The 144,179-nt window shown below is 36.5% G+C and overlaps 2 protein-coding genes across 4 annotated transcripts; both read right to left on the bottom strand.

The window, feature by feature from the left end:
- Positions 1-26,378: 26,378 nt before the first annotated feature.
- On the bottom strand, positions 26,379-38,851 carry LOC140767233 (spermidine synthase 1-like). 2 transcript variants are annotated; one of them, XM_073107072.1, is made up of 9 exons: positions 38,436-38,847; positions 36,595-36,671; positions 36,388-36,510; positions 34,260-34,364; positions 28,457-28,529; positions 27,284-27,355; positions 27,012-27,207; positions 26,788-26,917; positions 26,379-26,714 (listed from the first exon to the last, which is right to left on the bottom strand). In XM_073107072.1, the coding sequence occupies exons 1-9, from the start codon at positions 38,560-38,562 to the stop codon at positions 26,649-26,651; spliced, it is 969 nt and encodes a 322-aa protein (XP_072963173.1). In that variant the 5' UTR covers positions 38,563-38,847; the 3' UTR covers positions 26,379-26,648. The 2 variants fall into 2 exon arrangements, with proteins under 2 accessions (XP_072963173.1, XP_072963174.1); XM_073107073.1 differs by lacking the exon at positions 36,388-36,510 and having other exon boundaries at positions 38,436-38,851.
- A 15,804-nt stretch (positions 38,852-54,655) lies between these two features.
- LOC140767451 (methyl-CpG-binding domain-containing protein 9) lies at positions 54,656-106,629 on the bottom strand. Of its 2 annotated transcripts, XR_012105578.1 has the most exons (12): positions 105,915-106,629; positions 96,576-96,715; positions 95,971-96,299; positions 94,524-95,651; positions 93,755-94,441; positions 74,492-74,797; positions 72,156-72,491; positions 71,090-71,188; positions 68,776-69,207; positions 63,922-66,360; positions 55,372-55,809; positions 54,656-55,275 (listed from the first exon to the last, which is right to left on the bottom strand). XR_012105578.1 is itself a non-coding variant. In XM_073107367.1 (11 exons), exons 1-11 carry the CDS (start codon positions 106,454-106,456, stop codon positions 55,561-55,563), a joined length of 6,687 nt encoding a protein of 2,228 aa, XP_072963468.1. In that variant the 5' UTR covers positions 106,457-106,629; the 3' UTR covers positions 54,656-55,560. The 2 variants fall into 2 exon arrangements, 1 of the variants encoding a protein (XP_072963468.1); XM_073107367.1 differs by having other exon boundaries at positions 54,656-55,809.
- Positions 106,630-144,179: the final 37,550 nt, after the last annotated feature.

Genomic DNA, 144,179 nt, shown 5'->3' with positions numbered 1-144,179 from the left:
TTGCATAGGAAACAGCCCTCCTCAGGACTCCTATTCAGTTTCGCACCCTTCTACCATGATCCCTTCTTTTCGCTCTGCATCACTCTTTGCCTTTCGGACTTTAGGGCTTTGCATTGCTCATCAAAGGTTTCTTCTTTGGGTTTTCAGGGGTTGAACAATCCGCCAAGCGCTCCGCCATAGCTTGGGCCGCCGCTAAGTCAGGTATGTCCCAACATCGCAACTCTGTTTGTGGCCAGGTATGTCCTTCTCCAATGTGTCCCAAATGTCCAGCATGAGCATCGAGAATTACTTGACATATTCTCGAATCGACCCTGTCTGTGTGAGATGTCGCAAACTCCACCTTGCGATGAACTCCACATTTTTAAGAAGGAACTGCACCATCAGTTTCCATTTCAAATCCTCCCAAGTATTGATGTTGCAGCGGCCACCTTGGATGTCCTCATAACAAGTCCGCCACCATAATTTGGCATCACCAACGAGGTACATCATAGCAAAGGTGGCTTTTGTTTCTTCCGAGTCCGGTCGCACCACCCAAAAGTATTGCACAACATCGAAAAGAAAGTTCTCCAACTCTTTGGCATCCCTTGCGCCGTTGTAGCAACGTGGTTCCAGTACTCTAACCCTTCCAGAATGTTCCTCTGCTTGCGCGGCGGGTTGCACGGTGCTCATGGCTCGCGTGAGTACCGCCACCATTGTGGAGAGGTCCAGTAGCTGCTCTTTGAGATGTTGGATAGCTTCCTTGGTATTGTCTTGCAACGTTTCGACCTCGTCTTCCATGATTTGCTGATACGTCTCCAAGCCATCCAGCCTATTGCCAAGAGTGTATATTTGAGCAACACTTGCATTTAGTTACGAGATGTGTGCCTCCATGTCGTTAAGCCGCTCCCTATTACTTCGATGCCTTTCAGAATCACTCAGATGTGGCTCTGTAATCAGCACTAGCACTGCTGGTTCTTTGCCCAAATCTGATGCATTTGCCACTTGACTTGTCTCTCCACCTTGCTTATGGCACCCCATTTCACAAGGATGTTGCTCTTGTCGTCCCACTCTAATACCACTTGTTATAGACTAAAGTCTTTGAGATGGACAAAGACCGTGCGGCACTCAATTTTCAAGTAGCAAAATTAAGTCAGCCGTTCACTTCACAAGTGATGTACCTGTTTTGGATTGAGCCAAAGCAGAGACAAGCAAAATGCACAGTTTGGCAAAAAGATTGCGATTCTCTACTGATTGGAAAAGAAGTTACAAGACATGACAACAACAAGAAATTTAAAGAGGAAGGATAGCCATCAAACACAAAATGAACACCATTGAACTAGTGGCACTTCGGTTGTGAAGCTGGCTCACTTAATGCTTCTCGATAGTTCTCCTATACTAGTAAATATGAGCATCCCCAATTCTGCAATCCGGGGGGATCAAAGGTCTTATGGGGCATTACGTTTTGAAAGTAAACCCCATTTTGGTTTTGGCCCATAGGTATTGTAGGCATGAGTGAGGACACTAATATTGCGATCCCAAGGTTGCTTCGCAAGGAGCTCTTGAAGGAAACATGGGGTTGGCATCCCATTTACAAACTCAAAACGCAGTGAATACAATAGGAACGACATTGCGAACAAAGTGATCCTAACAAGACATATACTCATCCCAACACGGAAATGATTGAGTTCATTTTATTCACAGAGAACCATCTGATCGCGACATCCTCTAAGCGGAATGAGGCTATTAGGACCTTCTAGTGGTCTGGGGTCCCTTGGTAGGTGAAGAACTGATTTGCTCGATAGAGTCTAGTGGATCGCCTCCTGCGAACTTGGGGAAATTGAGTCATATGGTCCCAACTTGAGCCCCTACAAATGGGCTGTCTTTATGGATGACATATCTTCGTTCCGCCTATGGGTCCCTTCTGCCACGTGGAGGGGGGCCCCACTGTGGCATCAGCTCCATGACCCATTGGTTAGGACCATTGCCTGCCCTAGCCATAGGTGGCTCAAGCCAATCTCTGGCCGCGCGTCGCTCAAACCCTAATCTTGGTATAGGCGATTCATGCCAGGGTCTACCCTACTCTGTTTCGGGCCAGACCCTAGCTTCGGTTGGTGGTTCGGGCCAAGCCCTAGGTGCCGTTGGGTGAAACCGAGCCCTAGCCATTCGATGCAATGGAATTTCAGTGCGCCAAACTCTATCTTGTGCACCTAACCCTGGTGTGTTCATCCATTGGAGTGCACACCCAAGGGATGGGTCCACCCCAAACCCTACGACATCATCCTCTTCAATCGGTTCCGCATTCATAGGTTCGGTTGCTGCAACACTCCTCTCTATTTGTGCTCGTGGAGTCCGTTCAACATAGAGTCGCAAATAGCGATCAACATCTCAGCCATGAATGCTTGTATTCATTGCGAGGATTGAAGCACCTCCAGCTGGGATGTCGCGGGCGGTGGGGTCTGTGATTCCGATGGTAGCTTTGTGCTCTCAAGTAATTGAGTAGTCACCACTTGTGGTGGATCCATAGTTGTAGAAGTCTTACCGGTAAATCTTGCTGCCATCCCTCGTGTGATTGTCATCTGGTACGAGAATAATGACGGCTTTGATACAAAATTTTAATGAACCACTAGAGATGATCCGCAAAAAGGGAGTGTAGGCTTTGATTAGGGTGAATGATGGATGGTAGATGGAGTGGGTGGAAGGTGGGATGATGGCGGTGATGATGGTGACGAAAATGATGGCAGCGATGACGGTGATGAAGATATATTAATCTTTTTTACTCCTAGGTTATCTTAGTCTTACTCTTAAGATTAACCCCTCTATATATGGAGGTTGGCCTCAACGAGTTCCACTAAGAGTAGCCCTAAAGGCTGACATAACTCAAATTAGGATTTGCCTTAAAGACTTATATGACTTAATTGGACTTGACTTAAAGGCTTACTTCACTTAACTAGACTTACTAAAGGCTGTCATGACTTATTTTAACTTGCTTTAATGGCTTACATGACTAATCTAGACTAGCCTAAAAGATAAATAGACTCTACTAACCAAGCCCAATGTCCTCGTGAATTGAACTGATCAGACCCAGATCACATCACTCCACCAAACTTCCGACCACCTTGTCCTCAAGGTGAGAAGTCTGGTAAGCTCTGCATCAACTTGAACGCATACTCCCAAGTCGGATCTCCCGTTGGTCCGTTGGACCCCTCCACTTGTCCATCTACCCGAGTCCTTCTCATGGCTTGAACCCGAAGTGGCATGGGCTCTTGGTCATGTGTGGCCAGATCAGATATTTTGGCCACAACAGCTGTCTCCGCTGCAACTCGGGTTTGCAAAGCTGAAACATAGAACACTGGGTGCACTCGTGAGTCATTTGGAAGATCAATTTGGTAGGCCACATCACCTACCCGTTCAATCACTTGGTACGGTCCAAAGTACCTATGTGCTAGCTTTTGGTTCATGATAGGTCGAACCGAGGTCTAGCGGATGCATACTCAATCTCCTATTCGTCCGCTCCTAGTGTGTCGCCGATTGTAGATCTGCTCCATCCGATTCTGCGAAACTGCCAAGTTGGCCTTCAGCTATCGGATCTGGGCATCCCTATCCACATGGGTCTCCTCGATGTCCGTGGGTTCCGTCTATTGAGTCGGTGTGTAGGAGACCAAAATAGGAGGCAGCCTACCATAAGTTACCTCAAAAGGCGTGGTGTTTATGGCTGAGTGGTGGGCAATGTTGTAGGCCCACTTCGCCCATGGTAAGAAGTTGAGCCATTGCCTTGGCTTCTCTCTAGCGTAGCATCATAGGTATTGTTCCAAACATCAGTTCAATACCACTGTCTACCCATCTTTCTGTGGATAGGTATGCTGTGCTCATTCGGAACGTTGTGCCCTATAGACGAAAGAATTCTTGCCAGAACTGACTAGTGAACCGGACCTCGGTTGGGCACAATAGATCATGGTATCCCATGAAGTTTAGCCACGTCGCGAACGCAGACCTCTACAACGTTCCATGCAGTGGAGGGGTGGCCGAGTGCTGAGAAGTGCACATACGTAAAGAGGCGGTCGACCACCACCATGATAACCGATCGCCCTTGGATAATCAGTAGGTCTTCAATGAAGTCTATTGAAATATCTTCCCAGATCTGCTTGGATGAATATGCTTTGGCTCAGTGGCAAACTTCACAAGTGTGGATGTAGTTGCGCACGTCTTTCTTCATGCCGGTCCACCGACAATTGAGGCATGGTCGCTTGCTCGTGGCCCGTGAGGGGTGAGTTGTGTCATGGAAGTGGTTAATATGGGTGGTTCGCAAGTCTGCATTAGTTGGGATTAGGATCCGGTCCCCCTTGAGCACTAATCTGTCTCTCATGCTATACTCGAGCTGACTTGATGGGTCTTGAGTCACCTGAGCCGCAAGTTCCACTAGGCTTGGGTCCTTCAAGGTGGCATCCCTGATATAGTCCAACAAGGGGAGGTGTCGAATTGATAGAGTGGCTAGCTCGGCAGCATCAGGTTGGTGCGAGAGTGCATCGGCTACGCCATTCTCCTAACCCTTATTTGTAAACCAAGTCATAGTCAAACCAAGGCAACTTGAAAAGCCACCTTTGTGGCACTGGAATGTGGATCCTTTGCCCGAGTAAGTAGGGCAGACTTTTTTTATCGGTGCGCACTATGAACCGCCTTCCGTTCTGGTATTGGTGCCACTTGCTAACAACGTGGACCATGGCTAACATCTCTCGCTTATATGTCAAGAATTGGCGCAACTGTTGAGAGAGAGCCTTGCTCATGTAGGCTATGGGTCACCCTACTTGCATCAAAATTGTGCCGATCCCTGACCCAAATGTGTCACACTCAAACAACAGAGGTCTTCATGAAATCTAGTAGAGCCTACATGGATACCTCGGTCATGGCTTGCTTGACTTCTTCAAATGCGCATGCTGCCTTGTCATCCCAGTTGAGCCCACCTTTGCGGAGTAGGGCAGTCAGCGCAGCTGCAATCTTCCCATAGCCTTGGTTGAATTGACGATATAGTAGCCAGTGAGGCCAAGGAAGCCTCGGAGCTCGATGGGCGTTTTTAGTCGTGGACAGTGCACCATACTAGCCACCTTCACGGGATTAGCCTCCACACCTGCGGAAGAGATGAAGTGCCCTAGGTACTCATCTCATGGTTGCCCCCAGAGGCAATTGCTTTTCTTCACCTTCAGCATGTGCAGCTGTAATATCTCCACAACTGTCTGTAGGTGGTGAATGTGCTCCTGTCTCAATCAATTGTAAATGAGAATGACGTCGAAAAACACCAAAACATACCGTCGAAGGAGTGGGTGAAATACATCATTCATCAGCCCTTGAAAAGTTGCCGCAGCAATGGTCAGGCCAAAGAGCATTACAAGGAACTCGTAATGTCTGTCATGGGTTCGAAGTCGTCTTGTGAACGTTGGCTTCCCGGACCCTGTTCTGGTGATAGTGTGCTCGCAAATCTAGCTAGGTGAAGATGGTGGCACTAGCTATGCAGAATTGCCATCAATTGTCTTTCTTCCACACTACTAGCACCGACAAAGAGTAGGTGCTATGGCTCGGCTAGATGATGCCTTGGTCTAACATCTCTCGTACCAGCCGTGTGATCCCATCATTTTGGCCATGTGGATACCGGTAACGTCCCACGTTCGCTGGACTGGCTCCCGGTGTGATCTCAATCCGATGATCATGGTCTCGGATCGGTAGTATTCCATGCAGCTCTTGGAAGACTTGATCAAACCCTTGGAGAAGTGAGTCCAAATCAGTGGCTATTGTGTTACCAGGGTTCGGTTCCTCCGTGGTTCAGACCAACCGCATAAACAGGCCATGGCAGCAAGCTTGTGGTAACCCAGTTAGGGCTTTAAGGCTAGCCCTAGGGTTTGGCCGCAACCCTTCAAGTCAATTGGGTCTCCCCTCATACTCGAAGTCCATCCGCATCATGCGAAAAATCAACTTGGATTAGGCCTAAGCCTTGAAGCCATTGAACTCCTAGGACCAAGTCAACCCCCTTGAGCACCAACTGGTGCAAGTCCAACCGAAACATCTCACCACGGATCTGCACCTGAACTCCATCGCACCTACTATCAGTTCACAAGACTATGCCATCTCTGATGGCTATGTCAAATCCGATGGTTATAGTCACCCCAACCCAATTTGTTGCACCAATTTATCATCCATGAAATTATATGTGCTGCCAGAGTTAATTAGTATCTTAACTCGGTGCTTCTTAATCAAAACCTCTATACGTAGGGTTCGGGTGCTCGTAAGCACGAATAGGCATGTAAGCTCAATCCACCATGCACCTCATCCTTGTGGTTTGCGGCCTCCATATGCACTACCTCTTCTTCATCGCCCTACAGCTCCATTTCGCCCTCCTCATCCTCTTCAAGGAACATGATCGTCGCAGGTTGTTTTCCACACTTGTGGCCTAGAGCAAACTTCTCATCGCAATAGAAGCACAAACCCTAGGCCGAGTGGGACCGAGTGGGAGGACAAAATCCAACACTGCTTCATGGAGCCAGCCGAGATCCTTTCCAGTCCGTAGGGCTCCATGGCATCTTGGAGCTTCTTCATAGCTTCTTGACCTTCTCCTCCATCATGGCCAGTGTCGAAAAAGCCTCCAACAAAGTCCTAGGCCTCATGGCCTTGACCTCTACTTGTATGTCGAACCTGAGTCCACTAACGAAGGTGCTGTAGAGGGCTGAGTCAGACCAACCTAGTATGCAATTGCAAATTCTTTGAAACCCTTCTTGATAAGCTTAGACCGTGGTCCATTGAGTTAGCTTAGTCAAGATTGCTTGGAAGTCTTTATACTCAGCCAGACCGAACTAACTACATTGGGTGGACGCAAACTCATCCCTAGACAGAAATGCTTGAGTTCGTTGTGTTGCTTGGAACCATCCTATTAGGCCTTCTTCTAGTGGTCTGGGGTCCCTTGGTAGGTGACGAACTGATCCGCTCGATAGAGCCAGTCTAGTGGATCGCCTCCCGTGAACTTGAGAAAATCGAGTCGTATGATCTGAACTTAAGCCCCTACAAATGGCTCGTCTTCATGGATGGCATGTCCTCGTATCCCGTGTGGGTCCCTTCTGCCACGTGGAGGGCGGCCCCACTATGGCATTGGCTACATGACCCACTGGTTTGGACCATTGCCTGCCCTAGCCATAGGCGGCTCGGGCTAATCTCTAGTTGTGGGTCGCTCAAGCCCTAGTCTTGGTGTAGGCGGTTCATGCCATAGTCTACCCCGCTCTGTTTCAAGCCAGACCCTGAGCTGCAGGTGGCTCTGTCCAAGCCCTAGGCACCATCAAGTCAGACCATGCCCTATCGGTTGGATGGGGTGGAGTTTGAGTGCACCAAACCCTAGTGGGTTCATCCATTGGTGTTCACGCCCAAGGGATAGGTCCACCCCAAACCATACGACATCCTTCTCTTCAATCGGTTCTGCATTCATAGGTTCGGTTACTTCAACACTCCTCTCTATTTGGGCTAATGACGTCCGTTCATTACGGAGTTTGCGAATAGCGGACACCATCTTAGCCATGAATGCTTGCTTGTATTGATTGCAAGGATTGAAGCACCTTTGGCTGAGATGTCGAGGGCGGTGGGGTTGACGGTTTTGGTAGTGGATTTGTGCTCTCAAGTAGTCAAGTACTCGTCGGTGGTGGTGGATCCCTAGCCATAGAAGTCTTACCGATTATTCTTGCTGCCATCCGTCATGTGATTGTCATTTCGTCTGAGGATAACGACGACTTTGATTCCAAATTTCAAGGAACCACTAGAGATGATCTGCAACAAGGGAGTGTAGGCTTTGATTATGGTGAACGATGGTAGATGGAGAGGGTGGAAGGAGGGATGACGGCGGTGATGATAGTAAGGAAGATGATGGGCAGCGATCGCGGAGATGAAGGGATATTAATTTACTTCTACTCCTAGGTTATCTTACTCTTACTCTTACTCCTAAGATAAACTAAAGGCTAGAATACTTTCTCAATACTTGGATGCTTAACAGAACCCAAGTCATCTATATATAGAAGTCGGTTAGAACAAGTCCCACTAAGAGTAGCCCTAAAGGCTGACATGACTTGAATTAGGATTTGCCTTAAAGGCTTAAATGACTTAAATTGGACTTGACTTAAAGGCTTACTTCACTTAACTAGACTTGTCTTAAAGACTGTCATGACTTATTTAGACTTGCATTAATAGCTCACATGACTAAACTAGACTTGCCTAAATGGCTTACTTCATGAAATAATTAAAAGATAAATAGACTCGATCAATCGAGCCCAATGTCCCCGTGAATTGATCTGATCAGACCTAGATCACATCACTCCACCACACTTCCGACCACCTTGTCCTCAAGGTGAGAAGTCTGGTAAGTGCTGCATCAACTTGAACTTAGACTCCCAAGTCGGATCTCCCGTTGGTCCGGTGGACCCCTCAACTTGTACTTGTGTAATCAATCTTCCATCTACTCTAGTCCTCTTGGCTAGAACCTAAAATGGCATAGGCTCTTGGTCATGTGTGGCTGGATAGAGTATGTTGGCCGCAACAGCTGTCTCCGCTACAACTCGGGCTTGCAAAGCTGAAACATGGACCACTAGGTGCACCCACGAGTCATCTGAAAGATCAAGTCGGTAGGCCAGCTCACCTACCCGTTCTATAACTTGGTACAGCCCAAAGTTCCTATGTGCTAGCTTTCGGTTCATGATGGGTTGAACCGAGGTCTGGCGGTAGGGCTGGAGTTTGATGTAGACCCAATCTCCTATTGCGAACGTTTGCTCCTAGTGTGTCACTGATTGCAGATCTGCTTCATCCGGTTCTGTGCAACTGCCAAGTTGGCCTTCAGCTATCAGATTAAGCATCCCTATCCACTAGGATTTCCTCGATGTCCGTGTGTTCCATCTGGCTAGTCGATGCGTAGGAGGCCAAGATAGGATGAGGCCTACCATAAACTACCTCAAAAGGCATGGTGTCAATGGCTGATGTAACGCCCACACCTGGCATAGGCACGTGTACACCCACGTGGGCACACGGCACGTGCGACGCACGTGATAAGTCGGGCAAGACACGTCACGCACAGATACACTCCTGTGCACATATAATTATGACATCATCAAATAAAACTTGCTAATATATCCATGCTCACATAATCTCACTAGATAAATCATACCATTAATCAAATAAACTTGTTAACATATGAATATCTAAGTCCATAATAATATATACTAGACCACTACATAATCTTGTAGGATTCATACCGGCCATAATAAACCATTAAGATATTAACTACAATTAATACAAGAGCACTATGATGCATCCTGTATTATAGAAATCATTGTCTAATATAAAAGAGTACAAATTTCAAATACTGGTACAACTCAATTTCTATATAAACTATCATTTATACTGTCTCGCATCTATAGATCACCTCAACATCGCTCTAAACTAAAATATCTTCTCAAGAAATCTAAAGTCGCTATCATGTACCATATATCCGAGCAGATTAGAAAAGAAATAGAGTCATGAGCAAAAGGCTCAGTGAGTTGACTTTACCCTGAATCAATGATACCAAATAGAGAGTAAATCATATAATATAAATCACATAGGAACATCATGTCATGAATGAGTATAATATATCCTCAACAATATATAAATGTATAATAGATGTCATGTCATAATTGACCAAAGTATATAATTCTCAACAATATATAAATAAATCTCTATGTCATACTATCATCATAACTCTCTTTTAAATATGACACATGATGTATGCCGACCATGACCATGGTATAATATCAAATGCAACCATATATAATGTATATTGACTACTCGATAATTAGGTAATCAGACGATAATAAAATCATATATAATTCTCAACATCTTAGTCATCAATGTTATCTCTATATATCATCATCATACTAGACCATTATGCATAGTCAACGCCCAGTACTCGATCTCAACATCCTGCCCGTTAGCTCAAAGCGTACCCTGCCATACCCTAAGGGTATCTTAGTCATAATTATACTCTATCATACGCTAAGGGTATGTATCTCAGCCATAATCATACTCTGCCATACGCTAAGAATATGTATCTCAGTCATAATCATACAGAATGTATACTCTGATTCTAAACACGCTAAATGGATTATCCCTCAATACTATCATTAACACCGGGTAGAACGATATTCAAAACATCCGAAACACTTAACTCATGATTCTCCTTTTAGACAAATTATGTCACTAACCTAAACATACTCACCATCATCTGATATCATCATAAAATTTAGGCAATAAAACAAATCCTCTTATTTAATAGCGCACAGTTCATAAGCTTAAACCATTATACCAAGTACTAAACAAATCAATATAAGAGATCATATCTATCCATATAAGACTACAATATCAACTTATATTCATAATACATTCTTCAACATAACATACAGTTCATCAAATCCAACCTATCAACGTTAATCATAATGCAACCTCAAACAAAATTTTTGTCATGTTCTGGTTCCCTACATTATCTTCCTTTTTAACCTGCAATATCTGAATGGTTACCTCAAAAAAAACATACATGATAAAAATTTATAATGATCTTTCTATCAATCGTTTTCTGTATCCAAACTATTTATTCTTCGATTCACATAATTTCAATTTTATCATTATCTATTTAATTATTATCACTACTGGTATATCCACCAAAATATCACTTAATGATAACGATATTCAAATCCAGAGACTATCTCTTGAGTTTACCAAGTAATCCAATAATCTCTTCAATATCTCGATAAATATAATACTCAATTCATAATATCAATCTATTACCATACAACTATAACCTAATCCATCATACTTGATCTTTAAGAATACATAAATATAATTCAGATAAATCCATAAAAATACTGTCCATGAACTAACAAGCTACTAAGATCGATCTCCCGAATTGGTCATGTTGTTATGATCTGTTAATAAAATAACTAACACTAACTAATTGATATAGATCAGAAGACATCCAAAAATATAAGTTACAACCTTACTAGTATATCTTCTATTTTACTTTAGATCAACTCGCAGTCTTAACTTTGCAGTTCATTAAAAGATCAAATTCTCACAAACTATAATGGAACTAATCATGTAATCATTATCTTCCAATCAAATATCTTTATCTTAATACTCAAATGCAAACATGTAATACAATTATTAAGATCAATCTCGTCATTCTAAAAGGCTCACTCAATAACTTCTAGTAATAATTGAACATGTAAGCTAACAGTTAAGTAAATGCTAATATAATCACTTTCTATACATCATTATCTGCTTATGATCTAGCAATATAATAAACCTCAATTGATACACTGTATATGAAATATCATAGTTCTCCATATTCCTTCCCTTACCATCCTATGAAGTAATTAGTTCAACTTCCAAATCATCTATCAGTCATAATAAATGATAAAATCTATAGGCTCTATGAATAACTCTATTAAGTTGTCTCTCCAATTAGTATCCTCAAAACAACTAATATGGCAAAGCACATAACATCTCTGATTAAAAATCAACGTATCTCATTTTTATTTAAAGAATTTAAACTTCATATTTCTTCAAAAGTCTCAACTTAATATTCTATCTCACCCTCTATACAAAGTCCACTACTATACTGAACAATTTAATCTTATAGCATCATTAAAATTCTTCTATAGCACCATTAATATTGCCCATTAGTCATAATAAAGTTTGTATATTTGTAACTAAGATTCATCACCCAAAATACACGATCATCATGCCATAATATTCTTATCTTCTAAATCAATGTCTAAAAACTAAACCAATAATCAAAGTAAATATTTTCACTGTCATACAAGATATGTCATGAGGCTATCAACTTAGTAACTATCATCACTCTATATAATTCCTTTTATTACCATTCTTTCCATCTAATCATATTCACATAATTAGCAACTTCTAAACTAAGCCTACTATCATTAAGTCTCAACTACTAAAATCATTCATAATCTAATAATTGTATTCATGTCATATTTTATATGCTCATTACCATCTTTGGTAATCATCAACTTAAGAATTTAAAAAAAAAACATTAATCCGATAGCAATATTATTAGGCAAAATATCCTTATTAATTCATTCATCTGGTGGTACAATCAAAACTTATCAGTATCTTGCAAAAACAATCTGACACACCACTTTCTAAAAATTCTTTTATATTTATAATCCATAATCATCTATCACATCACCTCATATCTTTTTCACCACATAAAATCATCACTAGTCTTATTCTTACCTAGAAAACATATTAATCACCCACCTATAACCAATAATTATAACCCTCATAAAGAATCAACATAGTCTCTGTGTACATACCTTTTTACATCATCTCCTAATCTCAAGTGTATCCATAAAAGAATGAAAAATCTAAGATATGAAATATCTATCCAGAATAACCTCAAATATACTAATAATAATCCTTCTACATATACCTTTTTTTACACTTTATCACATCAAATGAACATATCTACATCTCCAATATTATGCTCCACAGACTATAACACTAAACTTCAATGCCATCGATGCATGATTTAGTAATATTGTTTTCCTATGCATTAGTAACTCAGATAAATTCTGAATATACCAATATCTCAAATTATTTCCATCAAATATTGTCAACTATAGAAACTTAATAACCTCAAATAAACATCTATCTCAATCCATTAATATCAAACTCCTCGTGATCGACTACTAACGTAACCCTAAACAAAATTAACAACTGATGGTTTGCCAAATCATCCTTAAACCTAAGCTCTAATACTACTTGAAAATGCCCCTACCCGGCATAGGCATGTACATGCCCACGCGCCACACAGCATGCACAAAGTATGTGATAGGTTGGGTGAGGCCCGTCACGCACAGATACACTCATATGCACATATAATTATGACATCATCAAATAAAACCTGCTAACAAATCTATGCTCACATAATCCATCACCAGATAAATCATACTACTAACCAAACAAATCTGTTAACATATGAATATCCAAGTCCACAATAATATTCACTAGACCACTATATAATCTAATAGGATCCATACAAGCCACGACAAACCATCAAGATACAACAACAACAACTAATACAAGAGTACACTATGATTCGTCATATATTATACAAATCATCATCTAATACAAAGGGGTATAAATTTCAAATACTAGTACAACTCAATTTCTATATAAACTATCATCTGTACTATAATGGCCCTGCCCAGCACGGGCACGTGCACGCCCACGTGCCCACACGGCATGCGCGGCGCACGCGACAGGTCGGGCGGGACCCGTCACGCACAAATACACTCCTGTGCACATGTAATCATGACATCATCAAATAATACCTGCTAAGATATGCATACTCACATAATCCAACACCAAATAAATTATATTAATCAACCAAATAAACTTGTTAACATCTAAATATCCAAGTTCACAATAATATACACGAGACCACTACCTAATCTAGTAGGACCCACACAGTCCATAACAAACCATCAAGATACAACTAAACAACTGATACACGAGTGCTCTATAATCTGACATATACTATACAAATCATCATATGATACAATAAGGTACAAATATAATAAACAACGATACAACTTAATGTCTGGTTAAACTATCTTCTATACCGCTTCACGTCTATAGCTCACCTTATCCTTGCTTTAAAATATCTCATCAGGATATCTCAAGTCGCTATCACGTATCATAATATCTGTGGGGTTAGAAAAGAAATAAAGAGAGAGTCATAAGCAAATAGCTCAGTGAATAAACCTTACCCCAAATCAGTGATGCCAAACAAAGAGTAAATCATATACTGGATAATATGAATCAGAAAGCAGCATGATGCCATGTATGAGCATGTATATATGTATTCTCAATGACATATATATGAATGATATCAATTCTCATAAATGAGCATATTATATCCTCAACTAAAAAATATATCATCTGATGAAATTACCATATAACCTCACCGAATGTCACCGAATATATCAACATATGATGTATAACAATCATGATCCAATGATACTAGTCATATCAATGATGATGCATGATGCATGCCAACCAATAGATAATCGTATATATCAAAGGTAGATATAATCCACATATCTCTCACTATCACAATCATTCAACTCAACTCTGAATATCATCCACCATGCTGGACTATGGTACCCGGCGCCAAACTCGATACACATCATGTTATAAGTTCAGAGCATACCCTATCATACGCTAAGAGTATCTCTATAGATAAATCATACCTTGCCATACGCTAAGGGTATCTTAGAAGAAAGTAATCATACCCTACCATATGCTAAGGATATATCATTGATAGTTGTACCCTGTCATACGCTAAGAGTACAACTATCAGCCATCACCATACTCTATCATACGCTAAGAGTATATCCAGTACCAGTCCGGACCAGATACCGTTCTAGCCATCCCATCACATCACATACACATGTATTTTTATGATTTCTTATACATGATAGATCATATACATATCCAATACTACAACAGAGATCATGCAACTCAGGAATTTAGGTGGTAGAGAAGCCAAGAGAAAAATAATATAATGCAAACTCCAACCATGTATCTAACACATGCATACTCCTACTAATCTATCACATGCACACTCATGCTAGAGATCATCTCGGTATAAAATCATAACAGTATAATCATCTCCAATCATCTCTATATATCACCAATGTATTTATATCCCAGATCAGCCTAATCAAATGCATGATAAAATATGTTTACCTAGAATCATCTCTATATAAAGTCATATAATCATGCTGGAGGCCAAAACATGTATATACATATATATCATATATCTTAATTTGAGAAAGACGTCTAGGGGATATGACTACTCACCTCCGATCAGAAAACCCAACACACATATCCCTCACGTCCATCAATCAACCATCACACATCACTAGCAAGGTCCACGGGGTCTCAAATGAGAGGGTTGGAATCTGAAAATATTTAAGTAATATAAAATTAGTTATTTATCCAATTGAGATCCGTTTGTGTAACATACGATGATTTATTAGGTTTAAAGTTTCTTCTTTTGTTTTTATTAAATAATTTGATCTATATGATAGATCTAATTATAATAATATTAATATGTTATTATTCTAATTGTAGATTTATTTATAAAACCATAGTTTGCTAATTATATATTAAATATATAATAGTCAATCTCTTTCGATAAAATAAAAACGTAAAAGAGCTACATGCACAATAATATAATTTAAAATACGAGCACCTATATTATATAATACTATATAATTATACTATAATTATTTTATCACTACTACCCTTACTAAGCAAATTAAGAATTGCATATAAAATAATCTTTACTTAATCATGTAATATAAACATTAAGTAAGCCTACTATTATATACATGCATAATAATATATAATAAGTTGTACATATATATACCTAATTATAAAGACATGTATTAATCTAATAAAAATATATAAAGTTAAAAAGTATATTTATGTATAAATATTTATAATTATAATTAACTGAAATTACACTAATTATACTTACCATGTTACTAAAAATCTAATTTGGATTAACTAAGTAACATAAGTAATTTACACATGTTTTATTGCCAGAGAAGGTAAAACGAACAGAGGAAGAAGAAGAAAAAGAAAAAGAAGGAGAAGAGAAGGGAAGGGAGGGAGGCTCACCTCGGCCGTAGCGGCGGCGGCAGCGACAGCGGCAGGCCTGTGTCGATAATAGGAGAGAAAGAGAGAGCTCGAGAGAGAGGTGATTGGGAGAGAGAGGAGGGTAAGAGAGGGAGAGAGAGAGAACAAGTCTTAGAGAGAGAGAGCTATAGAGAGACGGTGAGGGTGGTGTTGCGGTAGTAGGCCGACGTTGGCAAGAGAAGGAGAGAAAGAGAGAAAGGGAGAGAGAGAGAATATGTGAGAGTGAGGAACTAAAAGAGAGGGAGAGAGATTTAGAGGGAGAGAGAGAGAGAGAGAGGCGGTGAAGGGCGGCAGCTGCGGCGACGGCCAGGGCCGTCGCAGCCAGCTGGCCCGGCGCGGTTGGTCGGGCCGGTGGTTGTGGGTGCACGTGGTGCCCTCAACGTGCGCCCACAACCTGCATGGCATGAGTTCGTGCCATGCAATACCAAATATATATATATATATATAGTAATTTCTTTCTTTTTGTCTCTCTTTTTATTTATTTATTTATTATTATTATTTTATTTATTTTATATTATAATTTTTTTTGGGGTTGTTACATGTACCGTCTCGCATCTATAGGTCAGGGAAATACGAATGAATCAAAGGATAATTGGGAAAATGCCATATTGCTCACAAAAAATGAAAATAATAGTTTTGTATTTCAAAAAGAAAAAGAAAAGGGTTTGATGTAAAATTTCATAAGTCGTGGCCAAGTGTTGTTTCTTATATTCTTAAAGAAGATCAAAAACCATTGATATGGGGAGATTTTAGTTTAGCTCAACTAAAAGATATTTGTTAAAAAAAAACCAGCATAAAAAAATAGAAAAACCAACAAAGGGGGAGCTTCTAGAACGATTAGAAGAAAAAAAAGATATACTAGAAATTTATGCTAACCTCATTATCACTCTAAAATTTCTTCTTAAGATATATCAAGTCGCTATCATATACTACATATCTGAAGGGGTTATAAAAGAAATAAAAAGAGTCATAAGCATAAGGCTCAGTGAGTAGACCTTACCCCGAATCAGTGATGCCAAATAGAGAGTAAATCATGTGCTGAATAATATGAATCACATAGGAACATCATATCATGAATGAGTATATAAATGTATCCTTAATAATATATAAATGTATTATAAATATTATATCATAACTGATCAAAGTATATATAATTTTCGATAATGTAAACAAATCTCCATGTCATACTATCATCATAACTCTCTTAAATATGACACATCATGCATGCCGACTATGACCATGCTATGATATCAAATGCAACCATATATAATGTATATTGACTACTTGATAATTAGGTAATCAAATGATAATAAAATCATATGTATTTCTCAATATCTCAATTATCAATGTCATATCTATATGTCATCATCATACTAAACTATTGTGCACAGTCAACACCCGGTACCCAATCTTAACATCTTGCCCGTAGGCTCAAAGCATACTCTGCCATACGTTAAGGGTATCTCAGTCATAATCATACCCTATTGTACACTAAAAGTATATCAAAATTCATCCAAATTGGGTACCCCACTAATTAATATAAATCACATGAGGGTAACTCGCCACACATGCCCTAGCAAACGGTAGGTGTCTGATTGTCTGTGCGCACAGACTCAACTGACCGCGGACGTGGGCCACGAGATATCGCATATCAGCGACTATAATCATCAATCTAGGCACCTTTAACCCTGGCGCCTACTTAGGTACCCACATGCTTTTTCTATTAACTTTCCTATTAATGAGATTTATGCATTTTCTTCTATATGATAGATCACGTGCATATATCTAGTACTATAACAAGTCATGCATATCAGGAATTTAGGTGGTAAGAAAGTACAGAGGAAAATAATGCAATGCAATCTCCAACCATATATTTAACACATGCATACCCTACTAGTCTATCGCATGCATACTATGCTAGGGATCATCTCGATATAAAGTCATAACAGTATAATCATCTCCAATCATCTCTATATGTTATCAGCATACTCGTATCTCAAATCAGTCTAATCATTTGATAAAATATGCTCAACTGAAATTATCTCTAGATAATATCATACTGATCATACTGGAGGCTAAAACATGCATATACATAATTATATAGTAAATTCTAACTTGAGAAAGATATCTAGGGGATAAAACTAATCACTTCAGATCAAAAGACACAAACCACATATTCCTCACATCTGTCAATCAACCGAATGACAACTCATCGCTAGCAAGGTCCACGGAGTTTCAAATAAGGAGGTTCGCAGTCTGAAAATATTTAAGTCACGTTAGTTAGTTGTTTATCTAATTAGAATTAGTTCAAATAGAACATAAAGGTTTATTAGATTTAGAATCACTTCTTTTATTTTGTATATAACCAGATCCACATTATTGGTACGATTCAAATACTATAACGTACTATTATCATAAAATGCTAGTTATAACATAAGGAGAAAGGTTTGTTTCTTTCTATTTAAAATATTCTAAATATATAATTATAAAGTAAAAGCTAAATAATTATAAATAAGATTAAGTATAGTCAAGATCTATTTTATAATAAATTTTATAATTCTTACTCCATCTTGATTAATCAGAAGTTATATAGTATTTACTTAATTATGCCAAAATAATAAATAAATAAATTAATAAGACAAGTATCTTATTCTATAGACAATAGTATACAATAAATTGTTAGAATTACTTAAAATACATATACTATGAATATTAGTACATAAATCTAATATAAATAAATAAATACATAAATATAAGTATTACCTATATTTATATGTAATAGTTTATAACCTAATTAATCATTAATTATACTAATTATAATTAATAATCATCATGTTGAAGAAAATATATTATTATGAAAATAATTAATGTCTAAATAATTTACCTGCATTAATTAAGAAAGCAATACCTAACTAAATAAATAAACAAACATAAAATAAAATAAATAATAAAAGCAATGCTTTGCTGAAATAGAAGAAGAAGCTTAGAAAGGAGAAGAAAGGAAGAAAGAAGAAGAAGAAAGAAGAAGAAGAAAAAGAAGAGGAGAAGAAAAAGAGAGGGAAGGGAGGAGGGGACCGGGCCGGCGGGGTGGGGGCTTTGCCGCTACTGGCCAGCCAGCCTCTCGCCGGCAGCCCGGTTCCAGTGAACCCGAGAGAGTGAGGGGGAGAAAAGGAGAGAAAGATAATGGAGAGGAAAGGAGAGAGGGAAAGAAGCTCACCTTGGCCACAGCGGCAACGGCGGCAGCAATAGTGGTGATTCAGAGGCAGTAGAAATGAGAGAGAGAGAGAGAGTTTGAGAGGAGAGTGAGAGAGAGGCCAAAAGAGAGAGAGAGAGGAGAGTGAGAGAGAGGTGGTGGGGGCAAGGGGGCTGGCGGTGGCTATGGCGGTAGCGGGGCCCACCGCGTCAATTGGCCCATCCAGGTTCACTGGGACGCGTGGCGACCTCAATGCATGCCAGCGCCCAAGCCTTCTTAGCAAGAGGCTGGTCATAGTGCATGCCATGAAATTTAAATTTTTTCTTTTCTTTTTTTTAAGGTTGGGTTGTTACAACTAAGTGGCAGGCAGTGTTGTAGGGCCACTTCGCCCATGGTAAGAAGTTGAGCCACTGGTTTGACTTCTTTTCGGCGTAGCACCATAGGTATTGCTCCAAACACCGATTCAAGACCTCTATCTGCCCATCCGTCTGTGGATGGTATGCCGTGCTCATTCAGAACGTCATGCCCTGTAGATGAAAGAATTCTTGTCAAAACTGACTAGTGAACTAAATCTTGGTCTAACACAATAGATCGTGGTATCCCGTGAAGTTTGGCCACGTCGTGAACGAAGACTTTCGTGACCTTCCATGTGGTGTAAGGGTGGACGAGCGCTGAGAAGTGCACATACTTGGAGATGCGGTCGACCACCACCATGATAACTGATTGCCCTTAGACAGTCGGTAGGCCTTCAATGAAGTCTATTGAAATATCTACCCAGATTTGCTCGGGCACAAGAAGGGGTTGGAGAAGGCCAGCTGGTCGAGTTGAATCTGCTTTGGCTTGTCGGCAAACTTCACAAGTGGGGATGTAGTTGCGCACGTCTTTCTTCATGTCGGTTCACCAACAATTGAGGCATAGTCGCTTATGGGTCCGAAATATGCTGTCGTGGCCCATGAGGGGTGAGTCATGGAAGTGGCTAATCAAGGTGGTTCGCAAGTCTGCATTAGTTGAGATTTGGATCCGGTCACCCTTGAGCACTAGTTCGTCTCTCATGCTGTACTTGGGGTGACTTGATAGGTCTTGAGTCACTTGAGCTGCAAGTTTCACTAGGCTTGGGTCCTTCAAGGTGGTATCCCTAATCCGGTCCAACAAGGGGAGGGTTGGAATCGATAGGGTGGCTAGCTCGGCGGTATCAAGTTAGTGCGAGAGCGCATCGACTCCGCCATCCTCCTAACCCTTTTTGTAAACCAAGTCATAGTCATACACGAGTAACTTGGACAGCCAACTTTGTTGCGTTGGAGTGTGGATCCTTTGCCCGAGTAAGTAGAGCAGACTTCTTTGATTTGTGCATACTATGAACCACCTTCCGATCAGGTATTGGCGCCACTTGCTAACTGCGTGGACCACAGCTAACATCTCTCACTCATGTGTCGACAATTGGCGCGACCGTTGTGAGAGGGTCATGCTCATGTAGCTATGGGTTGCCCTACTTGCATCAAAATTGCACTGATCCCTGACCCAGATGCGTCAAACTCGACAAGAAAGATCTTTGAGAAATTTAGTAGGGCTACTAACATAGGTGCCTCGGTCATGGCTTGCTTGAATTCTTCAAATGCGCGTTCTGCCTTATCGTCCCACTCGAGCCCGCCTTTGTAGAGTAGGGTAGTCAGCGTGGCTGCAATCTTCCCACAGCCCTGGATGAATCAACTGTAGTAGCCGGTGAGGCCTCAAAGCTCCATGGGCATCTTCGGTCATGGCCAACGCACCATGCTAACCACCTTCGTGGGATCAGCCTCCACACCTACAGAAGAGATGAAGTGCCCTAGGTACTCAACTCGTGGTTGTCCCCAAAGGCGCTTACTTTTCTTCACCTTCAACCTGTGTGCTTGTAATATCTCCACAACTGTTCGTAGGAGGTGTAGGTGCTCCTCTCTTGATTGATTATAAAAGAGGATGTCATCGAAAAACACCAAAATATATGGTCGAAGGAGTGGGCGAAATACATCGTTCATCAGCCCTTGAAAAGTTGCCAGGCCATTTTTCAGGCCAAAGGGCATTACAAGTTCCTTGTAATGCCCATCATGGGTTCGTAAAACTGTCTAGTGAACATCGGCTGCCCAGACCCTGATTTAGTGATAGCTGGCTCGCAAATCTAGCTAGGTGAAGATGGTGGCACCAGCTAACTTGTCCAATAATTCCACAATAACTGGTATCCGATAATGGTCCTTGATGGTGATGGCATTTAGTGCTTGGTAATCCATGCAGAATTGCCATCAATCTTTCTTCCGCACTAGTAGCACCGGCGACAAGTAGGTGCTATGGCTTGGCTAGATGATGCCTTGGTCCAACATCTCTCATACCAGCCATGTGATCTCATCCTTTTGGGCATGTGGATACTAGTAAGGCCTCACATTCACTGGTCCGACTCCCGGTGTGATATCAATCCAATGATCGTGGTCTCAGATCGGCAGTATTCCATGCGGCTCTTCGAAGACTTGATCAAACCCTTGGAGAAGTGAGTCCAAATCAGCCGCTAGTTACCAAGGTTCGGTTCCTCTGTGGTTGAGACCAACCGCATCAACAAGCCATGGCAGCTACCTTGTTTAGGGCTTGAAGGCTAGTAGCCCTAGGGTTTGTCCACAGCCCTTCAAGTCAAACTGGTCTCCCCTTATACTCGAAGTCCATCCACATCAACCGCATCAACAAGCCATGGTAGCTACGTTGTTTAGGGCTTGAAGACTAGTAGCCCTAGGGTTTGTCCGCAGCCCTTCAAGTCAAACTGGTCTCCCCTTATACTCGAAGTCCATCCACATCATGCCAAAATCAACTAGGATTAGGCCTAAGCCTTGAAGCCATTGAACTCCTAGGAACAAGTTGGCCCCCTTGAGTGCCAGCAGGTGCAGGTCTAATCGGAACATCTCACCATAGATATGCACCTCAACTCCATCGCACCTACTATCGATCCACAAGACTGTGCCATCTCTAATGGCTACATCGAATTCAATGGTTGGAGTCACCCCCAATCCAATTTGTTGCACCAATTTCTCATCCATGAAATTATGTGCGCTGCCCGAGTCAATTAGTATCTCAACTCAGTGCTTCTTGATCAAACCCTCTACACACAGGTTTCAAGGTGCTCGTGAGCCCAAATAGGCATGTATGCTCAACTCGGCATGCACCTCATCCTCGTGGTTCGTGGCCTCCATATGCGTTACCTCCTCTTCATCGCCCCACGGCTCCATTTTGCCCTCCTCATCATATCCGAGGAACATGATCGTCGCAGGTTGTTTTCCACACATGTGGCCCAGAGCAAACTTCTCATCGTAGTACAAACACAAACCCTTGGCCCTCCTTTCCTCGATTTTTACCGGGGTTAGCCGTCGGGAGAAGCTCTTCCATTACCCTTTGAAGTCGGTGAGAGGAGCACTAGGTGGTAGGGACATCCCCCTTTGAGGCCGAGTGCGAGAACCAAATCCTTGACCTTCTCCTCCATCATAGCCATTGTAGAAAAAGGCCTCCAACAATGTCCTAGGCCTCTTGGTCTTGACCTTCGCTTGTATGTCGGACCTAAGTCTATTAACGAAGGTGTTGCGGAGGGCTGAGTCTAACCAACCCGCTACACAGTTCAAAATTCTCTCAAACTCTTCTTGATAAGTTCAGACTGTGGTCCGTTGAGTTAGCTTAGTCAAGATTTCTTGGAAGTCTTCATACTCAGTCGGACTGAACCGAGAACATATGGCGGACACAAACTTATCCCAAGACAGAAATGGTTGAGTTCGTTGTGCTACTTGGAACCATTTGATCGTGACATCCTCTAAGTGGACTGAGGCTGTTAGGACCTTCTAGTGGTCTGGGGTCCCTTGGTAGGTGAAGAACTGATCAGCTCGATAGAGCCAGTTTAGTGAATCGCCTGCCACAAACTTGGAGAAATCAAGTCGTATGGTTCGAACTTGAGCCCCTACAAGTGGCCTGTCTTCATGGATGGCATATCCTTGTTCCCCATGTCCCTTCTGCCACGTGGAGTGGGGCCCCACTATTGTATCGGCTCCAAGACCCATTGCCTACCCTAGCCACAGGTGGCTTGGGCCAATCTTTGGCTACGGGTCACTCAAGCCCTAGTCTTGGTGTAGGCGGTTCATGCCAGGGTCTACCCCACTTTGCTTCGAACTAGACCATAGTTACGAGTGGCTCGATCCAAGCCCTAGGCGTAGGTGGTTCGAGCCAAGCCCTAGCTGTTGGATAGGGTGGAGTTTTAGTACGCCAAACTCCATCTCGTGCTCTTAACCCTAGTTGGTTTGTCTATTGGTGTGCACGCCCAAGGGATGGGTCCACCCCAAACCCTACGACATCCTCCTTTTCAATCGGTCCGTGTTCATAGGTTCGGTTGCTAGAACTCTCTTCTCTATTTGTGCTCGTGAAGTCCGTTCATCATGAAGTTCGCGAATAGCGAACGACATCTCAGCCATGAATGCTTGTATTGGTTGCAAAGATTGAAGCACCTCCGGTTGAGATGTCGAGGGCAGTGGGGTCAGCTGTTCTGTTTGTGGATTTGTGCTCTTAGGTAGTCAGGTAGTCGTCGCTGGTGGTGGATCCCTACCTGTAGAAGTTTTACCAGTTACTCTTGCTGCCATCCCTTGTGTGATTGTCATCTGGTCCGAGGATAACGACGGCTCTGATACCAAATTTTAATGAACCACTAGACATGATCCGCAGCAAGGGAGTGTAAGCTTTGATTAGGGTGAATGATGGTGGATGGAGAGGGTGGAAGGAGGGATGATGGTGGTGATGATGGTGAAGGAAGATGATGGGCAGCAATGGCGGTGATGAATGGATATTAATTTACTTCTACTTCTAGGATATCTTATTTTTACTCCTAAGATAAACTCAAGGTTAGAATACTTTCTCAATGTTTGGATGCTTAACAAAGGAGAAGAAGAGGAGGAAGAAGAAAAGGGGAAGGGGGCTGGGCCATAAAGGAGGTGTACAGCCGCTGGTGGCCACTCAGCGACCGGCCTCTCGCCGGCGGCTTAATCCTCCGACAACCCCGAGAGGAAACGGTAAGAACTAAAGAAAGAGAGGGAGAGAGAGAGATAGAGAGAGAGAAAGAGAGAAGAAAGGAGAAAGAGAGATTCACTGACGAGTAGAAGGCTGACGACGGCTCTTCTCGACGGTCGGTGGTTGCTGGGGAACTAAAAGGAGTGAGAGAGGGAGAGTTAGAGAGAGAGAGAGAATAAGAGGAGAGGAAGGAGAAAATTAGAGAGAGATCGGGGTGGTCATGCGATAGCGGCAGAGTGGTCGATGGGCTCGGTCCCACCTCCGCGCGCCGTCGCGACGTGGAGAAAAGTGGCTCGGTGGAGGTGCCACGCACCTCCACCGCTGCCATGGCATGCACAGCATGCTGGGCATGAGGCCAGCCACAGCGTGGCCGGTCGCATCATGCTTAGCTAAAGATATTTTTTTTTACTACTTAGATTATTACAATATATATACTTATGACAACCTTATTCTAATTATATATTAGGCATATAATAATTAATCTCTTTTGATATAAAACCATACAAGAATCAGATATAAAATAATATAATTAAAATACATGTACATAAAATAACTTAAGTATAATTCAATTATTTGGCAATTACTACTTTTACTTAACTAGTTATTAATTATACATATAATAATCATTATCCATTAATATAAAAATAATTATTCGACTCGGCATTTTATTGTATAGAAAATAATATATAATAATACTAATGTGCTAAAAATACATATTATATATATATATATATATATATATATATATATATATAAATATATGCATGTATAAGTATACATAAACATTAATAGAAACTTATATAATTTAATTATTTTTAATAAAACTAAATATATAAAATATAAGATCATTATCAATATGATTACATGTATTAATCTAATAAACAATGGCTAAACTATAAATAAATTCATATGCAAGTATTTATAATTATAATTAATAAATTATTATACTAAAAATACTTAGCTAAATTATACTAGTGAGTGTAAATTATCAAAATAATCTACCATCTAAATAAACTAATTTACCTAAATTTTAGAAAATAAATCATATAATTAATGTAAAAAACTTAAAAGGAGCAACCCTTGCTACAGTGTTGGGCCGAGCCCACCATTGTCCTAGAAGGGGGAATAGCTGAGGAAGAAGAAGAAGAAGAAGAAGAAAGAGAAAAGAAGAGGAGAAAGAGAAGGAAAGAGGGTGCGGACTCAGGCTGGCAGGGAGGGGCCCGGCCGCTGCTGGCCAGCTAGCGGCCAGCCTCTTGCCGGCGGCTCGGCTACGGCGAGCCTGAGCTCAAGGCAAGAAAGAGAGAAGGAGAGGGAGAGAGGAAGAAAAGGAAAAAGAGGGGGAGTGAAGATCCCACCGGCAACGGCGGTTCTAGGGGAGGTGGCGGCGAGTTGGTGTCGGCAATAAGGGGAGAGAGAGAGAGAGAGAGAGAGAGAGAGAGAGAGAGGGCAGTGGAGGAGGGAGGATGGCGGCGGTGGCGCATGGCAGCCTCAAGGCTTGCCACGGCAGATGAGAATTTTCTCACATGCTGGGCTCGACTTAGGCACGAGGCTGGCCACAATTTGGCCGGTTGTATCGTGTCCAACTATTATCTTTTTTTTTTCTTTTTTTTATAGCTCAGTTGTTACATTACCAAATCAGATTTTTTTTTTCCCCACGAGATCTGATCACTGAACGCTATTACTGAAATCTAATATGGACATGCAATATGATGATTTCTAAAACAAAATACATCTTTTTGTTGAGATTTAGTTTAGATGGTTTCATGGAGTAATAACATCTCAATCAAGTTCGTAATTCTGCTTAGTAACATTTCAATCTGTCCAAAATCGCGCTATTCGTTTGTTTGAAATGAACTGCGTGGTATTGTGGTACACCTTTTCTTTTAGCTGCATGTTACACCTTAGATGCAGCTAGCCATTGAACCGGCTGCCTAGTGCCGCAGCAAATACATATAATATTACTATATATGTAGATATATTTCCATAAATAGGAAAAGTAGAAAGAGGCTAACATTTTCCGAAGATACAAACGATTACCTTATAAGTATTGACACTTCTTCTGTTTTAGTACTAGAAAGTAAAAGGAAAGCAAGTACAATGTGTAATATACTTAGGTAATTTAGTAATACTTTTGGAAGGGCTTTATTTAGAATTTGCCAAGGCCATCCATAAATGTTGAGCTGCCCCTGATTACCAACCATATCAGGATGCAGCACAGCATGGGCTTAATCCCCGCACTGACCCTCTTACTCCATCAATAGCTTTATTTCGTGATAGATTAAAAACAATAACGATTGTCAATTGATCATTACTAGAAAATTTGCTACTCAAAGAAAACTGTAACAGTTTCTAGGATAGAACATACAGCTGCCTAAATACCAGAGACCACTATATTCATAATCACTATAAAATTTATCAGACAACACGTTACCTTTTAGCAACCAAAAAGTACAAATATGAACCACAAATAACGTAGGCTGAATTCTTCTTGCAGGAAATTGAAGTTTAGATAGTGGTTATTGGAAACAAAAGTTTAATGAAAATAGAGGCATGACGTAGATTTTCTAAATTTCTGCATTGCACGAGCCTGTCCACTGTTGGATTGCCTCCATCAAGAAAGGTAATCTCATAAGGAAGCTTACTTGGTCTTGCTCTCGATAACCCTCTTAGCAAAGTTGGGCAGACAAAATGCAGCAGAATGGATCTGAAAATGATCATTCATATCAGTATAATATTACAAAACCTAAATAGCAGAAAATTATTTCAAGGGGAAGTACCTCTGAATTGTAAAATTTTAGGGGTCCTTTTGATTTATTGGAGCTCTCATTCTCTTCTATGTTATTGACAGGATGCTGGAAATCAACCGCTGGCCCCTCAGTGGAGCAGAGCATGAAACCAATAACTCCACTACATTTTAAGCCAATACATTAGCATGAACCAATGACCTCTACACTGAGAAAGCTGCGATACAAAAGGTAATAAAATAATTCTTGAGGCTTACCTCGGGTATGTCGGCACTGTTGTCCAAGCATAATTAACAGAACCTTTGAAGATTTGTCGACAGACAGAAACAATGTCTTCAATGATGTGCATATGTAGCCATATGCTCTCTGCCTGGGTGCAGACAATTCCTCCTGGACGGAGAGCTCTAGCCACTGATTCAAAGAAAGGTTTCTCAAAAAGTTCTTGAGCAGGACCTGATTAAGCAACAAACGGATTTGAAAAATCAGGAACGAAAATAAAGCAAAAAGATTATTTGTCTGCTAAGCTCACCTATAGGATCTGAAGAATCAACGATAACCGCATCATAAGTACCTTCAGGAACACTTTTCAGAAATGCAACTCCTGCATGTGGAAGAAGGCTTAAAAGACTTAACAGATATGCTCTTTTCATACTACAGGTGAATCATGAATCTCAGCTAAAACAAATCACTAATTGCTGCAAGTCATGCACACAGTTTTTCCAATAAAGTTGCTAGTGATGAATAGTTGATACCGACAGAATTTTGAAATGAAATACATCAGTTTCTACTGAAAAAGAAAAGGTTCATATGTATTTAATGCAAATGGTACTTTTAAGTTTTAACCATTCAAACATGAAAATTAGCAAAACTTCACCGTGATTATAGTAAACAGTAATGGACAAGGACTGGTTATGGGTAAAGGAGATGTTTTCTTGTAGATAAACTCCTTGGCCAAGAGGTTTAACTATCAACACACAGATTGATTTGCTAGTTGTCTTTAAGCTTTCTTCAACAAGATGATAGAGGCAATGTTCCCTTTGAATATAGTTTAGTTCAGTCATATTCTCAGACCAATAGGGTGGGAGTTCGACAATAACCCATGTTCCCAAATAGCTCTCATGCAAAGACATTCCAAATGAATAAAATGTTACTGGACAATCTAGTCTATCTCATGCAAATTGGTCAAAAAAAAAAAAAAATTGTGACCATATACTCTAGCTCATGCAATTGGTCATATACAGAGGATTGTTGTCGACCAATTTAAACTTCAACATGGTCAGTGATGATTTTATCTTTTGGACTGGGTCAACTAGACCATTGTTTGTTTGAGGTATTCTAAATATCCTCAGCACTCTTAGAGTTCACCTATATGTGGTAGACTCTATTTGATTGTTCACTACAATCAAGGCACAGAAAATGGTAGACCATCTAATGGTGCAAGTTCATGGAAAGTGAATAAATAGCTGTAGGTTATATTAATTCTAACAACAGAGATCTGCTTACAGGACAAAAGTTATACAAGGAGTCCAGAGTCCAGGAACATTAAGCTGCCAACTTAAGTGAGTCATTTATAAAGGAAAAAAGCTTAACTCCAAATAAATTAACTCACATTTTAGTTTGGAATGACTTGAAGCACTAGAGCTTGATCATAGCTAACTTGAGCTTGGCATGAATGATATACTTGTAGATGTAAGTTTCTTACCATCACCAATATGAAGAGTCACACGAGGATCTTCAAATCCACTAGCCAAGTGACGAAAGTATTGCTTAGATACCTAGAGAGTGGACGAAAGAAAAGGTCACAACTGCTGCTGCATTTGCAGGAACCGAAATCATTTAAGCTACTTTCAGTTCCCTTCTGCAGGAAAAGAATCTAGACTTTTCAAAGTAAATATTTTTAAATCCAAGAAAACAAAGAACAGCAAAGGACTCATTTGTTTAACAAGAGTATAACAAGATATGTGAGCTTTCGTGTCAAAAATCTATGATACAGACCTTGTGCACAATTGCAAATAGATAGCTTAAAGATAATTGCTTTACTGGGGTGAGGTGTTACAACGATGACTATTTCAAGATGCAGGGGGACCACACTGATATCAATAAGACAAAGCTTGAAGGACATCAGTTTTGAATATCACTATTCATCTTGAGAAACAGATGCTTTCTAATTTTTTAATGGTCATAACTCTTGTTTCCATATTCCTCTAGAATATCAATTGATGTTTTCAAGGTGTCTCTATGCAAGTTGACATGATCAAATGGCTCAGCCCGCCCATGCCTGGCCCGACTCGGCCTAGTTTAAACCAAGCTAAGACCGGCTTGGCCCGTTTGGCCAGCCCATTCGGCCCCTAGGCCTGCGTTTTGCTATAGTGAAAATCAACGAGATTTTTGTACTTTATACCAGTTTATATTTTTTTAATATATTATTTTTTTCTAAAAAAGTGAGGAACATAAATATTTTTTAAAAGGTAAGCTAACAATAAAAAAATTCTGAAAATTAGCAAAATAAGACCTCCATTTTTTTTGCCATTTTACCTTTTTAATAGAAACAAACAATTAGTTTAGAGGGGTAATTTGATAATTATAACTTTTCTCATGCTTATAAATAGATGATAAATCTTCTAAATTCATCACATTCTCAAATTCTCTAATCTCTCAAGTTCTTTCCAAATTAAAAGTTTTAAGGTTTTTAGTCTTCTAATTAGCAAATTTTCTCCCATATAGATTTATTTAATGATCATATAGAATTACAATCGGAGGGCGAAGATTTAATTAATCTTAGACCCACATCTTAACCTCAACTTGATTTGGAAACTCTAGCTTCGGTTTCGTTATTAGATGGTTTTAAAAGATTAAAGTTCGAGGTTTGAAAGTATTTCAAAAGAATTGAAACAAAAGATAGCCAAGGTAATGTTATAGATTGTAGAGCTAAATATCTTCAATGTAATCATGATTTTTCTGCATTAACTAAGAATGACAATATTCACCTAATAGGCATATAAGAAATAAACATAAAAAAATGTCAACTTGATATTATCCAAATGTTGCTTAATCAAGATGCTTTCGAAATTTTTTCTAATTTTCAATAGAATTTTTAAAATGCTCATAAAAAAATAGTTAAATATATAATTTGTAGAAATAAATCTTTTGCTATGGTGATGATATGGAACTTAAAGGTTGTTTATAAAGAGGTTTTAATCCGGCTTTTAAAAGAATTTCTTATTACACAATTAGAAAAGACGTTTTAAAATATTTTACTGAGAAAAAGAAAAATTAATTTCAGATTTTGAAAAATTGAAATATAGAATTTCTTTTACTAATGATATTTGGACTTCAAGCCAACGTTAATATTTTGTGTATTACCCGCACATTTCGTTGATGATAATTGGAAAGTACAAAAATGAATAATTTTTTTTCGAAAGCTTGATGAGATTTGTACTAGAGAGTATCTTTCTCGTACTATTATCAAAAGTTAACAAGTTATAATATCCAAAATAAAGTTTTTTATCTTACTCTTAATAATGCTTCTAATAATAATTCCACAATTTCTAATATCTGATGTTTTCTTCCTTTACTTTGCAATGGTGAATTATTATATAATAGATGCATGTGTCATATTATAAATTTAGGATAGAGACAAAAGAGCAACTAGAGTAGCGACAGATTCCTCCTCTCCCCATTGTATAAAGTGATCTAAAAGAAATTGCTAAGATAATTTATAAAATTAGAGAAATTATACATCATATTATTTTTAATATAAAAAAACTAAAACATTTGCAAATATGTAAAAGATGTGAATTAAAAGCTAAAAAACTTTAATTGAATGTACTTATGAAATGTTAGAATTAGTATTTGAATATCAAAAAGCTATAATTTCTTATGTTTCTTTAGATATTAATAATGAACTAGAATGGCTTAGTGATTTAGAATGAGAAAATGTAGAAAAAATAAAAAAATTTCTAAAACCATTTTTTGATTCTACTAATATGTTGTCAAGCTCTTATTCTCCTACAATTACAATTGCAGGTATATAACTTGTTAATATTGTTCAACTTTTTATTGCTTTTAAAAATAATCGGTCTTTATATTGTTTTACAAAAATGAAAAGTAAATATGCTAAATATTTTAATCATTTTCCTTTACTTATTGATTTTGGCATTTTATTAAAACCTCAACTTAAAAAGACCAATTTTTTTGATATTCTTAATGGTTTATATGAAAATAAACAAGATGGCTATGTTTCTCATGTTGTAACTATTAAAAGTTACTTCGAAAGGCTTTTTAATGATTATTCTATTATATTCTTTTTCTTTTATGCCTTCATTTTCTATTATTCCTCCTGAAAATAGTAAGAACTAATAAGTCATTGTTTGCCTGACTTAAAATGAGAACTTCATCAATGTCAAGGGGGGATCACTAAACTTCAAGCATATTACAATCATTTTGTAAGTGAGGATAAAATACATGATGAAAGGCAAATAAGATGAGATTTTTAGTTATTGCTACCATGGCCCATGATATATTGACCATTCATATATTTATTGTACCTTCAAAACTTGCTTTCAATACAAGTGGTGGTTGATTGATTAACATAGATCATGCTTGGGAAAAGAAACAATTGAAGCACTGATATATCTACAAGATTGGTATGCTATCATATCTAGAACGCAAGCAGACGAACATTTTTTAATAAAAAAATAGGATTTAAGGTTTTAAATTAACAGATGTAATTTTATTTTATTTTTTATAATTAATAGATAGATTATATAAATGATAGATAGGTGGATGGGTGCCAACCTAGTTGAGATGTACTCATTTTATAGTGATGCAAAAAAATCCTCTTAATTTTGGTGTAACTATTTGTTTACTTATGAAAATATTTCTATTTACTCATTTGTTTAACTATTTATTTTTTAAAAACTACTTATTTATTTTCATTTATTTTTAAAACTGCTCATCTTTTTTATTAAGAGTTGTAGTGTGTAAATTTGGGTGAATAATAATAATGGTGAAATATATGGTGTTTTTGATAAACCTCTTAAGAAAACTAAAGTCAGCATAATTGGTTTTTGGTTAACCCTCATCCAATAATTAAAAATTTAGAATTATTGATCCGATGATTAGAATCAATCTTCATGCTTATATATAGAAGTGAATAGTGATCAGGGATTTAGCCATTTACAGTTTAGTAGCTGGAGCATGGCTGCACAGCCTGCACAGGAGACCCGGAGCACCGCTCACCATCTTCAATCATCAGTTTTTTTTTTGCTCCTCCTTCATCTCCTGTCTTGAGGAGCAGCAAACCCTCCACTGCATCTCACTCGTCGACCATTGGACTCTTGAGAAGAGCTAGTCCGAGCCTATCAACCTTTTCGTCATTGCTCCGTCGACGCCAGAAGGCCCACATCTGGATCTCGTCACCGGCCGTCATGCAATTCCGTCCGCCAAACATGCTCCATTGATCGATGAGGCGGTAATTGCCGTTGCAATTGAGGTACTTGAACACCATCTCGAATTCCTAACTAGATTCATCAAGAACCTTCACTGAAAGCCCCTTCATCTTGTTATTAGCCAGCTCTATCTCTCCCGGTCTCTTCATCTCCAAGAGGAGACTGCTCTACTCTCCGCATGGAGGCCCCTCGGTGAAGGAGGTGCTACCCACCGCTCACCGGCCACTAGCCCACCAGGCAGCAACTATGGCTTCGACCTTCTCTAGGTAATCAATCAAGGAGGTGCTGCTTCACGGCGACCTCAACCTTTGGATCTTAGAGGCTCGCTGCTTTCTGAGCACCTTCGTCGTTGCTTCGCCTCTTGTAGATGCCCTAAAGGCTAGAGCCCTCAAATCCCCTCCCTATACTAAGGCGGAGCCTGGCTCGACTAGCCCAATCTCTCATGAGCCGACGAGCGGCAACAGGCTAAACTATTCTAGCTAGGCTCGGACCTAACTGATTGGCCCGATAGGCCTAGCCCGAACCTAGCTCGGCCCACCCAATGATCGCGTCTATATGTAGGGACTTAATGGATGACAATATACAGTTCAGAGAATACTATAATGGAGACTCATAAGTTTGGCTTGAATATGAAATCCAATCCCAGAAATTGCACTTTTTTTTTCTAACCTAGGTTTCTAGGCATTTTGAAATCAGGAAACCTCCACAGAAGCAGGTGCTATCAGAGAACAGTTAGCTGATTCAGATTTGAAACTCCCTGCGTAAATGAAATCTTCTCGGCTATAACTGGTGTATATCCCATAATAACATTTCCATACATACTACAGTAAATTTCTGCATATTAGCAGTTGTGGTTCAAATCTTTTGCCCTTAGTAGAGCATATACTGAGAGCCACATGACTGGCACAAAGCCAAAACTAGCCTATCGCTAAGCTAGCCGAAAATGGGATGTACGTTCAAAACCATAGGAATAGAAGATGTGCCAAAATATATGTTCACCATGCTTTAAACTTCTCATCCTTGTTAGATAATTGAATCTCAAAGTCATGATCCTTTTAAGACTATGGGAGGTCATAGGAAAGAAATAAAAGTCAGCAAGATAGGTTTTCTAAAGAAACGTTAAAATGTGAATCTTGCGTATTTCAAAATCAGTTCCACTTCGCAATCTTCTAGTGTGAACTTCACACTAGAAGAAAAACCATGGTGTCACGTCTCATTTAAAATATCAAGAAATCCAAAAAGAAGAGACTCCAAATGATTTTATTGACATATAAAATTATAAGGTAGGATTCTTAGAGATTATATTGTGGTTAGAGCAAGCACAGGGGATTCCTACTGAAGTAGGTTTGACAAATTTGAAGATAGGTCCAACATCCTTACCTGATGGTAGTGTTCAACAGAGGAAACTAAGATGAGTAAGGGACACTAAGAAGTATGAGGAAGAAACTACGAAGTAAAGGTTTTATGAAAAATACTAGGACTGAATGTATGCCTATATCAAATTCACTTATGGTAAATTGACAGCCTACGATAAACAGGCAGAAAATACAGTTACACTGAAGTGATCACTTTCCTTACCTTGTGAACATATATTTCAATTAAGGAGAAAACATACAGCTAGAGCAGGATAGTCAAAATGGAAAGTGATACTATAGTTTAGTCTTAGTAGGATTTTAGTAACATGAACTTCCAAATATAACTAACTTCCTTTTCATAATAAAGATCAGCATATATGTACTAACTGATACTATGTAAAGTAAGGTGAGAGTTTCTTTATAGCAGAGGTTAAACACATAAAGATGGCTGGTAAATAGGAAAACATTGTGATACTGTTTGAATTAATATGGTTGATCCTACGATGAAGTTCAAAAGAGCACGGTAACAAGAAACATCATTGAAGCACAATAATTTAAAATGCAACATGACTATCAGAACAGAACATTAAACATCATGAAAATAGTTATGTGGGACATGAATACTACAATATGAATGTTGTATAGCTGTTACTCTAAAGCACTAAGGCAGAAGAGAAAATGAAGACGCTTATTAACTCACATCCACAACCATTTTATCAATTTCACATATGTCAATTTGTTCCACAGAAGAATGACGTGATACTTCACGCAGAACTCCACCATCACCACCTCCAATAACGAGAACCTGCAACCATCTAAGATGAGCAGCCAATAACAATGAAAATAGCAAGCTTCAGAAAGCAACTGGTTTGTTTCATATTGTTTTCATCATATTATATTACCAGGAAAGTTCATCTTCACCACCACATATTTACAACCTAAGTGAAACCGACCAAACAAATGAAGGACAAATAATGTAACACGGAGAATACAATTACATTCAGACTAATTTGCTTTTGCCCTAATCCTAACTGTTATAACATTTTTGCTTTAGAAGCTTCACTATTTCGCAAATATTTTGTTTGGATTTGTTTTTGCCGTGATGATCTGTGCATTTTTAAAAGAAATCCTCCTTTCTATTATAAAGCAAAACACTTTAGGTGGTATTCATTTTTTGGGGCTATTTGATGTGAAGGCATGGGTTTCACAGCTATATATTTTCTTCTCTAGGTAATTTTGTTGGATATTCAATTTCATTTATCAATAGTTTAGACCTCATTGGAAAAGTTCAGCATAAAATACGTAATGAAACCCTAAACATAATACTTTAACACATGTACATACATAATAAATATATTAGATAGAACTTAATCAGAGTTCTCTGATGATAAGAAGTTTCAAGCTTTCCTAGGCAATGCTTGAGTTCCAAGTTGCACTGTAGTATTACTATTCAATCTTCTAATAAAACTAGGAAGAGTTCCATTCTTCTTATCCTCATATTAGCATTTGCCATGCCTTATTCTAACCAATTTCAGAAATGCTCCAATGCCTTCACAGGACCACAGGTGTTCCACAGTAATCCATGTATCAATGTAGTATTGGCCCATGTACTTGTAATTCAATAGATGTAGAAGACTTCTGTCTTTCTTGTCGCTAATAGAAGTATGACGCTCTATGTCTAACTCTATTGGTCGTAGTTCCTTGCTGTTGTGGCTAACATGATTCCAATTACTATGTCATATATACATACTCCAAAAGCTCTCCACCGTATCAAAGTTCTTATAAAGTGTTACTCCACTATATCATACTACCTGATTCCACATTTAGTTTCCCTTTTCATAAGCTAATGATATTCACTTACTCAAATCATTCAATCACTGCTTGTTTATACTATCTTACAAAAAAATTACATTGAAAACAATAGCATCATCAAAGGTTTACACCTACTAGTCCGGTGTGGCTACAGTTTTCACTAAAGGAACAACTTACCAAGTGATATAGTAGCTTTTATTTTGTTGATTTTCAGTTGGCATATCTTTTCTGCCCATACCTTCAACTTGGAAATCATTTGACTTCAATGCTTCTCCATTTGTAGCCCAAAGGTGAGCTATGTGCAAAGAGATCAAGTTAGTGCAATTTGATGTCCTGCAATTATTGAAGAAGTGACATATTGTTCCTACTTTCTAACAGAACTAGGATGGGTTTAAATGTTAGACTAGGTCATATAATTTAATTATTAAGGTTATTCCAGTCCAAGCAGGAACATTTATGTATTCTCAGATCTTTTCGTTAGAAACTTTTGTTTTTGAAATCATATAAAATATCTCATGTTAATTAAACAGCTAATTTCCTTGCAGGGAAATAGATTTCTCTTTACTATCCTTTCTTCACGCGGAAATAGATTTCATGTTGATATTTCCTTTTCTTCCAAACTCTGAATCATATGTAACTGCACAAAATTTCCAAACCCCCACAAGGACATTAATATTACATCACAAAAAATGCTTGTTTGTATACCTTGAGGTCACAATTCCAGGGTATTAAACTCAAAATTTCTTTATGGGCATTTTATTGGTTCTTACAACCAAAGAATAAAGGTCATCCTAGTGCATGACGCCCCTGCATATGCAGGGTCTAGGAGGAAACTGTATGCCACTTCTCCATCAAGGGGTCAAAAAGGAAGAGATATAAGTATATATCAGGAGGCCTTCCCCGAGGATCTCTTCCAAGTATTTCTCTTGCTTAAGCTCCAAACAACTTATCAAAATATGTATCCAGGATTTCATGCAAGATCCTAAAGAGAAGTAATCGAAACAAGATGAACAAACCTTTTTTGGGTTTGGGATGGAGCAAAGCGGGAGATGTGTAATCATTTCTTGGTAGGCACACTCATCTCTCTCTGTCACTTGAATAACTCCATCCAAGACGAGAACTTTGCCATAAGTGGAAGACTGGACCAACAGTACATAATAGATGAAAGTAGAACAACTTGAACTTAGGAAAAGTTTTCTCAATGTTCTACAGTAATAGTGCACCTGAAAAACCATGACATTTTGGCAGTCCGACTTCCCTTGAAACAATATCTTTTCAACCTTTAGTGAGTGGGCTTCTCCTGAAATTGTTATAATTTATAAGAGTTGCTATATATTAGTTACTGTCACAAAACTATACGGAAAGGTAGCTACTCCAATTACTAAGCATCATAAGCATAATGCGCCACAGGAGGATTGTACACAATATACAAAAACTTAAAGAACTTCAAAAATCAAAATTAGAGAACGTATATTTAACCAATGCAACCTTTCCATGACCCTTTGCAACTTTTAGGAGCTTTGTTTAGATTGCAGAGGGCTAGAGAATCCATAGTTATCAAACTACTTGTTTATTAGCGAAAAGTACAAAAGACAAGTCCATGTTCTTCTCACAAGTGAATTGAAAGGCAGCACAAAAACCTTTATTACTAAAAGAGAGGTCGGGGCTGTTTGGTCTGGCTGCTGCTTATATTTTACCCCCCACCACAAAAAATCACTTTTAAGTATTTTAAAAAGTCTTAAATCAGTATTTATACTCATGACTAAAAGAAGTCCGTCAATTTTCTATCAAACTTAATTAAGTAGGCCTAAAATAACATCGAAAACAGATCTACAGGTGAATTCCCCTCCCTTTCTTTTATTTCCCTCTTATACAAATTTTTTTTTTCTCTTCAAATAATACTCACAAATTTTTTCATTTTCTTCTCTTATCTTACTTTGTTCCACTTAAGTAACACGAGGAAATATTTTGGTCATTTGACAATGCTCAATTAAATTTGATAGAAAAATTAATAGTTTCACTTTAGTTATTAGTATAAAGACTAATTTGAAATTTTTTAAAATAAAAAAAAAGGTAAAATAAGTTTGGATATAATATAGAGGGGCAAAATATATTTAACCTTTAGAATAATAAAGTAATCATCCTTAGAACAATCACATTTGTGCTCTAGATTAAAGTATGAAGTATGTATATAGATACATATATGTTAAAAAATCCGCACAAGAAAGAAAATGTTAAAAAAATTTCTATCTAATTATATCACTAGTTCTCTTCCATTAGAAATTAAAAAAATTAATTAATTAGATGGAAAAAAAATGCCCTTACTTTTTCTTCCTCAGCTGTTAGAATTGAATTTTGATAGAACTAGAGAATATCAATTTAAAGTTTGATATTCGAATAAGTTGTCATACATTAAACCATTAAAGAGAAGATGGAAAGAAGGCCGGGACATTTTTGTCTATATATTAAGTCAGTCAATTTTTTAATGAAATATAGAGGGAGAAGGCTTAGTGATTAAATAGTTTAGGTGGTGTATCTGTTCATTTTGTCCTTAAAAAGCTAAAAGTGATACTATAGCTGACAGGGTCAAGATATTATTAACCTTGCTTTTCATTTTCAAACATTCAACATAAAACGTGTTATCCAACATATAAATATATACAATATATAATATATAGATTTGCTCATGGAAAAAATAGAAATAAAAAAATAGAAAATCAATAGGAAATAAAGAATTCAAGCCAAGTTTCTGCAACGATCAGAAAATGCAGATGGTTAGAATATTAGAAACTAAACTAAACTTTTCACGCTTAACAATAAATCCTCATTAATATATAATCAGATACAGCTAAAATATACCAATCACAAAAGAAAGGGGAAAGAACTACCAGAAAAATCCGAAAAGAAAAGAAAACCGATGACAAGAAACACAATCATACAAAACAAATCCCCCGTCATAGAAACATAGCCAATTGAACCAAGAACAGAAAAAGAAAATAATCATATTTTGAAACAAGCCCAACTGCGGAAATCGCCTCGCAACGTCAACAGCACTCAAACCAACCTGGCCACATGGGGCTAATCTCCGAGAACCACCCCGGAATAACTGCAGAAATGCCATCCGCCGCCACGGATTCGGTGCCTCCTTCGTTCGCCTTCACCATCTTCGCCACCGCTTCCTCTGCTTTCATCGCCGTCTCTTTGGAAGACTTCGAAGTGCTGCTCTCGAATCTCTGGCTCGCTATATGTTTTTCACACTCCTCCCTCTCCGTCTCGTTCAATATAAGCTACTTCAAAGGAAACGTGGTGGGTGGCAAGTGAGCTTCGTTATTCGATTCGAGATTGCTGATTGATTTGATAAAAAGTAACGAGATAGAGAATAATGATAGGGTTCTCAATTAGGGTTTTTTGGGCTCGTTAAAACTTGTCCTCTTTATGGGATTCCCATTATCGTTTAAGCCACTTTTTCCAAAGAGGTGACCAGAAGTTTTGATGCGCTTAAATGAGTTTTGTGAAATTTGCACCAAAAATATAATTGGATTTCGATTTTCTCAGCTTGGCCTCGTTTCAATTTTCCGTCCAACTGAGATGTTTTTCCTTTTTTTCCCTTCCAATTTTTGTCTTTCGTGTATAGTAAGATGGATGGGCAGTTTGAGACCGCAATTAAAAAGATCGAATAATAAACTCATTGTTGCCGATCATAATTAAACTTTCTTTTTAGCTTCATATTCCCATTGTCTTCTAACATCTAAACAGGTCCGGCGTTTAGCTTCACCATTTGTCATCTTCCTAGTAATCTCCTCTAGCAAAATTTGCAAAAGCTATTTAACATTGCGGGGAAACAAGATCTTCTACTCTATTATTTTAACTACGTGTCAATACAAGGTATTTTTCACTCATTTAGCAGTGTTAATGCTTATATTAGAGTGTTAATCTTAAATTTTGTGGCATAATAATATTATGGCATACTTGTGAATTTGTTTTTCCCTTAATGTTTTTTCACAATTCAGTGATTTTTTTTAAAAATAATTCAGTCATTTCTTTTCATATTTCTTAGTTAAGGAAAGAAATGAAGCTATATATTATATACAAACGCTTTGTAATAATTTGTGGGACTATTTATTAAGAACTCTCTTAATTTCATGAGACCATTATTAGAACCATTTCATTCCTTCTCAAGATTCCATTTTCTATAAATAATATTAGGACAACTAGTTATAACACTCGTTATCAAACACGTGCCTAGAACTCACGCGATATGCTAGTCAATATTTTAACACAATATAAAAATAAAAAAGCTTATATTTTTACAAATAAAATAAATAAAAAGAAGTCCATAACAGTAGAGGCCACAACAAGCCCCAAAATAAATATCCATAGACAGATGAAATTTTCCACGTAGGAGGCTACAAGCCATATAGCTTAATGTACAAAAATAAATAAATAAGAGAAATTAATAATATTTCTTCGCTAGTTCCACTATGAACTCCGACTCATCTACTAATCTGAAAATATTCACCGGAAAGCGGTGAGCCATAAAACCCACCAAGTTTCTACTTCTATAGTTTAAAAGTAATGCAATGAATAATGCAACAATATGTAGATATGAATATACGCATCATAGTCAAATAGAATGCATTAGTACCATATACTCGTCATGCTCATCCAATGTGCACATGCATTAGCAATCGATAACCTACCACATATCATTCGGACTATCAAGTCCTCAAACTCGAGTTCACACCAAGCTTCGCCTAGAGGCTATGTCAATGCTACACCAAATAACATGCATCCTCTTAGACTACCAAGTTTGTAACTTAGGCTCTTGTAGAGGTACGCTCGTAAGCCACATCATCGTCTCACACCCAACCACACACATACCCCCAAAGGGGGGTAGACGGTAGAATCACCAGCCCATCACCCAGTGAACAGCATGACCAATTGTCTACCACCAAAATCTAAGAACCTTGGTCGTAGCCTATCACGTAAGTTAGTATCGCGCATCGATACTACCATCTAAGCCTTTAGCTCCACGTCATCACACCACCATGTGAAAATCATGAGTCGTCACTTACAAATGCCCTCACCCTATATCATCAGGTACCGCTAGATTCCTATCTTTTTTTCTCTATATCTTAAATATTCTAAAAGGTATGACTCTCGTCGATCGGTAGTAAATCACATATTGCTTGACGAAATGGCTACCTAATTGTCTATGATTAACTAACTGAGATCTCAGGCATAGGCCCTAATATATATAAGTATAATAGTATCATCGCCCCTAACCCTAGCTGGGGAAAGGGAGAATACTATCGAAACGTAGTAGTCACCCTCTTTATAGTAGTACAATATACAAGTAGCATGATATTATACAACACAACAAGCATAATGTGACACCATTCATTATCATATTTTACATGCTAAACACATAATCATGCCCAATAAATATACGTTGACATTATGATATGTGAAATCTTATTAAACTGCAAAATATAATTACCATGCATGACGTGCAATAATAACGGTAAGGAAAACACATGCACATGCATAATATGAATGTGACGATTTTATAAGGTACGATATTTTATTCTCTACACTACTCCTAGATTATAAAAGTTTCACTTGCTTGAATCGCTTTTCTGATACTAGTTGTAATTATACCACAAGATCATCATCAAAGAGTACAGAGTCTACCTTGATAAGAAAAGTAAATAAAAAGCATGAGCACAATATTCTTATCACTAATTAGTTAAATAATCTTATTGACATTCACGACAATCTTGGATAGGTCCACCTTGTAATTCCTACCTTTATTAATCAGGTAGAGCCGGCATAGCTGTACCAAGGTTGATGCGTTATTAAACATAATAAAAAAAATCTCCTCAAATTATTGCCCAAATCACTATTATCAAATTTACAGAAGATCACATAGATAATATTTAACTAATAAGCTTCGTCAAATAATACAACTTGCTTAATATCATTTTCCTACATTTATCTGTATTAATTCTTTGATAGGAGTAATTAATACAGATACACCCAGACTACCAACTCCTTTGATAAAATTGAATTAGCCCAAAATTATAATCAACAAATGTTAATTTTCAATTGGAGCTAGTTCCTAATATGTGTTATTTGTAACGGCACTCTCAGGACATAGTCTAGCTCATTAAGATTAATTTATAAAACAATTAATGTAGCGAACAATATTATCAGCTAAAAATAATATTAATTAATTAAGGCTCACGGTCTAATTCATTAAAATTGATTTACACTCATAATATGGCTAGCAAGTGACCCTCTAAAGTAATTAATTATATTTCCCGTTGACATAGTTAATTAAACGAAAGATTTGAAATTATATTAAAATAGATGAAAAGCAAATTGATCTATTTAGATTATGCTTAAAGAAATGGGCTAGGTTGCAACCAACCCAATGACCATCAACTTGACCCACTAAGATATTGACCTGAAGCCCACACTATCAACTAAAGCCATATGGGCCAAGCTACACCCACAATTAGGGCTAAGCTACCTGCAGCCCAAGCTTGGGGTAGGTTGCTTGCAGCCCTAAACTCATCACTCACTTGGGCTGGGTTGTAGGCAGCCTAAGCCACCCCAAGCTCAGGTTGGGATGCACCCAGCCCAACCCGGCCCATGGGCTAGGCCACATAGCCCAATCCAAAACGTGGTCCAGCCTGACCCGAAATTCAAGCTAGGTGGCACCCAGCCCAACCTGGCACTCAAGCTGGGCCACACTTAACTTGACCTTGATGACCCCCCTCCTCGACTCAACTTAGCCGAGGAAGAGAAGGAAAAGGGATGTCGATGAGCACCACTACCGGTAGACAAACTAATACGTCGACTGACTCCCCTGTCAACTGATGAAGGCACCACAGTGCCATCTAGCTGACGGAGGAGGCAGCGACTACTAACAATGCAACAATAGCCCAAACGATGGGGAAGGGAAGCTGCTTGCCAGCCACCAACAGCCTCACTCGATCTCCTCAGCACCCTCCCCTCGGCTAGCAGAAGCTAGCCAAGGGGGAGCCTAGTTGCTAGAGGCGATCGACGGTGAGAACCGCCCTTGCCAAGGCCACTGGCCAAAGCGAGGGGCCGTCTGGCGGTTCCAGCCGCAAAGGCTTCAAAGGATGCCACTAAGGCCATCCCCATGAAGAGGGGAAGCTCACTGAACCAACGCAGCAAGGCACGAAGCCGTTGTCGACCAACCGGATCATGATGAAACTAAGAGGGGAAAATTTCGGAGAAGAAAAACTTATATGCTAACAAATTTTTAAATTTAATTGACTTGACGAAAGAGGTAGCTCGACGCTTCGATCCATGGGGTCAGCGGTTTCGATGGCACTCCAACGTGGTGGGATGAAGAAAAAGGAGAGTGAGTTGTGGGCGCGAAGAAGGAAAGGAAGGAAAAAAAGAAAAAGAAAAGGAGAGCTAGAGAAGAAGAGAAGAGAGAGCAAAAGAGAGGAAAGGGGCACACATGCCCCGCATGTGCACGCCCAACTTATTTTTTTATTTCATTTTTGTTGTTGTTACATTAGTACAGTTGTAGTTGGCAGTTGATTAACAATTTTTGCAATTTTTAATCTAATAGTTCATAATTATTAGTGAATATAAGTTATATTGACAATTGTCATTTTTATTTGGTAATTTAATTATGAAATGTGCAGTTATAACTTTTATTTCACTCCCTAGTTTGTACGGTTATAGTTGACAATTAATTGATAATTGTTGCAGTTATTAGTTTAGTAATTCACAATTATTAGTGATGATAGGTGTAATTTTTGTTTCATTGTTTAATTACAAAATGTGCCGTTGTAATTTTTTTGTTTCATAGTTTAATTATGAAATGTGTAATTGAAATTTTTGTTTTATAGTTTAAATTATGAAATGTGTAGTTAATTTTTTTTTATAGTTTAATTATGAAATTCGTAGTTATGCATTGTTCGAATGACCCTTTTAAGCTCTATATGAGACATATATTTGTGTATTTTGTTACAAACTAAATTTGGACTAATCCGGACGTAAGAAAATTATGAAAATTTAGGTGGTCGTGAGTTAGGGTTCTAATGATTCTAGTTTCACCTAAATCAGAGACCGAGATGAAAATTAAAAATAAAATAGTGGAAATAGATCAAGACGGGGCAGTTGTCAGAGGGTGGGGGATGGCCAAGGGTGGTAGTAGATGTACATAGGTTAGGGTGGCTGTTGGAGGAAGGTGGTGGCTAGGGTTTGAAAGTTTTAGAGGTTCTACGGCTATAATCTACTAATAGAAAGGTAAAGACGATCTAACGGCTATAATCTGATTACTAATAAAATGGTAGATACGGTAATAAGAAAATAACTAAACTCAATTAATTTTTAATGCTTCGTACTTAGATGAATAAACTCCAGCCCCTCTACATATAGAGGTCGGGTACAATTAGTCCTACTTGGACTTAGCCTCAAAGGCTTATATGACTCGAACTAGGACTTGCCTAAGAGACTTATATAACTTAATTGAACTTACCTTAGTGGCTTACATGACTTAATTGAGCTTACCTTAGTGTCTTACATAACTTAACTAGACTTGTCTTAAGAGCTTACATAAGCTGATGTGATCCGAGTCTGATTGAATCAATTCATAGGGACATTGGGCTCGAATGATCGAGTCTATTTATCTTTTAATTATTTTATAATGTAAGCCTTTCATATAAGTCTAGTTTAGTCATATGAGCTATTAAGGCAAGTCTAAATAAGTCATAATAGCCCTTAAGGCAAGTCTAATTAAGTTAAGTAAGTCTTTAAGACAAATTCAATTAAGTCATGTAAGCCTTTAAGGCAAATCCTAATTTGAGTCGTGTCAGCCTTTAGGACTAGTCTTAGTGGGACTTGTTGTAACCGACCTCTATATATAGAGGGATTGGGCTCCTTTGTTAAGCATCCAAGCATTGAGAAAGTATTCTAGCCTTGAGTTCATCTTAGGACCAAGTAGGAGTAAAAGTAAATTAATATCCCTTCAACACCGCCATCGCTACCAATCATCTTCCTCACCATCATCACCTCCATCATCCCTCCTTCCACCCTCTCCTTCCACCATCATTCACCCTAATCAAAGCCTACACTCCCTTGTTGTGAATCATCTCTAGTGGTTCGTAACAATTTGGTATTAGAGCCATTGTTATCCTCGAACCAGATGATAATCACACGAGGGATGGCAACAAGAGTAACCGATGAGACTTCTATGGCTAGGGATCCACCATCGGCGACGATTACCCTACTACCTGAGAGCACAAATCCACCATCAAAATCATCGACCCCACCGCTTTCGACATCTCAGCCAGAGGTGCTTCAATCATTGCAGTCAATACAAGCATTCATGGCTGAGATGGTGTTTGCTATTCGCGAACTACGTGATGAATGGACTTCACAAGCACAAATAGAGAGGAGTATTGTGGCTCCCGAACCTATGAACATGGAACCGATTGAAGAGGAGGATGACGTAGGGTTTGGGGTGGACCTATCCCTTGGGTGTGCACACCAATGGACAAATCTACTAGGGTTAGGCGCACGAGATGGAGTTCGGCGCACTAAAACTCCACCCTATCCAATGGCTAGGGCTTAATTTGACCTGATGGTGCCTAGTGCTTGGCCCGGACCACTTGCGCCTAAGGCTTGAACCGAGCCACTCGCAACTAGGGTCTGGCCCAAAATAGAGCGGGGTAGACCCTGGCATGAACCGCCTACACCAAGACTAGGGCTTGAGAGACTCGCGGCCAGAGATTGGCTCGAGCCACCTATGGCTAGGGTAGGCAATGATCCAAACCAATGGGTCATAGAGCCGATGTCACAGTGGGGCCACCTGATACACTTTGCTAGAGTCTTTTCTTATTGCATTAGTTATTTATTTTTATTAAAATAAATTTTCTGTACGCGTTTGAACGCATTTGCGAATGCCTACATCAGTTCGTAAAAACTGAGAACGCAAATGAGTTCGAACGCGGTCGGGCATGTTCGAACGCCCGCATGCGAATGCCTACATCAGTTCACATCCACAGAGAACGTCTTTTGTGCGTTCAAACGCGATCGGTGGGATCCACTAAAATTAGGGTTAATAATTGTTATTTTGGCTTCTTGGCTAGCCTCTATAAAGGTGTGGATGGTAGCCAAAATCATTATGATGAATGAATACTGGTTTCTTTCCTCCTCTATCCTCTCTCTAGTCTCTATACTCTAATCTCCCTCCTCCCTCTTCACCAACTAGCCACCTCTACCTTTGGCAATGTCTCATTTAACTCATAATTCCCTCGTCTATCGAGTCCTCCCTCTTCCTTAGGATCTCGACCACTTCTTCTCCTTCATCCTTATCTCTTAAACTACATCAACCATCCACCCTTATCTCTATTATCATCCATAACCCTAACATCCACTCCATCCGTCACCACCACCTTCATCCCCACTCTATCGTGTTTTCATCCTAGTTGTCGTTCAAATCTGCGAAGGATGTAAATACAAAAAACATATATTAGAAAGTTATCAAACTTAGTTTCATAATTTTCTGACTATGAGAGAATATCTAGTAAATATTTTTTCTCGGTTGCACGAACTGCTTCCTACAATCAATCTAAATCTTGAAGAGATTGTTCTGTAACCTATCACCCCCCTCCACGTGGCAGAAGAGACCCACGCGGGGAATGCGGACATGCCATCCATAAAGACGAGTCATTTGTAGGGGCTCAAGTTTGGACCATATGATACACTTAGTTAGGATCTTTTTCTTATTATATTAGTTATTTATTTTTATTAAAATAAAATTCCTGTAGGTCGCGTTCGAACATAGGAGGCGTCGCGTTCAAATGCTCTTGCAAACGCCTACATTAAGTTTACAAATATAGAGAACGCATATTGTGCGTTCGAACGCGGCTGGGCGAGTTCGAACGCCCGCGTTCGAACGCCTACATCACCTTCACACATACAGAGATGGAGCTTTTAGTGTGTTCGAATGCGATCTACGGGAATCCTCTAGAATTAGGGTTACATAATGTTTTAGGACTTGTTGGCTAGCCTCTATAAATATGTGGATGGTAGCCAACTTCAAATGGCTATTAGATTATTAATTGTTTGCCTCCTATCTTCTCTTTAGACTCTCTCCCTCCTCCCTCTTTACCATTCTTCCACCTCTATTGTTGGCAAGGTTTCTCCTAGCTTCCAATCTCCCTCGACTGTTGAGTCACCCCTCTTCTTTAGGATCTTGACCACTTCGTTCCTTTCGTCTACTTCCCTTAATCACATCCACAATCCACCCTCATCTCCATACCCATCCATAACCTTAACATCCACTCCACCCGTCACCACCACCCTCACCCACGTTATTTCGTATTTTCGTCCTAGTTGTAATTTGAATATGTGAAGGTTGTAAATACAAAAGTTGTAGATCAAGAAGTTATGGATCTAACCCATTTAATTTCGTAATTTTATGACTACGGGAGAATATCTAACGAATATTTTTCTATAGTTGCACGGTTGGTTAGACTCAACCCTCCGCAGCATCTTCAAAGCCATAAGGCCTAGGACATTGTTGGAGGCCTTTTCTACAGCGGCCATGATGGAGGAGAAGGTCAAGGAGCTACGAAGAAGTTCCAAGATGCTATGGAGCCCAACAGACTGGAAAGGATCTTGATTGGCTCTATCAAGCAATGCTGGATTTGGTCCTCCCACTCGACCTCAAGGGGGGAAGTCCTTACCACCTAGTGCTCCTCTCACTGACTTTGGAGGGTAATGGAAGAGCTTTTCCCGATGACTAACCCCAGCACAAATTGAGGAAAGAAGGGTCAAGGGTTTGTGCTTCTACTGTGATGAGAAGTTTGCTCTGGACCACAAGTGTGGAAAACAACCTACGACGATTATGTTTCTCGGAGAGGATGAGGAGGGTGAAATGGAGCCGTGGGGCGATGAAGAGGAGATAGTGCATATGGAGGCCGCGAACCATGAGGATGAGGTGCATGCCGAGTTGAGCTTACATGCCTATTCGAGCTCGCGAGCACCCCGAACCCTGTGTGTAGAGGGTTCGAACAAGAAGCACTGAGTTGATATACTAATTGACTCGAACAGCACACATAATTTCATGGATGAGAAGTTGGTGCGACAAATTGGGTTGGGGGTGACTCTAACCATTAGATTCGATGTAGCCATAAGAGATGGCATAGTCTTGTGGATCGATGGTAGGTGCGATGGAGTTGAGGTGCAAATCCATGGTGAGATGTTCTGGTTAGACCTCCACCCGTTGACGCTCAAGGGGGCCAACTTGGTCCTAGGAGTTCAATGGCTTTAGGGCTTAGGCCCAATCCTAATTGATTCTGGCATGATGCTGATGGACTTCGAGTATGAGGGGAGATCAGTTCGACTTGAAGGATTGCGGCCAAACCCTAGGACCAGCCTTCAAGCCCTAACTGGGTTACCACAAGCTAGCTACTATGGCTTGTTGATGCGGTTGGTCTCAACCACGGAGGAATCGAACCTTGGTAACACAATAGTTGCTGATTTGGACTCACTTCTCCAAAGGTTTGATCAAGTCTTCGAAGAGCCACATCGAATAATGTCAATCCGAGACCACGATTATCAGATCAAGATCACACTACGAGCGGAACCAGCGAACATGAGGCCTTACCAGTATCCACATGCCCAAAAGGATAAGATCACACGGCTAGTATGAGAGATGTTGGACCAAGGCATCATCTAGCTAAGCCATAGCACCTACTCTTCGTCGGTGCTACTAGTGCGGAAGAAAGACAACTTATGGCGATTTTGCATGGATTATTGAGCACTAAATGCCATCATCATCTAGGACCAGAATCCGATACCGGTTATTGAGGAATTATTGGACGAGTTAGTTGGTGCCACCATCTTCACCTAGCTAGATTTGCGAGCCGGCTCTCACCAGATTAGGGTCCGGGCAGCCAACGTTCACAAGACAGCTTTTCGAACCCATGATGGGCATTACGAGTTCCTTGTAATGCCCTTTGGCCTAACCATTGCCTTGGCAACTTTTCAAGGGCTTGATGAAGGATGTATTTCGCTCACTCCTTCGACGGTATGTTTTGATGTTTTTTGACGACATTCTCGTTTACAATCGATAGAGAGAGGAGCACCTATGCTACCTACGGATAGTCATGGATATATTACAGGTGCACAGGCTGAAGGTGAAGAAAAGCAAGTGCCTTTGGGGGCGGGGCAGCCACAAGTTGAGTCCCTAAGGCACTTCATCTCTTCCGTAGGTGTGGAGGCCGATCCCGTGAAGGTGCATGGTGCGCTGGCCATGACCGAAGACGCCCAAGGAGCTCCGAGGCTTCCTAGGCCTCACCGGCTATTACCGTCGGTTCATCCAGGGCTATGGGAAGATTGCAGCCCCGCTGATTGTCCTACTCTATAAAGGTGGGTTTGAGTGGGACAACAAGGTGGAACGCACATTTGAAGAACTCAAGTAAGCCATGACCAAGGCGCCCGTGTTAGCCCTACCAAATTTCACCAAGACCTTTATTGTCAAGTGTGACGCATCTGGGTTAGGGATCGGTGCAATTTTCATGCAAGAAGGGCGACCCATAGGCTACATGATGATAGTTTAAGGAACGATCCCTTCAAGATCTGGATTGATTGTAGGAAGCCATTTGCGTAATCGAAGGAAAATATTTACCAGATATTATCCCATAGTCATAAAATTACAAAATCAAGTTTGATCGATTCGTAACATCCTGATCTACGCTTTTCATATTTACGCCCTTTATAGATTCAAACAGTAACTGGGACAAAAACAAGATAGAGTGGGGATGAAGGTGGTGGTGACGAGTAGAGTGGATGTTAGGGTTATGGATGATAATGAAGATGAGGGTGGATGATTGATGTAGTTTAAGAGATAAGGACGAAGGAGAAGAAGTGGTCAAGATCCCAAGGAGAAAGGAGGATTTGACAGACGAGAGAGATTAGAAGTTAGATAAGACATTGTCAAAGGTAGAGGTGGCTGGTTAGTGAAGAGGGAGGAGGGAGATTAAAGTATAGAGACTAGAGAGAGGATAGAGGAGGAAAGAAACCAGTATTCATTCATCATAATAATTTTGGCTGCCATCTACACCTTTATAGAGGCTAGCCAATAAGCCAAACTAATAATTATTAATCCTAATTCTAGTGGACTCTCGCCGATCGCGTTCGAACACACAAAAGACGTTATCTGCAGATGCGAACTAATGCAGGCGTTCGCACGCGGGCGTTCGAACGTGCCCGATCGCGTTCAAACACACATTTCGTGTTCTCTATTTTTGCGAACTGATGCAAGCGTTCACAAAAGCGTTCAAACACTCCTCTTCCACGTTCAAATGCGACCTATAGAAAATTTATTTTAATGAAAATAAATAACTAATGCAATAAAAAAAGACTTTAGTAAGGTGTATCACATGAGCAAGGACCTCCTCACAATGGTCGCGCTAATTGTCGACGTAGCGAGAGATGTTAGCCATGGTCCATGCTGTTGCGAGTGATGCCCATACTTGATTGGAAGGCGGTTCGTAGTGCACACTGATCAAAGAAGTTTGCCTTGCTTACTTGATCTTCCAGATGACTCGCAAGTGTGCACCTAGTGTTCCATATTTCAGCTTTGTGAGCCCGAGTTGCAGTGGTGATAGCTGTTACAGCCAACATACCCGATGCAACCACACATGACCAAGAGCCCCTGGAACTTTGGGTTCTAGCCAAGAGAAGGATTCGGGTAAATGGAAGATTGATCACATAAGTACAAGTGGAGTGGTCCAAGTGTTCCATATTTCAGCTTTGTGAGCCCGAGTTGCAGTGGTGATAGCTGTTACAGCCAACATACCCGATGCAACCACACATGACCAAGAGCCCCTGGAACTTTGGGTTCTAGCCAAGAGAAGGATTCGGGTAAATGGAAGATTGATCACATAAGTACAAGTGGAGTGGTCCAACGGACCAACTAGAGATCCAACTTGAGAGTCTGAGTTCGAGTTAACGTAGCGCTTCCCAGACTTCTCACCTTGAGGACAAGGTGGTCGGAAGTGTAGTGGAGTGATGTGATCCGGGTCTGATCACATCAATTCACGAGGACATTAGGCTTGATTGATCGAATTTATTTATCTTTTAATTATTTCATGATGTAAACCTTTTAGGTAAGTCTAGTTTAGTTATGTGAGCCATTAAGGTATAACATCTTTAAGGCAAGTCTAGTTAAGTCAAGTAAGCCTTTCAGGCAAGTCCAATTAAGTAATGTAAACCTTTAAAGCAAATCCTAATTCGAGTCGTGTTAGCCTTTAGGGCTAGTCCTAATGGGACTCGTTGCAACCGACCTCTATATATAGAGGGGTTGGGCTCCTTTGTTAAGCATCCAAGCATTGAGAAAGTATTTTAGCCTTGAGTTTATCTTCAGAATAAGAGTAAGATAACCTAGGAGTAGAAGTAAATTAATCTCCCTTCATCACTGCCATAGCTGCCCATCATCTTCCTCACCATCATCATCACCATCATTCCCTCCTTCCACCCTCTCTATCTACCATCATTCACCATAATCAGAGCCTACACTCCCATGTTTCGGATCATCTCTAGTGGTTCGTAACACGGAGAAGGTGGAAGGAGGGATGATGGCGGTGGTGATGGCCTGGAAGAAGATGGGCAGCAATGGCGATGATGAAGGAAAATTAATTTACTTCTACTCCTAGATTATCTACTTTTACTCCTAAAATAAACTCAACGCTAGAATACTCTTACTCCTAAAATAAACTCAACGCTAGAATACTCTTACTTCTAAAATAAACTCAACGCTATAGGAGATTGGGTCTTTATCAAACTACAACCATACCACCAAATTTCAACTCAACCGGTGCCCAACCAGAAATTAGCTCACCATTACTTCAGTCCATACCAGGTTGTGGAGCAAATTGGTGAGGTAGCATATAGATTGGGCTTGCCCAATGATGTAAGGATACATCCTATATTTCATGTGTCGGTTCTACAAGTGCGAGTTGGAGCTGAGAAGGTCATGCTGGATTGACTTCCTGAGCTATCACAGAAGACCATGATCCAGTTTCACTTTAGACCCTAACCAAGGGAACGACACGAGTGGGAGGTCGACTTGAGACCCAAGTCCTAGTGGAGTGGATCAATGGACCAGCTGAGCAGCTTGAGCTTCTCCTCCATGGCCTTAAGGAACATCAGCTACTTTGTGGCCTTCACCTCCACTCGAGCGTCAAACATGAGTCCTCTACTGAACATGTTGCAGAGCTGCGAGTCGGTTCAACCTTGGGTCCTGTGTGAGATGCGCTCAAACTCTACCTAGTAGGCTCGAATCGTGGTCCACTAGTAGACTTGCGATAGGGCCTAAGTCCTTGTACTCGATGGGACCAAACTGAGTACACATGACTACAGCGAAGTCGGCCCATCCCGTGAATGGCTAAGCCTAGTTCGTGGTCCAAAACAAGTGGCTCACCTCCTGTTCGTGATGGAAGGAGGCTAACTGAACATATTAGTGTAGTAGAGTGCCATGGTAGCTCAAGAACTACTCTGCTTGATGCAGCCAATCCAATAGGTCTTCTCTTGAGTACTTGGGAAACTCGAGTTGCACGGTATAGGTTTGAATCCCTAGGACCACTTCGTCGTCTAGGTTTCGGGTGCTCAATTTTGGTGTGGTTCATTTGGCCCATGCCCTTGATGACTGCATGGTCCCATTGGTGGGTATGTCCCCACCGGTTAGGGCTAGGGGTTTGTGCCCTTGTTGGCTCGAACCTAAACCTAGATCTGTTTGGATCGATCCAAGGTCGTGGCTCGGGTTCACCATTCTACATACCTTCCATCTTAGTCTCCAAGCTTGTGGAGCCACAATGGGCTCCCATGTGTCCTAGGGTGCTACTATCAGTTGGACCCATGGTCTAGTTGGTTTGGTGTGAACTTGAGCTATGGTAGGTGCTAGGGTTGCTGCCCCATGCTCCCTGCGATAAGGGCCATCATTTGCTACATGGTACTCTCTAGACTCTCTCATCCTTCTCATTTCTTCTGCCATGGCAGCAGCCCACACTAGCGGTAGTGCCTCCGATGTCGGGGTGGTCTCCTCTTGCGATGGAAAGTCCATTGGTGGAGGCATGCTATTGGTGGAAGGCTCCCTCCCTGATGACTGTTTCCCACGTCATGGACATGCTTCGCTTCTAGGCTATTTCATCGAAAAGCATTGGCTCTAATGCCAAAAATATAATGATCTAATCTCAAAATATAATATATTATTTTTGACTAGAAAATATGTAGGGTTAAATGTAACAAAAGACTAATATAAATAAACTAATATTTTAAAGTATTATATACGTACAAGTACACAATACATGCTCCCACTATAGTAATGTGTGCTAGTAGATAGGTAAAGCATAATAACGACTGATATTAGTTGCTAAAATGTAATGCATTACATACGTACCAGCACACAATACATAGGTGTCCCACCATAGTAATCCACCGTAGTAATAGGCGTTGGTAGAAAGGTAAAATATAGGAATAATTGATATTTTTACATTACATACGTACTAGCACATAATGCATATGTATGCTCCCACCATATTAATAGACGTTGGCAAATAAGTAAAGTATGAGAATGATTGATATTGCTTGCCAAAAAGTAATGCATTATATACGTACTAACACACAATGCATAGATATACTCCTAACATAGTAATAGACGCTGGTAGATAAGTAAAGCATGATAATAATTAATCTTGCTTGCCAAAAAAATAATGCATTACATACGCACCAGCGTACAATGCATATGTATGCTCCCACTATAGTAATAAGAGCTAGTAGCTGCGTAAAGCACGATAATGCAATATTCCATACATCTATTACATACTTATAATATTATAAGCTTCTCTCGTTCTATCCCATCAATCTATTTAAATCAAATCGAAGGTATTTATGGTAATTTTTCTATTATTTTATTAACTTTATATCACATTAAAAATAATTATTACACCCTTATCCCACAATACAGGTAAACGTAGGAATAGCTATTCATAGAATACTAACCATCAATTTAGGAATAACAAATTAGGTTTAGCTATTCCTATTCCTCCCTATTATAGATGTGAATAGGGCTGTAGAATAAGGATGGAATAAGCATAAGTATTCTAATTTTTAATACTAGAAGAAGATGGCTAATACTAATATAAGTTATTATAATGTTTAGTTCAACACTAGTATAAGGTGTAATAATCACATTTGATATGATATAAAATTAGTATTAAAATAAGGTAATTGTATTGGGAATTGGTAACATTTTAAACCTAGTGACAAAAGTACCCTTGACTATATGTTAAAATAGTAGTAAATAGCAATTTTCTAAAATAACATTATTTTGTATTAAAACTGTAGACTTAAATACTCTATATTGCACTATGAATAAATAAATATGCACTGCGGAGTAATGCTGGGTTATAAGTCTGTACCGCAGAAATAACCTTAAACTATCTGTATAAAATAACCATGTACTAAAAAAAGAGGCATTGCGGGGTTATAAGTCCGTACTAAAATAACAATACATTAAAGAATATAAAAAGAAACTACAAGGTAATACGAAGTTATAAGCCTGCACTTAATATAAAATAATTATACACTAGAATAAATGAATAGACACTATGGATTAATATAAGGTTATAAATCCGCACCGATGGTGTAATATAAGGTTATAAGCTCACACTGCATTGTAATACGAGGTTATAAGGTCGCACTGCGAGAAAAGCATGCAGGATTAATTTTTTTATTTTTAGTTTTGCAGAATTTACTAGTTAAAAAAAATCCCAACTATAGATGAGATGTCTAAAATTCAAAAAAAAAGAAAAAAAAAGAGATGAGAGAAAAAATAAACTGTAGCTGAAATTACTAATAATTAATAGAAGAAATAATAAAGAGAGGAGAATCTAAACTTTAGGTGAGGTGATTTGTAATTAAATATTATCTAATCTGTAGACAAAATAATAATTGTAAGCTATTATTATATTATTTTTTAAAATTTGTATAGAATAAGATGTAAGAGAATGATAAATTACTACACTAGAATAAGATAAACTATTATTTTATTATTATACCAGAATAAAGAGACTTATTTTAGAATAAGTTTATTCTTATTTGCTGTAGTAAAATTCATCCAAAGCACTGGAACATAATTATTTCAAAAAACAACACAACTGTATGAGAGGAAAAAAGAAAAAAAAGAAACAAGAAGTAAAAACCAGTTCGCAAAAGTAGAACATCTTATCAAAGAATGCATATATTGAACCACGAACTTAAGTATTACATCAAGTGACGTACTGTTATACCATTGTAATGCTTTTGTATTTATATAATTGCCTATAGAGAGTCATTTACACCACAAATCTGGAATATCCAGTACAGATGATGACTACCGGTTGATATCTCAAAGGTTTCTCTGATAAATGATGGCCCCTGATTGACGCAACACAATTCCATTCCGGCAGTGAAATTAGTTAAACAAGCAAACCTCTCCTATGACCTTAATCCAAATTCTACAGCTAATTGCAGCGTGCTGCAACAAGGTAGGTAGGAAACGAGAGCACATGATAATTTCTACTACAATATCTGTTGATATATGTATATATATATATATATAGAGAGAGAGAGAGAGAGAGAGAGAGAGAGAGAGAGAGAGAGAGAGAGAGAGAGAGTACGACAAAGATTCTGCAATTTCCAATGAGAATTAGTCCACCTACAGTTCTTTTACATTGGTTGCAATTGTATGTTCTAAGAATCTCCATCACTTCAATGGTCAACCCACATGTATGCAATCCACCAGCCGCTGAGAAAGCTGCTTTTCCTGGCATCTTGAAGTGCAACTCCCCTCGAGCAAGCTGTCTCTGGTTTTCGACAAGAAAACAATTCTCAGTGCTGTCAATTTTACTTTTAAAAGTATATACATCAGAGGAGGTAGTGGAGATAACATCAGAATGTGCCTTTTCTCTTGGTTAGGATTAATGAGAACTGATGGAGTTGGGTGGTAGCCATGACAAATTATCAAGGCTGCGTCTGTAAAAAGCTCTTGGATTGAAGTATAGCTGGTCTTCTTGACAGCATCATCATGATCCTACAACGAAGCTGCCTCACAGAATTGGGACAGACGGTTAGTCTCGATATACTTGATGCTATGCTACTTCTGGATCTTTTCGCTTCTTGCCCTGCTTGTTTGTTGTCTTCAGACTATCTGCTTGGTCTGAACTGGGAAGGGAGTCTTTGTTATAGATAATAAAATCATCCAGGGTGTATATCCGGAGAGCAAGGGATGATACTGTTGGAGTCTTAGCAGCAGCTGTGAGAGAAGACCAGTACCACCAACCATTCCTGAGATACTCTGCTTTGATCATACCCTCAAGCAAGATTGTTGCTTGAACCATCTAGAAGAAGCATCGACATAGTTGATTAGAAATACAATAACATACTAAAATAAACCCACCAATTAGTTCGAAGAAATTAAAAGGGGCATTCTATACAAAGTACTCGCTAGAATGCACAGTAAGTTACTGGAGAAAGGCCTGAACTTTCGGAAATTGAGCTATGGCATCTAATTTAAAGCCATGATTTGCAACATGTGAACTGATATAGTTTATAGGCATGAACTTTTTTTCCAAATGTATTTACTAGTTCAGGCATAAGCTTGTTTTCTGAATGAATTTATGTTCCTGCAGCATATGATCTCTCTAAATTTATGTTTTTCTTTTGGAGTTGCAAGCTCATACCAACCTCAGCTTGTTTAATTTGTAATTGAGCTTAATTTCCTCATTGAAGTTGAGCTAAACATGAGTAATAACAAGCTGCTACATGACAAGACAAAATCAACAATAGATCTTCTAACTAGATTAGATTCAAATTTGATTTGAACTGAATATTTGCCTTAAGTAATATTAATAAATATATCTATTAACATATTTATAGATACCTATATATAAGTTACAATGAAGCATAAACACTAAACCCTCTAATTTGATTTTGCTCAAGCTCAATTTAAAATTAATTTCAAGCCTGAGGACACTAATTTCTGACTATGTTTTTTCCCCAGCCATCATTATCTAGCTCCATAATTTTTTACTCAAAAAAATGCTACTGTTTCTATCCTACATATTAGATGTCACAGAAAATACAAACAGGTTCTCTCTGATAATGTCCACTCCAATTCTCCAAATCAAGATTGAGCAATAAGGCTAGAAATTTTCTTATTACCTTTTTGCCATTTATATCTCGAACCTACATCATGCAACACTATAAATGAAGCTACAGTAGGTCTAAGTTCAGAGAACCAATAAAAGAAATAATTAATCTTAATGAAACTAATAATTTGAAGATCATACTTATGTTCAAACCATGAAATAAAAGTTTGTGAATCCAAGATTAGCAACTAATTGTCAATTTGCATGATATTTTGTGATGCATAGGCACAGAATCCTTACACTAAAAAAGTAAGTGCTATTTGCAGGGATGAAAATTCTATGCACATGCAACTTTTTGGAAAGGCAAAATTACCCCTATATTGAACTGTTGGAGTGAGGAGCCTAAATGATGTAGGAGAACATACCTACCATAAAAAAATGAATGTAGGATAGATAAAGGAGAACAATGGATTCAAGGAAGATCAAAGATTATAAGAAAAAATAGCAAGGTTCGAAAAATTGGGACCGGAATCAAAATCGGTCTTCCAAAAAAACGATACGTATTAATTGGATTGGACGTTTCGGTCGCCTTGATCATAATCGAACTTTTTTTAATTTCGTAAACTTCCAAATATTATTTAAAAATATAGAATTTTTTTTAAATTTAGAAAAATAATAAAATATAAGAAAATAAAAATAAAAAAACTACAGTGCAGTGAAAACTGAAAAAAATAAGAGATTACAAAAAGAGCGGGTGGAAGAAAAAGTAAACAAAAAAAATTATGGTGCAACGAAAAGGAAAAAAGAGAAGAAAAAGAGAGAATAAGAAATAAAAAAACTGAGAGAAATAAATTTTAAAAAAAATTACATATCGGAGTTTGCTAGAACTCTACGTTGCCTAAGTAAGATTTGCGTCGCCAAAATTCGTCCGAGCTAGATCTCTCTATTAGAAAAACAATGTCTATATGGTAAAAGAGAGAAAGAAAGAGTAAAAGAGAGAGAAAAAAAGAGAAAAAGAGTGAGAAAAAAGAGTTAAAGAGAGAAAGTTCAGATCGAACCTGGATCTGGATTGAGTTTGGCGAATCTTGCTAACCATGAAAAATAGTGAGTTCAATAGAGAAACAAATACAAAAGAAAAACAAGAAAAATGAAACATAAGAAAAAAATTATCCCGATATGAAATCTAAGTAATGATTAAGGTTCTAAGTATCGAAATCGGGATCAAAATTGGCCATCTAAAAATGATACATATCGGCCGTATCTACGATATTGACCGTCCATATCGACCTATATTTCAAAATAAATTTTAAAATACAAAAAATAATAAAAAATAGAAAAATAATAATAATATATAAATATAAATTATTCATATATGAAGTCTAAGAAATAAAAAATAAAAATAAAAATATTATTTTCTCTACTCATGCAGTCTCTCCTTTCATACAAATATTTTTCTCTCAGAGCTAACTCTCTCACTAACTCTGTCCCAGTAACTCTCTCCTATTAACTCTTCTACTAACTCTCCCACTAACTTTCTCCTATCTACTCATTATCTCTATTCCCACTCTTCACCCCTCCAAAAAATCTCTAATCCCAACCTCTCCCTCTTCCTTTCCTTCGATCTCTTTCTCTCCCCCACGCACTCATCTTCCCCTCCTAGCCTCTTTCCTAAGTGATGCTTCTTCAATATAGTTCCGGCCTCCATCAATGTTTGTTGAACTTCTCTGTAGATCCGACTCCATCGACCTCCAATGATATCTTTCGTCACCCAAGTAGTGAGTTTGAGAGTGTTCCGATGTAGATCTGGCTCTGTCGACCTCTCTCCAATAAGTTTTTCAGTCCTCTTTTCTCTCTTTCTCCCTTTCCCCCTTTCTTTCTTGCTATCTTTCCTCTCTTTTTCTTGCTATCTTCCCTCTCTCTCCCCTTTCTCTTGGTCGATCCAGTTCATTTCAGCTGAAACAGCCGAAACTTGGCTGATCCGACCGATACCAGATTAGAATCGACTGAAACAGGGAACTATGGTAAAAATAACTGTCAGATCTTCTCTGTAGTACCCAGTGGTATGTTTGTTGTAGTGCCCAATGACACGAATTGCTATAGAACTAAAACCTTAAAAAAAATCTTTTGGTTTTAGGTGTGAAGAATCAAAGAAAACACAGGAAAGAGAAGGATATGTAGAGAAGAGAATAACAAATGAAGAACAGAAAGAAAAGAAATAAGAAAACAAAGGATTAGATGAAAATAATAACTTGTAAACTCATTCTGGCTAATTGCACTCACATGGAATGGTTGACATACACCCAAGGTTCGAAAAATCGAGATCAGGATCGGCCTTCCGGGAAAACGATACGTATTGGCCGAATCGGCCGTATTGGTTGTCCAAATCGGATCGGATTTTTTTTAATTACAAAAAATTCTAAATATTTTTTTAAAATACAAAAAAAAATAAAAAAATTAGATAATATCACAAAAACATAAGAAAATAATAATTATTCACATATGAGCCTTAAAAATTAAACAAAAGTACTTACTCAAAAGTCAAAACTTCAATAAATACCGAGTTGGCTCTCGTAAATCCCTGTGGTCGTCTTCATCATAATCACCATAAGTTTGTAAATAATGGTGTCTAGGTCCTTGTGCTCCAAAGAGTGATTGCATCATATCATTCATATCAAATGGATCTTGTTGTCTTTGAGGTGGATAATAATCAATATGTGGATCTTCTATCTGAGGAGGATACTGAGGATACTAAGGATACTAAGAATATTGAGGATAATAATCAGTATATGGATCAAGTAATAGTTCGAAACAATAAATACTTGATGAAGATCTCTCTGTTAAAATTTTTCGTCGGAACTAGATCTCTCCGTTAGAATTTAAATAGAGTGAGAGTTTGAAGAAAATGAAAAAAGAGAGAAAAAGAGAAAAAAAATAAGGTAAAGTCAAAAAAGGTAAAGTTGCCTGGCTTGGCTTGGGGACATCGATAATTGATGTCCCCGGGTCGTATCCGGGTCAAATCCATTATGGATCTGACCCGGTTTAATTAAAACAGGCCGATCCCGATTCGGATCGGTATCGAGTCTAGCCGATCCCAATCCAACGAACCTTGATCACACCAATCAACACTTCACATAAAGGAAGAGGAAGAAAGCATAGTTTCCAGTTTCGGCCGATCCCAATCCAGGCCGAAACTAGCTGGCTAGTTTCGGCCTGTACAAGCAGCCACCTGCAGCAGCAGCAGACAGCTGTTGTTGATAGCAGCGGTTGCAGCTAGCAGCTAGAGAGTGAGGGAGAGAGAGAGGGAAAGAGGAAGAGGGAGAGGGAAAAAGGAAGAGAGAGTGAGGGAAAGGGAAAGATAAAAAAAAAGAGGGTGAGAGAGAGGGAGGGGAAAAGGAAGAGAGTGAGGGAGAGGAAAAGATAAAAAAAAAGGTGAGAAAGAGAGAGAGGGAAAAAGGAAGAGAGTAAGAGAGAGGGAAAGATGAAAAAAAAGAAGGTGAGAGAGAGAAAGATAGAAAAAAAGAGAGTGAGAGAGAATGGATACTTCAGACTAACAGTTAGAGGGATAGGAAAGAAGAGAGGGAGGAAGAGATATTTTTACTTTTTAGGCTTTATATGTGAGTAATTATTATTTCTTATTTTCTTATAATTTTTTCTAAATCTTTAGAAATTTCTCAACATTTTTAATAATATTTAGAATTTATTTAATTAAAATAGTTTGATCCGATACAGACGGCCGATACGACCGATATGTATTGTTTTTCCGGACGACCAATCCTAATCCCAATACCGATTTTTTGAACCTTGGAAGAAAGCATCTTTTCTGTACTGACTCAGGTTCCTAGTTGGATTAGGTTAAAAGCGACACCTTACTCATATACTGACTAATAAAACTTAGCCAAATACTGACTTCTTGACCTAGAAGATCTTAAATTGAGCCTAAAACAGAACCAACTACAAAATTTTTAAAAATGCATAAAAATAAGTCAAATAAATGATGAAAATAGAATAAATTAACAAAAAATAAACTTAATCCTATATAGACTTAACTCAATAAAGATCCTTAAAGACCAACTATCAACTCTCTAATCTAGAATTTGTCAACACTTATACTCTTACATCACTAAAGGAATAAAGCATCATCTTTATGGTCATTTTAGCTAAACTGGCTTTGTGGTTGCTCGGTCAATAGTCATGATACCCAATGTTGTGAAAAGTGTTCATGGTATGCGAGTGCATATGCAAGAGTAGATGCAATCTAGCAATAAAAATATTAAAAGAAACATATATAATTTACCTATGTTGTATATTAGATATAATAATTAAAAAAGATAATTCTTTTTTCACCCTCTGAACTATCACTAATTTCTACAATGATTTCTTTAACTTTTTTTTATATACAATGACCTCCTAAACTATCAAAAATACTTTACCCTTTGATGCCGTTAATGAAATTGATGAATTGACCAAATTACCCCTTCACTTATAATGGTGGGATAATTAAATAGCTTAATTAATATCAAATACTTTAATTTTCTAAAATTACTTCATTGCCCTCGTGCCCTTCCACTTCTCTTCCTCTCTTCTGTGTCCTTGATCACCAATACCATCTCCTCTCGATGGCTGATTGAAGCTGGTGCATTAGCTCTGCCCAAAGCCAATCTAGATGGAGATCTTCTCATACCCCTAGCCCTCTCTATTCTCTTTCCAAATGGAGTACAAAGAAACCCATGCTTATCTCTAGGTCCATGAGAACACCACCATCCCCATCATCATCCATGGTGATGATTCCTCTAATGATTATGTCTATATAGACACGATGGTGAGCTTCCCTAGTATAGACTATTGTGATGCCTCATTAGCGCATGACATGGTGTCTCATGACTCATCCCAAATGGAAAATTTGGTATCAATTCAAGAGAATATCTTGAGAGATCTACTCTTAGTAGGGGCAAAAGCTACTGAGGCCAAGAACTTGCATCTAGCCTATGCAGTGATCACAAAGCTAGATGATCTCCTATTTGCACAAAACAATATGGGCAACTCGTTGAACCCATCCCCACCCCAAACCAATCACCGAATTCACCAGCTTCAGTAGGGAACATGTGCAACTCCTCACCATCCTCCCATCGATCCTTCTCGGAGGGAAAAGATTAGAAGATTTAGCACCCAGATTACAAAATTGAAGCTTTGAGGGGAAATCAAAACAAAATCGACCAAAAACTGATCGAAATCGAGATAGATCAGTGGTAGAGGGTTACTATTCTTCGTTGTAGAGCACAACCTCAAGGATGCTGACCCCAAGGATAAGCACAAAAACGACGACGGCCTTGCGTTGCCGAGGACTTGAAGTATGAGGGCGCTGGTGTGCTTCGTGACCAAGAAGTTGGTGAGGTTGATGAGGCAGGCGACAATGGCATTCTCGACGGGTAAGGTGAGATTGGGCTCTTCTTGGATCTTGGCGAGGGTGGTGGCGAAAGACGTCGGGCTCAAAGAGGAGGGTGACAGGGAGGAGGATTAGGGCAGCAATGGGCACCATGTACATGAGGTTGATGGAGTTGAGCTTCTCAGGCTTAGAGGGAGAGGAGGAAGGGTGATTCTATCCACCTAAATTTTCTTTTTTACTTGCATGGGACTTGCACATGCATACGAGGGGTAAAATTGTTATATATTTATCACGTGACATCTTATGAACTGAAATAGATAACAAAGTGAGGTATTTCTGATAGATTAGGAGATCATTGTGTATCAAAAAAAAAATTCAAAGAGTCATTATGAAAAAGAGTAATAGTTCAAAGGATGAAAAGGAAATTATCCATGATAAAAACTTATAAATAGGCAAAAGTTGCTATACAATATAAGGAGAATTATATCCATAATATCCAATCTATAAAGGGATGCTACTCTTTAATCATATGATTACTCAATAAATATTTCCATGTATAGTAAGTTTCATCAATAAAATTAAATAATAAAAAGTTATATTGAAGCTCTATAAATACTCAAAAATTGCATATTGCATATGCGAGGCAATTAACCCACCGCTCATTCCCCAAGAAAAAGCATGTAGGCGAAAGAAAAAAAAAATCTCATTTTGCTATTCCTATCAAGAAAAATAAAGATAGAAGCAAGATGGACTAGCTTTTACCAAAAATCTCATTAGAATGTTGGGTATTCCACTATTTTACTATTTACCAAGGTAGTATGAATTATTAATTATCTAGACTCGTAACAAGTTGTCAAAAATTTGAAGAGAACGAAAAAAAATTGTTACAAAATCTGAACCCATTGAACAAGAAATACATATATCCAACAAGAGTAAGAATGAAAAGTAGTTCAATGGAAGCTTGGAAAGGAATTGATATTGTATTGGTAAGAGAGCACATCCCTGAAACTTCAACTGAATCAAGCAAGGATAAGGATTTACACACACCATGTAGTTTAATTGTAGTTTGGGACAAGGATTCGTGTGCCATGGCGTGACCAAGTGCCGATGAACTATCACCACTGTATAAGCCAGACCTTCACATAAGAGGCATAAGTTAACACCTTCCCAACCGAATACAGGCTCGCACAGGTTTGCATGCTAGGGGGAAGGGGAGGGAGGGAAATGCAAATCCAGCACCAGGAAAAACCAAGATACTCCATATTGGTGCTGATAAGGTGTATACATGCCAGATTGCCAACTTATCTTAGCACACCCAACATGAGAACTCTTGATGTTATGGTCAACCTTATTGATTCCTTCAAATCTCAATTTAGAAGATGACTGTTAAGGGTCTGTGAGAAACCATGAAGTTACTCTCTTTTATGTACTTCCATCCAACATATATAAAATAGCAACAGAGATCTTGCTTGCAACAGAAAAATAGATTGAATTGATCAATGAAATAGGCTCAGTTTGTTGATTTAAAAGTTGATGCTACAAGAGAGTACTAAACTCAAGGCAAATCCTCCCAATCCAAGGACAACAGCCAAACTAAGTTCATGAGTAGTCTCTATGGAAAAAATTATGGTGCTAATGTTTAGATATAGACAATGAATAAGTATTCATAAGTAATGAAAATAAAGAAAGGATGTACTAAAATTTGTTGACTTTTTAACTTGAAGGACAAAATCTGAAAATAGATACTTAATAAAAGCATACTATTCCTATCATTTCTAGGTCATGTAGTATGTGAAAAAGAATAGATTGAATCCTAATGACCATTATTCAAACCTTTTCCCAGCATATAGAACATAGTGTCCCTATAAATCAATAGGTCAAGTATGAAGTGCTCTCTCAAGAATAGTGTGAAATTTGTATAAGAATCGAACCAACAGAAATAAAAAAAGCAGCATAAGTATATTGATAAATTAGCATACCTCAAATATTGACTCTGCAGCTTTGACAAAAGCACGCCATGCACACCTTTTCATTAGGAGAGATTTTGAAGGTCTTAGTGCTTCCTCAGGCAAAGCTGCATCCATATCAAGTAAAATTATCTTTAGCCGCTTTAAGATCTGAGAAGCTCTCCCTAAAAGAGGCCTCAGTGATGACTCAGGAATTGTGCAGCTCGGACTGACAGCTGAGGCTGTTATCTTATCAGCAACAGAAGATGCTTCTTCGCCACTACTAATATCTAGAGAGACTCCCCCACCAAAATTTACAAGGGAATTCTGAGCTGACTTAGCAAGCTGTCTGGAACAATTCATCTCCTTTGTTGAGGACATCAGAGGAGATACATCAAAAGAGGCCAACCAAGAATTCAGAACCATATCAGTATTTTCAGTTTGATTCAAGATAACTAGAGGATCCAGAAAGAACAAAGCTGAAGGAACAAAAGATGGAACACCATTTGACCCAATGAGCCCTATTTCCTGCACCAACTCCTTGTTTGTACCTCTTACAATGAACCTTTTGCTAACCTCTTGAAGGTCGTAAGGGCATGCTTTCCTTGATAATCTGACTAGTCTAGGGCTGATGTCTAACTTCCTGTTCTTATATGTGTCAGTAGCATCAATCTCATCAAAGTTATCCTTTTCCTTGATGTTCTCAGACTTTGTAGGTTTCCCTTTCATAGGATCATCACTTTCTTTACCTTCACTAGAAGCAGGATTGCCCTGTGTGCATCTTCCATCATTATGTCCTTCAAATTCCTTGGGAGCAAAAAGAGTCTGGTGACATGACAAACAGTGGTGCCGAGAAGGCCAAACAGGTTCCAGGCATTCACATCTGTACATTCTCTCTTCATAACATACTTTCGCCTTCTTTCCTCGTCTTTTTGGCAGTTCATTTACTTCAAGCTCCAAGCAAGGACCAAACTTGTTCTCAAGAATTACTGTAGCCTTAGTAGTCAGAATATGTGGAGATTCATACTTTTCACTGATGGAACACTTAAATGACAGTTGAGGAACGTCAAAAGATTCATTCTCCTGATGAAACAGAAGTCGTTGCCACTGTAAGATGCTATCCTTTAGTTCTCTTTCCCTAGGATCACTATCCTTCAACCAACCAAGAAGATGCTGGATTTCATTGTCAGATTCATATAGAGAAAACATGGAGGAACTCCACTTATTCAAACCAAAAGTAGATTGACCGTAGGCATCAGATCCATTATGGAATATATTTCTCCTCGGAATAGAACATGATGAGGCTAAATTCCCTGAACTGTTTGATATGTGGTATCCCATTATAATGTCTTTGTCTCTTTCCTGGGGAACACTTCCATCAGCAACCAACCAAGGACGCTTACCTGGTCTACCTATAACCCAGTACAATCGACCAGAAGAATCCCTTCCCAGATACTCTCTTCTCAAAGATGACACCATAAGCTGTGATTCTAGACTGGCAATTGAATTCTGCAATTGTGAAATCTCATTCTTTAAGGAGTCCATTTCAAAATTACCACTACCAGAATCAGATCCAATGAAACTGGGATGTGTATTACATTGGGGTAATATATCATTATTGGAATCAAATACTTCTCCATCTGAAATACTGATCCCAGAAACTATGCGCATTGAAGAAGCAGTCTTTTCCACATCTGTTCTTGTTGCAGAATCAGAAGACTGATAAGATCCACAAAGAATGTCAGTGCTATTCGCAGGTGCATTCCTATGCACACTTACCATGCTTGTCGTATCAGAACTACAACACTTACTGTTATTAATACCCAGCACTCTCATCTGTAAATCTCCATGCTCAGCAGCACTATGGAGTGTTTCTCTGTTTGTTTCATTAATAATTTCATGTGCAGTATCTACCTGCAACTGTTCATTTTGGCCAATTAATTTATTTTCTGAAGCGAATGTCATACAGGGGGATGGATTACAAGGTGCAGCAATACTACAAGAAACATTCTTATCACCAGAAATTGTCAAGGGTGTCTCACCATTAGTAACTCGACTATTCACTCCTTCTGGTAACTGGTTCAGATTCATGCAACCATTACTTTGTTCAATATCTTCAATTGAGTCCTCCGATGTCATAGATGCCATGTGGAGTGGATTCTCTAATATGACTCTACCATAGTTTACATTGTTGTTGAAATGCTCATGATCCACCAATCTATCATGGCTAGTACACACAGTTATCACCTCTTCCTTTAAAAAATCACCTAATCCACTAATTTTTTTTGTAGGTTCTTTTGCAGCCTTCATTGTTAACAATTCTTCTTTGAATTTTAGGTTTCTCAATTCGACACCTAAACTACGCAACTTTTGCTGCAGGTCAACTGACTTGTCGGCACACTGTTCAAGGTTTTCTCTGATAAGAGCAGTGTTCAGCGCCTCATCACACAGAAACTTCAGCAAGAATACTCTCTGTACTCCACACACACCAGCAGAAGTAAGCAAAAATGGATGCAATATATTTCTTACAAAAGATCAGAAGCCAATACACAAATTCCTTGAAGCCATAACATACAGGAAGTTCACTAGTTACATGATGACAAAGAGACAAATTATCCCAGTATTTTGAGGTGCAATAATTTTAAATAAACAGATTACAACAAATTGAATATGGGGATTGGAGAAAAGACAAGTACATGAAACTCAATCTCAGATTCACATGCATGCATATGCACAAGACAGAATCAAATGTGAGCCTAAATGTTGTAGTGGCAGTTCCTCAATTGTGTCATCACTCATCAGAACTACCAAAGATCGACAATATCTTAACATTTGTTTTACTATGTTAATGATATACGAATACAACATCAATTTGTGACAAATAAAGATTGACAATTTAAAGTAACATTTGTTTAGTATACTAATGATATACAACATCAATTTTGTGACAGTTAAAGATCTACAGTAAGTCCAATGAATCCTCTAAAATTACCTCAAAAGAAAAGCTTGGTCATTCTGGATACAGACAAAAAGTAAGAGGGGAAATGGTGAAGTGAGCATTGAGTATGACAAATAAGGTCCTGTTTCTAGTATATCTAGAGACTAGAGAATGTGGTTGGTCATCCACATGATTATCTGGAAATTATTTTTGGGCGTAAACACCTGAGATAAGGGCCTATTATGATGTTCTTAAAAGAGGTAGGAGGTCCAGGGGTGGGATCAAATGGGTCATCAGCCCTACCCATTGCACATCCCACCTTACTGACAACCACCTTGATCAATCAATTTTCGCTCATCACACGGTGGTGTAGAGGAGGGCAAGAGAGCATAAGCTTTTTAACTGGTTCTCTTCTTGGAAAAAGGTAAGCCATAGGCCTCTTTCTCAACAAGAGCCATCTCTTCTTCATCTACAAGAACCACCTCCCACAACTTGTATGTGTCCAACATACACATATGACTTCTCTGGCCACCACACTAACTAGCTGGACCCACACGACCTCTTCTCACCATTCACCAATGGCTATGGGTGTCAATGAGCCGATTCACTTAGCTCAAATATATATCTCAAATATATATATAATATATAATTCAAGCTATATTGAGCTGAACATGAGTGAGGTAAGCTTTGCTTGTTTTCAACTTATTTATTAAATGAGCAACTTGACTTTGAACAAAATTTCAAGTCAAACACTGGCTATTCATGAAAGACATGCTAGATTGACAACCCCACCTCCAAAAACGTGGTGAGACCTAAATGGATTTCAACTGAAAGGGCACAACCTCGGACTTCACATTAGCAGGGACGAAAGTCAATGGGAGGTCATCAAGAAGGGAGATACGGGCAGAAACCATCTACCAATGCTCTTGCCTAGGGAACTAGCCATGCATGCGTTTGGATAGGTAATGGGTGGGGCTGAGTGGATTGGGTCGGGAGGGGAAAATACAGGAGGAAGTAGGGTTGGACAAGGAGAAAGAATGATATTCCCGTAATAACTACAAACACACGAGTAGAGCTTTATTCTACCCAAAACATCAGCATTCTAGCAGCTAAATAGTATGAACAACTTTAATACCATAGTCGAATGGAAGCTTGGAGATATTTTCATGCCATTTTAAATCTATAGACAATAGTCACAATACACGAAGCTCCTGCTTACTATATTAAATAAGCACAAAAGACTTTGCAGTTTGTATAGAAAATTCATATAACACATAATGGCCCACAATATATTAAAAAATGGGAGTGAAAATTCAAGACGCAACATGACACTCTTTTCCACTAAATAAGAATTTTCATTTTTTGCAATTTGATACATTTTTATACTTTTACCAAATTTAAGGAATCTAGTCAAATGAGGCATTTAAAGATTAATCTATACAAATTTGGGTTGTTGAATACTTGAATTAACTATTTAACTTAGAAAAGCCTTTCTTTTTTCTAGGAATTTTCAAATATCAAATGAACAATTAGATAAATTTCCCTTTACCTAGCTTTGTAGACTTGTGCACTAGATTTGAATGATCAATCAGTTTAGAAAGTGATTCCAAGCTCAAAACACCCATATAAGTTTGGAAAGTGATTCAACCATTGAGTAATTCACTTAAATAAACCCTATTAACAGCAATAGATGGTTGTTATCATAGAAAACACCCATATAAGTCCTGATATGGGGTCAACATGATGATCCTCAAAAAATTCTTCGAAAGTCAATGGACCTTTTAAGCTCAAAGTTCTATGGTGTATGAAATACAATCAAATTGAGAAACATAAATATGCTTTCTATTGGTATTGCATTATTATCTAATTAAAGAACATGCAGTAATTATAGCATGGAGATGCTTTTAAATTGCAGAAGGATGATGAATCCAAACAGCAAAGCAACAAACCTCTTCTACACTGAACTCCCAATATTCTCTTTCTTCCATTGTCAATGCTAGCTGACTCAACGCCTCTTGAAAAGCACGAGCTTCCTCTCCGAGATGCTTCCTCTGATGGCGTTTAACAACCAGATTACTTTGGTGTGCATCTTGTACTATACATTGACCAGAAATACATGACGGGCAGTACCAGTTTCCTTCTGGAATGCGAGTCAGTGGAGGGTCTAAGCAATATGTATGATACTCGGAGTCGCAAGTATCACAGAGCAAAACACTATCATCATCTTTATCAATGCCACAAACTTTGCAAACTCCTTCTTCCCATGGAGCTTTGGGCACTTCAGTTGTTGTAAGAAGAATATCATGCAGTTCCCGTTGTGCTTCAGCATCAGGATTCTCAGTAGCAGCATAACTAGCAAACTTTTGGATGACAGATAGAACCTAAAAGATCCAAACAAGAAAGCAAAATCAATCTATTAGGACAACTGAAAGCTAGCTTTAATTTTCTGCAGACATCATGAAGGATCTAATATTTTTCATCACCTATGAATAAGCTAGCTATATCGTATAACTAGCAAACCAGCCTTCTCAAAATGGTAGTAGTCCACAATCACATACAAAATTACAAACCACAACAACAACAGCCACGCCTTTTGTCCCAACTATTTTAGGTATTCCACATACCGTATAAATCTTTGAAAATACTATCCAAGTTCAATCCAATATTACGAAAAAAAAGAAAACAACAATCACAAGAATGAAGAAAAGAAACAAACAAATAAACTAGAAGCAAGACTAAGAAAATAAGAGAAAGGATGAGAAAAGATCAGTAGGAGACTCCGGCTTGCTGAAAGGTATCAAAAAGGTTTGGCTTCATGTCAATTAATCCACACATGAATATGGAACTGAGAGAAAAGCAACTTAAAAAAAAGTCATAAATCAGACCCACATACTAAAGCTTTGCTGTATGGCCCTAGTCCAATATCCTAGGCTAAATCAAGAGTATCAGCCATGGTCCCCTAGACTACCTTGTAGCACTTTAGAGATTAAGAACACAAAAGGAAGAAATTACTCATGTTAAGCATTGAATTTCACAAAGAGTAAAGTACTTACAGGTATAGAAGCCAATAGTAGTTCGAAGGTACTAACATAGTGGACTCTAGAGAAAAGAAACTGTCTAGTAAATAAATTAATGTTATCAGAGGTGCTACTAGTAGTCGAGCAAAATTATCACTTTAATTAGTTAATCTACCATGGAATTGGTACTAATGTAGCAGTAAAGAAAATAGAATATAAATGTTTTAGAACAAGTAGGTCTAAGGCGGATGACAATGCAGAATGCAATTTTTGTAAACAAAGGCATCAAAATGGAAAAAGAGTAATTTGTGATGAACAAGAAATAACCATAAGACTATAAGGAGTAACTTCATTAGGTTGGTACGAAAAATTAAGACAAAGATGAGATTGATGAATGATGAGCATATAATGCATAGAGTCATAGAACAATGGTTACAATGGAATAAAGATTTTTTATGATGGACGCAAGACAAACAAAGCTATAGAGATGTGTGTGTGTGTGTGTGTGTGTGTGTGTGTGTGTGTGATGTGAAGGTGGACGATAGTCGTCAGTGAAAAAGATTGAAGAAGAGATGATAATATCATAATATCAGAAAGGAGACATTGGTAACATGCTCGTGGAGGATAAGTGTGAGAAACTTAGAATCAATTTATATGGTTTGGACATGTCCAATAGAAATATCATGGTGCACCAGTACACCTGTACATGGAGTGATTTCTTCTAGTGTGATTTTTTTTCTAACAAAAGGTTCCTAACCCATGCAATGGCAGGAACCCATGCATTGGAATCCTTCTGTTAGACACTTACAAATATTGAAACTGTATAAGACAAATTGCTTGAGATTATTTTCACATAACTGAAGCTAAGTAAATGCTAATTCTTTAATAAAAGATTCTTTTAAGTATCTTAACAATAAAGACCAAGGATAGCAATTGTTCAAGTCAGACTTAGGTTGAAGAAAAAAATAATCTACTTATTGCTTTGCTTAATCCAAAAATACTGAATCTACTTTAGCTCAATTCAAATCTATTCAATATTAGCAATTCAAAATGACTACCACTTCATTAGGAGCTAGAACTTCACACTTCATCGTCATCATGTAAGCCTTTTCAGACCAGTATAGGGTCAGCTGAGCACAACTCAAAGATGAAAGTTTCACAAGAATTGACAAACTTTAGAGAGACAATGTCACAATACAAAAATAGAAAAATGAGGAAATGCAAAGTTCAAAGATCAGAAATGAACCTCCTCTTCATACAATGACTCAAAACTCTGAGACAATGTATCAACCATTTGCATCAAATCAGGCCGATCACCATATGCTACACATATATTACGAAAAACCTGCAAGCAATAAGTAGTGCTAAGTAATGCTGTTTCTTAACTTTGAAAGAATGCTTCACGGTAACTGTGTTAATGAAGTCTTTGATAATTTAGTAGCTGTTGCAAGCACAACCAATATCTGTGTATCCTGTCCTTCTTTAATATATATTGCTAACGTTTTAACCTTTTAGAAGAAAACTCAATATTTTGTATTAGTTAACAAATACTTTCCACTTCCTTTTAGACCAACAAATGTGAGACCTGACTCATGCAAATATAATCAAATCTTGTAAAAGACAATCAAACAAAGTAATTGCTTGATGGCGTTGGCAAAACCTGCTTAGCCTTTCCGTAACCTGGACACCACCTAAATGGTACCCTCAACCTAATTTTGCTCAACCCTTCAGATCTCTCCTCTCATTCTCTCTCCCTTCCTATCTCCACTCCCCTCCCCCCCTAACCCCCCTTCCCTCCTATCATTGTGCACAACATCATTTTCTCACCAATTGCTGGCCAGCAAAATTACTGTCCAGCATGCACAATGCTGCATGATAGCCAAAGCATTGCTTTCATTTTTCATTATGTAATTCAACTGCTGCAAAAGGCACATACAATATTTAGCAGATCTTCATGTTTCCACCCTTATTAATTCTGTAAAAAAAAATGTCTCCTTTTAGAACAAACACTCGGAATAAAGCAAACTTTGAGATGAAGCTAAGATAATTTCCTTCATAAAGCATATACAAGTCTTTGACATAGGAATGGCAGCACAGTCTGTAATTAATGAAAATATGAAATATTGAACCATGTAATGTGATACTAATAATCTATAAACACATGGTTCACCAAGCTCTGATTACTTAAAGGAGCTCTAAGCTCTTCAAACCATGGAAGCAGCGAATGTCAAACACATGAAAGCATCAATTGACTTCACAATCAGAATCAATACCTCGAAGGAAAGAAAAGGAAATAGGTAAAAGAAACATACCTCCCGAACATCCTCAAGGAAAGCCTCATGAGATCCACCATAAGAATCAACAGCCAGTCTTAAATCTATTGTGCGGAAATCAAGAGGTCGAGAAACCATGGCAGGAAATCCAAGAATGCCTTCATCCTCATTCTCATTAGAATACAATAATGAAGTCCCAAGAAGATTGCAAAAGACCTTAGATTCATCAGCACAAACAGCACGACGTAATGCAATACGACATTTTTTCATCACTGCATCTGAAAAGGAAATAGGAGTTTTCCTTTTACGTTGCTTGTCAGGCTTTTGTGGAAGAGGTCCACCGGATGCCTCTGCCAGCACAGATAAAACAGCTTTCTGTACCCCAACGAACAAAAGGGTCAAATCAACCATTGCCAAATAGAATTAGATGGATACAGAATAGAAAGCAATGGCAACTTTGGTTTCACAACTTTCATGCTAAATTAATTAGATCTTTGTTGGTGGAAATTTGATAAAAGAAAATATAGCCTACTGACTGTCGACTCAAGTTGTTTGGTATATGGACTACTCTTTCTTGGCATATAGTGGAATTTTGCTCCCATCTCCTGCCAAAATGACAGAATGAATTTTATCTGTTTGTACATAGCCCTTTGAGGGGAGTTCACAGAAGATCAAGAGCCCTCCATGGAATTATTCAAGATGACAGGAACAGTTAATTACCTGAATACCCCATCTCAAAAAACTTTGAAAGCACTTTTTCATGCTGTCCTCTTTTATTCCTAATTTTCACAAAGAGTTAATTACCTAAATACCCCAAAAGTTTTATCATCTTCTTCTGCATCTCAATTATTTATATCTAAGAGTTTCTGGAGTCCGTTCTAGCTTTCAAGTGCCTAAACTAACTTTGGCCTGGTTTTACTTTGCAAGGAATGCGCACATTACTATAAAGCACGAATACTTTGTTTGCCCCTCCGTATCGGTATCTGATATGTATTGGATATCGATACGGCACCGATATGGCTCGATACGTATTAGATACAACTAGAGGACTATTCCAATTAAAAAAATTAATTTTAAATTTTTGATACAGCTCCGATACATTTCTCAATCATCCAAACTTCTTTCTTTTTTCTTTGTGTGCTAAGAGATGATATAAAACATATATTTTATATGTATATACGATTGTCTAATCCTTTATAATACTTTAAGGCTTTGTTTATTTGATAATGAATTAAACATATAACTTGAAACTTATTTAAAGATCCAAATTAGTTGTACACTAATAGTTAAATTAGGTTTTAATGTTTCACTAACATTTTAAATTTCATATCAATTTCTATTACAATATTATTCTAAAGTTTTAGGCATGTAAATATTAAATATGTAGCTTTCTATCCTTTTATCTTATCATTTATGGGATAATCATTTTTTACCATATTTTTATATTGGTTAACAACAAATTGAAAATATATTATTTATTTATTTATTGGCATATCCATGCGGTATTCGTATCCTACTTTTAAGAATTTATCGTATCCCCGTATCCCATATCCGTATTCATGCTTTCACAGACGCGCAAAATATAGTGGGTTTACATGAGGTTAACATGCTAAACTTGTGTCCTGACCAACCTCATATTGTGGTGGAGGATTAAATATGGTGTACATTCCAAATCCTAAAATTTCGTTTAAACCTTTACTCACTTATTTTCTCCCAAACAGCTTAATCTGAACTTGATTGTCAATCAATAAATCATCTACTCTACATTGTGATAGTATATGGAGACCAAATTACCAATATAATGACTTCACGTTTAATGGAACTTGATAAAATAGGGTGTCATCTTATGGAGAAATTGTTGCAGAGGCAATTGCCATCTTTGTCATTCAGCAGATGCTATAATACTATTTGGATGTTTAAAGGAGGTTTCAGAGTCGAAGAAGTAATCCAAAATCTTAAGCTGTTGAGAAGATATGTGGATTATACTTTCTTAGAATGTCCCTTCCAGCAACATCCTTAATAGACCCAACAATTGTCCCTTCTGGTGTATGTCTTCAATTTTAATAGCGGATAGGACTTAAGCACATCTGAACAAAAGATGGGTGCTCTAATATGACATCAAATAGCCAAATTTTCCAAAAGCCCAAGCTATTAAAGGATGTATTACATATTTAAATTATAACACTAAGAGTGAGGATTGCTCCTAGGCTGCAAGACAAACTGCACAAAGATAAAGTGAATAAAAGAACATGCAACTTCCTTTTGCCTCAAATGAAGATCAATAAAGAAACATCATAAGAATGGCAAGGATGAAATTCAAGTTATCATTGGGAAAACAAAAGTAGAAAGATAACAACAAAATATCAAGGTTCTACCTTTGTTGGCCCTGACGCATTCCCCTTATACACTTCTTTGCTAATGGAATGCTCCAAAATCTTCTTAGCCCATTCTGGTGGATTCTTATCCAAAGCATCATAGATGCATTTTCTAATTCTTGTTCCCACATTAGTCGGTAGCTTCCTTACAGGTTCTAGAGGTTGTGCCCACTCCGGCAAAGTACGACCATTAATACCAGCAGGTTCAGGAGCACGTACTGCATCAGAATCCTTGTTGTCGACTAATAAAACTTCCTTTTCTTGATTCGTAGAATCTGATATCTGCCTTTCAGTCTCTGCAAGAAGCTGAAAATCAAATAGATGAGTGCATAGAAAACTCATTCAATCAAGTTAAATATCATTAGTTCTAAATATGGAAACACAAGTTATGCACTATATAACATTTACTGCATAACTGACAATTGGACATTTCATTTGTTAAGAGTATAAAAATAAAATAATATAAGATAAAAGAAAATAAAACCTCCTTTGTCTATCAGCTTAAGCTTTGAAGGTAATTGGTGGGTTAGCATGGTATCAGTGTAGGAGGTCCTAAATACAAATCTCACTAGCTCTATCTATCCATTTAATTCATATCTACTTCTTCGGCATATTAAAAATGTCTTGAGCTCAAAGTGGAGGAATATTAAAAGTATAAAAAAACAAACCCAAATGCCGCACGCAAATTACCAAAGGACAAGAAAATTGTCCATAAATGTAATAGAGAACAAACATGGTGTTTCATTCGTGAATATAAATATATCAAACAGGCTACTACCAAAATAAGAAAGAAAACAGAAAGGAAGATAAAGTTATTAAAAGAACAAACTAACTGAATAGCATATTGATTTTTTCATGAAGAGCATTGGAAGCCATCAAATTCAAGGTCGATGCATCTACATACTACAATACCTAGGCTGATATAATAAGAGGCATATGAATACTTTACTTAATCACAGTGGCAGGCTGTAAAAAGGTCTTTTATCGAAACATTGGTTACAAATTTACGTACAACTAGTCTAAGCAAGGTAGAGGTATGAAGTTCCACTTCAAAGCAAGGTTCGAAGTACCGGCAGATATGTATCTGTATTGGCCCTTACCAATCCACAATCGGAGCCAAAACTAGTTTTCCCTTGGCTTTGGTGAGCATATGAGAAGACCTTTGTACTTCAACTAATACAACTCCCCCTTAAAAAGGGGAAATGAAGGGGGCAATAGGTGTCCATGTAAATAGAAGACCTTTCTAGGCTCATTGAAGGGCTTCATTAAGGCAGATATGGCTGATGGGCTATTAGGTTGCATACAACAAATTTACCTTTTGCCAGACCTCCATACTCACTAAAAGGTGAGGGTCTTCCTCTACTCTGATTCATCATCACCTGTTATAACTATAGCTACTCGACAGTTGGTGAAGAAGAAGACACTTTTACATTTCAGTCCCTTATCAGTTGAACAGGGGCCTCAATTTTGCAAATAAATCTCATATTAGCTCAATTCCTACCAACCCATTCCTTAAATCATCTTGTGCCACGCATGTGATGGTAAGTAGTCCAGATCTGGATGGTTAGGCAAAAGACAGGAGAGAAATGGGATCTAATATCTTCGTCAAAGATAGCATGCCACAAGAGAGGGAGATAAAAAGATAAGGGAAACTACTCACCTTCACCTTTCGTCGCTCGCCATCGCCACCATCATCACTAATGAAACTGCTAAAAGAGGTGCCGTGTGGTTACCCTCATGCCATGTGTCGATACACCACCGGTACAATAAGTGCCGACCAGCACGGGGCGTGCCGATCGGCACGCCCATCGTTGATCCTCATCAACATATAAAAATTGTAATTTTTGCTTTACTTACTCTACAAGCTGAAATATAACAATCTCATCTCCTCCACTGGGAGAGTTAGACCAATCTTGTGGGATTGGAGATTATCTTACTTTGACTTCAAGTTAATTTCTGCTAGTTGAGTGTTCCTAACTGAAGATCTCATCGGTGGTGACCTCCAATCACTACAATTGGTATTAGAGCGGCTCCAATCTAAGAGAATCAACTCAATCGCAGTAGGTCTCACTCCCAGATCATGGCAGAATCCATGAAGATAGCTACTCTAATTGAGATCTTGAAGCAAAATGAGATTAAGATCCATGAGGCCGCAACCAACACAAATTTGAAGCCGAAAGCAATGCAGCAATAAGTGGCAACCTTCCAAGCCCAGACATGATCTCAGATTGAAACTCTTATCAAGGGTTTCTAGGGTCGAAAGAGAAAACCAACTTTGTTCCTTCTTCTTCCTCTGACAATGAGATTGAAGATTGGAAAAAGCCAAAGATGGATTCTGCTACTGCAGATTGATTGCACGGTGTCCAAGGTAATTCACTCAAATTTCCTAGAATTGAGTTATCTCACTTCGATGGTGATAAGCCTAGAGCTTGGGCTTGTAACTGCAAAAGGTTTTTTCAGTTTACTGCTATTCCTAAAAATCAAAAAAGTCTTGTTTGCTTCACTGTATCTGAATGGTAAGGCAGTACCATGGTTCCAAGATCATCAAGAAGGGAAAACTAAATGAGATTGGGATCAATTTGAGGAAGATCTTTGCATAAGATTTGATGATTTGGGATTTGATAATGTCGTAGGAGAATTTAACAAACTTGAACAAGAGCATCTGTTACTGAATATCAAGCAAGATTTGAAGAGCTCAAATCACTTATGCTCATTAAGAATATGTACATTAGAGAGTACTTTGTTCAAAGCTTTATCAGTGAGCTTAGAGATGATATTAGACCTGTTGTTCACATGTTCAGCCCCCAAAAGATTTCTCAAGTATTCTATTTAGCTAAACTGTAGGAAATGTCTTTAGACTCCAAATTAAAGTAGCCAAACACCCTATTAAGCCTCTACTATTCAAGACCACTTATCCTTTCACACAACCTCAATTTCCCAATGCCTTCACAATTCCTTCCCTCCCACCAAAACTCTCTTCTCATTCCAATGCTGAATCTTTTACTGATCCTACTACTAAAAATCCACTTTGCAACCATTTCTTCCCTCTAATATCATTAAACCCACTACCAATTCAGTCCAAATACACAAGCTATCTTTTGCTGAGATGAAAATTAGAAGGGATAAAGGTTTCTGTTACAAATGTGATGAGGCTTGGTGAAAGGGGCATAAGTGTATAAAACAACTCTTTATGATGAACTTGGACACTAAGGAGGCACTTGAAGAGCCCACAATAGCTGATTTTTCTGCAGATTTTGTACTACTATGAAAATCTCATTGCATGCCTTGGCTGGCCATTGTTCTTCTGGTACCATTCAAATTCAGGGACTTGTAAATCATTGACCACTTCACATGCTAACTGATAGTGGTGGTATCCATATCTGCTAGAGAAGACCACTGTGTGCTAGAGCAAACTCCTTTACAAGTCATGGTAACAAATGGCCAAAGATTGGTTAGTGCTACATTTTGCAGTAAATTTACTTGGACTATGCAGGGGAGCATATTCAGTGTTGCCATGTGAATTCTTCAATTAGGGTACATGCTATGACATGGTGCTAGGAGTTGATTGGATGAGACAATTTAGTCTAATTCTATATGACTTTGATAAACTCCAAGTTAAATTATAGTGAGATACAGAAACTATTTGTTTAAAGGAATGACTTTAGATAGACCCTGGCAACTAATGTCAGGTGCTTCATTTGACAAATTGATGATGAAAGGTCACTGTGCTTGGCTCAGCCAGCTCTTTTCCAGTTCACCAGCTGCCCCCACCGACCACACTCCTCTCCATCCTCAAGTAATAAAATTACTTCTCAAATATTCAATCATTTTTGCTAAACTGCAGGACTTACCTCCCATCAGATCTTAAGATCATCATATTCACTTAAAGCCTAATGCAACTCTTCCTAATCAAGGATTCTTTTTGCTCAAAAAACAGCGGTAGAAGAAATTGTTCAAGAACTACTCCAGTCGGGTGTGATTCAACCAAGTCACAACCTTTTATCCTCATCTATATTGTTGTTAAGAAGACAGATGGGGGCTGGAGGTTATGTTTTCATTACAGGAAGTTAAATGATCTTACTATCAAAATTAAATATCCTATTCCTGTTATTAATGAACTATTGGGTGAAATTACACAGTGGACAAGTCTTCTCTAAATTGGATGAGGTTGGGTTATCACCAAATTTGAATGTGTCCTACTGAAATTAAGAAAACTTTTCGCACTCATCAGTCTTTTGGTCTATGCAATGCTTCAACAACTTTTCAGCCTCTAATGAATGCAGTATTCTATCCCTTCCTTTCGAATTATTGGTTTTTTGATGATGTTCTACTCTATAGCAGCTTGTTATCAGACAAATCTACACCATTTAGAACAAGTTTTCCTATTGTTGAGAGAACATAAGTTCTATGCTAAGCAATCCAAGTGTGCTTTTGTTGTGTCTACCATTGAATATTTGGGACATCTTATCTCTAAAGATGGAGTAGCAACAGATCCTTATAAAAACATATGCATGCTAAATTGGTCTGTACTGAAAACTGTTGAACAATAAAGGGGCTTTGGGGTTTAACTGGCTATTACAGGAAATTTGTTCGCAATTATGGGCTTATATCTAAACCACTCACTGATCTGTTGAAAAAGGATGCTTTCCAATGTATACCTGCAGCTCAGAAATCATTTTTACTACTAAAAGAGGCTTTGACATCTACTATTTCAGCACTTCCAGATTTCTCTAATCCACTGATCTCGAAACCGATGCTAGTGGGACTGAAGTAGAAGTTCTTTTAATGCAAGGAGGTCATCCAATTGCCTTCTTTAGCAAAACTTTGCATTCACCTCTTATTTTACTTATAAAAAAAAATCCTAGCTATTGTTCTAGTTATTTCCTAATGGAAATATTATCTGAATGGCAATCATTTCTTTATTCACAATGATCATTAAAGTATTAAATATTTCTTAGAGCAAAGAATGCGTACTATGTTGCAGCAAAAGTGGCTAACCAAATATGCTTACACAGTCCTGGTTTGAAGACATTTTAGCATCTTATGCATAGATAGCTTAGCAGCGGACCTCTTGCCTCAATCATCCATCTCCAATTCTCATGACCACTTCAAATTGTCTCAAGGACTAGTAAACTACCATGGCAGGATTTATTTGGGTGTTGTTATTGATATCAGAATTAGAGCCATTACAGCTTTACATGCCTCACCTCCTGCTGGGCGTTCAGGAATTCTGGCCACATACCAAAGAATCAAACAGTTTTTCTGCTGCTCAGGCTTAAAAAACTGTGCTGTCAATTACATTAACTACTGTGATATTTGCCAAAGACATAAGCATGAGAATTCTTATCCAGTGGGTCTTTCTCCAACCCTTACTGATTCCCACAAAGCTATGGTCTAAATCTCCATAGATTTTATTGATACCAAAATTTGAAGGCAAAAAGGTCATTTTTGTATTAGTGGACCATCTCAGCGAATATTCCCATGTCCTGGCCTTGTCTCACCCTTTCACAATTCTGCAAGTGGCTACATTATTCTTGGATCACATCTATAAACTCCATGGATTATCAAGTCCATTATATGTGATAGAGTTTCTATTTTTATTAGCAGTTTTTTAAATGAACTTTTTCCTAAATTAGGCATTACTCTCAACCTCTCCATGACCTACCACCCACAATCTAATAGGCAAACTCAAAGAATGAATGTTTGTTTAGAATCATATCTCAAATGCATGACTAGCTCAATGTCCAAGAGATGGAACCAATGGCTATCTCTGGCCAAATGGTGGTTTAATGCTAATTTTCATAGCAGTTTGAAGCTTACTCCATTCCAAGCACTTTATGAATACCCACTACCTGAAATTCTCTCTTGAGTTAGTTGCACCTTTGGCTGCTATGAAGGTAACTAAAAAGAATCGGGTCATAGCTTTACTCAAAGTTGAATTAGCCAAGAGGCCCAACCTAAAATGAAATTTTTGCCTAATAAGAATAGGACAGCTAGAGAATTTTCTAAAAGACATACGGTCTATGTTAAACTGATGCAAATCTAGTATAAATGCAATGTTTTGGAGAACAATCAACCCAAATAAGTAACTAAAGTAAAATATAGTAAGCAATAACTGATAAGAAGTTAATTAATTAAAAAGATCACTACTAGATGGAAGGAGAGAAAACCACTCAGATAAGACAGTAGCTTCCTCAATTCTCAAATAGGTACGTTAATAATAGAAAGGCCTAAAATATGGCGTAAGGAAAGACTTTAGAGTTTAGGTTTACTAATAAATAGAATAATAGTGCTTTTACTTTGAAACCAAGTCCTCCTCTTTACGTCCGGGCACCCAAAGATTTTCTATCACTACTGGAACCTTCTGGACAATAGCAGTAACCAACAAAAAAGTAGAGATTGAAGAAAGAGAGAGGTTTAGAGAGGAAGTAGAAGAAATTAGAGAAGAATCTTAAGACAGAGTAGGAGAATGGGAGAGAAAGAAAGAGAGAGAGGAGGAGGAGGAGAAGAAGACCGTAGGAGAGAAAATAAGAAATTTCAAATAAATCTTATTCCAAATCGTCCCTTGTTTCTCATGCAAATAACCCTTAAATAGGTTAACAACTTTGATTCTAGCTGATTCTAATAGAAACTTATTTCCTAATAGAACGTTAATTGATCATCTTATCTAAATTGACTAACCCAATTTAGGTAATAAATCAATGTGGATATCCCCCACATATAAGCTTACCATAATTATCAGTTGAGATTCTAATACGAATTCATTTCCTAATAGGATCCTAATTGATAAGGTCTTATCTAAATTGACTAACCCAATTTAGGTAATAACTCAATGCGGACATCCCCCACATATAGGCTTATCATATCTGCCAATTGACTAATTCAATTGATCATTTGAATTAAAAATCAATTCAACAAATTAAATGTGAAAATAAGTTGAGCCTAATTAGATCAATTAGACCAAAATTGGACTCAAGCAACTTTATTTTGATCAAATTGAAGATGATGCCCACATCAATACTGCAACCATACCGACAATCTTTAGTTGAACTCAGACAATATTACAAGCTTTCAGCAAAACTGTATGGCACTTTTGTTATCCTGTCTTGCATTAGAAATGTTGCTAACAAACTTTCCTTTCATCCAAAATTAAAGATTCATCCTATCTTCCATATGTCCCAACTCAGCTTCAGCTAGGTTTGTCCATTCAAGTATATAGCATGTTTTAGCTTAGGTAGACATTGAGGATGAATCATTATTGCAAGATCAAGAAAGGGAATAGAGCATGTCCTCAAATTTTAGTCAATGGGTAAACTCTTCTCCACATAAGGCAACTTGGGAAGACTACTTAATACAAACATCACTGATAAGACACGATGGCATGTGTACTAACACAGGAGACACTAAAATTTGATGATCCATAGAGATTTAATTCTGATTGAACTTATTTATTACGTAATATTTATGATCAATTTTATATTTTTTATTTATTTAGAGTGACTTTTGCTTATTTTCATTATAAGTCTGTATATAGACCCATTGTATTTTCTTTTGAGATTAATGAAGATTTTTAATTGCTTTATCTAATGAAAAAAGCATGAAACCATTTTTAAGGGTGGAGGTGTGAAACTTCATTCCTTTTCTATCTCTTTGACTTCTCTCTCATCTCTTTCTCCCCATCTTCCCAGATTCTATGCCGCCTCACATTTGTTGTTCATCCGACCGATCACTCCACGAACACCGGAACACCAAGAAATCCAACGCACAACAAGTTCACCGCCGACGAAGAACAAGAGAAATCCATCGCCATTGCAGATTCACCATGTATGATTGAACGATCTTCAAAAATTATTTGCGCATGCATATATTATCAAATGATCTATTACTTTAGATTCATCTTTATTTTTGTCATAGTTAAAAAAAAAAGAGAAGAAAAAGCAAAAGCACGTCTCTAGTGCTTTTTAAAAATAATTAGGAGTTTCAAAATTTCAAAATTTTAATTTTTGGCTCTTATTTTTCTATTAGAATCTCAACAAATCTCTTTTTTTTTCTATACTTTCTACCAAATTGCCCTTTTCTTCTCCCTACCATATTCCAACTTTCGAATTTACCCCCCAAATCCACTTACCTCAAACTTTTACCCACTAACCCATACTTGAAACCCGTTAAACAAATACTTCAAATCCAACCCAATTCCATTAAGCCCATTAGACTTCAACCCAAAACCCATTAGACTTCAACCTAAAATCCATTAAACTTAAACCCAAAACCCATTAAACTTCAACCTAAAACCCACTAGACTTAAATCCAAAACACATTAGACGAACCCAAAACCCATTAGCCACTTCATCTTTATCTCTAACCTTCCCCCAATTTAATACTAAGCCCTAGCCATCCTTCATCAATCTTGCAGAACTCGACGGCAGCATCGCTTCCCTGCCGACGCCATTGCTTCCTCGACAACATTGCTGATCTCCACTTACGACATCGCCCTCCACAGCCGACACAACCACCAGAGCCTCAATCTCCCGGCGCTTTCTTCAAGCCACTCAACGTCAACGCAAACACTCACCGCAACAACACAGCCACCTTCCACACCAGCGCTTGCTACTAGCGACACCACCACTACACGTCGTCCCCCACTTTGACACGCAGAGCTCTTCCATCTCGTCGCCGTCTCCACAATAGCTAGTCATGTTGCCTTCTCTCCGCACAACTCATGTGTGACTAGAGACATAGCAAATGACCGAGGGCTGCACCATTCCTTGGCTGCCACCATCGAGATCTTCATCAACGCCTCTTCAATAGCTTCGCAACAATGTGCTGCCACCCTGGCAACCCCAGCGCCACCATTGCTACCTCCATCACTGCCACCGACACCACCTGCAATCTCTGTCCATCAATCCTTCTGACCTCCACCACTAGTGCTGCTGCATATAGTGAGAAAGCAAATTCTGTTTTCAGATAGTCAAGTACGCTTTTCCATGGTAACCAATACTTTTTCGAGTTATTCCTTTTAGTTTCATATCTAAATTATTATCAATTCATGTTGTCCACAAATCGTGAGGGAAAGACTACATAATTACTTTATAGGCTTTTAATCCTAATACTAAAAGAACTGTGCCGAATAGAACATTAGCATTACATTAAAGGGCTTGACATTGACTAAACGCAACTTTGCTTAAATACCATTATATCTTAGCATTAGTCCTCCAATCTCCCAATTAAAATTTTTAATATAATCATATTTAGATCAAGACACTTGTATTTAGATCAGATTTAGTGGACATTTGCACTTCATTAGGTTAGAAAATTATTTATTTATTTCTTTAAGTTTAGCAAGCATAAAAAAATAATATAATAATAAACTAATAATTCATTGTATGTTAGTGTATGCCAATATGTAAAATAAAAGCCTATTTTCTTAGTGAATTTAGTGAGTCTAGCACTAGCAATATGGATCAAGAGTTTATTAATAGACTCGACGACATTGTTAGTTAGTTAGGTACTTTAACTCAACTGGTCAAGCTACTCAGAACACAGCTTAGGTATCAATGGGTAACTAAATAATGATTATATAGGATAGAAAAACCCTACAGTCAGAGCCCTCCTCAAAATGCTTATCGCTTTGATCCAGAACATGATGAGTCTCCAATCCTTTGTCTCGTCAACATCTTCAAGAGAATGACCGAGATACTGATGAAAGGTACCTAAAGAAAAATTAAAATTGATGCCCTTATGTTTGACGGTTGGTTAGACCCTCAATACTTCCTAGATTGGACCAAGGACATGTATCATTATTTTAAATAGTATGAAATGAATCGTTATTTTAAATAGTATGACATGTCCAAAATTCAAAAAGTTAGGTTTGCTATCATAAAATTAACAGAGTAAGTAAATCAATATTAGACCAATGTTGAAACCCTTCCTGAGATTAAAGGTGAACTACCAATTGAGATTTAGGCTGACATGAAGAATGAGCTAAAATGTAAATATATCCTACCTTCATATTACCCTATTTCTAAATTAAACCTAAAAGTGGTCCTCGGTCAGAATCAGGAAAAAATAAATAAATAAATAAATAAAATAAAATAAAATAATTGGGGGTTGAGAGAGGAGGGTGCACGTGCTCTGCACGTGCAACCCCTCCCCTCTCCCTCTCCGGCACGCGACGAGGCGTAGAGAAGATCTCATCTAATCCGAATCGGATTAAATTTGATCTTCTTTTAATCTATAAATTAAACCCTAAATTTTTCTCTCCCTTTAATCCCCTCAGCCCCCTCCCCCTCCTCTCTTCTTCCCCTCCTCCTTCGTTTTCTTTTTTTCTCACCGTCGGAGTCACGCCGTGGAATCGGCCTGCCAGAGCGTCGCCGGAGCCAACGGAGACCACCACATGACTCCTTAGTAAGCCCTCTCCCACTCCTCAAATTTAATTTCAATTTAATAAAGTAAATTAGAAATACCTAATTTGGGCGATTTCGGCTTCGCCGGCAACTCTCGCCAGCCGACGGCTTCGGGCTGCTACTGTTCGTGCTCAAGAGCTCCAAGCCATTGGCCTTGCGCCATGGTTGCCTTCTAGAAGAGCCCTCGTGACTCCAATCGTCGTTGGCTTTGGAGTTGGCCGTCGGTGCTGGGTTCTCCACCTTGTGAGGATGAGAGAGAGAGAGAGAGAGAGAGAGAGAGAGAGAGAGAGAGAGAGAGACGAGTGGTGGAGAGTGGTCATGAACCGCCGCCGACGAGGGTCGCCTGCGGTCACTCTCCCCCTCGATTCTTCTCTTTCTCGCGTCAGTCGCAAGAAGGAAAAAAGGGGTTGGCTGGGCTCGGGTTTAATCTGAGCCAACCCCTTTTCTTTTTAAGTTCGGGTTCGGTTCAGGTTTGGATTTCGGATCCACAAACCCGAACCGAACCACTTAAATGGGTGAGTTGCGGGTTAGCCCGTAGCCCAATCCACTTAGTTTTGGGCTGAGCCTCGGTCCAACCCGATTAATTAAATTTTCTTTTTGGAATGGGCCGGGCCAGCAGTAGCCCAGCCCAATCCAATGGGTAATTTAACCCATTTTAGTTCTTTTTAGTTTTTAAATTTTAAAAATATTGATATTATTCAAATTAAAAATATTATTATTATTTATTATTAAAGGTGGTGATTTATAGTACATGGGCTAGAGATTTGAGATTTCGGTTGTCTTGCCTAGACTCAGCTGAGTGGGTTCACTCACATATTTATTTATTTATTATATTTCGTACCTTCGTCAAACCATGTAAATAATTTGTGTGCAAATTATTTATTTCATCCTTACGTGCAAAATTTAATTGTTATATTTTCTGTGTACATTTAATCATTATACTCAATGCATCACCATACTTTGTGCAAATATTAAATTAAGTGAAAAGAAAAATAAGACTAGTATTGATACGACTTAGAGAACAGTCCCGGTATAAATCGCTTGCGATTTTCCATGGGAACTCAAGTCTATCTGGAAGTCTAGGGGAAAGTCCTAAATCAGATCACTACGGTAACTTTCTTAGGTGACTCTGGTGGGTTTAAGGAACAGTTCTAGGATGAATGAGAAATTTCCTAGCTGACTCTAACTTCTCTCAACGATTAGAGGAAAAGATAGAGTGTGTTGATCACAGGTTGATACCATCTGCTGACCCTAACCGGATCAGCTATGAAGAAAAGTCCCGAGCGTCATCTCGAGGTGACTTCTAGTTGATGTGGATCCATAGGGTTTAGACCCATTAAGACATATGACATTATAAATATTGAAAAGATGTTAAGATGTTGAAACCGTATAAGGTTACAAGTTGTCTCTCTATTATTATCATTGTTATTATTTAAAGAGCATGCCTATTGCATATTGTTATGGATATTATTGCTTTTAGTTTAATTTTATTTAGCATTAATATAATTTAGAATTTATTTGGTTTTCAAGTGGATTCCACTCACTGAGCTATAGTTGTTGGCTCATGGATTTGTTTTCTTTTATTTATTATCTATCTCAGGTAATAGTCAGCAGGGCGACTGAGCGAAATGTACCCGGACTCCACCTCCACTTAGGATTCATTTATTTACTTTTTCGCTCTTTTGGATTTTATGTTTTAGATTAGAAGTTTTATTTATTTCGTTTAGAGACTCAAAAACATTAATATTATCTTATGTTTATTGCAATTAGTTTTAAATTTAATAAGGCAAATCTTCATTTTATTTATTTAGTTTGCTATCGTACACGTAGAAAGTATTAATAAAGCTTCGTGTATCTCACGCATATTAAGATGCATGGCCGGTCATGATTCCTATTTCCGATCGTGACACTCCATCCTAATTCTTACAAAGTTTTGTATATTAACTCAACCCGCTAGAGATAAAAGAGTGGTGTTTGGTCCCAATAGAATTCACAACTTACAAGTATAAGATCTAGTGCGATGTTTTGACTATAGACGTGGATCAAATTATCCTTGAAAGAACTTGGCTATTTGATAATGATGTTCATATTTACAATCGTTCAAATATATATATGTTTAAACACGAGGGTAAGAAAATCAAAATTCTTCCCTCACAACCTAAAAATGGTAATGCTAAAAAAAAATTCTAATCCCATCCAACCTAATAGTAGAGTCAGCTTGATTAGTGCCCGAAACATTAAGCGTGAAATAAGCAAAAGAACTCCTATTCTGATTCTTGCTGCCCGAGAAATACAAAACGAACCTAATGCATCGATTCCTCTTGATGTCACTCCTGTGATTGAGAAATTCTTAGATATTTTACCTAAGGATCTCTCGAATAAATTACCACCAATACGGGACATTTAGTATGCTATCAATCTCGTCTCAGGTGCATCTTCCTAACTTGCCTTATTATCGATTCCTCTTGGCTTGACTAACGCTTTAAGTACATTTTATTAGAGTGATGACTCAACTACTCAATTATTATGACCCTTTATAGGTCAATTTTTGGCAGTAGACTTTGATGACATCTTTGTCTACAGTCAATCTCGAGAGCAACACATAGATCATCTTCGTCAAGTCTGCATTGTCTTAAGGAAAGAACGACTATATGCAAACCCAAAAAAATTTACCTTTTTGACAAAGTTACTTTCTTAGATTTTATTGTTTTGTCTGAAGGAGTCTCTACCGACCCTAATAAAGTGAAAGCTATTAGTGAATGGCCTGACCTCATACGATAAGAGATGTAAGAAGTTTTTATGAACTCCTATCGTCAGTTTATTAGAGAGTTTGGTACCATTATGGCTCCTATAATAGAAAAGTGAATTTGAGTGATCAAAGAGTGCCATCAAAGCTTTTGCCAAAATCAAGAGAAAAATGGTGGAAGCTCTCGTCCTGTGACTCCGCAATTGTAATACAACTTTTGAGCTCACATATGTGAAGCATCTAAAATTGGTATAAATGGAGCCCTAAGCCAAGAAAGTCATATGATTGCCTACTTTAGTAAGAAGCTGAATAAAACTAAGCAGCGGTATACCACTTATGATAAAGAATTCTATGCTGTGGTTCAATCTCTTCATTAGTGGATGCATTATTTGCTCCCATAAAAATTTGTTATTTTCTCTTGGCACGAGGCTTTTCTATACATCAACTCCCAAAAGAAGCCCAACGCCAGACACGGCAAATAGGTTGAATTTCTCTAAGATTATACGTACACCTTGTGACACAAATCTAGAGCGGAGAACAAAGCTACCGATGCACTGAGTCGTCGCATGATCTCTCTTTCAAAAATGAGTGCGGAGGTATATCAGTTTTGATAAAATCAAAACTAAATATGAATCGTGTCCAAATTTTCATGAAGTTTATAACATGTTAAGCAACGAAATGATTTGAGAAATAGATAGTTTCATTTTGTAGGATAGCTATCTATTTAAATCTCAAAAGTTATGCATTCACAGCACCTTGTTAATAGAATTTTTAATTTGAGAATTGCATACTGAAGGTCTAACAGGATATTTTAGGCATGCAAAAACTATTGAAGCCGCTAAGCATCGATTTTTCTGGCCAACTCTTAATAGAGATGTTATAAGACATGTAGGTTGATGTCACACATGTCAACTCTCTACACAGCGAAAGCAGAATACGGGATTGTACACGCCTGTGATGACCAAGTTTGGAGGGTCTAGTGGGTTTAGTATAGTATATTTCTATCGGGTTGAGTCCACTTTTAATTTCTGCATTACTTATTTCTACATTGGGTTGGGTCAAGCCATGCAATTCTGCACTACTCAATTTGGGCCACTCAAGTCATGCCCACTTCTAGCTGGTCTTGAGTAACCACTAAATAAGTGTGGTGAGCACCCAAAGAAAGAGAAGGAACCATTTGCCCTAATTTTCAACTAGCTTCCTCCTCTCCTCCCTCTTCCGACAGCGCCCAAGAGAATTGAGCAACACCAGTTGCTTTTCTCACCACCTCGCCTTAACTCAACCTCTATTCTCAACTTGGACTTCTTCCTCCCTCCCTTCTCCTGTAGATCTCTAGTAGCCTTGTCCACCTAAACTCATCAGCTCCTCCATCAAGCTCACCATTCCACGCCACAGCTACCATACTGCAACTGCAATCTCAATCCACCGAGCTCCCACTCCAACCTAGTTCCTCCACTCTCCTAGCTCCACCTTAGGCCCCAACCCACCACCGCTAACATCCAGCAATTGCACTTCCACCTAGCTCCACCCATACCAGCCATAAGCACCCCTACACTAAAACCTATTCTGACCATCTTCCGCAGCCCTGACCATGACAACACTTTTGCCTATTCCTAACTATCTTTGGCAAAATGTTAGTATGAATGTTGTACTTGGACTTCCAAAGACTAGTCGGAAGCACGACTCCATTCTCGTGATAGTGAATCAATTTTCTAAGATAGCCCACTTTATATCCTATTCTCAAACTTTTGACACATCAAGTTGCAAAGCTCTATTTTGATGAAATCATTTAGACATGATCAAATGGCCCAGCTCGCTCGTGCCCGACCAGACCTGGCCCGGTTTGGACCGGGCTAAGCCCGGCCCGGACCCGGTTTAGGCCCTGCCCGGCCCGAGCCCGAACTACCAATGGGCGGCACGGGCCAACCCTTTGCCCGTCCGACCCGGCCCGAAAGCCCGCCCGACCCGGCCCGAAAGCCCGCCCGTTTGGCCCACAACTAGGCCCACCCGTTATGCTACAGTGGCTCACCCATTTGCTATAGTACTTTGCGTTCTGCTACAATAATTTACCACTGCTACAGTAAAAAAATTTGGGTATTATACCGTTTTGCATTATTTTAAGCACACCTTTAAAAAATTTTAATTTTTTTTAATTTTTTTTAGATGGAGGAATATAAATATTTTTTTTAAAAATGAGCTAATAGTTAAAAAAATTCTAAAAATAGCTAAAATATGGATTGGGCCGAGTGATTGGTGGGTCGGGCCGTGAACAAATGCTTAAGCCCGGTTGGCCCGAAAAGCCCGGCCCGAATCCGGCCCGGCCTGCCCGATAATCATGTCTAAAATCATTAGCCTGCATGGGCTTCCAAAAACCATTGTGTCAGATAGGAATGTGAAATTCACTAACTATTTTTAAAAAACCCTATAACATAGGAACCAAGCTTCAGTATTCAACCATTTTCCACCCACAAACTGACGAGTAAACCTAATGACGAAAATATCCTTGACTATATGTTAAATAGTAAATAATATGTGGCATTTCTACTGCGAAGTTCCCCATATTGTGTAAGGTTATAGTATGAGGTTATAACTCCGCACTCGGGTGTGCAAGATATTACCCCGCACTATGCAGGATTATAACCATGCACTCGGGTGTTCATGGATGCTACTTGACGACGGCGTTGGAGCAATCCAAGGCGAGGGCAAAGATGTTGCCCCACCATAGGGAGACTGGTCGAGGAGGGGCAGGGAGGCATGACAAAAGAGGATGAGATTGTCGCAAGCGAGGACCGCAGTGAGGTGGAGGGATAGCGATAGAGAGGTCAATGCGGTGGTGAGGGCGGCGTGGCGAGGGAGGTGGGAGGGGAGGGAGAGAAAGTAGAGGGCCGCGGCAGAGACCTCAGGGTTAGGGGAGGAGAGATCGGATCGAAGGCCGAAGATGAGCATGTTGTAGAGGTTAAGGGTAAGGTTGAGCGAGCAGAGGAGGTCGAGCACGATCTTCTTGCAGATGGCAACGGAGGGGGAGCCAAAGATCTCATCACAAGTGATCTTGGCGATGGCGAAGACATCGTGACCAACGGTGGAATGCTGAAGGGCTTGGAGGGGTGTGGTAGATTGCTTGAGGGTCTTGGTTACCCAGCTATGCAAGTATAACAGTCTACCTTTGGAGATGAGAGAGAAAAGAAATAGCAACTGTAGCTGATATGATTAGTGTGTTATCATCTCAAAGGGTAAAATTATAATTATGGGTTATTAATAAATGGTTTCTAGAAAATTGTACGGAATAAGATGAGAAAGAATATTCAAATAGTATACTAAAATAAGGTAAAATATTGTTTAATTACTATACTAGAATAAGGAGACTTATTCTAAAATAAGCCTATTCCTATTCCACAAGTGAATAGAGGTTAAAGGATTGAATTAAAAACCGTGAACTATTGAATTTGCATATAATAATTTTATTAATAAGATGATATGTCTAAATCCAACTGAGGTAGTGTATGGTTATAAACCTAGACAACCTATAGATCTCATTCCTATAGCCCATTATCATAGATTGTCTGAATCAACACCTGTATTCGCATCACATATTCATGACTTACATAAAAAAATTAGTAATAGAATTGCTCAAAATAATATCAATTATAAAATTCAAGCTAATCTAGGAAGATTCAAAAAATTTAATGTTGGAGACTATGTAATAATTTGAAAACATCCAGAAAGGTCCCCTCCTAAAATTGTCAAAAAGTTGAATGCATGAATTGCCGGATCTTTTAAAATTCTTAAGAAAATTAATGATAATGCTTATGTTTTAGATCTACCAAAGAATTTCAGCATCAGTTTTACTTTTAATATTGAGGACATGGATGGCCGTGCCAGGCTAGCACGGCTGTGTGTCGTTTGGCACAGCCCCATGCCGGTCATTGTGCCATATAGAGCCATTTTTTTAAATTTTTTTTCTATTTTCATCAATCATTATCAAATCAACTGATCAATTGATCATTTAGAAGGCTTAGATGAAATTAATGATAATAAGACTAGAAATGATAATGATGATGATGGTGATAGTGATAATAACGAAACTCAGTTTGGGAACAGTGATAATAGAGATGAGACATACGTCTCTATTACACAACATTTTCATAGAGATATTCTTTTTACAGATGACTTAAATTTGTAGTTAGCAGGACATTGGGAGAGGTATACCCATAGAATGATATAAGTTCATCATAATTACCATCATATCAATTACACTCACCAGAGCTAAAACACCATTATTATACTCTATATCTACCATCTATATATGTTTATGGTGTGTCTATGCCTATGTCGGTGCCGTTCATTCCCGTGCATGTTCAATATTCATATCATATCATATCATATCATAGGAGAATTATAAAATTTCTATTTGTATGAAGGCTATGTAAAACATTATAACGAGCAATACTATCAGTGAATGAGTTTTAAAATATATTGGCAGTATTTAATGCAAAATTCTCGTATTATTCTTATGCTGACAAATAAAATATTTGATTCTCTTCATCATTTTATATTTAGCTAGATATTAATTTTAATTATTAAGCTATTATCAATTAATATTATGTGTTCAATTATATTATGAAGTGTTCAAACATTAATATTAGTTTTAGTGAATGTCTTCAATCATAGTATGTGTTAAATAATATTTATATTTAACTATTACTTTATCTTTAATAAATATGTCATTTATAAAAATAATCTAAAGATAAAACATTATAATATAGGTTTTAAACTTTTAATATATATATTTCAACTAAAAACTAAAAATTGATATATCAAAAACCGAAAAACATCTTTAAATATCCTAAAAAGTTTATTAAAAGTATTTTAAATATATGCCAATGGCATGGCGGGGCGTGCCGTGCTGATGGTGGCACGTGCCACTGGCACGGCCATCGTTCATTGAGGATTTAGTAACTTATAAAGGTCCAGATTTTACTCCAGATGACTCACTAGCTAATGAGCCTATTGATGAGCCTATTTATGAGAGACATTCTTTACCTCCACTTCACAGCATTCCATCTAACACAGTAAACAAAATTAATAAAATTTTAGATGATGAAATTATCTCAACTAGAGAAGGTGGAACCCAACGGCATCTAATATTGTTGGAAGGGATGATCTACATCTAATGACACGTGGGTTAATCACCATGACTTGAGACACCAACCTAATATCCTAAAGTAGTATGAGAGAAATAGAGATGCACATTCAATGGAGTCAAGTTCTCTCCCACCTAGGGAAAATGATATGAATATCACTGATAGGATATAATAATGTGTATACTAGTGCAACAGGCATTAACATTTGATAATCCCCCTTATAAGGATTTGATTCTAATCGAGTTAATTTATTACATGATATTTATGATCAATTTTGTATTTTTTATTTATTTAGGGTGTTTTTTACTTATTTTCATTGTAGGTCTACACATAGACCCATTGTATTTTCTTTTGAGGATAACATGTACAACTTGCTTCGAAGTCTAGTAGATGCAACTAAAATAAGAAATATTCAAGGATATGTGATAAGGACATAAATAAAGAACTGAAGTAAGTTAACGAATGATCATTTCATTTTTCACCACCATAGAATTTGAATCCCCAATTCTTCTATGCACAGGATATTTTCTCCTTGATATTAATATGAAAGAAAAGGTAAAGAACAATACATAATGGGTCAGCATAAATGAATCATAAATTGAGTTTGGCTTCAAATTCCATAGGCAATATAATCTTATGTGGATCATTTTTTCTATAATGATTCAGAAATTAAAAGCATTTACTTACAATTTCATCTACTTGAAATTTTTCTTTTTTCAAAAGGAAAAAAGATCGGCTGATTCTTGAAAATTGAGTCATTGAATGACTAATAGACTCAATGGGATTTAGGTTGGGTGGTATCTAAAATGAATGATATCTCCCATTTATCTCCGAAATTAAATGATCAACTTTCTATAAGACTTATATATTATATTAGCACAAAACACATTGTTATATTGCAATTTAAAATGGACCCCTAAAAGTTAAGATAAAACAGCAAGAATGTTTCAGATAAGCTATGGTTTCCTCTTACCAGCGCATCTGCTTCCATTCCAGCAACTCCAGAAAGTGAGCCACAAAGCACACCACCATCGCCTCGTAGACAGCGGAACAGCTTCATGCCCTCGCGACTGCAAACATCTGAAGAGTCCATGCATCCACTAATGGATGAGACAGCTAAAACATATCTTCGGGCTAACTCTGGCCATGTCAACTCATTAAAAGTTGGTATATTAATCTTAGGTTCCTTTGTGGAAAGGGTGTTATCAACATCCTTCTTTCTTCCACGCCTAGATTTTGATTCTCTTGCATCAACATTTGGATCTACATAAATTGCAACCTTGGATAGGAGCTCACCAACAAGGACTTTCAACAGAGAGGAATGAACTTTGGCCAATGTTAAACCACTGCATCTGCCAAGGGTATGTGCTGCCAATTTAAGTTGAGCACCTTCTCTTGCAGATGCAGTTTCATTTGGAACAAACATGAATAAACCTTCTCCGTGAGTATCTGAATCGGCTTCACTATTTGGCAATGAGGTTAAGCCATTTGTAATGCCATTTAATTGTGAAGGTTGGTCTGTACTATGCTGAATTTCTCTCACTTGTTTCTCCTTATAATTAATGGGCCATGGATCAACAAGTTCTTCTTCTAGGTCCTCAAATGTTGGTGGGTCTTTTAAACCAAAAATGTCATAAAAGCGCCATAGAAATTCCCATATCTACATGATTATATTAAGAAAAAGGTAAGATCAAACAGGAAGGATATTTTTTTGTCAGAAATTAGAATACTAACTAATGTACCTGAAAAACATCCCCAGCCAACTCTGCTGAAAGTTTACTGCTAAAAAGTCTTCCTGGAGGAGGCCGATGGTCACCTACATACTGGACTTCAGTTGAATGCTGAAGCCTAGGTACTTTGCAACTGTGTAAACTGAATGGTACAATTTCTTCTCCCCTTGTTTCTCCATTTTTCTGAACAGCTACAAGTGACCCACTTGCAACAGTCAATGATGTTGAAAGGTCACTCCTATCACATAAAAATTGGTAGCATGAACAAGCACGGGATCCAGGAAGGCTTTCAATAATTTCTTGTACAAAACCCATATCTAATCCAAACCTGTCCTGGTTTAACCATTCTGCAAGTGATTGACATGCAGTTTCTAGATCAGAATCATTTCGGATAACTTGCAGTGTACCAACAGGTCCAATGGAAGAGCAAAATCTGCTGAAGAGACCAAAATTATCAATCGGTTTTTGACCTTCAACATAAGAGGGCGGTGGTATAGTTCCATTATTGTGCCTGCAGCAAAAGTCCAAATACCCTGTTTGCTTGTACGCTTCACGACTAGCATCAACAAGTGTACGAGAGACCATCTTCCATACTGAAGAAGATGATCTTCCCTCTACATAGAACTCTCCAATTTTGTCCCTTGTACTGCATTTATTGTTGAAATATTCACCAAATGTTTCAGAAGAATTCATTTTTTGCATGTCCATCTGTCCAGAAGATTCATTTATGGTTCCATCCAAGTCAATACTAAAACATGAAAAGAAATCTTGATCTTCCTGACAAGGATCTGTCAGGAGCATTAGGATGTCTTCATCTTTACAGTTAGAAGCATCAAAAATTGTACTGCTACTTCCTGTCCTTTCTGCTGTGTCAGCTTTACTAACATTGTTAAATAAAAGAATGGTAGAAGCATTTGGGACAGCACAAACGGAACATGGTATCCTTCTCACCTTGAAAACAGGTCCAGAATTTCCTCCATCTGACACCTGACACTCAAAAAGAGACCCAGTAACTTTATCATGCCAATTAGAAATAAACCCTACTGGCCAAATCTGATATCTGTCATGATAAGTCAATCGTAAATCAATTTCTCCCCAACTTATGACAAAGAAATCCTCATATTGAACCGGAAGCTTTACCTGGAATTATGATAAAAAGATCCAATAAGGCCATTTCTGAGTAGTGATAATCCAATAAGGATGGCAAAAGAAACAAACGAAAAAAATATAACTTGAGCAAATGATGTATACAAAATACCCATATATAGCACTATAGCATGGAAGTAAATTGCTCATGCATGTACATGTGACAATAGGAATGAGTGGTTTAAAGTAACTGGGCACCTCATATGAAAATAGATGACCAAAGAGGAAGAAGAAAAGAAAATGAGGAAGAAGAAAAGAAAATGAAAGCAAAATAAATGAAGCCAAAATGTAAGGGGAACATGTCAAAGGTTACACTTGAATGTCGAGACCCTTGACCACCATTTTCCTCCATGCCACAGCTTGCAACTCTTGAAGAACTTCTGATGTCAGTGAAGTGACATTCCATGGCCTCAGTATCAGAAGATGGATACACACCATTTCCACCCCTGACAATGTCTTGATTCTCAGTAAAACTAGTTGACATTGAAATACTTGAGAAATCTCTTTTCCTTCGACGGAGTGGCAGTGATCTTTGTGCTAGTCCAGAAACATCACTTCTACTGTATATATCCACAGAACTGGAGTTTGATGTCATGCCAACACATTGAGAAACATCAAGCATTGACACAAACTGCTTTCCATCTGCAACAGAACAAACAGCATACAAGTCAGATTGTCCTTTAACAGTTTCCTAATTATGCAGGCCCACTTTCAGTTAACAAAACACCCTTTTCCCATATTTCTAAATTCTAACGGTTTAAAAAATTCTCACCCTGCAATTTAATCTTTACAAATAAATGTCCTGCATTTTATATAATACATTGAATCATAGACAGAAAAAAGTTCCTATAAGAATCAAGCCTAGAAGGGGAATGCAGAACTTGTTACTGATAACACCCAGAACTTCATAAAGTATACCTTCTGAACCTGCTTTTGTAGCTTCACTTATTCTTGCAGCATCCTTTCTCAAATCAATAGCATTCTTTATGTGAACCATATCTAAATTTGTCAATGATGCAACAAATCCACTGAAAGAAGATTCATCATGATAGTTTATTCTGCAAAATTTCAAATAATGCATATATGTCAATTGGTTACTACTTACTAGCACCCAAATATAGAACATCCACAACTATGCAGCTAAAAATTATTTGATCAAAGTCTCAAGAAAAAAAGAGACTTCCTTTTTCCAAATCATTATGTCTGGATTCTTTCAATGAAGTTTCTTTCCAAAGGCATTTTCCATTCCAAAACATTCAGTTATCATGTCCGTAGCAAGAAAATGCAGTTAATAGCAGCGTACAAAAGCAAACCAATAAATAACATCTTACTAGACCGTGAAAATAACAGACTGAAGAGCTGATTGGCCACTAATCTGAGTCTAGGTCCTTTTCAGCTCAGTTTCATTTAGTGGTGAAAGAAGATATTTTAAAGAGACTATTTAAAATCTTTTTCAGCTGGGACTGATTACATCACCATTGGTAGCACTGAAAGGCTTCCACTGGCTTAAACTTATAAGGTCAGTTTCCTCAAAAGAAAGAAATATAAAGCTCTAAATAGGAGACAAATGATTACCAATCAGTCCACTATGAAAGAATTAAGCGCAATAATATCTCAAGGACCCATGGCATATTAAGTTAAGAAACAGGATAGCAGATCTATAAGTGGCCTATGCTTGTATAAAAAGATGTTAATTCTAGTACATAGCTATAATGAAATACGAGGCAAAGGACTCTTTTTCTCCATCTGTCTGTTCTGCTAGTTCCCTTTAAACATCCTAATATTCTTCATCCTTCAATAAGCTCTTCCTGTGGTTTTTGTTATTCTCTTAATTGATCACATCAACGCTCGATCTTTCATGCTCTCTACAACCTAGAAACAGTTAAGATATTTCAGAAGAACAAAATGTGGAAGTTTGAAAAGTGAAAATCTTAATGCAAAAGGGATCACAGATGAAGGAGATTCAGACTGCACATAAAACTACTAGTCTTGTGACTAGTGGCAGAAAAAGAAACTTTTAGCAGCAGAAGTGGAAAAGCTTAGCAGCGAAATGAAGGAATGGTGACTGCATATCAGTAAGCAATCAAGATCATCTTCTTTCTACTCAGTTGGAAAAGGTGTCCCACGAGATGACGCTCCAGATAATGTGGAGTCTAACAAGGGCAAGATATGCTAACTTTATACATTAGATGTTTCCATTACTAGAATCTGTCTCAAACCTTTTCTACCCTCTGAACAGTTTGAATTAAAGTCTATAATAGTAAAAAAGCAAACAAGAGGAAATTCAAAAACAAAAGTTATAGTTTAATTAGAATGTTTCCATTTGATAGACTATAAAAGAAATACTTGAGCTATATCAAGATAACTAACGGACCAACTATCAATTGAAGCCAATGAATGGACAGCAAAAGTACTTCTGATATACTGAGGCTCAAATCACCCACTTCATTTTAGAGTCAAGCTAAATGTGCCTTATCAATTTGTTCAAAAAAAAGGGAATCCAAGATAAAAGACATGCAAAAATCAATTCCCTGGGATTTAGAAACCCCTATGTTACTAGATCAACTAAGGTAATCGAAATTCTACTTCATTTGGTTTAGATTGATTTCTTTCTTATTCTACATAAAACCAAGATTTTACTGGATTAGGAAGTATGTAATATCCATGTCTAGAAAAGGCTGTTCATCTCTCTCACAAATGGAATAGGCCTGCTGGCATCTTCCATAGGGATCAATTTGAATTGTTAGGACACCAAAGGAGAAATGCAATCAGGTCTTTTCCCTTGCAGCCCTATTTCTTCTGCTTCCCCCTGATTTTCTGCTACCAATAGTTTATGAAATAGGAATCAATCCCTAAACAGATACAATACTAATATTACTATCAATTATGCTTTATTGTTGATTGGAGGACATTACCAAATATGACGAATGGGGAAAAGCATTCATGCTGCCAACCACAACCAACTAGAACACAAGGCTTTGGTTTTATTGCTCTTATTGCATATAATATCCTAGAAGCCTCTCTTTCTTTCGACAACCAGCGTTAAAAGCTCCGACCAACTATTTAACTGTGCTCCATAAATTGTTGCCTTCTAATTCTTCCTACTGGGAAATGTACCATATTCTTCGTTATTTATTCCAAACAAGATTCTGATAATGAATCTTCATTTCCCTTTTATTACAATGACAACACAAAAGTGACAGATTCTACTTACCATAAAATTAGTTACTAACCTTGCCCCCCACAATCTACAGCTATAACACTTTTTTCCAAACATACCAGTCTCCATTTGAAACGCATATTTAAGCCACATCCATCTCAGCAGCAGTATATCCACTGTGATCACTTATGTACTCCTATTGCTGCAGCTTCACACAATACTAGGGAGCTCATTGCTATTTCACAAGTCTACCATTTTATATCTCACATAGCCAAAGAGGGAATAGCTGCAAGAAAATAAGCACAAAAGGCATATCTTGGTCACCTTTCTGTCAAGGAAAAGTATTATCCTATTTGATTTCACATGGCATATACTCCTCTCAAGTCTTGTTGCTGATCAGTTCCCTAAGCAAGGATTGAAGTTGGAGTTAATTTTTTTGAAACAATTATCCTATTTGATTCCACATGGCATATACTCCATTCAAGTCTTGTTGCTGATCACTTCCTTAACATGGATTGAAATTTGTGTTAATTTCTTCAAAACTCAGTCTGAAACTAACATCTTCTGATTTCATGAGAACTGCTCAATAACAAAGACATACTGGTCGAACTATAGCATGTCTAGAAAGTTTGGGTTATTTTGCCTCTGTTAATTTATTTGGGTCAATGGGTATTTTCTTCAAATGAATTCCAAGTTTGTAAGTAAAAGAACACAAGCATAACGGATGAATGCCAAAATTTCAAGAGAAAGTCCAGATTTTGGGCACTGTTGGGTTCTTTCTTGGATGTAAGCAGAAGATCTTTTAAAGTTTGATTAGACAAGGAATCCTTAAGACTTTAATTTGGAATATGAGGTATCAGGTTATCACATAGTGTAAACACAGCTGCAACCATTATAAGATGAAAGTTCAGGAATACTTGCTTTTCGTTCAGGAATATAGTTTATACTTATATTGTATCTCATACAAAGTGATAATCAATATAACAAATATTTAATTTTGAATGTTTATAATTGAAGTATAAAACTGACCAACACTAAATTAAATCTAAAACAATGACAAGGTATCACATACTGAAATTCCTATATATTGGCAAACATTTTTGAGAACTTGATCTTTTCTGCATAGTATTGAAAAAAGTTCATCTTTCAGCCAAAATCTAAAAGTAGTGTTAATGTAGCAGATTTTGAAAAAAAGAAAAAGAAAAAGCAAAATAACCGTCTTGGTCAAGATCAAAAATGGAACCATAAGAAATTAAGAATATTGCCCCTGGTTTTCCAAACTTTTGACTTTAAATACCAATGTCGCATGTAGCCCTATTCCAACCTCATTAGATTATCGTCTAGTATTATCATTTTTCTGATTTAGAAAGATGATAGCATTGTCAAAGAAAAAATCTTGGTGGAAAAGGATAACATTTGCATAACTCCCATTTAAGAAACTTAGGTGGCCCATGGCCAAGTTATTACACAAATCAAATAAAGATCTTGAATTGCAAGTTGTTCTGCTTTAAGCTATTCACAATATAGCAACATATAATGTCAAAATAAAGGTACAGTTAATATTCCAGAAATGAAATCTTAAATAGGAGAATAAAATAAGAGTTAAGACAGCCTATCATCATAAATGCAAAAAAAAGGAAGAGACAAATACTAGCACAATTGGTTTAGATCCTACCTTCCCAAGCAGAGGTTGGGGTTTTAAACCCTCACATGAATATGGGAAGAATTTCTTTGCCTGGATAAAATTTATACTGAGTGCAATATGACTTGAGTTGGCCTATTATCGCCCATTCCTAGATGAGTATTAGACATTTAGACCAATTGTCCAATCTAAATATCTGACAGATTGTAGGCCCAAGTGCGCAAGATATCAGGGAGTGCTGAGCTCATTGCCTAATTATAGCCTATGGGCTTTCATACACACACACAAGCCGAAGGAGAAATAAACCAAAGATGATCATGCACAGGAATAGAGAAGAAGTAGAAGAATAAAGAAAGATGGATAAGAGAATCACCCAATGTCATTATAATCATAGTTTCCAGTTTCGGCCGATCCCAATACGGACCGACGTACAGGCAACTCCAAGCTACAGACAGCTGCTACTGCAGGCGGCTGTCAGCTGCTGCTAACAATAGCAGGTAGAGAGAGAGAGGGAGAGAGAGAGGGAAAGAGGGAGAGAGAAAGGGAGAGAGAGAGGGAGAGGGAAAAAGGAAGAGAGAGAGAAAGAAAAAAAAAAGAGGGTGAGGGAGAGAGAGAGGGAAAGATAGAAAGAAAGAGAAAGTATAGGAGAAAATGGATATTTCAGATTAACAGTTAGAGGGATAAGAAAGAAGAGAAGGAGGAAGAGAGATTTTTACTTTTTAAGCTTTATATATGAGTAATTATTATTTCTTATTTTCTTATAATTTTTTCTAAATTTTTAGAAATTTCTCAACATTTTTAGATAATATTTAAAATTTTATTTAATTAAAATAGTCCGATCGAATACAGGCGGCCGATACAGCCGCCACGGCCGATATGTATCGTTTTTCCGGACGGCCGATCCCGATCCCAATACCGATTTTTGGAACCTTTGATCATAATACGATAAATATCCTAAAAGATCATAAAGAGAGTTAATGTCAAAATAAAGATAAACGAGAAAAAAAAGATTTGTGTATCAAATATGTGATTGAAGTAGAAAAGGAAGGATGAGGAAAGAGCATAATATGATAGTAAGATCACATGTATCTACCCTTAATATACTTCCCTAATGTCACTCCTATAGCTAATTGTATAACATTTTTGAAAACTAATCAAAACTTTGTACTTCACCATTTAGTGAATTCTAAACTCTATACTTTAAAATAAAGTTTACCATTTTACCCTTGAAAAGACATTAATTCAATCAATTACCATTTCAATTCTTATCACTATCTCTCCTCTCCTCTCTCTCTCCTATCCTCATCCATCTACCATAAAGGGTAGTTTGGTCATTTGACATAAAATATCTCCTAAACCCATTACTTTTTCATATCACATCAAAGGTAATAATGACACCACTAAACTACTTTATAACAAAGCAGCAAATTTTCCTAAATTTATTCAAATTTTAAGGTACCTTATTCGAAGTTGAAAACAATGGGTAACTAAGCTAGTTTTGGAGCTACACTCAATCCAAACAGAGCCTAATTTATTACTAATAAAATATTTGACACATAATTTATTACTAATAAAATATTCGACACATTTATGTATTTAAAGTCTAAACTATATAGATAATACTTTTAGTATTTAATGCTAGACCACATAATAATCTGTCTACTCTACAGCATACACTTATGTGCTATGTGATGGCTTAACTACACACATACAGGCACTTTTCACAACATTCATGACCTCATATCAAACAACTGCAAATGGAAGAAAGTTCATCCAAAGATCCCATAACTATTTGATTCGTCAAATATATCTTTCTCTCCACTATAGCCTACAATACGGTAAAAAGATATTAAACCAAGGATTGACATGCCGAAGACACGTGCCACGTGCCAATTAGCAGACACTAACCCACATTTGGCACACCTCTAATATTTTTTTTTTTGGGCATTTAGACATGGTTTCGTCTAAATATATATTAAAGCCTACATTAGATGATATTGTAAATGATATATTTTATTAAAGATAGCAATAGTCAATTGAAAACATGATTCAACAAATAATATGATTAAATATATTAATTAATGAACAACAATTCAATAATTAATACCAAAACCTATTTAAACGTAGAATGATGAAAGGATCAAAATCTTCATTTGTCAATATAAAGAATCTTACATCAAATACTATTGATAATTCTCAAAACATATCTATTAATGCTTATTGTAACATATCAAATACTCTTCATACAAATATGAAGTTTGCAATTCTCGTATGACACAATGTATATATTGAACCTGCAAAGGAATGACTGGCACAGGCACACTATAGTCATATGCAGGTTGCAAATATCAAATTCTTTCTTTTGGTTACCCACATTTTAAATAGTATTTTTCATAGATCTAGTAGCAAAATGCTAAATCTATGTAGAAAAGCCACTACAAATTATATACTTAGCAAAATTAAGCTAGATTTCATATGACGTAATATACATATTGAATATGCAAGGAAACAATCAGCACAAGCATGCTATAGCCATATGTAGGTTGTGGATATCAAATTTTCTTTTTGATTCCTATATTTATAGAGTATTTTGTATAGATCTAGCACCAAAATGATAAATCTATGTAAAAAGACCCTTACAAATTATACACTAAACAAAATTAAGCTAAATCTATCATTTCTACATTTCAAATTAATTTTTAAACTATAAAACAAAAAGAAAAACTAGAGAAAATGAAAGAAATAATTACTTTTTATGAGATTTGAAGATGAAATCTTAAATTTTAGGGAAAATCAAATTCTCCTTTGTTTCAAAGAATATCTTTTATAGATCTAACACCAAAATGCTAGATCTATTAGAAAGACCCTTACAAATGATAAATCTAACAAAATTGAACTAGATCTATCATTTGCACATCCCAAATTAGTTTTTAAATGTAAAACAAAGGAAATCTTAAGAGAATGAAAGAAAAATTTATCTGTGAATGAAATTTGAAGAAGAAATCTTGAATTTGGGGGAAATCAAATTTTCTTTCTGATTCTTACATTTTAAAGAGTACATTTCATATATCTAGCACCAAAAACAAGATTTAAGTTGAAAACCCTTACAAATGATAAATATACCAAAATTGAACTAGATTACCGTTTGTACACCACAAATTAGGTTTTAAAGTGTTAAACAAAAAAATTTAAGAATAATGAACAAAAAAATTACTTTTTGATATGATTTGGAGAAGAAATCTTGAATTCTTTCTTAACCTCCTCTCTTTCACCTTCTTCCACTTCCACTTTTTTTAGTAAAGAGGCGGTCAAAAACTAACCCTTCATGAGTTATTGGATTTTGGACTGCACTCCAACACGGGTCGACACAAGGCCGTGCCAACTAACCTCGGTTGACATAGCTTGTGCTAGGTGCCAATACTTCATTGGCATGGCAATTGTCAGTTGCACGACCATCCTTGATAAAAGTAACAAATGAGCATCGAGGAAAAATACAATATCTTTTCATGCATTTCTTATTCTTCCTTCCTTATAACTTCAATCACATATTCAATTAACAATCTACAAAACCTTGATATCTTCATGATCTTTATTAGGACAATGACCCTCTTCATGATTTTTATGATATCTTTAGGATTTTGTGTAGCATATGTTGATTCACTTCAACATTTTTCTTCATACCTTTGCTACTTTATGAGTTTCTTCTCTTTCCTAAAGCATGATATGTTTATTGATTCCTCTTCCCGCTTCTCTTGATATGTCAATTTAGATGCTTGCAAACTAATCATTTGTCTTGGTCCTCCTACTCTGAGATACTTCATTATTGACCATGACCCTATCAAACCATTATTATGATGTTCTATGGCAAAACTTTTGCATAAATGAACTCCTCAGTGGAAAATTCTGTTCTACAACACTACTGCACATACAATACCAATAACTCGATAGCATATCCCCCCAGGGGACACATCCACTTATAAGTTATGTGGTATAACGGCAATCCACATACTCCAACAGCCTTATATGGCACAAAATATGGCCTTTTTTATCCAAATCTAAGCAATCACCAAAATTTGATAGCTAAGGAAATAAGCCTTTTAATCAACAAGCTGAATGGAATGAAGATTTCACAATCCACATCCTCCTTCCTTCTCATATGTTACCTCTACTTGAGAGTTGAGCTATAGAGTGAAACAAGGAATCTGTAGCAATGTGGGATAATAATAATAAAGAATCTAGGAAGCAATGTGGGATAGTAATAATAAAGAATCTAGGAAGCAATGTGTGATAATAATAAAGAATCTAGGAAGCAATAAGGCCTTAGAGGACCAAAGATAAAGTAAAAGAATTTCACTCACCTCCAGGTATTAAATATTGAAACCGTGTCTCTTAATCAAGCTACTTTTAAAGTTTATGCCACATCATAGAAATTCAAAACTAGTCTTAGGCTTGCACGACTAATTTTATTCCTTTAGGGCTTCAAATTTTTATTTGTGGGCACCTGTTAGATTAATTACTTCTGGAATTTAGATCAGAAGTGGCATCCACTGGTAGAGCTAAGCTAAGTCTAATTATCCAAATAAAAAATCAATTCATTACCACCTCATAAGATGGCTCTTCATGAGGCTTAATACACTGACAAACAGAAGAGGGAACTCATGATCATTTCAATGAAAGAAAAAGAGTAAAAGAAAAGTGGAAGAAAGAATAGGAACAAGAATCTGAAGAAAAGAAATGGGAAAGAGAAAGTGCAGGACAAAAGAAAGACATTAACCAATAATTGTCATGCCATGGCAAAGCGTGCCAGCCATTGCATTGCATGGCACATCTTCCAGCACCATAATCGACAATGCCTCTAGATAATTCTTAAAGTATCCTTGTGAGGCATCGAAGAAGCTTAAAGGCAGGTATCACCAAATATTATCTGAACCACTTAAAAATACTAACATATTCCAAGAACTTATTTCTTCTTTCAACCATATAAAACTTATATAATCACTGATTTCAGAAAATAAACAGAAAATTTATCAACAATTTATCAAATCAATTTCACAATTGTTCCGACTCTTAAATCAATAGGTATGATTGGTTTTCTCTAGTTCAGGAAAAAGGAACACCAATTACCCGTATGATCTGAATAAAAAGAAACTAGAAAAGTGGAAGCTACTTGTTTTGAAAAAACAAAATGCATAGTGTAAGGTTTCATGTAAGGTTTCACACACTAACTGTGTAAAATACAAATGACCAACTTGACTTCCCAGAGCACTAGATTGCCAAGTCCCATCCCGTGAATTGCAGTTCGTCAGCAGCAAAGAAGTGCACCATATTTCGTGAAGAGGAACCAAAGAAAGCATATGTATATACTACACATTCAGTAACAGTACGTAGAAATCCTCGAGTGAAACCAGAAAAGATGAAATTTTTAAGACATGAAACAAAATGAGCAACGAAATGCCTGTTATAGCCGCCATTTCTGTTACTCCTAAGCTCCTCGCAATCTCCCTCTCCCTCGCTCGGGGGCAGGGCATTGATATCCAGCAGCCTCGCGGCCCCAAGGCTCCACCTTTTAGTCGGCAACCCGTTCGCCTCACACTCCGGGCACAGCCAGTCCTCGCCCGCCACGTGGTGCCGCGATGACGGCGGCATCATTCTTAAGCAACCGAGGTGGAACCCCCTCTCGCAGCCGTCGCAGACCACCGTGGTGAAACGCGTCTCAGGTCGACCGCATAGCACGCAAGGGAGCGGCCGTCCGACGCCTACCTCACCTGGGAACTCGGCCGGCGGGGCTCCGACGGCGGATACGGCGGCGTGGTAACGGCAGGCGAGGGCGTAGGCATCATAGAGGAGTAGGGGAACTGCATCGACGGCGGCGGCTGGGGGGGCGGGGATGGCGGTGACTGGGGCGGTGGCGGGAGGTGTCTCGCACGCCGGCGGAGGGATCTCGTTGAGGTCGATGAAAAGGGGGGCCGGGCGCTTCTCGTCGGCGCCGGGATCCATCAGCACGACATTCTTCTAGGGTTAGAGAGAGAGAAGGTAAGACGGAGAGCTTCGTCGTTGCTCGCAAGGAAGAAAAGGGAAAGGGATAGGGATTGGGACTGGGATCGGGATTGGGATCGGCAGGGGAGACGTGTATTCGAAAGGTGGAAGAAGAAGAGCGGCTCTTGCAGTGTTTGCTGTTTGTTGGCAAATAGGCGATGGACTCCTTGTCGAGGATGGCAGGGGACGTGCGGGTTTCATGTGACAAAGCGAAACGGATGAGTAGGATAGGCTGCTAGGAGGTAAGAGTTTTTGACCGACTAGCCTTCTTTTATAATTTATTTCTCTAAATAGACTATTCATCAAACTTAACAGGGTTATTTGCATCGATTACCTACATACCTGTTTCTCCATGATAGCCCAGATTTTTATTTTTTACTTTTCTTTCAACTTTCTAACGTTTAATTTAATGTCTCGTTAAATATTAACGAGACACTATAAGAGAGAAAAATAAACCGTATTAATCATCTTCTTCATCTTCTTCATCTTCTGATTTATATGCTAATAATAATAATAATAATAATAATTATTATTATTATTATTATTATTATTATTATTATTATTATTATTCATGTTCTTCTACTACTCATTTTTTTATCTCTTAATCCCTTTTTATGCAATCCTCTAATCGCTCTCTAATCTCTAATCTTTTTCTAATACAAGTTTCTAATTATTTTTTCTACTTCATCATTGAAGTTGTTAAAAGACAACGAAATATATATGAAAAAAAATAAAGTTGTTAAAAGATAATGAAATGTAAATTTGTACTACTATCTCTAATTTATTTCTTATTTTATTAATTAAAAAGTGATTATAGATACTTGTATAGAAAAATAATAATAATAATAATAATTAATAGAGACTTGTATAGAAAGCGTATAAAATATAATGAAAGTTATAATATTTGTTTATTATTATATTTACGAAAGTTGTTAATATGTTTCTTCTTCTTTTTATTTTTTGTTATTGTTCTTTCTTTTTAATCTACTTCATTACTGAAGTTGTTAAAATATAACGAAATGTGCATAGAAAAAAGAAATGAAAGTTATTAAAAGATAATGAAATATAAATTCTCACCACTATCTCTAATTAGTTTCTTACTTTATTAATTAAAGAACAATTATACAGACTTGCATAGAAAAAAAGAATGATTAATAGAGACTTTTATACAGAAAATAACTAAAGTTATTATTATATTTGCGAAAGTTGTTATTATATTTACAAAAATTGTTAATATGTTTTTTCTTCTTATTTTTTGCTCCTTCTTCTTAATATGGTGAAGTTGTTAAAATACAACGAAATGTGTATAGAAAAAAAATAAAAGTTGTTAAAAGATGATGAAATATAAATTCTCACCATTATATCTAATTAATATCTTATTTTATTAATTAAAAAGTGATTATAAAAACTTGCATAAAAAAAAGAATAATTAATAGAAACTTGTATAGAAAAAAACAACGAAAGTTGTCATTATATTTATGAAAATTATTATTATATTTGAGAAAATTGTTATTATATTTGGGAAAATTGTTATTATATTTGCAAAAGTTGTAAATATAATAACAACTTTCCTTAATTTTTAACTTGTGTTTTCTATACATTGCAGAATTTATATATTTCACCATTGTAATTTGCATATAAATAAATAATAATCACAGAGAATAATATTTTTAGTTATTATTTATTTCTATGTAAATTATAATTATAAAATATGTAAATTATGGTTAGTTAAATAACTCAAAGCATGACTCTGTATAATTATTATTTGTTTCTATATAAATTATAATGGTGAAATATGTAAATTCTACGATGTATAGAAAAAACAATGAAAGTTTTTATTATATTTACAAAGGTTGTTAATATATAGTTTTCTTCTTCTACTACATTTTTTTCTATTATTACTTCTTCTTCTTCTTTATTCTTCTTTTTATTCTTCTTCTTCAATGCCTTAATTATTATTTTTTTTGTACAAGTCTGTTTAATTGCTCTTTAATTAATAAAGTAAGAAATTAATTAGAGATAGTGGTGAAAATTTACATTTCGTCGTCTTTTAACAACTTTCATTTTTTTTTTCTCTATACACATTTCGTTGTTTTTTAACAACTTCAGTGCTAAAGTAGATTAAGAAGAAAAAAAAACAATAATAGAAAATAATAAGAAAAAAATATATTAACAATTTTTACAAATATAATAACAACTTTCGCAAACATAATAATAATTTTCGCAAATATAATAACAACTTTCGTAGATATAATTGAAAAAACACCTAGACACACGTATGTATCTAAATACTAGGCAATGATATCATTCGTTCGCTTAAGTAAAAGTCGAAATAAATATTAAAAACGAAAACAGAGATGAACGCTAAGATTTTAACGTGGAAAAACCTAAATGGGAAAAAACCACGGATCCAAATTCGGATCAAAACCAATCACTAGAATAGTAGCAGTTACAAAACTTACTCACAAGACAAACCGTCAATCCTCACAATTTTGTTCTTCTCAGTCTTACTCACTAGAACCCACAATCCACTACTTCTTGTGATTGATATCCAACTTCAATAGCCCTCAAGATTGATCTTTCGTCTAGATAGCGCTTAAGACGAAATATTAAGCCTTGTAGATGAGTAGAACCTTGTTGGTTGAAAAAACGATATAGAATCAAGAAGTCTCCTTCAAAATTGCTTCACCAACCACACTAGAGTTAAAGCATCACAATACTTATATATGATCTCCAAGATAGAGCCAAATCCAAGTCTTATCCGAACTCACGAAAGTTTAAAAATTGCAAACTGTGCGTTTGAACGTGGCTCGAGTGCGTTCGAACGGCCTGACTTAATCTCAAGTGCATTTGAACGGGCTATGACTGCGTTCGAACGCGCATAGAAACAACACTCTTTGTTTGTGTGAACGCTTGCGCCCGCGTTCGAACGCGCTTGTGAACGCGGTGTTTCTGTATATACGAACGCATGTGCCCGTGTTCGAACGTGTTTATGAACGTGATGTTATTGTCTGTGCGAACGCATGTGCCCGCGTTCGAACGCGCTTGTGAACGCTGTGTTACTGTCTGTGCAAACGCATGCACCCGCGTTCGAACGCGCTTGTGAACGCTACTCTCTGTCTGTGTGAACGTCCAAGTGCCTATGATGAGTATCAAAAGTGAAGTATTTATGCCACATCATTTTAGCAGATGGTGTAGTAGCAGATCTTCAAAAGGTTGCATACATGACCGCTTGTCCTATTCCTACTACTATCATCGGATTGAGAGAATTTTTGGGGCTGACCGGATATCATCGCTGATTTATTATCGGATATGGTAAGATCGCTGCTCCTCTCACTTCTTTACTAAAGAATGACTCTTTTAAATGGACAGATGAAACCACTATAGCCTTTAAAAAACTGAAAACCATAATGACGACGGCACTTGTTTTAGCTCTACCGGACTTCACCAAAGAGTTCATTGTGGAATGTGATGCGTCGGGTGTTAGCATAGGAGTTGTACTAATGCAAGAAGGACGTTCCATTACCTATCTTAGCAAGGCTTTTTCACAAAAATCTCAGCAATTATCGACTTACGAGAGAGAGATGTTGGCAATTCTGCATGCGGTAATAAAGTGGGACAACGTATACACACTTCGGCACAATAAATATGGGCCACAAAATTGCTAGGGTATGATTATGAAATCCAATACAAGAAAAGAACGGAAAATAGAGCGGCAGATGCACTATCGCGTCAACCCAATACTACCGAGCTTGCAGCCTATTCTTCTCCTACCTTTCCCTTCCTTGACGAGCTGAGATATGCATGTACATTTGACCTAGATATTTTGAGATTGTTGTAAGAGGTGATGGATGATCCGGAGCGCCATCCAGAGTTGGAGAATCGAGGCAATTTGCTGCTGGACCGCAGATGCATTCGGGTGCCCACAAATGATGGATTGCGGCAGAAATTATTAGAGCACTTCCACCAAACTCCAAAGCCTGGTCATGAGGGTGTCTTGAAGACTTATATGAGAATATCTCATAGTTGCACGTGGCCAGGAGTAAGGCGAGATATGAGGAGTTTTGTCTGTGCTTGCGAAGTCTATCAAAGGGTTAAGACAATCACATTGAAATCGGTCGGACGATAGTTGGAGTTCTTACCATAAGCGAAGTGGTCTTATAACACCGCCTACCATAGCAGCATTGGCATGACTCTATTTGAGTTGGTGTATGGACGCACGACTCCGATGTTACGTGCTTATGATCCAGTGGCATTTGTAGATCGAACGGAGGTGGACTTAGCATTAATGGATAGTGATGCCACATTGAGGAGGTTACGTTCTCATCTTAAACTTGCTCAAAATCGCATGTAGCAAGTTTATGATCGTAGCCATAGGAAGTAGGAGTTCGACATCGGCAGTTGGGTGTTTGTGAGGGTGTAACCATATCGATAAGTGACTTTGCGTCCGATGCGTAACCAAAAGTTAGCAAATCACTACTTTGGTCTGTTTCGGGTGTTGGATGTAGGTTCAGTTGCATATCGTTAGGAGCTGCCGAAAGGGTCAAGAGTGCATCCTGTCTTCCAAGTTTCATTGCTGAGGAAGTGGATTGGACATCGTAAGGTTGTTGGATCAGTTCTACCCGAGCCATTAGAGGAGATAGAGATTATAGAGCCAGTTGTGTACTTGTTAAATGCTGATGACGACATGGTACAAGATTGGGGATGGAGATTTTAGTTGAGTGGCTTGGCAAGCCATCCGATGAGATGACATGGGAGTTGGAGACTGACATTTTGGAGCGTGTTCCTGACTTTTCACCTTGAGGGCAAGGTGAGAGAAGCATGGTGAGCTGATACACATAGTTAGGATCTTTTCTTATTACATTAGTTGTTTATTTTCATTAAAATAAAATTCATGTAGGTCTCATTCGAACGTATGAGGTGTCGCGTTCGAACGCCCTTGCGACTGCCTGCATCAAGTTCGCAAATACAGAGAACGCATATTGTGCGTTCAAACGCGGTCGGGCGAATTTGAAAACCCGCGTTCGTGTTCGCACATACAGAACGTCTTTTGTGCATTCGAACGCGATCAGTGGGAATTTTCTAGAATTAGGGTTACTTATTATTTTAAAACTTGTTGACTAACCTCTATAAATATGTAAATAACAACCAAATTTATGATGCTATTGGATTATTGATTTATTGCCTCCTATCTTCTCTTAAGACTCTCTCCCTCCTTCCTCTTCACTATCCCTCCATCTCTATCATTGGTAAGGTTTCTCCTAAGTTCTAATCTCCCTCGTTTGTCAAGTCACCCCTCTTTTTTGGGATGTCGACCACTTTGTTCTCTTCATCTATATCCCTTAATCACATCCACCGTTCACCTTCATCTCCATACCGATCCATAACCTTAACATCCACTCCACCCATCATCACCACCATCACCCACATTCTTTTGTGTGTTCGTCTTAATTGTAGTTCGATTCTACAAAAAGCATAAATATAAAAGTTGTAGATTAAAAAGTTATGAATCTAATCGACTTAGTTTCATAATTTTTCGACTACCGTAGAATATTTGAGGAATATTTTTTTATAATTGTGCGGATTGATTTTGGTAATATATTTAGATTTTGAAGGAATCATTGCGTGGCCTATCTTCAATACTGAGAACCCATCATACTACTAATGCTAATATATCTTGCAGGAGTGGACGCATGGTAATCTCATTTGGAGACATAGTGCTAGAACTCAATATCTTTCACACTCCATAACCAGATGACGACGATGTTCATGAGGTTGATTTTATACAAGCCATTGTTCAAGAGGTTTTTGATGCATCTGATTCTCTTGCAATTGTTGATTTATATTCATACGTTAATGATGAGAGTTTTACTGATTAGAATGATACTTTTGAGTTTTTCCAAAAATCTGTTTTTTTGTAGACATTTGTTCTTCGGGAGCACATTTGGAAGAATTAACGTCACATGCTATTGTACCTCCTCCAAGTGTCACAACATCAAAAGTCGAATTAAAACTTCTACCATTTGAGCTTAAGTATTTATTTTTGAGATAAAATGAGACTTTGTCTCTTATTATTTCATCTGCTTTAAAAGAGTCTTAAGAACATAAGCTTCTAAACATCCTAGCTCGGCACAAGAATGTTTTTGGCTGAACAATAGGAGACATCGAGGGAATCAACCCATCCATTTGCAAACATAGGATTTACATAAAGGATAATGCAAAGCCTAGTAGGAAGATGCAAAGACGTTTAAATCCAAACATGAAAGAGGTTCTCAAACTTCTTGATGCTGGGATTATTTACCCGCTATCTCGAATAGTCAATGGGTGAGTCCTATCCATGTTGTACCTATGAAAGCTGGTATCATCACTACGTGGTGCCAAGAAACGTAGTAATGAATTGATTCCTACACACACCACCACTAGTTGGCAGATGTGCATTGACTATAGAAACTTAATTCTGTCACTAAAAAAGATAATTTTCCCCTTCCATTCCTTGATCAAATTCTTGAGCAAGTACCAGGTCATGCATAATATTATTTCCTAGATAGCTACTCAGGGTATAATTAAATAGAAATTGTGCCAGAAGATCAAGATAAAACAACATTCCCATGTCCTTTTGGCACATTTGCATACTAGGGGTATGCCTTTGGTCTTTGCAATGCACCAGCAACTATCCAACAATGCATGATGAGTATTTTTAGTGATATGGTAGAGAGATATTTCTTGAAATATTTATGGATGATTTTTTGGTTTTTGGTGAGTCTTTGATGAATGTCTTGAAAACTTGGAGAAAGTTTTAATTCGTTGTGAAGAAAAAATTATAATTCTGAATTGGGAGAAGTGTCATTTTATGGTCAATTTAGGTATTGTTCTTGGCCACATTGTCTCATCTAAAGGAATTGAAGTTGGCAAGGCTAAGATCGATGCAATTGCTAATTTACCAGTCCTAAGGACCGTTAAAGATATTAGACATTTCTTAGACATGCTAGTTTCTATATTTGATTTATCAAAAATTTTAGTGCAATTTTAAAACCTTTGTATAATCTTTTCTCAAAAGAAACGACCTTTTCCTGGACACCTGATTGTGAAAGACTTTCAGAAGCATTGACAAGCATTAATTTTAGCTCCCATTGTTTAGGCACTAGATTGGTTTGTACTATTTGAATTAATGTGTGATGCTAGTGATTTTGCTATAGGAGCTGTTTTGAGATAGCACCAAAGATAAAAACCAAGTGTCATTTGCTATGCTAGTAGAACTTTAAATAATGCACAACTTAATTATTCAACAACAGAAAAAGAGTTGCTAGCCATAGTTTTTACACTTGAAAAATTTAGATATTATCTCATTGGTTCATATATTACAGTTTATACCAACCACTCGGCTCTTAAGTATTTGTCAGCAAAGAAGACTATGAACCGAGACTCTTAGCCCCATTCACTTCAGAAATAATAAAAATTATTATTCCAAAATACCTCATCTTATTCTAGAATAACAGCTAAACATCACAATAGCCATATTCCAAAATATAAACACTATTTATTAAAATTATATTTTATACCACACTAACCTAATTACTAATTTACCCTTGATTTGACTACAATCTCTTTTTAAAATATTATTATAATTTATTATTTCTCTTTTATTTCTTTCAAACATTTTATCATAATTCATTACTCGTCTCTTGTCTCTCTTAAACATCTTATCAATATCCTATTATAATTTATCACTGCTCTCTTATTATATCTTTCTTTATTTTATACTAAATAAGTAAAATTTAAGTTGAACAACAAAACTAACAATAATTTAATATTTCATAAAAGTAAACACAATTTAAAAAGTATTATTATAAAATTTTTAATAATATAGTGAGACAACGACACTAAGGATAGAGACATATTTACATTTACAAGACAGGGGTTTGCTTGGATCTTCAATCTCACTTATGCATAAGCGTAGGAACGAACATTATGAATTATCTTGTTATTAAAATAATTTTTATATGTATTAATAACATTAAAAATATAATATTAATAAACTAGTATTTAATCAAATTAATATTAACTCATAGATAAAATAATATATTTACTATTTAAACTAGGTATTAATCAAGCGATTTGTAGCAAAAAGCTCCTCTATTATCAAATTGGCAGCAATAGGCCTCTCCGTTATCCAATTGCAATTTTGGGCTTTTTTTTTTACTAATTTAGCTCTAACAAATTCCAAAAAGACTGCCATGTCTTGTAACAACAAAACTAATACCTATCAAATTACCTTATTATCTTATTTACTAATTTAGGCCTAACAAATTAAAAAAAAGACTTTCATGTCCTTTTCTTTAGCATGATATTCTAATTCCTACTCCATTCCATCTTTTTTCCATTTATTTTCATTTTCTTCCTCTCATTCTTCATCCATCTTCTATTTTCATAAATAACAATTTAAATACTCTTTCTTCTCTAAAATAATCTTATTTGACAATCCTAGAAGATAGTTCAAATCTCTCTCATCTTATTCATTGTTCATCTTCCTCATTTTGTTCTTTAGTGATTTAAGTATTTTGAATTAAGTTAATATTTTAGTAACTATTTTATCTTGCTTAAATAATGTTGTTAATGTTTATATATCGTTTTAACAATATTTTTTACTATTCTAATTTTGCAAATATGTTTTTAATTAAAATTGGTGTAAAAGTCTTGCGCATCACATATATAAATTCTATGCACTGTCATATACAAAATTAACGTCCCCGCCCGGCATGAACACGTGCCCGCCCACCCGCCCACACGGCACGTGCAACTTACACGATAGGACGGGCAGGGCCCGTCATGCACGGATACACTCCTGTACACATATAATCATAACATCCTCAAATATTACCTATAAACATATCCATGATCACATAATCCAACACCAAATAAATCATATTATCAACCAAATAAATCTATTAACATATGAATATCTAAATCTACAATATTAAACACTAGACTACTACATAATCTGAAAGGACCCACACAGGCCACAACAAACCATCAAGATATAACTAAACAACTGATACACGAGTACACTATAATCTAACATGTACTATACAAATCATCGTCTAATATAATAAAGTACAAATATAACAAACAACAATACAACCCAATTACTATACAAACTATCTTTTATACCGTCTCACACATATAGCTCACCTCATCAATCTATAATATCTTCTCGAGATATCTCAAGTCGCTATCACGTATTATATATCTAAAGGTATTAGAAAAAAATAAAGAGAGTCATAAGCAAAAGGCTCAGTGAATAGACCTTACTTCAAATTAGTGATGTCAAACAGAGAGTAAATCATGTACTAGATAATATAAATAAAAAAAAGAAGCATGATGCCATGTATGAACATGTATATATGTATCCTCAACGACATATATATAAATAGAATCAATTCTCATGAATGAGCATATTATATTCTCAACCAAAAATATATCTTATAATTAAAATATAATATAACATCACCGAATATAACAACATATAATGTATAACAATCATAATCTAATGATACTAGTCACATCAATGATGATGCATGATGCATGCCAACCATTAGATAATTGTATATGTCAGAGCTAGATATAATCCACATATCTCTCACTATCACAATCATTTGTCTCTACTCTAAATATCATCCACCATGCTGGACTATGGTACCCGGCCTCAAACTCGATACACATCATGCCACAAGCTCAGAGCATACCTTGCCATACGCTAAGAGTATCTCTGGAAATATACCCTACCATACACTAAGGGTATATCAATAATAGTTGTACCCTGTCATACGCTAAGAGTACAACTATCAACCATTACCATATTCTACCATACGCTAAGAATATGTCAAGGACCAATTTGGATCAGATACCGTTCCAGCCATCACATCACATCACATCACATATACATATATTTTTATGATTTCCTATATATGATAGATATTCAGTACTGCAACAAATCATGCAACTCAGGAATTTAGGTGGTAAAGAAGCCAAGAGAAAAATGATGTAATGCAGACTCCAACTATGTATTTAACACATGCATACTCCTACTAGTCTATCATATATACACTCATGCTAGAGATCATTTCGGTATAAAATCAAAATAGTATAATCATCTCCAATTATCTCTATATATCACCAATGTATTCATATCTCAGATCAGCCTAATCAAATTCATGATAAAATATGCTTAACTGAAATCATCTATAGATAAAGTTATATAATCATACTAGAGGCCAAAATATGCATGTACATAATATATAGTATATTCTAATTTGAGAAGGGCGTCTAAAGAATAAGACTACTCACACTAATCTGAAGACCCAACACACGTATCCCTCACATCCACCAATCAACCATCACACATCACTAGCAAGGTCCACGAGGTCTCAAATAAGAGGGTTCAGGATATGAAAATATTTAAGTAGTATGAAGTTAGCCGTTTATCTAATTAGAATTAATTCAAGTAAAATACAAAGGTTTATTAGGTTTAGAATCATTTCCTTTTATTTTTGTTTACATAACTAGATCTATAGATACGATTCAAATACTATAATTATACTATTATCATAAAATGCTAATTATAGTATAAGGAGAAGAGGTATGTTCCCTTTTATATAAGAATATTTCTAAATATATATATATAAAATAAAATAAAATAAAAGGCTAAATAACTATAAGTATAGGCAAGGTCTAATTATAATTAATTTTATAATTCATACTCTATCTTGATTAACTAGGGACTATGCAGTCTTTACTCAATAAAATAATAAAATATAAAATAAATTAATAGAATTACTTAAAATGTATATCATAAGAATATTAGAATATAAATCTAATAATTATAATTTACAAATCTATCTATTAATCTAATAGACATATAAGTAAATAAATAAATAAATATAAGTATTACCTATATTTATGTGTAATAATATATAACCTAACTAATCATTAATTAATTATAATTAACAATAATCATGTTGAAGAATATATATTATTACTAAAATAATTAATGTCTAAATAAGTTATCTACATTAATTAAGAAAGCAATACCTAACTAAATAAATAAACAAAATTAAAATAAAACAAATAAATAAATGATGCCACCAATGCTCTACCACAGTGCTGTGCAGAAAGAGGAGAAGCTGAGGGAGAAGGAAGGAGAAAGGAAGAAGAAAGAAGAAATAAGAAGAAAGAAGAAAGAAGAGGAAGAAGAAGAGAAGAGGAAGAGAAGAGAGAAGGTGAGGGAGGGGGTTGTGGACCCGGGCCGACGGGGAGGGCACTGGCTGCTGTTGGCCATCTAGCGGCCAGCCTCTTGCCGACGGCTTGGCTCCGGCGAGCCCGAGCCCGAGGCAAGAAATAGAGAAAGAGAAAGAGAGAGATATAGATAGAGAGAGAGAAGAAGGAAGTGGAAGGAGGAGGCTCACCTGTGGTAGCACGGCGACAGCAGCAACGGCGAGTCGACAATGGGAGAGAGAGAGAAAGAGAGAGAGAGAGTTTGAGGGAAGAAGGAGAGAGAAAAAGATCGAAAAAGAGAGTAGGGAGAAGAAAAAGATAGAGAGAGAGAAAGGCGGTGGGGAGGGAGGCTTCGGCAACGAGGCCCACCATGCCAGCTGGCTCGGCTAGGTTGGCCGGGCCGGCGGTTGGGGTGCGTGTGGCGCCTTCCCCTCTTACCACTACATGGCACGACATAGCCGGCCACATCGTGCCATGCAATAGAATTAGTTTTCTTTTTAAGGTTGGGTTGTTACAAAAAATGTGTGTTTTAATATTAGACAAAGTACGCATTGTAATTTATACGCATTGCATGTGAAAAATATATGCTCCAATTTTAAACAAGGTATGCATAGAGATTTTTCAAAAATGTCATGCATTACCTACGCAATATGTACGCATTACCTATGCAATATATACGTATTGTCTATACAAATTGTATGCTCAAATTTTAATCAAGGTACACATTGAAATTTTCTAAAACTGTAACACATCGTCTACATAATATGTATGCATTGTCTATGTAAAATATATGCTCTAATTTTAGCCAAGGTATGTATCGAGATCTCCAAAAAAACATCATGCATCGCGTATGCAAATTGTACATTCTAATTTTATCCAAGGTATGCATCGAGAATTCTAAAAAAACGTCATGCATCGCTTATGTAATATATCCGCATCGCTTATGCAAATTAGACGCTTCAATTTTATCCAATGTACGTATTGAGATTTTCAAAAAAACATCACGCATTGTTTATTTAATATGTACGCATTGCCTATGCAAATTATATGCTCCAATTTTATCTAAATTATGCATCAAGATTTCTAAAGAAATGTCACGTATCGCTTATGTAATATACACGCATCCTCTACGCAAATTATATGCTCTAATTTTAACCAATGTATGCATTGAGATGTTTAAAAATAACTTCACATATTATTTATGTAATATGTACGCATCGCCTATGTAAATTGTACGCTTCAATTTCAACAAAGATACGCATCGAGATTTTTAAAAAAACATCACGCATTACTTATGTAATATGTACGTATCAATTATGCAAATTATACGCTCCAATTTTAATCAAGGTACATATCGAGATTTTTAAAAAATATTATGCATCACTTATATAATATGTATGCATCAACTATGCAAATTGAACGCTTTAATTTTAACCAAAGTATACATTGAGATTTCCAAAAAATTATCACTCATTGTCTATATAATATGTACGCATCGTCTATACAAATTGTACGCACCAACTTTAACCAATATACGCATCAAGATTTCCAAAAAAATGCCATGCATCCCCTTATCTCTTTGGTGTCTAGCGAAGAAGCCTACGGATGATATTTTTATCTTAAATTTTATTTCCTTAATATTTAGCCTTTATATACAGCTATATATTTTATTACCTAAAACATTTTTTTCTCTAGTTTACATAAGTGATGTATAAGACTTTTTCACCATTATAAATGCGCACATTGTCTAATTTTGAAATGCACATTTTGTATATATGTAGTGTACATAATTTACATAGGGGATGCATGAGACTTTTTCACCATTATCAATACATACCTTGCCTAATTTTGAAACCAACATTTTATATAGGAGGTGCACAGAATTTATATAAGTGATGTGTAAGACTTTTTCATCCTTTTCAACTAAAGATACATTTACAAAATTAAAGTGGTGCAAAATATTGATAAAATGATATACACTCATTTTTTAGAAATTAAAAAATTAGCATTTATTTAACAAAATATTGTACTCATCTTCCAAAAATTAAAAAATAACTAACAAAAAACTAAAATATAATGCACTCATCTTCCAGAAATTAATGCACTGAAATTGCACAAATAGATTATAGAAATTTTATCAATTTCTTTAGCAACAAAAAAAAAATTAAAGAACAACATAATATCATGCCCCAAATTAAAAGGTCTACATCTATTTAATAATATAAATGCAATTATTTTCTAAAACTAAAAGAAATTCTCTAAACAAGATATTGAAATTATCACTAAATATATCAACTATAAATCATCACTAATATAAAATAATAAATCATAATAACACAACAACACAACCTATCTGTAATAACAATAAATCATCACTAGAATTTGCAACAATTTTTAGAAAAAAATATTATAATCATTATTGAGTATATTACATCATAAATCATCACTAAAGTCATCAATAATGTAAAATAATAAATCATAATAATACAACCTAACTGTAATAATCATAAATCATCACTGAGTACACCATAAATATTACAATTACACCATAATTACATGATATAGTTCAACTTCTTTCTACGCACCAACCCATTATAAGCAATCTCAGCAACTATCTGCGCCATAATTTTTATAATATCTCGCTACTGAAAGTTACATTGTGAATAGTGTTGTAAGCAATCTTCATATTGTAAGACAAATACGTTACAAGTTTGCCTGCTCATGTAAGTTGATATAACTAATAAGTTCATAATAATAAATAATAAGAACTTAGATAGAATAAGATAGAAAATAAATAAATAATATATACTCCTCATTGTTGTAGGATATTTGATGTACCCAGGTTATTAAGTAAGCTATCATGCTGTTAGCATCTTTTATGTATTTATCACTAAGTAGAGAAGTATTTAATACTTTTTATATATATTTTGAACATGTTTGCACTGAATTGTATCCATTTGACACATGTCATACTAGATCTCATCAGTTAATACTCTAAATGCGAAATTGAGTTATTTGATGTCATGTGCCGTTGAAATGATTAATTTAAAAATATATATACATAACCATTAAATATTTTAGAGAAGTATTATGCTAAAAAAAATTTCATGGCAAATGAAACTAAATTATATTTATCTAGTACATTTTGGAAAATTAGTTACATATTGGGCTCGTAAATTAAGCAACTCAAATTATTATTTTCTAGCCTCAATTACAAAAGGCAGTGTGATTCCTATCCATCTTTTTACTCATATATTATTTAGATCAATGTAAATGTATAATGATGATGCAATGACTTTAAAGTTGTAAAGACATAAAATAATACTAATTATAATGCTAATTACCTAAAATCACTGAAACATTTGTCTTGCGCCTAGATCAAACAAAAATGATGAAAATAGTGAAAAAGAAGAGAATAAAATAAGATAATAAGAATTGAACTATGTTAGGGTTTGATGTGTAAGAATGGAAGGACAATGTTAAGAAAAAAGAGAGAGCGAAAGCACGAAGATGAGAACGAGAGGAAGAAAAGCAAGAAGAGAGATGATTAAGAGAAAGAGAGGAAGAAGAGAAAAAATGGTAATGCGTGAGAGAGAAAATTGAGACTGACGATGATAAGAAGAAAACTAAAAGAAGAAGAATGGGTTTCGAGCAGGTAGAGGTTTAATTAAATGATTGGGTTGGGTTAGAAAAAGGGTAAATTAGGTATTATGAGTAAAAGGGCCTCAAAAATGCAATTTGAAAATAGAGGAGCTCATATTTGCCAATATGAAAACTAAAGAGTTTTTTTTTTGCAAATTGTCCGTATTAATTTAATTAAATCTTTTCTAAAAAATAAAAATAGAAAAATTAAGGAACAATTAATATAATATTATTAATAATCTCATGTTTTAAGCTAAAATAAAACATATGAAAGTATATTTAATATTATTAATAATCTCATTTTGCAAAGATTATTAAAAAATCTATGTTCCATGTAAAATAAAATTTTAATATTTTTTACTATTAAATATAATAATATTTAAAATATAACATATTATTTTCAACTAGAAAATATGTATGATTAAATGTAATGAAAGATTAATATAAATAAAATAATATTTTAATGCGTTACATATGAATCAGCACACAATACATAAGTACACTCCCACTATAGTAATGAGTACTAATAGATAGGTAAAGCATGGTAATGATTTATATTGTTTGTTAAAATATAATGTATTATATATGTATCAGCACATAATGTATAGGTACACTCCCACTATAGTAATGGGCATTGGTGCATAGGTAAAGCATGCTAATATTGATATTGCTTACCAAAATATAATGCATTATATACATACTAGCACACAATGTATAAGTATGCTCCCACCATAGTAATAGACGCTAATAGATAAGTAAAAGCATGATAATGATAGATATTGTTTGCCAAAAAGTAATGCATTACATACGTATCAACACATAATGCATAGGTATGCTCCTAACATAGTAATATATGCTAGTAAATAATTAAAGCACATTAATAATTAATATTGCTTACGAAAAGATAATGCATTACATATGTACTAGCATATAATGCATATGTATGCTCACACTATAGTACATGCTGGTAGGTGCGTAAAGCATAATAATTCAATATTTCATGCATGCATTGTATACTTATAATATTATAAGCTTCTCTCCCTCTATCCCATCAATCTATTTTAAATCAAATCGAAGTTTATTATAATAATTTTTCCATCATTTCATTCATTTTATATCACATCAAAAATAATTATTAAATACAAGTAAATATAAGAATAGCTATTCCTAGAATATAACCATTATTTTAGGAATAATAAATTAGGTTTTGCTATTCTTATTCCTTCCTATTCTAGATGTGAATAGGGCCTTACGCTAAATTGAGACTCTTACGCTAAGTCTTACTTTTACAAGAATATCATCTCACTATCAAGGATAAGAAGGGAATAGAAAATGTGGTAGCAGATGGTCTAAAACACTCATTCCCCTTAATGATACTTTTCTAGATGAATCCTTATTTAGTGCAGAAAAAGTGACATGGTATGCTGATATAGCGAGCAATTTGCACCAAAAAGTCTAATTATCAAATTGGCACCAATAGGCCCCCTGGTTATCCAATTGCAATTTCAAGCCTTTCTTAACCAATTTACCCGTAGCAAATCTCAAAAAGACTGTTGTATCCTAAAACAGCAAAACTAATACCTGCCAAATTGTCTTATTACCTTATTTACTAATTTAGACCTAACAAACTAGGAAAAAACTGCCATGCCCTCCTCTTTAGCGTGATTTTCCAAATACCTATTCCACATCTTCTTTCTCCTTCCATCTTCCTCTCATTCTTTTGCCATTTTCTTCCTCTCATTCTTCTTCCATCTCTTATTTTTATCATTAATAATTCAAATACCATTTCTCATCTAAAATGTCATTTAGCAGTCCTAGAAGATAGTTTCTCCATTAAACATCTCTTTCATTTTGTTCACTATTCATCTTGTCTTTTGGTAAAAATATTATCCTTAACTTCTTTACTAGACACCAAGGAGATAAGACGACAGCGAAAGATTGCATATATTTTACGATCTAACACAATCATATTAACTAGATATGCATCTAAACCTATTACAAAATTATGCATATCACTTATATAAAGTACTCCCAAAGAGTATACAAACTTGGGTAGAAATTTTAGTTAAGGTAAGCATCAAAATCTAAATAAAGAAACTCTTACGCTTTTACCAAGAAATAAAAAATTACTAATAAAAAAATTGACATGATATTAAATAGAAATAGAAGTCCATCATTTTGATAAATTAATAATCATAAATTTTAAAACATAAATACATAGGATATGTAACTTACACGCATCACTCATGTAATTTGTATGCATCGCAACTCTAGTTTTTAAGAAGGTACGTATCAAGATTTAAAAAAATGCCACGCATCACCTATGCTATATGTACGCATCGCCTATGCAAAATATACGCTATAATATTAAATAATGTACGCATTGAGATTTGGAAAAGAACGTCACGTATCACCTATGTTATTTGTACGCATTGCCTATGTAAAATGTACGCTCTAATGTTAAACAATGTATGCATCGAGATTTAGAAAAACAACGTCACGTATCACCTATATTATTTGTACGCATCGCCTATGCAAAATGTACGCTGTAATATTAAACAATGTACACATCAAGATTTAGAAAAACAACGTCATATATCACCTATGTTATTTATACGTATCGCCTATGCAAAATGTACGATCTAATTTTAACAAATGTACGCATCAAGATATTAAAAAAAATATCACGCATCACTTATGTTATTTGTACGCATTACCTATACAAAATGTACGCTTTAATTTTAACAAATATACGCATCGAGATATTAAAAAAAATGTCACGCATCACCTATGTTATTTGTACGTATTGACTATGCAAAATGTATGCTCTAATTTTAACAAATATACGCATCGAGATTTAAAAAAATATCCTACATCACTTATGTTATTTATACACATCGCTTATGCAAAATGTACGCTCTAATTTTAATAAATAGATGCATCGAGATTTTAAAAAAAAATGTCACGCATCACTTATGTTATTTGTACGCATTGCCTGTGTAAAATGTACGTTCTAATTTTAACAAATGTACGCATTGAGATTAAAAAAAAATTGTCACACATTACCTATGTTATTTGTATGCATCACCTATGCAAAATGTACGCTCTAATTTTAAATAATGTATGCATCGAGATTTTTAAAAAAAATGTCATTTTGATAATTTATATAATTTGTACGCATCACCTATGTAATTTATAGGTTCCAATTTCAAATAAGATACGTATTGAGATTTCATAAAAAATTATACTTATTGCATATATAATTTATACACATCGAATATTTAAAATATACACTACAGTTTTTAATAAAGTACGCATTGAGACTTAACAGAAAACAAAAATATTACTATACTATCCATCCAACACATATCTAGACAAATTAAAAGATTTGCATCTATCTAACAAACTGAATGCACTCATCTTACAGAAATTAAAAAATAACATATAGAAGACTAAAATATAATGCACTCATCTTTCAGAAACTAATGCACTAAGATTGGACAAACTAAATTACAGAAATCACATTCATTCCTTTAGCACCAAAACATTTAATAACGACACAATATCATGTTTTTACGGACCAGTAGGATGATTATAAAAATTTAGGTGGAGGTAGCTCATGAATTAGGGTTCTAATGGCTCTGGTTCACCTAAATTGGAGGTCGAGATGAAAGAATAAAAATAAAATAGTGGAGATATATCTGAGAGGGCAAAATGATAATATCCGACGTTGTGGCGGCTGTCGGAGGGTGGTGGACGGCCAAGGGTGGTGGTGGACGGCCATGTAGAAGGGTGGCTGCTGGAGGTAGGAGGTGGCTAGGGTTTGGATGCTTGAATGGGATCTACGATTATGATCTACTCCTATGAAGATAAAAACAATCCAATGTTTTATGTAAAAAAGATAAGGACGAGAATAATAACCGGCTAAACTCAGATTTCTCTCAATTCAATTCCATTAATTATCAATACATGTCCACTTTTATTTATAGGAGTAAAAATCCATAGCGGATCGGATCCACATGCGGATTATGCGATTTATTTAAAATTCAAATAACAAGATAAAGCTAGCTAACTAATTTAATTAGCCTTCTTTATCTTTCTCGAATTAATTCTTCTTTTTTGTCATAGATAGATTCCGAAACTGGAAAAGTAGTGAATATCAAAGTTTTAGATCTGAAGGTTGGAAATCTTATCTAGCTAGTTTGATATTATTCGGATGTCTTTAGAATATTTTGCGAATATTTTTCTGAAGTTGGATTTAGTTAATTAAATAAAATTCTAACCTTCTAACTAAACCAAATAAGCAAATAAGATAAATAAACTCAATCCATTAAGTCTAATCTCCCCTTTATGTGATCCGATCTGACCTGGTTTGCCTCACATGTCCCAAATTAAAAGTCTATATTTATTTAACAAACTGAATGCACTTATCTTACAGAAATGAAAAAACAACTAACAGAAGACTAAAATATAATATACTTATCTTTCAGAAATTAATGCGCTCAGATTGGACAAATCAGATTGTAGAAATTAGCATCCATTTCCTTAGCAACAAAATATTTAAGAACAACAGAATATCATGACCCAAATTATCTACATCTTTTTAATAAATTGAATGCATTCATCTTCTAGAAAGTAAAAGAAAAATTCAGAGTAGAAAACTAAAATTATCACCGAGCACCATAAATCATAACATCATAATAATAATAAATCATCATTGAAATAATAATAAATTATCACTGAAATTTGTATCAATATTTTAAACAAAATATATTAACTATCATTGCATATATTACACCATAAATCATCACTAAAGTTATCAATAATATAAAATAGTAACTCGTAACAACACAACCATACAAACTAAATGTAATAATAATTAACCATCACTAAGTATGTTACACCATAAATATTACATCATAAATATGACAATTACATTTCAATTACATGGTATAGTTTTATAACTTCTAGCTACTGCCTTCTCAACTCACCAACCCATTATAGATAATTTCAGTAACTAGCTTTGCCTTGATTTTTATAATATCTCGCTGGTGAAATCACACTGTGAACGTTGTTGTATGCAATCTTCATATTGTAAGACAAATACACCACAATCTTGCTTATTCATGTAAGATGATATTATTAATTAGTTCATAGTAAAAAATAATAAAAACTTTAAATAAGAAGCAAAACAAATAGACCACAGATATTTTCAGCAGAAATCATATTCCAATTACTTTTTACCATCAATTTCACATTGGTTGTATATCTCTTTGTACCAATTAGAAAGATAATCCTTTATAATATGTGCCTGTGTAAATAAATGTACTTATCAGATTCTAACAATCATAAATAATTTAACATACTCAGGTTATTTTGTAAATTACTATGTCGTTGGCCTCTTTTGTATACTTATCACCAGATAAAGAAGTATAATGAATAATTTTTGCTTCTCTCAAATCCACAAAAAGAAGGTGCCTATGCATATCTGTGTGTAGTGGAAAAAAGCAGTTATCCTTCTCATTAAGACTTTGATCTTTATGAATTGGCTGTATAAAGGTTGCAAGCACTTTAAAATTTTTGGCTTTTACTGCCCTCTACAAAAAAAATAATGTTTGTTGTAAATAAATTATAAATACTAAATATAATTATTTATTATGAAAATAAATTACATAAACTTCAGTACTCATAAATAAACAACGGGTATACGTAGTCGGATCTGCCAACCACATGTTGTATAACATTTATTGACGAATACATATGATATCTCCTCCAATCATATGATGAGTAAGAAGATTAACTAACTGTCCTCTATTGACAGTAGTATAATCTTTGCACCATATGATCGCCACACTACAAGAAAAAATATTAATAAAATTTAAAAATATTAAAGGAGTATAGTGTACCAAAATGTGAATAAGATTTATAAGTTATGTACTCATCTTGTATCTCTAGCATTCTTCGAATGTTGTTGTGCTCATCGTTAGTGACGAACTTTCGCAAGGGTATCCCGAAACCGTAATCACTTGTTTCTTAAGAGAGGATATTTCAGTAGAGCTTATTGAAATAAGTTCCAAATTTGTTTCCTTTTCCAAACTTTTTTCCTACTCTAATTTTTTCCCTTTTTAGAAGGAGTTGCTTTTTGCTCTATTTTTTTACTTCTACTTCTATTGTACTTGGCTATTACTGTATTCTCTAATTGCCTTGCTCTAAATTCATATAGACTTCGACGCAAAGTAATAGTATCTGTTTGCACTATTGGCTCAGAGACTTTCACATGTTTGGGAATGCTATCTTTTTTAGCTAATAAGTTATCCGTCACCTTGCCAACTGATAAGTTAGCTGCTACCAGCACATTAGATACAATATGAGAAGCTTCTGCATGCTTTTTAGTGGCTGATTTGCAAAATTTCACTGGTTCTTTTCTCAGTATTACAACTGGTGAAGTTTATGTGTCTTTTGTGTGCTTTTCAGTTGCCGAGTAAGGCATTGATAAACTATCTATCTTCTCTTTTAGTATCTTCATAGTAGCCTCATCGTGTCAATTCAGCTTGCCCAGCTATAAGTTTCTTCACATCTTTAATCAATAGCTAGACATAAGTATTTGAGGACTCCCTCACCTTTTTTGACTTATCCTACATTTCAAAATGAATAAAAGTATTTGTTAGCATATAATAAGATTTACATATAACTAAAAACACACTTATTATATACCATTTCTCTTTCCACACTTCTCTTTCCTCTTCTTTTAGAGGTGATCATCAGGCACGTTAGGCCAAGTTCGGGCTGAGCCTACCGGGCCAAGCACTATGTTCGCTGGCCCACTCAAGAGTGAATCTAGTCAGGCTGAGTTCGGACCGGGCTAGAATAATTAGCCCATTACCACCCATCAGCCCATGAGAGAGTGGGCTGGCTAGGTCGGGCTTAGCTTAATGAGTGGGTATTATAGACAAAAAGATAACATTATACAACCTATTTGAAGAATTCAATATGTAAGCATAGTCTCTACCACAGATTCCTATAAAATTATTAGCAACACATAATTAAAGGGAAGGTTCAAACCATTTTTATCGAAAGTTCACACAGCTAAAAAGAAAATCACACAATTTTTATCTTCTCTTTTCTCTCTCCTGACTTCTCTTTCTCCCTGCTTCACTACATTTTACCAATATATTTAGTCATCAATCCAGCATACAACCATATTCTAAGTTAAAACTATTAACATTCCACTCATACAAACCAATGTTGACCATCCATATATTCCACTGAAACCATTAATCCAACTAAAACTTTAATTGCCATAGAAAAAGTCTATTACAAATTTACAACTCATAGTCTCATGCTGTATTCCTTTCCATTTAATGATGCAAGTTGGCAACCCAACAGCAGTACTAATTGAGAAAGTCTTGGCACTATAACAACATTAAAATCGAAGGCGAACAGTGAAGTACCAAAGTTTTAGATGAATATTTAAATTCGGTTAATATTTTCATTTATAAGGAAAATACACTCTTTCTATCATAACCAGCAATTTCGACTCCAAGCAATTAGAGATCTCTTCCACTGAAAACTTAAAGCATTTTAATGTATTGAATAAAAATTGCCAGCAGAGGATTTCAAATGAAAATTAACTTTACTTTATAGCAAAACAAGACGTGAACCTTAAAATAACGCAAAACTCATCATTGATTTACTTTTTAGCAAGAAAGAGAATGACAAATGATTCTAGTCCAAAAGTCAATTCACAATTTGTAATCCAGTCCAAGTTCTCAACTTCATCGTACCAAACCATGACACAACTCAAAATAAAGCAAAACCCATCACCAATTTCACTCCAAAAACCAAATACGAGAAGAACGAATCAAATGCATCCCTCGAAGATGTGCTCATCGAAGCAGCCAGGGGAGATCTGGAGAGCATTAGGCTCGCTATCGCTGAATGCCCAAGTGCGGCACACGGTCATGCCCATCTCTCGACCTCGGCGAAGCATCTCAGAGACCCAATCCTTGGATCCGGAGGAGAGAAGCCAATATGAGTTCCAGGCGTCCAGCCATTGATATAAATCGGAGAGTCGTCGTCGAGGTCGCGGAATCGGGTCGAGTTTCGGCCCATGAAGCCCATCCGAGGCTGGAGCCATAGAATTGGGATCTTGATCCCTCTTCCAACATTGGATCTAGAGTTGGAGGAGTACTAGTTCAGATATCCGACAGTGATGAGGAGGAGGCCAAAGAACTTGATCCTTCCCTTCCTCCTCCTGTGCGGCTCTGCGCCTCTGCGCTATAAACCCTAAATCCCTAATGCGATCTAAGTGACTTAGTATATATATTAGAAGATTAGTGATTCTAGACCGTCTGATGGATGAAGATTGAAGGCTGCGATCTGATCATCTGAGTGACTTGAATAGATCTATGACTCTTAGGGAAAAAAAATTTACATTTTTTGTGAGTAGATTGACGAAAGAAAAGATATTTTCATAATTAAGTAAATAGTTATACAAAAAATAGGAGGATATTTTTGCATCAGTTAGAATGGGCGAATCCTAATTAGATTGGCACTTACCCACGTATCTTAGTATAATCCATCTGTTAATTATAAAATATAAAATAAAATTACATTAGTCATTGAGATTTAAAAACTCAAATCCAATATTTTATATTCCAAAATAGTCATTCGCTTGCGAGCTAGATTCGACAGCAGACCAATCTAGTAGGCATATCGGCGCTTCAATTGTTTCTTTTCTTAAACATGATCTACGTTGGTCAATCAACTGCCCGCTTGTATTGAAAATAAATTTCGAAGGTATGTATGGTCAATATATCACGGGCCATAGTAGTAACAATTAGAAATCTCATCTCATTTGCTTTCTACCATGCTAAAGTATCTATTTCATTCTCACTTACAAAATGATTATAATATGCTTAAAGCTCAGTGATTCCCTCGACATTAATGAAGAAGTTCTCCCCACTTTAATTCAGACAAGCAATTACTTCTTAGTACTACCACTTTTAGGAGGAAAGCCTTTCAAAATAACTTTTAATAGTCATCTTTATCTTCATATAAACCATCTTTTAATAGTCATCTTGATCAAAATAACTTTTAATAGTCATCTTGTTTATCTTGATATAAACCATTAAAAATATCAAAAAGGCCGTTCTCATTAAGTTGAGATTCTAATAAAATATCAAAACCAATAAGTAAAGGAAAATGTTCAAAATATTTAGCATATTTAATTTCTATTTTTTTGTAAAACATTACGTAAAGTCCGATCATTTTTAAAAGTAATAAAAAGTTGAATAATATTAACAAGTTGCGTACCAACGATTGCAATTGTAAGAGAATAAGAGCTTGACAACATATTAGTAGCATCAAAAAATATTTTTAATTTTTTTTAGTTTTTTCTGTATTTTTCCATTCTAAATCAGTAGGACATTTTAGTTCATTATTAATATCTAAAGAAACATAAGAAATTATAGCTTTTTGATATTCGATTACTAATTCTAACATTTCATAAGTAGAATTCCATCTATTTATATTGTACATCTAATTAAAGTTTTTTAGCTTTTATTTCACACCTTTTACACATATTTGTAAATGTTCTAGCTCTTTTATCATTAAAAATGATATGATGTATAATTTCTTTAATTTTATGAATTAGCTTAGCAATTTCATTTAGACCATTTTGTACAACTAAATTTATAATATGACACATGTATCTATTATATAATAATTCACTATTACAAAGTAAGGAAGAAAACATCGAAGATTAAAAATTGTAGAATTATTATTAGATGCATTATCAAGAATGAGAGAAAAACCTTATTTTAGATATTATAACTTGTTAACTCTTGAATAATATTACGAGAAAAATATTCATCAGTATAACTCTCATCAAGCTTTCGAAAATAAATTATTCATTTATACATATAAAAGACCAACATTGACATGAAATCCCAACATTACTAGTAAAAGAAATTCTTGATTTTAATTTTTCAAAATCTGAAATTAATTTTCCTTTTTCTTCAGCAAAATATTTTAAATTATCTCTTCTAATTGTATGACGAGAAATTCTTTTAAAAGTCGGATTAAAACCTCTTTGTAAACAACTTTCAAGTTCCAGATTATCACCTATAGCAAAAGGATTATTTCTACGAATAATATATTTAACTATTTTTTTACGAGCATATTCATAATTCCATTGAAAGTTAGAAATATTTCGGAAGCACCTTGATTAAGCAACATTTGACCAATATCAAGTTGACTTTTTTTATGCTTGTCTTTAATATGCCTCATTAGGTGAGTAGTGTCATTCTTAGTTAATGCAGAAAAATCATGATTACATTGAAGACATTTAGCTTTATAATCTATAACATTACCTTAGCCATATTTTCTTTCAATCCTTTTGAAATACTTCCAAACCTCGGATTTTAATCTCTTAGAACTGCTTGATGATGGAGTCGAAGCCAGAGTTTCCAAATCAGGTTGAGGTTGAGATGCGGGTGTAGAACTAATTAAATCTTCGCCCTCCAGTTGCAATTCTATATGATCATCAAAGAAATCCATATTGGAGAGAATTTGCTAATTTGAAAACTAAAAATCTCGAAACCTGTAATTTGGAAAGAACTTGAGAAAAGTTAAAATTACTAAAGTATCCCTATAAACTAGTTGTTTATTTATGTTAAAAAGGTAAATTTGTTAAAAAAAAGTGGAGGTCTTATTTTGCTAAATTTTAGAATTTTTTTTAGCTATTTTTAGAATATGTTTTACTATTACATATTTTTTTAAAAATATTTCTGTTCTTCTCTCTTTTTAAAAAAAGTATATTAAAAAAAATTAAATAGTACATGTTACTAATATGTGATGGGAGAGGTGGGTTAAAAAATTATAAAATGGTACAGTTTACAAAATTTCCTATTGGTTTTCATTGTAGCATAATGGGCAGGCTGAATCGGCGGGCCAAATAGACAGGCTTTTGGGCCAGGCCAAGTCGAGCCGGGCATCGCAGGCTAGGCCGTTTGATCAGGTCTATCTTTACTCCCTTCTAAAGCCACCTTTTCGCGTTCCATGTCTTCCGACTACCATTCGGAATAATCACTACCCACTAGTTTCTCCATTTCATTCGATGCACTATGCTCATGCATAAATAAATGCATCTCTTCTTGTGCATATAAAATTAAGAAAAATAAATATTAAATATTACCAAGCTTGGCATTATTCTCTATAGTTTCTTTTTTACTGTGGATCGATGCAACATCTTATTTTTTACCCATTTGAACAACCGAGGAAACACGTTTGGGTTTGACGACTTCACAAAGTCAACATACTCATAAAACCAATAAGTGAGCAAGACGACGGCACCATTTAAATAACATACTTTTCCTTTCCTTTTCTTCTTCATCTCTTTTACTCTCTTATGTGTCTCAACTATAGACCATATTAAAAAGTCATGAATAACAGATTCCATGAATACTTTGAAAGGCCTTCAATATCTTTCTAATAATGTGTAAGGTCTGGTGGGCATGTGTAGTTACTTCTTTGGAAAAGTATGCTATAGAATATGAAAAATATAAAAAAGCAAACAAAATCTTCAGCATCACTCTCCACATTGCTAGGTGATAGCTTCTCCAACACCCTAAAAATGACAGAACGATCTAATTTCTAATTATCTTCATCCAAATGCTTCGTAATAAATTCAAGAAATAGTTCATTTCTATTGTAATATATCTCAATAGGAAGACCAACAATCGTCATATCAATCATAACGCTACATCCTCCTTTGTTAGTGATAGAGCGAGATGCTCAATCTTGAAGCGGCTCTCGTGCAGCCAACAAGAGTCTAACTTTTACACTAATGACATGTTGGCATCAACATGAGGAAATTTTACCAATCTTGCAAAGGGTGTATTCATCAGGATATTATTGTGTGGCTCTCTCACAAATTTGTGTAGCTTCTATGATAAAACGAGTGTAGCATCTAGAGTATAAATGTACAGTGTATTCATTTTGCTCATCTTCTAATTTTTTCTTCTTACTCAAATCTGCCAAAATTTTTAGACTTTTATGTTGCTTAGGATTTTGTATTGCTCACTTAGATTTTCTACGAATTATACTAATTTCAAGATTATCCGCAAATGGTGTGCATTCATATTTGTCTAGTATACAACATATGTGTATTTAGAACAAATATATTGTATAATTAATAGCTAAATAAGTCATTGCCATTATAGGTAGAACATAGCTTGTAGAATAAATTACAAACAAAATTGTTCCAAAAATAGAAAACACTTTTAAATGAATTCCAACACAAAATAATGAACATTAGTCAACTTAGAAGATATTGTCTTAAAGGAAAATAAAATATCACTAGTTATTTATGTTTGAAATTAATGTTTGAAATTAATTTATGTACAAAATGATTTTTAAGTGACCATGAATTGCATTAACTATAGGAGCTTTTTCTTTTGTAATGCACACCTTATTTTCACTTGGATTCAATTATGATAATTTGGATAGAATGATATTTTGGTTAAATTTCATATGAAACTTGAGTTACGATATACCAATTTAGAGAGAAATGTTGAAACCATGGTACTTTAGAGTTTCTTACTACTATTTATGGGTTGAAGAAGCCTCTAGTCTTTATTATATAATTTTATTGTTTCTAAGGCCCCAAATTTTAGCTTCAGTTTAGTCTGAAATTGACATGTATAATTCACAGAGAACTTTATAAATTTAAGGATGAGAGAAACTAACGAAGATGCACAATTGGTTACTTTATACAATTGCAGAATTATTAATATCAAATAACAATTGACTAAAATAATCAAAATTAAACATAAAAGAAAATAAATAAGGAAGAACAAACAATGATAAACAAAATAATTCAGAAATATAGAGAAAAATAAGTATTTCATACTACTCAAAACATTCATTACCTAAAATAACCTCGGGATTTGTCTTGCATTTTTGCCAAGGAACCATAAGATCAACTAAAAATAGTAAAAATAGTGAAGAAGAGATGAAGAGAGCAAGAATTGAACAAAGAAGAGTTGGATGCGTGCTTTGGGGTTTGATGCAAGCAACTTTAAGACGAAGTATTACGATCAATGTGTGCATTAGGGTTTGATGCGTGAGAATGGAAGGACAATGAAGAGAGTAGAGAGGAAGAAGAGTAAGCAGAGGAAGAAGATCAAGAAGAGGAAGATGGGCTTGATGTGTGAAAGAGAAAGTTGGGGTTGATGGTGAGAAGAAAAAACCCAATTTGATGTGTGAGGAGAAAAAAACTAAAAGAAGAAGAAAAAGAAAGGATTTGAGTAGTTAAAGATTTAATTAATTAGATGGATTAGATTAAATGGTTGGGTTGGGTTAAAGAAAAGATAAATTAGTCTAAATTGATAAAAAGTGCTCAAAATTGCAATTGGATAACTAGGGGCCTATTGGCGCCAATTTGATAATTGACAAATGCAAATTGCAATAAGTTCTTTGGGGGCATTAAGAAATATCTTTGGGATGATCCATGCCTTTTCAAATACTGCGTGATTAAATAACTTGAAGGTGCATTCCAGATCATGAATTTACTAATGTCATTAATTTTTGCCATTCCGAAGCATGTGGTGGTCATTTTTCAGCAAGGAAAATGACTTTTAAAATTTTACAATCTAGTTTTTATTGGCCCACATTGTTTAAATACAAATAATTTCTGTAAAAACCTGTACAAATTATCAAAATTTAGGTGCTATATCTAAAAGAAACATGATGCCTTTTAACCTAATCTTAGTTGTAGAATTATTAGATTGTTGGGGCATTGATTTTATGGGATCTTTTCCTATGTCCAACGGAAATTTGTATATTTTATTGGGCATGCAAAACCAATGATCATCCTATGGTCCTAAAGTTTTTACAGGAGAACATTTTCTCATATTTAGGAATGCCTCGCATAAGTGATGGAGGTAAACATTTTCACAATTGCTCGTACGTTTGCAAATCCCTATCATTCTCAAATAGATGGCCAAGCTGAGATAGCAAATAGGAAAATTAAAAATATTTTACAGAAGACAATTAACTCAAATCTTAAGGATTGGTCTTTTCATCTCACTGATGCACTTTGGACCATATCACACTGTATTCAAATCTGATAGGCTCTGATACCAATGACAATTAACTCAAATCTTAAGGATTGGTCTTTTCATCTCACTGATGCACTTTGGACCATATCACACTGTATTCAAATTTGATAGGCTCTGATACCAATTGATAGGGTCTGGAACCAAAGATAGGCTACGCTATGATTCCTTCAAGATCTAAATGTATTATAGGAATCAGTCCATGTAATCGTGAAAAAATATTCGTCAGATATTCTCTGGTAGTCAGAAAATTATGAAATTAATTGGGTTGGATTCATAACTTCATGATCTACAACTTTTATATTTACGCCCTTCGTAGATTCGAACTGTAGCAGGTACGAAAATACAGAATAACGTGGGTGATGGTGGTGGTGACGGATGGAATGGATGTTAGGGTTATGGATGGGTATGGAGATGATGGTGGATTGCGGAAGTGATTAAGGGAAGTAAACGAAGAGAACGAAGTGGTCAAGATCCCAAAGAAGAGGGGTGACTCGATAGACGAAGTACTCGAATATGCATGCATCAATATTTTAGCTTGGATATCTTCCTCCACGCCCTCCTCAACGGTCTCCTCATGGGTCTCCTCTGGACACTCTCCATCATCATCAATCTCATCCTCCTCCTCAAGGTCATCGATAAGCATCACACTCCCGATCGGTTTAGAACATCGATGACCAGGGGTGAAACGCTCATCACATCGAAAGCAAAGGCCCTTCGCTCTTCGCTCCTCCACCTGAGCAGGTGTGAGAGTTCAAATGGGGGCTCTTGTGCGTCCTCTAACATCGGAATAAAATCTCAAAAGTGGTTGTGGTCTAGTACTTGTAGTCGTTGTTTTTGAAACCATAGAATTTTCGACCGGCGTTCTAGGTGCGAACCGCCCATCTCGGTTGCCCCAATTGTTTTTCGCTACTATCCTTAAAGCCCTATGTTTTTGTTCCATCCTCACGACCTTCTTAAATGCCTCCTCAAGAGTAGTAGAACATAGAGCACGAACATCTGTTTGTATCTCATCTCGCAGTCCTGAAATAAATTTACTAATCAATGTACGTTCAGGCCACGGTGGCTTACAACGACTATTAACTCTTTCAAACTCAGCTTGGTACTCCAATACGGTAGTCTTCTGAACCATCTTGCTTAATATGACAGCAAAATCTTCATATGCCGCTATCCCAAATCTGCGTATAATCCTTCTATAAAAATTAGCCCATCCAGTAAATCCACCACCACGAATAACCGATCTATACCAATGCAATACCGTTCCTTAGAGGTGAAAGCTTGCCATTTGGACTTTTGCAACTTTCGCTATATTTTGACAATCAAAATATTGTTCAACTTGAAACACCCAATATGTTGGATCACCGCCTTGGAATTTTGGAAAATTCAAGCATGCGGTTCTCTCCTGAATAGCGTTGTCGGGTTCGCAAAAGATCTCAGGTCTAAACCTTTGTGCAGGTTGATCACCCTCTTTAAATCTTTGAGCACGTCCATCACCATCTCCATAGGGATCAACCTCATCCTCATAGTGCCAATCCTCTTCATCGACGAAGTGCACCGGTGCCGCACGCCTCTCAGGTTCCACCATCGCCAGTCTTGGGTTTTCTAACGGAGATGGGAGATGATGTGAAGGCATAGGTAGGAGGGGATCATTGACACTCATATGACGCACCTAGACCTGTGAGGTATCGGTTCTATGGGGTCCCACTACTAGTCCTTCTTGAAACTCTATTCGTCATCGAGGAGAAGACGAACCCAATTGATTCACGACATATTCCTTGAATTCATTGTGATCCTTTTGCATGTTGTTAACTCTACGCAACAATATTTAGAACATGCCCCTAAGTTCATCCATATTCGAACCCATAGACGTTGGTTGACTCGGTCCTACCATGGTCGCTCTAAAGAAATCGACCTCATGGTTAGGATCATTGTGTATTGAGTCCTCCATTATTGGTGTGCTCTCCATAGGTCTCCTTATTGATGTCATCTTTCTAATTTCAACTATTAATTGAGGTCTGAGGTTCACCTGCTTTGATACCAATTTGATGAGCTCTGATTCCAAATTGATAGGCTCTGATACCAATTTGATAGGCTTTGATACCACTTGATAGGCTCTAATACCAAATAATAGGGTCTGAAACCAAAGATAGGCTACGCTAAGATTCCTTCAAGATCTGAATGTATTATAGGAATTAGTCCGCACCACTGTGAAAAAATATTTGTCAGATATTCTCCGATTGTCAAAAAATTATGAAACTAATTGGGTTGGATCCATAACTTACTAATCTACAAATTTTGTATTTACGCCCTTCATAGATTCGAACTGTAGTAGGGATAAAAATATAGAATAATGTGGGTGATGGTGGTGGTGACAGATGGAGTGGATGTTAGGGTTATGGATGGGTATGGAGATGAGGGTGGATTATGGAAGTGATTAAGAGAAGTAGATGAAGGGAATGAATTGGTCAAGATCCCAAAGAAGAGGGGTGACTCGAAAGACGAGGGAGATTAGAAGTGAGGAGAAACCTTGCCAACGGTAGATGTGGAAGGATGGTGAAGAGGGAGGAAGGAGAAGTCTAAAGAGAAGATAGGAGACAAGAAATTAATAATCCAATAGCATAATGAAATTGGCTGTCTTCAATTTATTTATAGAGGCTATCCAACAAGTCCTAAAACAATATGAAACCCTAATTATAAAGGATTCCCGTCGACCGCGTTCGAACGCACTCAAAAAGCCCCTCTCTCGATGTGTGAATGTGATACAGACGTTCGAACGCGGGCGTTCGAACTCGCCCGACCGCGTTCAAACGCACAATATGTATACTCTGTATTTGCAAACCTGATGTAGACGTTCACAAGGGCTTTCGAATGCGACCCCACCTGTATTTGAACGCGATCTACAAGAATTTCATTTTAATAAAAGTAAACATCTAATGCAATAAAAAAAGATTCTAACTAAGTTTATCAAAATCATCTATTGGAATGTCACTTTTTCACCTTGTATATGGTAAACCGTGCCATTTACCAATTGAGTTAGAGCACAGAGCCTATTGGGTTATTAAAACTTCAAAATTGATCTTGTTAAAGCTGGCTAAGCTTCAGATTAATGAATTGGATGAACCGAAGAATGATGCCTCTGATACTTCTTCCCATGATAAGGATTGTATGAAAAATTTTCATGATCAATATATTCTTTAACGAACATTTGAGCCCTCCCAAAAGGCCCTCTTGTACAATTCTAGGTTGCATCTATTTCCAGATAAGTTGAGATCTCGGTGGATTGGCCTATATATTATTAAAACAATTTTCCCTCACGGTGCAATAGAACTCACAAATCCTTAAGATGTTCTATTTTTAAAGTGAATGGGCGCACGCCTTAAACCATTTTTTGAAAACATGTTAGAGCTTGAAGTTAAGAAGCATGATCTGGCCAAGCCTATGTATGACTAAGAAGACAAATTTGTACAAACGTATATATGTTTCCTTTTTTGTAGTTACTAACTTTTTTGTAAGGTACTTTGAATTTTATGCTGGCCTTTTATCCATGAAGGTAATATCTATGATACGATTCCAATCTGATCGGATTAAATCATGAGAACATTGGGCTCGATAAATCGAGTCTATTTATCTTTTAATTGATTCATATTTATCTTTTATGTAAGCTCTTAAGATAAGTCTAGTTAAGTCATTTAAGATACTAAGACAATTCAATTAAGTCATGTAAATATCTAAGGCAAATCCTAGTTCGAGTTGTATAAGATTTAACGCTAAGTTTGAGTAAGACTCATTGTACCCGACCTCTATATATATAGGGGTTAGGCTTTTAAGTATCTAGGTATCTAAGAATTGAGAACTAATTGAGTTTAGTTATTTTCTTACCATTTTTAGACGTTAGATCATTTTTATTTTCTTAGGAGTAGATCTAAGTTAGTAACACAAATTCTATCTCCAACCCATAGTCGCCATCACCTCCAACATCCACTCTACCCTACGACCATCCACCACCCTCTGATGACCGCCGCAACATCGGATATTTACCATTTTACCCCCTTCTGACCTTGCTCCATTATTTTAATCATATCTTCTGATCTAGATATTTGATTGACGAAAATAGAGCCATTAGAACCCTATCTCATGATGCTACGACCACTTAAATTTTCATAATTTTATTATGTTCGGATCGATCCAAATTTGGTCTGTAACAATCTATCACTTTCATATTTATCCTCATTCTGATGTTTATTTTTTTTGAAAATTGAGGACAATATTGATTTTAGTTGGGGGGATGGTGGAAACACTTCATATTGCATGTTTGTTTGTTTTCGGCATGAGTAGATTTTTATTTATTATTTATTTATTTTTCTTTCCTCCTTTTATCCTTTTTTCCATATTACTCCACTTCTATATGCTATCTTGGTGCATGTACTGCTGATTTTCATATATTTCCCCCAAAAAAGTTTTAAGTTAAAGATGGTGTCAACTTGATGTTTTGCTTAAGAACTGTATGTGATCATACAATTTCGAGCTTAATACAAAAGAGTCACCACATTCTAATAATTCTAATTAGGGTGACAGTTAGTTGCCCACGTGAGGAATAACTAAATGACACACACTTCTACACGATGTATACATACAGAAGAACTACATCTACTTGAGACTGAACATACCAAACCCTTTTTGAAAACTCAACTAGAAAATTCATTCTTATCCACATCTTTTGTAACATTTTATATGAAATATAAGAAGTGCTTAAAATGATAAATTTGACTTTGTAGTTCAGTTGATTTGAATTATTAAACTTGTAAGAGTGAATCTACACCTTATGCCCTAAGCTATCTGGATTGAGAGTCATTGGTCCAACGCTCGCTAAAGGATCGAACTAGTACTTAAGAGAGTTAGATTTTTAAAATCAAAGTGGCTATGTAGTTCTACTTCGCAGTGCAGACTGATTTGAGTTATCAAACCTATAAGGGTGTTTCTACACCTAATGCCCTAAGCCATCTAGATCAGGAGTCATTAGCCTTACACTCGCTAAAGGATCAGTCTAGAGCTTACTGGAGTTGAACAACCCATAGTCACTACTAAAAGTAAGATGAGAGAAACAAACAAAAGAAGAGGTGCAACATCAAGCTTCAAATTTTAAATCTTTTGTAATCAAGTTTTAGCTAGGATTAACGTGTTTACTTGAGAGAGATAAAAAATTCTATATACATATTACATTTTTCTAGCAAAAACTTGTTATCACTCCCATGACATTCGCTTTACACAAAGTTATAAGTATTAGATAAAGTGTACAGATTAATTGTATATGAGCCCAGGGACTTAAGTATTTGTTATGGATCAATTAGAGTCGATCCACAACAAGGGGATCTAGGCTTTGGTTAGTCTGAATAATAATTGATGGAGATGATGAAAGATGGTGGATCTCGATTGTAGGATGAATGATGGAGGTGGTGGTAGTGGAGGAAGAAGATAGAGTATGGTGGAGAAGAGAGAATTATTGTATTTCTACTCCTAGATTATTTATTCGTAAGATAATCTTAAAGTAAAAATAATTGTACTCCTAAGATAATCTTAAGGCTAAAATAATTTCTCAATACTGGATATACTTAACAAAGGAGCCCAACCTCTATATATATAGAGGTTGGGAATAATGAGTCTCACTAAGACTAGCCCTAAAGGCTAATACAATTCGAATTAGGATTTGTCTTAAAAGTTTACATAACATAATTGGACTTGCCTTAAAGGTTTACTTGACTTAATAAGATTTGTCTTAAGGGCTTTGATGACTTATTTGAACTTGTCTTAGTGGCTTACATAACTAAACTAGATTTGCCTAAAAGACTTATATCATGAAATAATTAAAGGATAGATAGACTCGATCAATTGAGCCCAATGTTCCCATGAATCAATCAGATCAAACTCGGATCACATCATTATTGAATGAACTTTTTCAAGAAAAATAAAATTGCCACAAAATTTATTAGGATGATCTCTTAGTAACTCATAGTAACTCACACTGAATCAGCATGGTAAGGAAAGAGCGAACTTTTTTTGATGAAAATGAAACTGGCTCAAAATATACCAAGATGATCGCATACTTTTGTAAAAATGAGGGGTAAAGTTAGGACAAAACTAAGATCATTAAATAACATATGATGAGGAATAAACAAACTTTTTCACGAGAAAAATAAAAGTGTCTCAAAATGAACTAAGATTTTGAGACACTTTTATTTTGAAAAATGAAATTACCTCATTTTGTTACACTTTTATTTTTGAGGTAATTTTATTTCTCGTAGGGTTGATTCAACATAAGCTGCTATTAGTTCATGTGTTATTATATGATTTTCTTTTTTATCTAAACTTTGCACTCAATTTTACAAAGGTGTGGAATCATTTTAGTAAATTTTGAGCCTTTATCCTTTTATTCGAGTTCGTGCTAAATTAACATTAAAGAGAAATGAACGAAGTTTCTTCTAGGATAATGAATCTGGCTCAAAATGCACAAGATGATCCCACACCTCTTTAAAATTAAGTGGTAATGTTTGGATGAAAAATAAGATAATGAAATAGCCCATGAGTTCATGCTCATTGAATCAGTTCTAAAATGAAGGAACTTTTTTTAGGAAAACAAATTGGCTCAAAATGTACTAAGATAATCTCACGCCTTCATAAAAATGACTCGTAAAATTTAGATTAAAATAAGATCATTAAATAGTGCAAAACTCATAACAGCTCACACTCACCTTGATGAAGAATGAACAAACATCTTTGAGGAAAATGAAATTACTTTAAAATTTACTAAAAGAACCCCACTCCTCTATAAAAATAATTGATAAGTTTTGGATAAAAAAATAAGATCATGAAATAACACATGAGCTTATCGTAGTTCATGCTGAATCAACCCGACAAGTAATAAATGAAAATTTTCAAAAAAAATAAAACTGCCTCAACAATTACCGATGTTTGTTTCTAAATATACTTCTCATATGCTAATAATTTTGGAAACACCATCATTTCCCATCCTAACTATACCAAAATCACTAGAACTATAAGATGTGAAGAAGCCACCATGTGCAGTGACATAAAAAGATGCAATGTAGTAAATCACCAACTACTATCCTCACATGTAATATTGGCACAATCATTGCTAACAACAATATTTCTATCAACTGCAACTACATTAATATCCTTCTCTTTTCTTTCTTTCATCTTTCTTTTCAATAATGCACTCTCTTGTTATACGCCCGAGCTTGCCACAATGATAGCATTTTATCATTTTCCTTGACTTTGATGTGTCTTTAGATTTATCTCTATTGTTACGATAACTAGTTTTGGTTCTACCGCCCTTTTATGTCACAAGAGCATTAGCTTCAAAAGATATTCTATGTTCTTTACTTCTAATTTTTTCAATCAGCATGTTGTTCTTCACCATGTCTAAGATGACCTTGCCATCTAGAGTAGAATTGCTAAAAGACACCATAAAATTTTTCCAAAGCATTAGTGCTTGCAACTCTTCATCTAACAAAAGCTTCATGTGATCAACTGATTCTCCAAACCGTGGAAAGTCACTCAAGTGCTCATTCACACTTCTTTCATCTTTGCACTTCAAGTTCACAAGTCTCCTAATCAAAGAAGCTTTGTTCTGTGCAGTCTTCTTCTCATACATGTCACTAATTTCCTCCATAAAGAGAAAGCATTAACTTCTTTAGCAACATGATGAAAGATAGTTGATCAATCCATTGCTTATTTGACCAATTGTTTTTTTGTTTATTATCTCTCATTCTTTGTTAGTTTTTCTTTAGGCCTGGTCTTATCACCATAGATTGGTTCATACAAATCCTTGCAATAAAGGATATCCTCCGTTCTAGGCTTCCAAATAGCATAATTTTATCATGTCCGTTGCATCGTTCCTTCTAATTATACAAGACGTTGTAGGCACAAACCTTATTTTGATACTACTTGTTATGAAAGAGTTCAAATTAATATACACACTTTTCTTTCTTTAAACAAATAGAATAAGTTAACCACAATCAAAAGTAAGCAAATGATAATCAAAAGCAAGCAATTTACATCGAAAGCTCTCCCATGTGAGGGAAATATCATTGAAAATAAGTTCACTTCAAACTTCCCTATAATAAACAATAATGAAATTGTAGAGTTCTCTAGGAAAAGCTAGAGGATCATAAACATAATCACTTCCTTCGATCAGAACCAAAGGGAAACAAAGGCTTTCTATGATGCATTGGGATTGAGTATGTACCCCAAAGTAGTACGGTGGCCTTGGCTTCCATTAGTTAGATCTTTGGAACTATGCATTGTGGATGAAATGAGCAAGTGAGCTGCTCTAACATGATGAAACTATTTGGACATCGATTGTTTGTGCCAAATATAAATGAATTGGTGCTTTACCTTCAACATGTACATCAATGTGTTCGATAATGTGGAGATGGATTTGCAAAACCTCATAGGAATTATTGCCAAGTATTAGATGGAGACTAACTAAACGTAGTAGATTGAAATTTTATGAGGATGCATGGTTTTCGGATGTGCCGTTATCTCGACCACCTACATTTGTACAGAGTTCTTTGGGCATTACTGATTTAAAATTGGGTGATTTCATCACTCCTTAAGGCATGTGGAATATGAAG

Source organism: Typha angustifolia, chromosome 9 (genome assembly GCF_048772165.1).
Source record: "Typha angustifolia cultivar Huaian chromosome 9, ASM4877216v1, whole genome shotgun sequence".
In the NCBI taxonomy this organism is placed as follows: Eukaryota; Viridiplantae; Streptophyta; class Magnoliopsida; order Poales; family Typhaceae; genus Typha; species Typha angustifolia.
This window is presented reverse-complemented; position numbering and strand designations above follow the sequence as displayed.

Excerpts from the sequence above, each read along its gene's own strand:
- LOC140767451 (XM_073107367.1), bottom strand. The coding sequence starts at position 106,456 with ATGGATCCCGGCGCCGACGAGAAGCGCCCGGCCCCCCTTTTCATCGAC. Across the intron at positions 69,208-71,089 it reads AGTCATTGTATGAAGAGGAG|GTTCTATCTGTCATCCAAAA; the intron begins GTTCATTTCTGA and ends TGGATCTTTTAG. Across the intron at positions 66,361-68,775 it reads GGGAGTTCAGTGTAGAAGAG|AGAGTATTCTTGCTGAAGTT; the intron begins GTTTGTTGCTTT and ends TGTGGAGTACAG.
- LOC140767233 (XM_073107072.1), bottom strand. The coding sequence starts at position 38,562 with ATGAAAGCAGAGGAAGCGGTGGCGAAGATGGTGAAGGCGAACGAAGGA. Across the intron at positions 28,530-34,259 it reads TTGATAAAATGGTTGTGGAT|GTATCTAAGCAATACTTTCG; the intron begins GTGAGTTAATAA and ends TCCACTCTCTAG. Across the intron at positions 26,918-27,011 it reads ACAGTGCCGACATACCCGAG|TGGAGTTATTGGTTTCATGC; the intron begins GTAAGCCTCAAG and ends CTTAAAATGTAG.